The sequence below is a fragment of the Protopterus annectens genome, chromosome 8.part0 (assembly GCF_019279795.1).
Source record: "Protopterus annectens isolate FY-2018-M chromosome 8.part0, PAN1.0, whole genome shotgun sequence".
Classification (NCBI taxonomy): Eukaryota; Metazoa; Chordata; order Ceratodontiformes; family Protopteridae; genus Protopterus; species Protopterus annectens.
This window is the reverse complement of record NC_056741.1, coordinates 798624720-798768898: the sequence shown is the minus strand read 5'-3', so window position 1 is coordinate 798768898 and position 144179 is coordinate 798624720.

Here is a 144179-nt window from a genome sequence, read left to right as displayed (position 1 = left end):
AAATAGAAAAATAAAACTCCTTTGCAGGAGTATAATGCTGCCCCAAGTGCCCTGGTCTCCTCACAGGCCTTGAACTTGGATTAGAGTTAGTCTGTGGAGACTAGTCATGTTTAGTGAACCCAGTAGAAGAGAAATGGCCATAGAAACAGCTGATTTTTATTAATTTACTGTTCATTGACAGGTTAGTCCCACTAGGCTAGTAGCCTATTTACACAGGAGACCTGAAGTGGTATTTGTACTAGGGAACGTTTGGTCAGGGCATCAGGGAACTTCCCTCCAGTTTTTTTCAATTGGTGCAGTATATTCTTTTACCTCCACCTGAGCTACCACCAACTCAAGCAGATGGGATCTTGGTTTAACACCTCATCCAAAGGATGAAACACTCAGAACTACAGCACCCTCTTTATAGTGCACTGCTGTGTCAGGCATTGATCTACCTGTTGTGGGAATAGAACCCACAGCCTTCTGAACCAAATGAGAGTGTGCCACTGACACTGACACAAGTTTATAGTCAATTGTGGGGAGATAAAATGGCAAAGAAATAATCTTGATTAATATATATGAAAGTGAAAACATCAAGATGGGGTTACAACCATCAATTTTTTGAAAGCCAATAAATCATAAGCTTGATAATCAAAATCTATGAAAGAATGAAACAATTTTACAGACTTTTCTGAAACAACAAAGGATAGTTACAGTAATATGGGGCATTTTGCTGTACAAATCATGTTAAAAATTAAATGCAGTAGTAAGCTTCATTTATACCCCTCGACTAGTGAAAAAGTGATGATTGCTCAAGAAAGCATAGCATATGGCAATGTGAAAGAAGTAAAACTGAAAGAATACATTAATAGAAAAGGATGCTGTACTCAAATAATTTGAAAGTGGAACACTGTGTAATGGTAAAACAGTTAAGATCTACAAAAAATAATCCCTATTTTTCCAAAGACCTGTAATGTGTTCCTGTTTTAGAGGTTCAGTGTGTAATATTAGTAAAAAGGGCATGAAGTATACAGACTGTATTTTTTTAAGTTTGATGTTAACAGAGTCAGATTTTGAATTCTTGAGCAAGATTCAATGAGAAACATTGTTAATTCCTTAAGCAAATATCTTCTCTAGTGGAGTAAGGGGGTTAAAATATTAAACTTGAAAGTACTCGTATTTCTTCTTTAATCCATTGATGTTTGGTATACTTTTCCTAAGCAATGCACTGGTTTTAAGTCAGATTACAGTATAGTAATGCAGGAGCTGCACTGTCAGTGTGCTTACAGGCTGGCCACCATTTTGGAATTTTAAAGTTATTGATGAGTTCTTGGTAGTTTCAAATTATAATTTAAATTTAAACAAGTCACACATATTTCCCCTCAATCCTATAGGGCATAAAGAATTGTACTTTCCTATGAGTGAGATCAAAATAAACTACCAGATAAAATATCTAGGAATAATATTTACTTCAGACTTCAAAGATATTATAAACACTAACCTACTAACTACATGGACTAGTATTCAAAACGATATGGATAGATGGAAGAACATTAATATGTCTCTACTGTCAAAAGCTAGTGTTGTCAAGATGAATTTTCTACCAAGAATACTCTTTCAATTAAATGCTAGCTTTTCAAATATTCCCCAAAACTTCTTCCTTGCCATGGAAAAAGCTATATCAAGATTCTTATGGTATCCCAAATCCACTAGAATTAAATATGCAAAACTTGTACTCGCCAAAGATAAGGGGGGATTGGGGCTACCTGATTTTAAGCCTTACTATAGTATAATTACTGTATACAGACTAATACAAATAATAAACTATGACTCATATACAAATACTTGGACACCCCAGTGGACCAAAATTTGGTATGAACAGTTGAAATCCCTTGGCTGTAATATCAAATCCTTACCATTCTTGAACTTAAACCAGGCTAGCATATACACGAAGAATTTACACCCAGTAATTAAAAACATGATTCTTACAACACAGAAACTATTTAAATTGTTGCAATTAGCTGACGCTTTTACCCTTATACAACCGTTACACCTAAATCCTAATTTACTTATAAATAATAAACCAGTAAATTTAACAAATTACCCCCTGATTAAAGACTACACAATATGGGATATATACCAATGGAAAGACTCTAACACGGGGTAAATGAGACTTGAACTCAAACTTCCTATGAAATATAGTATTATCCTTAACCAACTTCATCATTTGATAAATGCTAAATTCTCACAAATACACACTAACTTACAGAACATAGATTTAGTTAAATTAATACTTGAAAATCTTGAAATTAAAGGGAAAACAATTTTTAGGACTTATAAAATTGTAATGAGTGCAAAACATCAGAATTCTTTATTATTTTCAAACTATTGGCAAACGAAAAATCAATCAGTGACTGAAGAAAATAAGAAACGAGCCATTGAAAATACAATCAAATTCATTCCTTTCAAGAAGCTGTTATATACACAAATTATGGTAAATAACAATCTGTATTATACCTTATCTAAATTAAATAAATTCAATCCTAACTTTTCGCCTATATGTCCCCATTGTCCGGATCAAACAGTTGATATTTTACATGTCATGTTGAACTGTACTATGATACACAACTTATGGTGTTCCTTGAGAGTACGATTAGAGAAGACGGGATATGAAAAATCAGCCCTTACTTGGGAGACAGCTTTATTATACATTAATATCTATCAACTCCAAAAAATATTAAAACATGTCTTATTACGATGTGTGCCCTTATTAAATTCTTTATTACAAAGAACTGGAATGTCATGTCACCAATTACATGGGAAAATTTTAGCAATCTTGCTATCAAATATATCTCATCTCACAAATTAATTTATTCAAAAACAAAAAACAAACGCTATTACCAAAAATATTGGGGTTACTTGCTAGATATAATTCTTGACAAATAAAATTTGCCTACAAATTGTCATGAAAAGCTAACCTTTAAATAAGAAATGAATGTAGTATAACCAGTTTTTCTTGCATCTTCTCCCTTTTCTTAGTATATGTGTAACTAGATATTTTCCCTAAACATACAAATAAATGGTTAAATTTCTGTTTTTACTTTATATATAGACTATCCCCATTCTAACTATCCCTTATGAGCCCAAATGAACATAAGAATTCTCATGCTTTACTTGATGATGTAGTGACTTCTTGTGTATATATTGTGTATATATACATACACACACATATATATATATATATATATATATATATATATATATATATATATATATATATATATATAATTTTCTCGGAACGAGATTGCTGTCTGTTTTCTTTAGATAGGTATTTGTATTGTTTATTTGTGTTTTTGAGTTACCGTGTTGTTGTTATTATTTGGAAAAAGAAAATTGAAATAAAGAGATTTTGGAAAAAAAATATTAAACTTGAAAGACTGGGACTGCTATTAGACACGAGTGCAAAAAATGCACCTGATCAAGCGATGTGAAATAATTTATTTCAAATTCTGCAGTCACTATTTGTGTATATTTGTACTTAATTGCCACTACTAACTTGCAGAGAAGATATTTTAAAGTGACTTAGAAACAAGATTTACAGATTTAGAATGATAGACTCTTTTACAGTAGCTCCTTGAGTTTAAACATTTTAATGAAAACAGTAAAAGGATCTGCACTAGAGGCAGAATAGTTTCCAATATAAAAGGTATAGAAATATGAATATTTCTTAAAATGAGACAGCAATAAAAAAAAAGTCCATGCCCAAACTAAAAGTTCCAGGTAGCAAGGCATTTTTGACACAAGCAGTAATAAGTAATACTGCTGAGGGTCCCTCCTGCCATTTCTCAGCTTTGGATGTACAAAGCAAGGATAGACGTTCTCCAGCGTTATGATTCTACAATGTAGACTGGCGCCCTGTTGTCAAGGCATAAGGGTACAACATACTGTGTGCTTCTGCAAGTAAGCTCCCCATTCATGAATATGTGATGAAGTTCCCAAGATCCAACTCTGACTGGTACAGCTCGGTGCTTAAAAAGCACTGAATGTTCTGTTGTGTTCCATTCAGAAAATATGTCATTCCCAGGCAGACATCTTTCAGCAGTTTGAAAGCCAAATTATAGGTGTACTCTAACAATGATATCTGACAATGACCCTGTCAGCAGGACTTCTATTTTATCTAATGTATGTGTGTATGTATGTATACATGCATATTTGTTTATTTATGTGATATGTGCAAACCGCAACTTTTGTACTGAATATTTACTATTGCTATGTGCCATGCCATCGAAGCTGCATCTCCTAAGAGCTTTTTACACATGGAAGTTTATGTGCAACAAAATGGAAAATGAAGTTATAGAGTAAATACAGTAGCACCAAACTGTGACTTTTTAACTTTAGTTATTAACTGGACTTAATGACTTTGTTTGTATTAATGTTTTTAAGGTTTCTGATATAGTACCTAGTTCCAAGACATCCCTTTAAATTTAGGCAGAGCAAAAGTTTGCACAATGGAAATACAGCAAACTAGTGCTAACCACAGTGAAAAAAGACGTTATACAAAAAAAATTACAGCTTGGATAAACCTCTTCAGCTATAATATGCACAATCTCAGCCTATTTTTGTTTAGGAAAATATGTTTTTGTTGGCATCCTCCAGAGACTAAATTAAAGTATGCCTTTATAGTTGGTATTGGAAGTATTGCAATGTTTCAGTGTCGAGGAAGGCCACTTCAAAAGGTTTGAGGTGTCTGATTACTTAGGCATTGATTTAGTCATTACTACTGGGCTAATTAAGAGCACACAGAGGATAATATTTCCACCTCTCAGAATTAATTTCTGTGTCCTTAAAAAGAGCCATCACCTTTAGCTATGAGAGTATTTAAATTACCAAGAATGTTCACACCTAAATGTATTATTTTATTTTTAATTCAGCCCCGCTTAGTTATTTCAGATAAATTTGTGACAGTAATTTAAGAAACAATATTAAGAACTGCCTTGGCCTTGTTTGTTTAACCTAATAATAGATTTCATTTGTCTTCAAAAGATTTGTAAAATATTACACAAAAATGAATACTTTGTGAGTCTGAAAGCTATGCTAATTTTTTAATATCTGCAATAAGATTTATTATCCTAATTAAGGTATCAAAAGTTAAAATGAAACAGCAAGGGGAAAGGGAGCAGTTTTTCTTGTTGGGTGTTTAAGAAATGCATATCATATTCCAATAGAAAAAAGCATAGTCACTGGACAATTTGTGGTTGGTCATGTTCCCATTATAAAAGTTTATTAAGCATATGACATTAGCTAAAGACATCAGAAATAGTTCTAATTTGCTAAATTGGGTATTTTGCTCCTGTCTTACAATAAATAAAACATGACTCTTTGTTGACCTACCATATTGTAAGAATTATATGCCTTCCTCTATACATTGCTGATTTGATTTTAATAAAATATGATTTGCTCATTCATAATATGTATTGTGACTAGATTTTACAGAAAAATACATTTATTCCCATTTTACTAGTTTATTTATTTATGTTTTGTTATCCAGCTTGCCCAGCTGAGTGAGGTCCATTTGCTGATGTACCCAAAAAGAGAGAAGCCCCAGCAAAAAGACATTAAATATAACATATGTCTGTACAGTCATGTGATTATAGCAAGTTGAAAGGGACTGAAAGGTGGAAACTATGTTCTGCTTGTTTTTAATTAGACCAGTAGGAACATATAAATTACTGCCTAAAAAAAAAATCATACAACTTTATCAAGTTTATCAAGTTTATCTAAATTGTTTTTGTAGCTAGGTCCTATGTAGCTGCCCACACTTGGCCTCAGCAGTCCCTGTTCTATGTTGCACAGGTCATTATAAGATTTTTAAATTACATATAGAACAAATAAAATATAAAATCTCTTAGTATGATAGCTGATAAAAATAAATCATTTTTTTCTCTTACTTGTTGCTCTGACCTTACTGCTCCAACTACTCCACTTTTTCAATACATACCTAAGAAAAAGCAGTTTTTGTTTATGGTACCAACTTAGCTAGCAAAAATATTAAATAGACAGTAAACTTGTCCCACGTAGTCTGTCAATTTTTCTTGTCTTTACTGTATAATCACACACACACACACACACACACACACACACACACACACACACACACACACACACACACACACAGGTCTATATTAGATAATCGAACTTTCAAAAGTTCGACTGTCATATATGATCAAACTTTTAAAAGTTCGAACATCTAATAAAAAAATAAACTATACAAATAACCTACCTGAATGTTTTAAGCAGGGGGCAAGCACCCCTGCATCCCCCACACCCCCACTCTTTAAATATACGAACTCCAAGATCGCACTACAGTGCAGAAAAGGGAAATCTTCCCATTCCATGCTGTACGGAGATTTTCTTTAAAACGTTCAAACTTTCAAAAATTCGATCATATAGTGTCGACCATAAAACATTCAAACTTTTGAAAGTTCGATTATCTAATATAGGCCCCACACATACACACTACTTAACATTAGTTTATCATACTGTCCTCTCATAAAGATTCCATTATATCTATGCCAGAAGTCTGTTACAGTTTTTGTTGCCATCATGTAAAATGAGATATTAATTTCGGCAATAGCTACTTATTAGACTGTATTAATACTCTGGCATGTTTAAAAACAGGTTTGAAACACATGGTATTATGGTAGTGGATTCATTCTTCAGTAATGTTTTAGAAGTAGTTTCTGAATATTTTTATTCTTCTAGTTAACGTTGCATTGGGGTGAGATATCAGGTCTCAGCATGCACACCTGGGGGGGTATCATAATTAACATGGAAGCTTTGAAATTTAACAGGAAATGGATTTCCTTTAAGCATTAAAGAAAATGCTTCAAGTAAACTGTACTTCAGCATAAAATACAGTGTTCTAAAATGCTCTGCAAATACTTAAAGGTGTTAGCAATGTGATAATACACTTCAGTGTGTTTAGTATACTTCAGTAGGAGCAATGCATACAAGCATTTAAAAGAAGGATCTATTCAAAGCTTTCATGCATTTATGTTCTTATAGCTCTAAAAAGGGAGAAAAGAAGATGGTATTTATTCTGCAATGTCTTTTCTCCCTTTTTCTACAAATACATCTTAATTAGGATTCCGAAAGAGTCTGGTATACCTCCCTTCTTTTTCTACTTCTCCAGGTCACTCATTATACAAGCTTACATTCTTTTGTCAAAAGATGTTACTGCAAAATGTGGTTGCAACATTCTTTCTATTTCCTTTCATGCCTCTAGAAATAGGCTATCTTGAAATACACTGGGTAGGATGCAATCACTGATTTATAGCAATAATATCACATGATACGTATAGCATGTGATTTATATTCTGCAAACAACATAAACAAGAAAACACCAACTTGCAGATGGTAAGGAATTGGGCATGCACTGACAACAAAGGATGATCTTTAATGCTTTAAAAATAAGAACTGGTTAAACACTTTCATCCTAGTTACATATGACTTTATCAGAAACATTTTCCTCTTGATTAACCAGTCTTATTTAAAAGTTGACCCAAATCATGTGACTTAAAGAAAAAGGCAGCGATCATTCAGACTCCTCTTTGAAAAAAGACTTATTGTTAGCAACTTTTCTGCTATTTGCCTTTTCCCCAATAGTTTAAGAAATATTGTTCAGTATTTGCGTAGATCTTCTTTGAATCCATCCATTTTCAAGAAGGTTCTTAAATGGAAGATGCAACAAGTTGTTGAACTGAAGCTGGAATAGAACAACTATTCGCCAGCAAATGTCACCCTAGCCAGAGGTTTCTCCATCAAAGAAACAGGAGTGTACCAGCATACAGCAATGTGTTTTTATCTTAATTGTTTGTAACTAACATAATAACCAAATTATTGTAGAAGCCAAGTATAGGAAACAGCTGCATGGTTATGGATAATCTACTGATATACTTAAGCTGCATGCTGTTTATACTGTGATGGAGGCTGTGGTTCCATATGATTCTTAGCATGCTTTTTAAACCTCACAGCTGCACTGATACATACTATAGCTCTCTTACAGAACTAAAGAGTGACCTGCTACATTGCTCTCACCCTAACAAAGTATTAAATTCACTCACTCTGGTCTCATCATTTTTTATTCCCTCTCCCTTCTTCTATCTTTTAGACTGTCTCACAACTGTATAGACTTATACACTAATCCCCAATTAACTTATTCCTAGAGATCCTTGTTGTGTTTGTTATCATGCCATAATAAAGTGCCTCTCTAACCATCTCCACAGCTGCTAACAATATTTTTCTTGCTTAATGTCTTAATTAGTCAGCAAACTCCAAGCAGCATACCTTATGTCTGAGTCAAGCGTACTGATTGTTTTTCTTGTCTGTTAGTGCTTCAGTATGTAAGCCCTGCTCTGTTCCCCTTCCTTATACTCACTCTACTTTTCATATTCCACCCCTAATCTCCTTTATCTAATCGTTCCACTTATCCAGTTTGTGCGTACTACCTAACGGGTATCTTCCTTTCTATGCTTACAGCCTCACTTTCGTACTATCACCACAGTCTCGTACTCCTCAAACATTACAGTACTTACTTCCAGTTGTACAAAGTATATGCCAGTTGTTGTTGTTGTTTGTCTTTTGGCATTTCCTGGTTAGGGGTCACCACAGCGGAACTCCTGTCTGCTAAGGATTGGCGGTAGATTTTCACGAACGCTGAGGTGCCAGCTCGACGTTCAACCTTCAATGAAGGCATGCCCATTTACGCATGTCATTCGAATGCCCACCCAACCGTGGGCAGGACATGCAGACTCCACACAGAAGGCACGCCCCGCACTCCAGTCGAGAATCGAATGGGAGAACCTCTTGCTGTGAGGCAACAATGCTACCGCTGCACCACTGCGGATGTACAAAGTATATACCATGGTCACTGGTATACAAAGTATATATCAGTGACCATGCATAATGCCTTTTACTCAGACTCTCCTACTCTGTCTCCTTGCCATACTAGCCCTCCATATCTCTCCACTACATATAAGTACCACACCAACCAATCAATGTTCACATCATCAGCACTTGAGCATATTGTCTTGTCTCTATCAATTAAGCTTCTCAGACCTCTTCAAAGTCTATCTACTAACTCTCCCTCTAGAATCACCCATCTTCTTACACAGTGGCATAACTACGTTAGAAGCGCCCTGAGGCAAACTTTTCCTAGGCACCCCAACACCCCCCCCCCGGGAACCCAAGCCATCGAGATGACCGAAGCCAAAGAAATCACATATAGTCACATTCGCTTGACCTATGACAGTGGCATAAAACACTGAAATTTGGAGACGTGCTATTTCAGCAAAAAGTAAAAAAAAAAAAACAATTATAAAACAGTACATTATATAGATACCAGAATGTGAATTGTACCTCCATTGTTCAGTCCTACTCCTAGAATGACTTCTTGCGGGCTTTGTTATCAGCAAAACTATCAATGATCTTGTCAGTGTCCACGTCTTCCAGTCGTCGACTCTCAATCGACACAATGGCTAAAGAACTAAATCGAACCTCAGACATTCTACTATGCAAGAATGTCTTTATCAACTTCAACTTCGAAAAACTTCTTTCAGCACTGGCAACTGTCACAGGAAGTGTCAGATACAGCAAACAAGAAGTGATTATATCCGGAAAGCTGGAAGATGATTCTGAATGAGTTATCAAGATGAATTCGGCCAAATCCTAGATAGATTTCAGCACTGACAATGTGACACTGAAAGTCATTTTGAGCAGGAGCAGTTGGTCAGACAGCTCATCTGAAATGTCATCCGAGTACTCCGTGATCAGACTCTTCAACATCTTCAGCAGTTCATCATCATTCGTTTCAGTAATTGTCATAGGTTTCAAGCATGTGAAGACTTGGTCAGTATCTCGCAGTGACTTGAATCGTGTTGTTATCTGGACAATGGCGTAGTTGATGATTCTGTTGAACACTTCGACCTTATAGTGCTGTTCTGCTGACTCCAGTCTGCAGTCATTTGAAAGTTCATTGTGAAACTTCTTGGCAAGAGAAACCCTCTCTGAACTGTCAAACTCGGATGGCATGCCCCAACTTTGAGCTAGCTCCTTGGCCGAGAACAAAACAGTCTCCCAGTTGTTGCAAAGTTCACTCAGGTCCTTCAGTAGTGATTCCAACAGAATGCAAACAGATGTGACATCGGATTGTTGTGACTGCATTTTCTTGGAGATAATGTCTAGTGGTCCCAGAATGCGTGACAGTAAAACAATGTTCATCATTGACGAAAAGCGTTCAAAATATTTCTTCAGCGACGATGCCTCGCCTTTCTCATTACTGTCCTTGCCAGTCAGTGACAACACAGTCAACAGTTTCATCACGTCGACAAACCAGCTGCGAAGAGCTATCAAGGCTTGATTCCGTGATGACCAACGTGTAGGACAAAGTCGCTTTAATGTAAGTGAGCAGCAGCTACTATCTTTCTGTAAGCGATTCCATCTGCTAATAGCACTGAGGAATACATACAGCTTTTCCAGCATGTCAAAAAAGTTCTGAATGTCCTTCACGTTCTTAACAGCATCATTTATGACTAAATTTAATGCATGAGAACTGCAGTGAAGATAACGGGCCTTTGGTGCTTTCTGCTTCATTAAAGACTGGACACCCTTGTAAGCACCACTCATGTTGGCTCTGTCATATCCTTGACCGCAAATCTTCTTCAGGTCAGTGACACTTTCAATTTCCTTTGTAATTACGGATGCCAAATCTTGACCCTTCTGGCTTTCAACATCGGTGAACCCCAAGAACGATTCCTGGATATGCAAGCTTACCGGCCTCCCTTCGTCATTCTTTTTGACAGTCACATACCGAAATATTTTGCTCAACTGATCCATCTTTGAGCAATCCACTGTTGTATCCATTATAAGAGATACAAACGGTGCGTCGGCCATTTTGTCTATGATCTGCTGCTTTACCTCTCTTGCCAGAATGTAAATTATTTCATTTTGAATCGACCCGCCAAGTACTTGGTGGTTCCTTTTGGCTGCTTCAGCAAGTTTTCCAAAACAGGATCGTACTTGGCAATTAAGTGAATGAATTCCAGGAAACATCCTCGTGAGCCGGGCCTGTCGTCGTCGGTGTAGCTGTCATTTTCATGGTGACCTCGAAATGCGATGTTGCATTTTGACATGGTAATGATCAGATTCACTATGCGATCCAGAACACAGCGCCAGTTCTTACGGTCTTGCATAATCTGTTTGTCGGTCAGGACATCGACAGTGACATTGTTCTTCCAATTAGTAAAAATCTGACAAGCTTTTGTGTGGGTCGCTGAATTTTCATGTATCTGTATGGAACGCGACAAATTCTTCCAGTTACAAGTACCGCCAACATGGAATGCAGTAGCACTTGTCACCAGCCGTGCTGTAGGACAACCATGTTCTTCTGAAACTCAAGCCAGACTTCGTTTTGCGTGTGTAGAAATGTTCCTGGAAGCTGCGGCCTTTATTAAGACCTTCTGCCTGTTTCAGGAACGGACCAGGCAGCTGCAATGCACCACCCATCACAACAAATCTCTTTTCAAAAGCGCTTAATGTCTTGCTTCCAAAATATGCTCGGTCAGCAGAGGGCGGTAGCAATTCTGTCGATGCACTTGATTCTGGTAGTTGAGCCTCATGTTTAGGAAAATTCTGTTCATTCAGGGCATCATTGGATTCGGAGTGAGTACTGGCATTCTTCTGATCGTCCTCTGGCTGCCGAATATCTTCGTTCATTATCCCTTGTCCTTCTTCCCGCTGTTCCAAAGTCACACTACAAGACGCTTGTGGAGCAATAAAGTATGCGCTCAGTTTTGGTACTTTTTTCAGCAGTTCACTTTCTGCAACCTCTTTCTGTCTCTCTCGCTTTCTACGCTGAGCGCCACTAAGCTTTTTCTTGCCACCATCGCGGGAATTCATACTCATCCTTCTGTCTGGATGCAAAGCAGTCAGAGCAACATACCACTATGCCAAATCAGCTGCTTTGTGAAAGAAAAATACTGTGTTACCACCATACATTTTACTACCAAGGTCCCTGTGCAAAACAGTCAGAGCAACATACCACTATATATATACCTGAATGAGGAAATCATGTGTCTCATCTGACATTTTCTGTTGTGTAGAGACAGTGATAGTGCACTGTAGAAGAGAAGCTGGATGATGCAAGATAAGCAGCCCCCCCCCAGATATATACTATGTCACCTCACCTCTGCTCTCTTGTAAATAAAATAATGCAAGGATAATGCAGTTTATGCTATCAGATGCACAAATATCATAAGAAGACTGACCCACATTCAAAGAAAATACATTTTGCCAGTGGCAGATAAATATTAACTCTGGTCTGTCTTCAAAATCATAGGCCCCTTGAACATGAAACATACACATGCTCTTTGATACACCTTCTTGACTGTATTACATTATATTCCTTGTACAATATAGTACAGTTGTTAGAGGGCATTTTAAGTGCATTGTTTTGAACATTTTTCCAGTAAAAAATGAAACAAAATGCATACACCAATGACAAAACTGCCCAATTCAGAACATTTCCATCATAAAAAGTCTACTCAACCTTCTATAGTCCACCAGTATCAGTAAATATGCACAATCTCTGAAGTAGTAAAATCCACATTAAAGAAATCTGTAACTAATAAAGAGGTTGCTGCTAGCAAAGAACTTTATATGTCATTGTTTCATCTACAAATAAAGTGCCTGTTGCCCTTAAAGAATAAATTGCCTTTGTTGCATGCATTAAAAGCATAAGCTAGTAATACAGCAATAGGGAATGGATAGCAAACTGATAACAGGTTCATAGTTACTAGGTATCTTTGCCAAAAAGGACTGCAGCATCCACCCCCTTTACAACACAGTACAGTATCAGCAATGCATCTACCTACTGTGGGAGTAGAACCCACAGCTTTCAGCATCAAATATAGCCCCCAAACATTCAGTGAATTCAGTTCTCACCACCGCTCTCAACCTCATAGCAAAAAACACCCGGACAAAGCCAGTAATGAGGGAATATAGCCCCCAAACATATTCTGTGAATTCAGTTCTTACCATAGCTCTCAACCTTAGCACAAAACCTGGATGAAGCCAATAACAGGGGGAATACAGTCCCAAAGATAGGGATAAATTTCAAATATCCATCTTATACACTTAGAAAATTGCTAGAATAAAAGCTTTTGCATTACCATGCACTTTCTGAAGAATATGAAGTCTGATATTCAAATGAGTGTCATTTTTTTTTAACATTTGTTAACCAGGAAAGTCTGACTTGGAACAAAAGCTAATTTTTAGCAGAGGCCCAAGGAGAAACACTCCAGACACACACACACACACACACACACACACACACACCTCTCACTCTGAAATCCCACACACACACCTCTCACTCTGAAATCCCACACACACACCTCTCACTCTGAAATCCCATCTTCCACACATTACTCACTCTGAAATCCCATCTTCCGTCCGTCTGTCTGTTTCAGTTCCTGCTCGCAAGTAGTCCTCGACTAAACCGAACCGCTCGCTCACAAGTAGTCCTCTAAACCGTCCGTTTCGGTTCCCGCTCGCAAACTTGAAAATAAGTGCTGCACTGCGTGTGATGATGTCAGCACGCCCGCGGCCCATGACTACACTTCTTAAAGAAGAACGCCCTAAAAAAAAAACTATTTTTTTAAATTAAATGCCCTGCTCAAAGTGCCCCCTGCCGCTTGGCGCCCTGAGGCAATTGCCTCACTTCGCCTCTCATAGTTACGCCACTGTTCTTACAATAAACCCCATATCTGTTGCACTATATATCACTATTTTTATTAATGGTAATTTAATAAATTATTTTAGGGGCTGAGACAACTGTGCATTGTGTTTGTCACTGTGTTATTTTTGTGTTAGCACTACCTACCTTTTACTGTCTATTGTTGACATTGCTTGTCACATTTCCATCTTCTTTCTCAGCTTAATCATGGAACAGTCAACTGATTCCTTGTTCTTCCTCCCTCTGGACACAAGAAAAAAAATTCAAGACAGACTTTGCCAGTTCAACAAGCTGCTTCCTTGCCACAGTCACAGATGGATGACCCTGCAGTGGCCATTTTAGATTCCTCAGACCACACATCTTTTTCCTTTGGTGCCTTTGGAGGAGTCCCTTTAGCTACAAGTAACAGGGTTAGACACTGCCTCTGCAGCTGTTGGTGTGTCCTCTGTGGGCATGGAAGAGGCACTTTTGTCAGTCTTAGAGGAAGGTGTAGGGAATGCCTGGCTGTACCCCAGGATGATGTGCTTCTATGGATATATAACTGTGTAATTTTATCTTCCCTTGTCTCTGTTACACTAGATAAGGAAGCTTTACTGGGCTTAGTTTAGAGCTTAGTTCGGGCTTTTATCCCTTCTCTTTTTGGTTATTCTGGTAAGCAAAAAAGAAATTCTTCAGTTTCTGAAGATTCACATAGTGATGAACAGGGAATAGAGTTAGAGGGAGCAAATTCAGTTATTTATCCTTAGGGTATAGATTCTGACTTTCAGAATATTTCTTCTGATTCTCTCTTGGAGCAATGTTTTTTTCTAAAAACATATCTATAATGAGTCAATATTGTCAGTGGAAACAAAATTACATTCCAGTTTCTTTGAAAAAAATATTCTGATTTATTACAACTGGAATTTCCTCATCCCATTGCTGTTCCTCCTGTCCTTCCAGATGTGGAGGATGTTCTTATTACAACTTGAAACATGCCTGACAACCAACCTGCAGCAACTAAGAAGGCAGACAGAGTCTTCTTTCCTACAAATACTTGTTTTCTAGTTAAACACTTGACGCAATGATGATTTCCATGTCAAATTCTTCTGCAACTAAGCAGTCAGAAATTCCTAATCCTGTTCGCTCTGAAGAAGATGGTAAACCTTTTGATAGATTTGGGAAAATAGTATATTCTTCTGCCACACTTATTTTTAGAATTCTTAATTGTCAAACTAATATGCTAATGTTTTTGTATGCTTCGTTTGAAAATGTGAGGAACATTATTGCTGATTTTCCTTCATCTGGAGATAAATTAAGTAGCCAAATATGCATTGAAGTGCTCTTAAGACTCAGCTGATACACCTTCTAGACCAGTAGCTGCTGGGTCTGTCATGAGAAGATGTGCATGGTTACGTTCTCACAATTTTTCATGAAAATATGAATGCTGACATGTTGACTCAGCAAACTTCAGGCACCCGGATGTTCAAGAAATAAAGGAAAGGGAGCACTAAAGAGAAGAGCGAGCATCCCAAACAGAAGGACAGTCCAACAAGTCTGAATGACTCTTTACAAATGGCAACAGCCACCCTCACTCCCACCCTGACAATTCTTTAATTCTTCCACAACATCTGGGTCTCATTTTCTCTTTGGTAACAGATAATCTCAGCCAACTGCACTTAGAGAGAAATCCCTTACGGTACATATGGCAATGGGACTCCCTTCCTCCTTTTCAAGGAATTCCTCCTCATCCTCTGGATACAAATTCTTTATTGCTCTCAATCATTCAGCAGCTGGTGAATCAAGGGGTAATAGAACCTTTTCCTATTTCCCTTGCCGGGAAAGGGTTTATTCAGTGATGTTTCCAGTACCAAAGAAAGAAGCTTTAAGGAAACCATTCCTCACTCTTTCTTTTCTCAACCAGTTTATGAAAGTTTCAAAGTTCAAACTGCTATCCCTTTATAACCTATTACCTCCTTTCCCCTTTTGAGTTTTTTGGTAACCCAGGATTTAAAGGATCACATCATCGCATTTTATTTCAATAGCCACATATTTCAAGTGTTTACTCTTTCAGTTCTTTGAATTCTTCTTTGGTTTATCCATTGCTACAAGGGTGTTCACAAAGTGTCTAGCTCCAGTGACAGCCTGTTGCAAGGTATCCACACTTTTCCTTACTGAGATGACTTTCTTATCTTTGCAGAGTCTTTCTTGAAGTGTCAGAATCTCTCACTTGGTAAGACATCTCCTTTGTAGGCAAGGCTTCTAGAAGAGCATTGAAAAATCTTGTCTAATTCTATTTCACAGAATAATATTCATGTGATGTATTTTGCATACATCTGTTCAAAGAGCTTTTCTCCCATGGGGAAAAAAACAGACCTATACCTAGATCTGTTCTTGAGTTTTTCCACTCAGTCGAGAAATTAGGCAAATACATTTCTTAGAATGCTAGGATTCATGGCATCTTATTTCCATGATTCCTCTATTATTCATATTTATTTATTTACATTTGATAACCAGGTAGTGTCCGACTGGGCAAGAAAAACAAAGTCCGTTTTCATGTGAGACCCAGGGAGAAAAGCTCCCAAAGTAAAGATCACGATATGTTTAGTCCGCTTTACATGTTACAATAAAAAAAGATTCCTAAGAAATTTACATAATTACATAGTACAGCTAACCAGACTCCGCATGAGAAAGATTCAATAGTATCCAAAATCTGTATGGTTCCAAAATCAGCATTCTCTGACCGGAGAATTACAATTCTCGATTTGTAAAAAGGAGAACTACTTTGGTTGAGAGACCTGATTAATCTCAATCTAGGTCTCCCAATTTTTCTTCCAGCTCTAGTTCAGTCTGTAATACCAGATGCCTCAGACTTTGCTTGGGGTGCTGTGTCTTTGGGGGTAAAAGTGAAGTGTCTTTAGAACAAAAAAGAGAGACCAAAATATATAAGCAACAAAGAAATGTTGGCAGTGATAAATGCACTCAATTATTTCAGTCATCTGTGGTTCCCAGGACCTCTTCAAGTGATCACAGCCAACACACCAGTGGTGCAATATATAAATAAACAGGAGGTTCTAGCTCTTAGCATCTGTGCAGATTAGCCATGGTAGCCTGGGTATAGCAATTCAGCACAATCTCATTCTGCAGGCTGATTATACTCTGTCAGAGCAAAACTTTGTGGCAGACAAACTAAGCAGGACTAGGACAGACCCTTACAAGTGGAAATTGAAATAGTAGATCTTCCAGGATTTGTTCCAGCTGTTGGGAAGATCTCAGATAGATCTGTTTTCCTCAATTAACAACAAACAACTAACAAAATTCTGCTCTAGTACTCCTTGCAAACAGGCCTGGAAAACAAATACATTCTCACTTCCTTGGATGAGAATGTTCCATGTCTTTCCACCATTTTCCCTGATATCCAGGGCCATTATGAAGATTCAGAAGGACTCTCTAAAGCTCATTGTGGTGATTTACTTCTGGCTCGGGCAATGGTGGTTTTCCCTTCTTTTGGAAATGTCCAAGGGCATTTACAACAAACATTCTCACTGACTGGACCTACTCACACAAGACAGGGGTTGTTTGATACATCATAGCTTGAAATTAATTCGACTAACTGCCTGGATGGATTATATAATTTTAATACAATTTAAGGACCTACTTTCTGAGAATGTGCAGTATGTATTAAATGCAGCAAAGAAACCTAATACTAGGAAACCATATGTTAGCACATGGAAAAGCTTTTCTAGTATATGCCACATTAAGAACCAAGATTCTTTTAAGGATAGCATTTCCCTGGTTCTACAATATTTGTGTGAGTTATTATAGTCTGCTCTTTCTCTAGCAATGTTTTTCTTTCAGCCATTTCAGCATATCTGCCCTTGGATCCCCCTCTTTTAATGCACATTCATGTCAAGCTGTTTTTGAAAGGGGTCCTACATACCCTTCCACTGAGAGAGCAGGGCATTCCTCTTTGGGATCTTAATTTTGCTTTAAAATAAAATAACTCTCACTTCATTTGAATGTGCTCATCAGGCTGATTTGAAATTCTTAACAGGAAAACAGTATTACTGATTGCCTTCACATCTGCAAGAAGAGTTTCTGAGTTGTAAGCTGTTTCAAGCTTATCTCATTTTTCATAAAGATAGTGTTTCTTTGAGAATGGATATTTCAGTTATACCTACGGTAGTATCTGAGTTTATGTTGTGTCAAGCTATCCGTCTCCATTTCTTCTTTCCAGAACCTAAATAAGAGGGGAAAAATGATTGTTCATTCACTGGATGTCTACAGTTAACTCAGATGCTATGTTAACAAAACTAAAATCTTCAGAAATTCTAATCAGTTATTCATTTCTTATGAAAATAAGAAAAAGGGGCAACCAGTGCATTAGGGTAGCAATGGTGTGGCGAGAGGAGCAACTGCTCCTGAGTGCAAAGTGTTGGGGAGTATCATAAGGCAACCCCAGTCTTTCTCTTTAAAACATTTTCAGTCAAACCTAAGTGCTGTATCACTCCGTGTGTGGCCTAAACTTTAATAACTTCTCACTAAATTGTAGTCAGCAGTTTTCTATAGTTTACAAGTAAAAACATGAGAGCCATAGCACTCCATGCAGGCAGGGTATAAACTGTACCAACTGCTTGCTACATTTGTATCCAGCAGTTTGCTACATTTTAAAAATATTTTTTTTAAACTAAAACATGAGAACTGCTGTGTTTTATGTAGGCAGGGAATAAACTGTAGCAACTGATTTTTTTTTAAATAAAATATGTGTTGAAGGAATTTTAGGGGCAGGGCAGCAGGGCACAAAACTGGGACCTGAATGGCTGGGGCAGGGAGGGGGCATGTCATGCATCTTGCCAACTGGTTGGTGTTTATTTTTTTATTTTGCTCTTCAATGGAAGATCTGGGGGCAAAGATCTAAGTGTAATAAGCTGCTTGTAGTGATCAGCTTATTACAGTGAAGTGCTTCTGAACCAGTACTTAAACAGACAGTTTCTTAGTGGCTGTCCAATCCTCTTTCCTTTTGTTACTCCCCCCAAGCAGGCTCAAGTCACATTCTATGAGGACCTTGGCTGTTATAGTGGCTTTTTTGAAAGGGGTAGACTCTAGAAGTATTCTAGAGGCAGCTTCTTGGTCATCTGTGCATACATCTAGGGCAGGCTTTGCTATAACCATTCACCAGGGGTTCCTGGATTCTCATCCTTCCTCCTCCCACTCTGTCTAAACCGTGGTATTCTACTCATATAGCTTAGGCTACTGCAGCACTGATTAAGTTATTGAACACAGTACAGTTGTGTAATTAAACTTATCATAATAGCAAATGTTTCAACAGACCACTGCTGCAGAAGCCACTCCCTCCCTCCATTCCTTTGGGATGAACGCTCTGAAGGGCCTGGCACCCAGACAGCTGATTATTTTTTCTTTGCCCGTCTCAAGGTGTTAAAGGTCAGGGCACATGGAAGGTGCCCTGAAGATTTGGAAGCTGGCCAGCTCTTATATACTGTACAGGATATAACCCATATTGCTTAGGCTACTGCAGCAGTAAAATAGTCAAACATCTACTGTTATAGCAAGTTTACTTACGCAACTGTACTTAAGCTGTAATTTGTAATGTTGACCTTCTAACATTCTACCAGCAACAGTGCATTTTCAAGGACTATTTTGTTCCAGTACTTTTTTGAAGAATGTTGAGTTCCAGTACATTTTCAAGGACTGTTGAGTTCCTGTGCATTTTTAAAGAATGTCAAGTTCCTATACATTTTCAAGGAACACTGAGTTTCTGTGCATTTTCAGGGAATTTTGAGTTACAAGAACAGAAGTTTACTGTTGCTCATGCTAAGTCTGTTTTCAGTGTGTAACAGTTTTGTTTAACAAATAGGCATCATTAGTGTTTGTGCTGTAAAGCTTGACATGAAGTGTTAGTAGCACAGTAGATAACATCCTTGCCTTTGGTACAGAAGACTCTGGGTTCTACTCCCACACTGTGTAGTTGAAGTGCTGAGATTGCAATGCCCTTTAGGGGGAGATGCAGCTACTGTACACTTGAGTGTGTCCTTCTTTGGATGTGATGCCTGGTCACTGCAACCTGTTACCAGTTTGACAGCCATTCCCTATTGCGATATTACCAGATTATCATTTTTTTTTAAATGTAACATGGGTGATTTATTCTTCAAGGACAACAGGCTATGAATTTGTACATGAATCACTGAAATGTAAAGTTGTTTGCCAGCAGCAACCTCTTCATAACTATCTCTAATCATTGTAAAGAAGAAAACAGTATTCACACTGACAGGTTTGAAATGTGTTTATGGTAACTGGAGAGAAATAGACAAGTAATGGGACACTGGAATGGATGGGGGAGGGGTGCTATGGTGGTAAGGGGCTTGATCTATTACACTGCCCAGGGACCAGTTTGATCATGATCCAGCCCTGACCAGCACATAACGCAAACACTTTGTTACTGCCATAAACCCAGTAATTAAAACATCAATGAAAACAGAACTAAGACTAGAGGATCATGCAATCCCAAATAAAACCAAGACCCAATCCTCCAAAGGCAGACGTCCTCTCTGGTGGACTCCAGCCATAAACAAACTATACAATAGAAGGAGGAAGCTACTACATGATAGAGCAAAATCCCAAAAAGGGAAGGCATCTCTGATCAGTATTAGCAAAAAACTACGGGCACTCATAAAATCGTCTAAGGCCAGCGTCGAGAGAAAAATTGCACAGGACACTAAGGATAATCACAAGGCTTTCTTTAGTTATGTTAGGGACCTGGATGGGAATTCCCAGATATGCTCAGAATTAGTCCAAAATGACAAAAAATACACTGAACCCACAGACATTGCCAACATCCTAGCTGACAGGTTCAGCGCAAACTTCTCCCCCCCTCCCCACCAAAAGGGCAAATATCTATCCCAGCAGAGTAGCCCCCCTGACATCTCAGATGCTCAGGTAAGAGCTGACCTCTTCAAAGCAAAAAACACAGCATCAATGGGACCAGACGATGTCCCGGGCTGTGTCCTGCATGAACTCCAAGAAGAGCTAAACCCAAACATAAAACTACTGTTCAATCTCAGCCTTACTACAGGATATGTACCCAAAGAGTGGCGTACAGCAACAGTGGTCCCTCTCCACAAAGGTGGTGCCTCAACGGATCCTGGAAACTATCACCCCATAAGCCTGACTAGCTTGGTCTGCAAAGCTATGGAAAGGATCATCATGGACTTCATAAATAAAGATTTTGGGGACCTACAGACACTGGATCCTACCCAGTTCGGCTTTGTTAAGGGCAGATCCTGCCTCTTAAACCTGGTTGATTTCTTTGAAACAGTCACCAAGGCCATTGACGAGGGGAAGGTGGTCCACACAGCCTACCTGGACCTCGCAAAAGCCTTTGATACAATACCCCACTCGGGCATTATAGATAAGCTCACCAGCTTAAATATAAACCCCTATGTCACTAGATGGGTTGCAAATTGGCTCAAGCACAGAACCCACATGGTTAGAATTGCTGAAGCCATGTCAGACTCCAAACCAGTTACAAGTGGCGTCCCACAAGGCTCAGTCCTGGGACCTCTCTTGTTCAGTATATATTTCTCAGAGGTACAGGCCAACACGGAAGGACTGTGGCTGACCAAGTTCCCAGATGACTGCAAACTGGGTGCCATAATTGACTCTCCAGCTGACACAAGCATCCTCCAAAAGGGCCTCATAGAAACAGACAACTGGTGCCAGAGCCATGGCCTCAAGCTAAATGCCAAAAAGTGTATAGTCATCCCCTTTGGTAAAAACAAAGTGCCCACAAATTACCACATAGGTGGTAATCCATTAAGTACAGAAGAAGTAATTAGGGACCTGGGGATCCAAGTTGATAGCAATCTCTCATTTGACAACCATGTGGCCAAAGTGGTTAGAAAAACATTATATATAGCCCACCTAATCATGAAGGGATTCACATCTAGATCAAGGGAGGTCATCATGCCTCTTTACTCATCCATCATCAGGCCCATAATTGAGTACAATGCCCCCTTTGGGATGTACCTTACCAGACACCTGCAGCAACTGGAAAGACCCCAAAAGTACCTCACCAACAGGATCAAAGGGCTCAAACAGATGCCATATGCTGCCCGGTTAAAGAAACTCCAGCTCTACTCAGTGGCATACCGCCTGCTCAGAGGCAATCTGTGCCTGACGTATAAAGCCATGTCCAACCCGGAATTAATGGACATGCTGCACCTCAGAAAATCCAAATCCCATCGAGCTACGCGCTCGAGAGACTTGAACCTCAGCACTGAAATAAATAGGACATGCTGGAGGGACAGATTCATAACCCAGAGGCTCCCTTCACTCTGGAATAAAATCCCAGTCCAGGTTAGGCAGAGTCCCTCATTGACTCTCTTCAAGAGGAATCTTGATGAGTGGATGGGAGATCGTAGGTTTACCCCAGGTATCACTTCTGTGTCACTGTTAGACAGAGGCACAGTATACTAACCTTGAAAAAGGGCATAGCAAAATTAATTTAAAATGGGTGGTGAAAGCCAAACACACTCTGGCTAGACTTATAAATGCCCTAGGGCAGATAGCCTAGTACGAACCTATGAACTTATAAGGGTTAGGTTATGATTTCTAAAAATAGAAGAACAGGCAGATTGACTACTCATCTGACTAAATTCTATTTTAGTAGCTGAAAGTTTGCGACAGTTCTGTGTTTGATCATTCAGAACATGCACAGCGGCTGTCTGGCAATACTGCATTCAAAAATATAATATTATTTTAAGAGCAATAGGACTGGAACAATATTGGAAGAGAGGATAGTTTTCTTACTAGTCTAGTCTCATAGTTCACAGCTGAACCAGACTGTCATACACAGGAGAAACTTTCATTAATATACAATTGGTGGGGGGTGGCAAGCCAAGAAAACAGACTGGTAGCAATATAGCACATGCTTATCTTCAACCTTCTCATTCTCATGTTACTGTGCATCCTTGCTATCGCTACATCTCTACAGCTTCCTTCCCATCTTATCGACCTTTCCTCACCCAACACGGAGGAAGACTACCATAGCAGTACAAGCTACCACTTCCCCATTTCAGCTCAAATATTCAGCACTACTTATATTCACCTGTACAGAAAAAACTCACCTTACCATGTACTGCACAAATCCTAACCTTCCACCATAGCATAGAAATAGAAATACAAAGACTTATCCTATTACAGTCTCTCTATCTCATCAACACTTGGCAGTATGTGGTGGCATTCATCTAAAGCCTGGTCACTTTCCTAACTACAGAGTCTGCTCAGTGCTACTATAGCCCCATCTCCACCAATCAAACATGCTTTACTACATCACCAATCTCAATCCATATAATATCAGTCTTTGTAGCATTTGCAATAAAATACTTAAATTCCATACATGGATTGATTAGCACTTACCAAATAAAGTAATAATAACAGAAACCTGGTTAAAACAGAAAATCAGAGATGAAGAAATCACCCAACCCTCTTCGGCTATAACCTACTTAAAATTTATAGAAAAAAGAAAAGGGGGTGGGGGGAGTTGCCATACTCTACCAAAGCACACTCAGCCACTCCTTCCAACCACTAGGCCTCCCCTGTACACAATGCTGAAATACTGGTTTTGTCACTCAAGCTTAATAATCACAAAAAGCTCTGTATAATTGCAGTTTACATCCCTCCTGGCAGTAACATTTCAACTGTTGTAGACTTTTTTAACTAGAACAGAAATGATTTTCAACAAAAACTTAATCCTTGGTGACTCCATCATAAATTGGCAAAGTATTTACAGTGAGACACTCAGCAATGCCATCAATTTATTTGGTCTCATGCTACTCATTTCTTCTCAAACATGACCCAAAGAAGCTTCCCACATTTACTCAACCATAGACTGGATTAATGCTCCAGATAAAATCATAGCTAGTGGCTGCCTCCCTGACTCCCTTAGTGACCATTTCCTATTTACTTCATAGGGGTTACAGCTGACATAAATAAACAAATAAATAACAACAGTATAAGCAGATGTGTATTTTCTCATCCTTTAACAATGATATTTTCATCTCTATCTTTATACTTACTTCATCAGGGTTAGAGCTGGCATAAATAAATAAGTAACTGTTTAAGCAGGTGTGTAATTTCTCATCCTTTAACAATGATATTTTCATCTCTGTCTTTAAAATTCTGAATTGAAAACCCTTATATTTCTTCCACCTGGATGAGGCTGTACTATTTTCAGTTCTACCTTCCTTAACCTCCTCAAAGTCTATACTCCATTCTGTACAAAGAGAATTAAGACAAAACCAGTCCTTTGGCTACCTAAAGAAATAAAAGAATTATAAATCAGAGTGACAAAGTATAGAAAGTCTTTCAAAACAGCTCCCAATTTCCAAAATTTTAGACACCACAAGAGCACTGCTGAATACAAAATTAAAATTGATGAAAAGATTATTCACAATCCCCAAAACGCAAATAAATATAATTCAAAGTTGTTTAGATCTGCATTCAATAATCTCCTACAAATGGCCAGTCCAGTGAACCTAGTCCTACCAGTTCATCGCAATCCTTATCTGTAGTCTCTCGGTGCAATACCCACTTTTTCCAGACTGTTGCAGATTCTACTTCTACTGAAACATGTTCCTATACTGCCTCCACCTTTACCTTCAAACCTTTTCCCACCTCTTCCATCAGAAAGTTACTTTTCCAATTAAAAGCTACCACCCTGTTCCCAGATTACCTACCAGATGAATATACAAAAACTCACTGCGTACACCCTGTCTTACCTTATATCCATTCTCACAAGCTGTACAATAAAAGAAAATTATGAACTCACCCTATGGAAAAAATGATATAGCCTTCCACTTTAGAAATGCAGAAACTCCACTAATCTTTCTAACTATAGGCCCACTGCCATTCTGTCACCTCTTCCAAAGTGCTTGAGAAGTGTACTCAAACTCAACTACTTAAATATGTCACTAAAAATGACCTAATATTACCCTAACAATATGATTTCCTCCCTCCCCATAGTACTACTACAGCTCTAATAAACCATAAACCAAAATAGAAATAAAGAAAACCTTGTTTCTGCTGCTTTCTTAGATCTTATAAAGCATTCATTACTGTCTCGCATCCTGTCCTCCTGCAGAGTCTCTAACATTGGACTTGGTTCATCTCCACTTTCCTGGTTCCAAAGCTACCCCTCTAATAGTTCTCATATCATAAAATGTCTAATCATCTACTCAACCTTTCTTCCTGGTCTCAGTAGGAGTTTCCCAGGGTTCGTTACTTGACCCCCTGTTTTTTTAACATTTTTATAAATGACTGCCATAGAGCAATAAAAGGCATGCAATCTTGATTCAATATGCAGACAACTCAACATTTATCTGTCGCAATAGTAACATTCATATGCTAGAGGAAAAACACAATAGTCACTTACATCCATTGAATTATGCTTAACCAACTCATAGCTCTTCCTAACCCCCCAAAAAATAATTATCTTCACTCCACAGCAATTTATACTTGACAAAACTATATTCACAATCATCTCCTTAAGCAACACTAAAATCAAGCTTGTCTCACATACTAATTTGTCAGGAGTCACCTTAAATGAACACCTGAAAAATCAGCATTCATATAAATGAAGCTGAATTAAAAAAAAAATTGGAAGCCTTATGTAGATATGCACCCCACTTTTGTAGCTCTACTATAGACTGTGCAACTGTGACAATAAAGAAAACCCTGGAAAATATAACAATTGTTGGAGTGTATAGACCACCAAAGTCAAGTGCAGTTGACCTAGAGGAATTCTTGCATGAAACACAGGAGGGAAGAATAATATTAGCTGGGGTCTTAAATTTAGCAGAAACAGACTGGAATAATATTGAGTCAACAACATTAGTAAGGAAATCATTCACAATGTATATTCAGGAATAACAATTGTTTCAGATTGTAAAAAGACCTACCAGGGGACAGAACATACTAGACATTCTTTGTGTTCCTAAAGAAATTGCTGTTACTTCAAGTCAAGTTTTACCACCATTGATGTGCAGTGATCATGGGGTTATAAATGTTAATTTGTTGCTAGATATTTCTGCCAAACTGAAATTTAAACCAAATGCACAGAAGATTAATTACAGATTATATGGAAGCAGAACAGTCACTATGTAAAACTAACTGGAGTGAGGTGCTCAGTGGAGAAACTGCAGGTGGAATGTGGAAAGTTTTGAAAGAGAAATTGAGTGCATAAATCAAAACAATGTTTAACATCAGGATTTAGGCATATAACATCAGGGGATATATTTCCATAAGAACAAGATATCTGATTAATGTGAGAAACAAAAAATATAAGAAATGGAAGAGAGGTCAAATTACAACTTTGAAAACTGAAATAAGCTCGACAAACAGATTAAGCATAGTGTGAGACAAGATCAAGAAAAATTTGAAGAAAATGTATATAAAGATATTGAGCATAATAGGAAACCTTTTTATAGATACATAAGATGTGGAAGGAGTAAAGACACACAAATTGATAAACTTTGTGCAGATTCTAAAATGTATTCTCAGACACAACAGATTACAGATATATTTACAAACTCTTATGCAAAACAGTTTGGCTCCACAAAAGGGGTGATAAGTTGTCCTAGTAACATCCATGTTACCCCAGATATTGGAATCAAAATAGATTATATTGAAAAAGAATTGTGCAAACTGGATCCAAACAAAGCACAGGGAGGAGGTGAAATTAGTAACAATGACCTGAGAACAAGCAAGAACTTACAGTACCATTATATTTATTATTCACTAGGTGTTATAAATATGGGGAGATTCCTCAAGATTGGAGACATGCATTTATTAAACCTGTCTTTAAGGGAAAGGGGAGTAGGGCAAATCCAAAGTCATACAGCCCTTAAGTCTACTTTCATGTTGTGAAAAAATAATGGAGAAGGCAATATTGTATAACTTATTGTCAGAACTGGATAGGTTGGGACTTGAAACCATATATCAGCATGCATATGTTGAAAATAGATCTATTACCACCTGTAACATGATGTTCTATAACAATATGATAACAGCTATGAATGAAAAATTGTGCTGTGATGTAATTTATATAGATTTTACTTCAGCATTTGACAGGGTCATACGCAAAACACTGACCAATAAATTAGTACAACTAGGTATTGATGTACTGTTGATAAGATGGATAGTTGCATGGCTTACAAATAAGACATGGCAAGTATCATAGAGCAATTAGACAGGTGAAATCCCTGGTTACAGTCAGGGTGTCTCACAGACCTCTTTCCTAGGCCCTTACTTGTTTAGATTGTATCTTTCAGACCTGACATTTTTATTTGAGGTGTTCCACAGTATATATGCAGATGACCTGAAAGTGGGTAAACTGATTACATGTGTTAGAGATAAGGCATGTCTGCAAAATAACTTGACTAAATTGACCATTTAGGCACAGGAGAATAATATCCTGATAAATACATCAAAATATAAGCATATGAGATTTGGGAGACATAAATTGAAAGGTGAATATTTAATACATCTCACAGTGATTGAAACTGTAGACTCATTTAAGGATCTCATTATATGGGTAGATCCAACTATGAGTTTTTTCTAATCATATCAACCAATTGATTAATGATAGTTATAGAACTATAGGTTGTATAAAAAGATTTATAAAGTCTAGGGAATCAAAAATAATGAAGCCATTTTTTGTTAGTTACATTAGACCCAAACTGGAGTATGGAATAACAGGGTCTATATTATAGCATCAAAGTTTCAAAACTTCAAATGCTATAATATCGATCCGTTTTTGTCGAAAACTCAAAATAGCGAAGCCACGGAACTTCAAAATCTTACCTAGGGTAAGATTTCGGTTGTCCGTTCCATGGCTAAAAAGAAAGACTAAAAGATCTGAACTTGTACAGTGTCTCTTGCAGATATCTAAGAGATCTTATTCAGGTATGTAGGGCATTTAGAGACAACTACCTCTGGGAATGTTTGGGGTTATCAAAAAGTACTAGAGAATCCTCAGGTAACCTATGTAGAAGATTCAAAGGAATGAGAAGTGTACTAATTTGTTCTCTGACAGAGGAGCTGATGCATGGAACAGACTACCAAATTACTTTAAAGCCAGTACTAGTTTAGATATTTTTAGGAACAACCTGGACACATTATGAGAATAAGTGTTTTGGTATATCGGCAAGCTAGAAGGGCATGGATGCCCATGCTTGAAATATTTGTATGCATGTATGTATGTATGTAGAAAATGTGTTGCATCAACATTCCTTCATCCAGCCCTGCCCTGTGCTGTCCCATCCTGATTAGCCTACATGTAACCCAATCCAAACTGCTATAGCAATGTCATAATAAGCTTGCTAAAGCTGCCCCTAACCAACCCTATAAACCTGATCAGTGCTTCTCTACTACTTATCCTTATACCAGCTAGTCATATCCCACAACCTCATCTACAATCAATGCTGCAGTCCTAACTCAGCCAACATCATTCAGCTATGCTGTCCCAAAAGAGCTCTCTATTCTACAGATAAGATTCTTACATTAACAGCTAAGGCAAATAACCATGCCTGTGATTGCCTCTATTCTTCTCATGTTGCTAGAATGTGGAATCCTTACCATTTGAAATCCTTTCAAGGACCAACACAGAGAATACCTTAAATATAAATGGCTATGTGTCGACTCCACCCTGACTAATGTATTACCATCTGTAGGACATTCTTGTTTACCCACAACTTTTTTTACTTCTCCTCACAAACCCTTAGTCTATGTAACCTCAGCCTGCCCACTGGGCAAATCTATCCTATCATCTCACTGCTTGCAACCTTTACCTGTGTTTGACTCGAGACCTGTGAACTACATGCACTAAACTGCATACCTGTATCTACTTGCAAACATATATTGTCATCTGTTACCAAAAAAACTTGTCATTACTAAAGCATCTCCAAAGTAGTAGCTTTTCATATATTTTCTAGGGTTAATAACTTTCCCAATTATTTATGTTGATATTAATACAAAAATATATACCCCCTCTGTCTGAGTTTGAATACTGAGCCACTATTAATACAACACTGTATCTTCTATCAATATATGTTTGCACTTTTAATCTGACAAAGTATATAACTCTGTCCTTCTGTCATTAATGTTCACATGCACTGTATGACTGTTATAATTTTCACTGTGATTTTATGTCTGCATTGCATTGTGTCTATTATTGGAGCTTTTCTCTCAGACATCAGTTGAAAATAGGTAACTTTAGATAACTAGTCAGACCAACCTGGAAAACAAACACCAATAAATAAAATAAATAAACAAAGCTGCTCAGAAGATGCAATTAAGTCCTTCAGAAACTTTTCATCAAGAAACTGATCCAAGTTCAGATTTTCTTGCTGGATACAATTTAACCTCAAACAATGAATAACTCTGAACAAGAAATATTTAGATTTCTCTTCATTTCCTGAAAATGTGTACTAGATCATAAGTAATATGGGTTCTTTGAAGCAAAGTAGCAAACTTTACAAGAGGATTGTTTGAAAAAGGATTTCCAGTGGCTGCATACCACAATCAAGGTTTTGCTTTTGAAAATTGACAAATTAGATACTGCCACGGACCTTGATCATGAGAACTGAAAAAACAGAGAGTTTATACAGAATATTATTCAACAACAAGGTACTAGGATTCATCAGCTTGAGTCTTCCCTAAATTTTACAACGGGCAGATTGGGACAAGATGACACTCACTTATGAATTTTTAAATAAAAGCAAAACTGAATTTTTATTGTCAAAAGGGATTATATAGAGAATAGTGAACACAGGAATAACCTTAGAAATTTTCATCAGGCATTTACAGGAAATTGAAGAAGAGTAAAACTTCCAACAAGAACTAATGGTGTTCCGGCGTAAACGTCCAATGAAATACTGAAGAAAATCAGGAATCACCGACATATGGCAGAATTAAAAACATAAAACAAAATTTATTGCAATTAATAAAGCAAATAGAGTTAAGGTAAGTGCTTTCCCAATAACAATTGCTTCATCCGTAAGCACACATATTTAAAAAACTAGCAATTAATCATTTGAAAAAACTGTCCTATCAGAACAATATCCTGCTTACTGATGACCTATCTTGTAATGCAAAATTTATACCAATCAAAAGTGCGAAGATACCACCTCATCCAACTGTCAGCACTGCTGAACAGGGCCTGAAGCTAGGGGACCAACCAGCGGAAAGTGCTCAATCTACCAATGGTCACTGCAGATAAGACACACACCCTCATTAAAAAAAAAATCACATCAGACCTGGACATTGATGCTGGAAAAAATAAACTATAACTAAGGAACCAACCAGCGTATACTACAAAGCATTTGAATGGCCAATGAAAAGACTAACCAGCGAGAATTGCTTAATCTACCAGACTCTAGTACAGATAAAACACACACCCTTATTAAAAACGAATCACATCAGACTTAAACGTTAACAATGAAGAAAATCTCATTTGAAAAATCATTTGAAAAAACTGTCCTATCAGAACAACAACCTCCTTACTGACAACCTGTCTTGTTGTGATATAAAATTAAAATCAGTCAAAAGGGTGATAATAACACCTCATTCAACCTTGAGCACTAATGCTGAATAGGCCATGAAACCAAGGAGCCAACCACTAAGAAGCGCTCAGTCTACCAAACGCCAGTGCAAATAAGACACACGCTCTCATTATAAATCAGTCACATCAGACATGGGTATCAGTGCTGGAAAACAGGTCCTACAACTAAGGAATCAACCAGCATATACTATAAAGTATTCGGATGTCCAATAAAAAGACCAACCCAACCAGACAGAATCGCTCAATCTACCAAAGGCTAGTACAGATAAAGCACACACCCTTTTTAAAAAAACAATAACATTAGACTTAAACATTAACACTGGAAAAAAGGAGCTATAGCTGCGGAGTCAACTAGTGTATACAGCAAAGTATTCAATGGCCAGTGAAAAACAACATCCACATCCCTTGTGGAAAACCAATCATGTCTAAAACAAAGTGTTCAGGAACCAATCAGAAGTGCTATATACGCTGGTTGAGCAGAGCAGATGAATGTTTTTGTTCTAAGTAGTTTTAGGGGTAAAGAGAATTAGTTTTGTCTTTTTGAGGTTGACAAGTAGGTCTGAGTTATCTAGCTAGGATTTGGTGAGTAAGAAGGCTTGTTGGGTGATGTTATGCAGAGATGATAGCATCTGAGCAGAACAATTGAGTACAGCATCATTTGCATATTGTTCTATGGTTGCATGTTTGGAGGTGGAGTGTAGATTAATAAAGATATTAAATACAAGAGGACCAAAAACTGACCTCTGGGGGCACCGACTGAGACTGGAAGAAACTGAACCAGTCCCGGTGCCATTTAACAGCTTGTTTCCTATAAGCTAGGTAGCTGGGAAACCAAGTTATGGTTTGAACACTGAGACCTAGAGAAATAAGTTCATGAAGATGTCTTGTTGTGATATAAAATTAAAACCAATCAAAGGGGCGATAATAATACCTCATTCAACCTTGAGCACTAATGTTGAATAGGCCCTGAAATCAGGGAACCAACCACCAAGAAGTGCTCAATCTACCAAAGGCCAGTGCAGATAAGACACACATTCTCATTATAAACCAATCACATCAGACTTGAGTATCAATGCTGGAAAACAGAACCTACAATTAAGGAACCAACCAGCTTTTACTATAAAGTATTCGGATGGCCAATAAAAAGATCAACCAGACAGAATCACTCAGTCTACCAAAGGCTGGTACAGATAAATCACACACCCTTATTAAAAAACAATCACATCAGAGTTAAACATTAATGCTGGAAAAAAGCTGCAGAGCCAACTAATGTGTACAGCAAAGTATTCAATGGCCAGTGAAAAACAACATCCACATCCCTTGCAGAAAAACAATCATGTCTAAAACAAAGTGTTCCGGAACCAATCAGACGTTCTGTATACGCTGGTTGAGCAGAACAGATTAATGTTTTTGTTCTAGGTAGTTTTATGGGTAAATAGAATTAGTTTTGTCTTTTTGAGGTTGACAAGTAGGTCTGAGTTATCTAGCTAGGATATGGTGAATAAGAAGGCTTGTTGGGTGATATTATGTAGAGAGGATAGCATCTGAGCAGGACAGATGAGTACAGCATCATTTTCATATTGTTCTATGGTTTCATGTTTGGAGGTGGAGTGTAGATTGTTAATAAAGATATTAAAGACAAGAGGACCAAAAACTGACCTCTGGGGGACACTGACTGAGACTGGAAGAAACTGAAGCAATCCCACTGCCATTTAACAGCTTGTTTCTTATTAGGTAGGTAGCTGTAAAACCAAGTTAGGGTTTGAACACTGAGACCTAGAGAAATAAGTTAATGAAGATGTTTTTGTTGTGCAGCAATATCAAATGTTTTTGATAGGTCAAGGACAGTTGATACTAGCTTGCCATTGTTTCTGAGTTCACTCACAATGTTGGTAAAGCTGAGGAGGGCAGTTGTAGTCCTATAAATTCATAAGCTGTTTTAATTGTGAGAGAGAAGGGTCTGGTCAGTTAGGTATATGATTACTTAGGAATGTATGCATTTTTCTAGGACCTTAGATAATGGTGGGAGGATAGCAATTGTTCAGTAGATGGTTAAGTCAGTAGAGTTGTCATGTTTATGTAGAGGTATGATATATTACATTTTCCAGATATCAGGGACATAGTTTACTTTTAGTGATTTGTTGATTAGAAAATGGAATGCTATAGCTTCTGCTGTTATTTTTAGATACTCTGGTGGCAATTTGTCAGAAGCTATGATGCTGGTTTCAGCTTTTTTAAGTATGTTTTATTGTTGAGGTGAGGACTTTGCTGATTGTGAACTGTGTTATTTCAGGTTTATGCGATGGTGGGAGTTGTCAAAACATTTTGCCTGGCGAGAGGTAGGATTGAGTTTATGAATTGGGGCTTGAATTGTATTGCTATATTCTCTGGACTATTTGTTGCAGGAATGGTGTTGAGGCTTGCCCTGAAGTGAGTAGTTGTTTTATAGACTTCTATACGATTTTAGGATTGTTTTGATTTGTGTTTTATAGGTCTCAAAATATACTCATCTGTTACTCAAACAGCATAACACAGTTTGTGAGAGATGTACATATATAATATCCCTGGAGGCAAAAATTTCATACACCAAAATCATCAGCAGTACACCATGCATCACACATCTCCAAAGCCATCACAATACCCTTGATCTATCATATGATGAGACTCTAATGATTAACTTGCCCAAACCTCAAAGACCTACAAAACACAACACAGGCACAAAGCACACTCAACATATTAAGCCAGCTTCCTCAGATAGCACAAGGATTCCCAAAGTCACAGATGCTGAGCCTGTAAGGCAGGCATTAACCCACCCAAGCATTCTTGTTACAGATGACTCCTTTGTAAGACATACAGATGTGTCTTTTACAAGGCTGAGCAAGGACAGAGTGATGGTCAGGTGCTTGTCTGGAGCCAGGATCCATCAGGATTCATCAGATCTTGCATGCACTCAAGTCCTTGAACAACAAGTAGCAGTATGATTCTGTCATAGTTCATGACAGTGCCAATGACTTGAGGTGTACCTCCCTGGATTATAAGAAGAAAGGCATGATGACGCTCTCAGACTGTGTGTCCAAAGCAGGTATAAGCCTTGCATTGAGCAGCATTTTACCTTCTCCAAGGATGATACAGAGATATGAGCAAAATAAAATTGACTTCAATAAGTGGCTTAGCTTTTGGTGTCATTGAAAAGGGTCCTGTAAGGATATGATCAACAGACCATGCTACTTCATCAGGGATGGCCTGCATCTGATCCAATTATAGACTGGGAAACCTACACCACCACTAGAGCATTAGCATGGAGATTCCTGGACCTTGTTAATACAAATGCCCTGGTATAATTAGTCAGAGTACCCACTAAAGAGAATAACATCTTGGATCTTACCCTTACTAATATGGGAGCATTTTTCACCATCCATTGCATATCTTCATCACTTGTTAGGTCAGACCATAAAGCAGTCTCCTTAAATATAAAACTGAAACCAGAGATCCCTTCCATCCACTGTACCTTTAAAACTTTCTTTAAGAAAAACTACCTACTCCTAAGTGATACATTGGCAAGCTTCAAATCCCCACCAAACCCAGTTAGCTCTGTTCAATACCAGAAATATACATCACCACACTATAGCAGCATGTAAACTGTTGCATGGATGCAGATGAACCCTATAGTAACAAGTGCAGGGCAAACCCCAGAAACAAACCCACATGGTGGAACCATAATATCAATAAACTTTATAGTAAAAGGAAATTAATTTTGATCAAAAGTAAGATGAGTAATTCCCAGAATACTACAGCCATTGTCACTGAAATAAACAAACAACTCAGGAGCTTAAGAAAATCCACCAAAGTCAAGTTTGAGGCTAAAATAGGTAACCAAGTCAAAGACAATCACAAGGCATTTTTTTACTTATGTTCATAATCTCAAAAGCACAATATAGCAATGCACTGAGCTGATTTGTGAAAGATGTTACCTATACTGAGACTGAAGGCATAGCTAAGGTACTGGCTGATAAATTTAGGTCTAATTTTACCCCTACCTCCCTTCCATCCATCCTTCAAGCTATACCTGAAACTGTCTCACCTCCAGCTATCACACAAGACTAAGTCCTAAAAGGACTATCAAAAGTTAAAAATACTGCATCAGTGGATCCTGACAATGTTTCTCGATGCATCTTAAATAGCATGAAGTAAAATTTAGCCACACCCCTAACAACACTGTTCGGTCTCAACTTCCATGCTGGTTTTGTTCCAAGCAATTGAGAATAACTACAGTCATTCCCTGGAATAAGGGAGGTCCTTTCACAGACCCAGGCAATTACAGACCCATAAGCTTGACCAGCTCTTATGCAAAGTCATGGAAAGACGTATCATGGAATTAATCAATCAGGACAGGTCATGTTTACTCAACCAATGGATTTTTTTGAAAGGGTCACCAAAGCAATGGATGATGGCATAACAGTACACACCTCATACCTCAACCTGGCAAAAGCTTTTGACACAATTCACCATTCAGGCATAGTAGAAACACTAAATAAACTGGAAATAACCCCTTGTTTCACCTGCTGGTTTGTTAACTAGGGATGTTAACTCCACAAAGAGACCGGTCACCAGTGGAGTCCCCCAGGGTTCTGTGCTGGGACGCCCCCAGTTTAGCATCTACTTTTCTGAAGTAAAGTCCAATACCAAAGGGCTCTTGCTGAACAAGTTTACAGATGACTGCAAGCTAAGAACAGTAAATGAATCCCCAAATGACTTAGCCATCCTATAGTAAGTTTTAACTCAAATACATAACTGGTGTCAAAATCATGGTCTGAAGCTAAATGCCACAAAATGCATTAGTGCATCCTTTGGGAAGTCATCTACTCCAGGAAAGTACCACATTGACAATACACCCCTAAGAGTTGAACAAACTGTTTGAGATTTGGGAAATTATGTGGGCAGTGACCTAACTTTTGACAAACATTTGTCTGTTGCTGTAAGAATGTCCTTCAGTACTGCACGGCTTATAAACAAAGGGATTATGTGTAGATCATGGGAAGTCATTGTCCAGCATTACGCAGCCCTCAATAGGCCAATCATTGAATATAATGCCCCTTTTGGCATGTGTCTGTCCAAAAGCATGCAACAACTGGAATACCCACAGTGATACCTTACTAAAAGGATACAAGGCCTAAACAGCATGACCTGTATGGACTGACTCAAAGCCCTGTCACTATACTTGGTATCCTACATATTGCTAAGAGGTGACCTATATCTAGCATACAAAGCATCACCTCACCCATTACTGGTGGATTTATTGCACATCAGTAAGTAAAATGGCATCAGAAGTACTCAGTTTAGGGATCTAAACCTCCTCTGCAAAATCAACAGAATGGTTTGGAGGGATGGGTATATTTTGCAAAGGGTACCACTACTATGAAATAGACTTCCCATCCACATAAAACAAAGCTCATTACTATCCATTTTCAAGTGAAACTTAGATCAATGGATTGGAAACAGAAAATGTACCCCAGGACTGCCTCCTGTACTACTAATGGACATATACAGCTCATAAATGCTTTATCCCATTCATGGGTCCCCTCAAATTAACCATGGTATAATCCCAGTTATTCTCATTAGGGGTAATATATAATTCCAGAACATGGGATGTGTAAGGCCAATCTATAACCAAATGGGATAGGTTATTTTGTGCACAAAATATGAAATTGGCTAAGCTTAAAAATGGGCAGCTAGCTGAGTATAAACCAAGGATTCGACAAACCTCAGCAACAACAACTGAAACCAAAAGAAACCTAGTACTTATCTATGAACCTATGCTTTTTTTGCCATTAAGTATATTATTAGCTAGGTTCCTTAGATATCCATAGTCTTGTAGGAATGTTTATTTCTATGTTTTACATGCACAATCCCTTTTTTAGTAAGAGTTCCTTAGTGGTCAAGGTGCAGGTATTGATCTAACTCTTTTTGTTCTCAGTGGGGAAAGATTTTAAGTATATTTAGGAAATTTTTTTGAAATAAGGGACTGCCTTATGTAGTGGTAGTGTTTTAGAGAGTTTTAGAGAGTTCTAATTATGTTCCTTTAAAGTACAGATAAAGCATTGTGGATTGAAATGTTTTGGTTACAGACTTGTGTGCAGGTTACTTGTTACTTGTTGATGAATGCTAAGCTGGTGCCTGATTACATAAGTGGATAGGTGGACACCGATAGTGTGAGGTAGGGTTCCACTAGCATTAATATTATTGGCTTTATTTGTGAGGATCCAATCAAGTGCGGTTTCCCTACTTGAGCTTTTGATACTCTGGTGGTATCATTTATTAGTTGGGAGAAACTGAATAGGTTCAGGTCTTGTAAATTTAGGCTTGTTGTTTCCAATCAATGTTTAAATCACCTAAGATTAGGGTTTCTTTATTTATGTTAGTCTGTAGCCAGTGCATAATTTCTCCTAGTGTGGCTTGATTGTTTCCATGAGGACTGTAAAGGCCTATTAGGTGGGTTTACTATTGCTGAGTTTTAGATGGATGGCTAAAACCCCTGCATTATGAAATTGTGGGGGTATATGATGATATGGGGTTATACTGATGTGTTTTATAACATAACTGCTATTTCACCTCCATATTTTGTAATCGTTCTAGTTTAATCATATTGAAACCTAGGAGCAGCACTGTGTTGTCATGTAATTCTGGCTTTATCCAGGTTTCTGTTGTGACATCTGTATCAGGGCTGTAAAATAATAGGAATCCATGGATGTCTTTGGTTTGGTTACAGATACTTTGAAAGTTTAAGTTCAGTAGTAGCAGGTTGTGTCCTGTTGTTAGATTTGGAGAGAAAGGTGTAGGGGATTGAGAGAGGGTAGTTAGATTGGTGGTGAATCCTGGATTTAGGTGTACATCACCAGTTAAGAATAGCTCAGTGGTTTTATTTTGATATGAGTAGTACTACATCTTGGATTTTGTTTGTATGTGTGGATAGAGAAGGTGGAATGATTTAATTTGTTTTCATATGTTTTACGGTATGTATGTTAAGTAGTGAGTGTGTATAGTTCAGCAGATATAGAAGAGAAATGAGAAGTAACAAAGGGTTAATGGAATGCTGGTTAGTGGGAGAGTAGTTAAGTGGCTGTATGTGTGTTTGGAAATTTGTGATGTAAGCAAGAGCAATGAGGAGAGCTATGGTGGGTACATGTGAATAAGATATTTTTGAATAAGGAAGTAGTTGCTGGATCATTCTAGTAGTACATTTATTAGCTATGTGGTAATTTGGGAGGATAGGCTGCAGTTGGTGTGAGGGTGGAGTGGAGAATGGTTTGGTATGTGCCTAGATCTGGTAGAAAATGTATCAGTGGTATGGATTTTGAAATTGTGGATGGCAGTAAAAGCTTTGGAGATTTATATGAAGATAGGAGGACAGAAGTGTAGGTTGCTTTTATTTGTAGGTGGGTGGTGTTTTTCTGGAGGGGGTGATTGGCTAAAGGATGTTGTGGGTTGGGCTAGATGAGCATAAATGTAGATCCAGTGTGGTGGGTGAGAATTTGAGGTAGGGTAAGGGAGCAGACTGAGGCCCAAGTGTAACAAGAGTGGACAGAGCAGGCAGAAATACACTATGGAAGAACTTGCAGTTGCATCAATTATCAGTCATTTGCAGATTAATGCAGGTAAAGAGATGAATACTAAGCAGCCTTTGAAGCTGTGTTTACACAGAGATATAACTTTGTTTAAAATTACTATAGGTAAATGTGGAATGTTATTTAATTCTGAAAACTAAAAATGATTGAATGATGGAATGAAAATATATATTTACAAGAAAATGTGGGATGAATTAAGCAGAGAGAAAACTTTGCTCAGGCTGTCATATTAATGTGCTAGTCATGTACAGAGTAAATTAGGGACGTATATAGTGACTGTACTGGGGATGGTTTTAATAAAACATCTTACAGATTGGGGTGAGTTATTGTAGGGTGTTGGAATCCACAAGTAGTGTGCACATTGCAAAAAAAGCTGAGGTAAGCACAGCATGAGGCACGTTTATAGGCTATTGCAAGCATTTAATATATTGATCATACTTTTATATACAATCTTTCAAGGGTTCTTGATTGATGCTACTTATGTGTTGTTATATTTTGACTTAGCTTTAAGATGAGCTAGAGTTCAAGTGATAGTTTGTAGTTAATTTTAAAAATGGAACTAATGTTATAAATTAAGGACAGGCAAATTATAGTAGACGTTCATGGGAATATTAGAATCCCTCTTAAAAACTTCTCCAAAGTGAGCAAAGGATCGAATCAAAATTAATCAAACTGAATCATGCTTTCCTAAATTATAGTAAAAGGGAAATGCAGCAAAAGGAATACATGCATTGTGTGGTCAATTAAAATCCTGTAGAAAATAGAAATGTCCCCTTCCAGGGTGCAAATCAGAAAAGCCAGAGTGTGCAATTGGAGTTTCTAACAATTACAAAATAAAAAAAGCAAACTACTTGTTTCTAGCTTGAAGGTTTCCCAGTTATCTGAATGCAAATTAGTATGTATTCTACAGCTTAGTGAGTGCAACAAACAGCCAAAATCAAGTATCACTAATACATTAGGTGGCATCATGCCACTTGAAGATCAAAGGTTCAATACTCTGTGATTCTAAATTAAGTAAAACTATGAAGTATGACAAAGATCCACCACTCATATTGGCAGTACGTCCATCAGAACCAAATTGCCAGATCTACAAATAGCCATAGATAGACCTCATTAGCAAAAAAAAAAAAAGAATTAAAATAAACAGCAGTCCCACATAAAGCAAAGTTCAAGAGCCTGGTAAAAAATATAGCTAGTTCTCATTGTAAATCTACCTGAATGTACAAGGGCAAGATGAGAGCTACAAATTTGGTGGTCAATGGTTTAGACAATAGATCTCTGAATCCTAGCCAATTTGGCCTGAATATAGTCACCTTTTTCTTATTTTAAGTAATGTGTACATCAGTAAGGCAGCAGTGAAGCAGTTAGAAAGTCTAGCTGATGAATAATTTCCACCAATAACTCTAATTGTTATTCTCAATGAATCCATATTTATGCAGCAAACTCTGCAACTCCATTTTCATTGAAGTTATCTCATGTAACCCTAGCTTCATGAAGTAGAGAGATAAATCCCTGATGACAGCAAATATGTCCTAAGTTTAATTAATGGAACATGTGTCTGAGGGGCTGGGTGGTAGAGGATGAACTTGAGTGGACAAATGTAACTCGCTAATGTTTAGAGGTAGGGCTGTTGCTAGACCTGTGAAACTGGTGACACCCAGTTGTGGCTGGGTGGATCATCTTTTTCTAGCAGCTGTTCTGGACCATGTACTGAGCAGGGATTCATAATCCTGCAATTTGAAGAACGTCTTTAAATTTGTGTTGTTTCATTGTGTTCTAGGTCTGGTCATCTGAAGGCAAAAAGCATAGCGAATAGCACTGCTCCAGTGGAACAACTAGAAATGTCAATATTCAAGAGTTTTTTAAAGGTAATTGTTTTAAAGGGATCTACATTTTAAATTCATAACTCACAGGCTAGGATTCATAGGCAAGCACTTTGCAGCTGTGCTGTACTAAATATCAGGGATCCCGTAGCATGACTCAGCTACTTAGAAATGAATCAGGGTTTGCATAACCCTGGCAAACGGTACAACAGAGTGCATAGTAAATTAGTGGAGCCCTGATATGTGAACATCTGGTGTTAGAAAGATTCAATGAGGAGTCACATTATCAAAGTGCATGTGATCAGAGTGGGTGACATCACAAGAAATGGGTGTGATCATGCTCTAGGCTATGATTGCTGACATGTGCAACAAGAAGTACCTCACTGCAGTGCTGTCATATTCAAAGAGCTGGACAGGCCAAGCAGGGCCAGCACATCACAGTGTCAACTCAGTTCATCACATGAATATGGAGGAAAGGAGAAGATAGGAAAGCAAGAATACAAGGACAGGATGACATACAAGGGTAGTCTAAGGAATAACTGCTGGGTAAAGAAAGGCCATTTTTCATACAAGAAGAGGAAGGGTAGCAAGGGAAGGTAGTGAAGAATGATTGTGGGTCAAAGATAAGGAGAAGAAGAAGGAACGTTGCAGGCATTATGTCACAGTTCTGCATCATCAAAATTCCCTGTGGGCAGATGGAGCACCATCTCATCTCATGGCCATCATTCTGGTCATAGACTAAAAAAATATTCTACAGTATTCTGTGTCTCTGTAGGAGCAGTATTGTATGTTATCACTGCCATAGGTTGGGAGTTATGGATGTGGTCAACATTCACTGTATAAGCTTATATCCAGCATCTACTGCAACACAAAATGATGGCAGCATTACATTTTTTTATCAAAGTGCATGGTAATCCTATATACTGGGCTGTGTACCCACTAACATGTGCACCTACCAAGTAGATGACTCTGCTCACTTTACTAATACTTGCTAACCCTAGCTATAAACCTGCCCACTACCCCTAACCCTAACCCTGTACCTTTCCTTTAAAAACCCTTTATGTAACAGTACTATTATTCAGACAAATAGGTTTCATGTTTTCAGTTTTTTGATATGCTGAATTTTGAAATGCTGGCATCTATTACTTCAGTTTCATTGTCTTTGTGTTTCAATAATGATGTGCATGTGCTTGAATGCATGTGCGTGTGTGTGTGTGTGTGTGTGTGTGTGTGTGTGTGTGTGTGTGTGTGTGTGTGTGTGTGTGTGTGTGTGTGCATATTGGAAGCCTTCTTAGGAGCAGTATGCTTCAGTGAAGTGAGCGCTATTGAGTTTTAATACATTTCATAACAGAATAAGAATACATCACCAGCAACCTTATGCCTTATTACACCCCAGAGAGATGAACCAAAATCCTATAATGCACATCTTGCTATGGGTCATGGCTTGCTTATTCTATTATCTTTTACACAATAAAGCAACTGTTTATTCAAAACAGAAAACCCATAAGGATAAAACTTTATAATACCTACCAAAAAGACATCTGTATTTTCTGCCTTTAAATACTTTTTTAGCCTAATGTGATTTTTACATTATTATTTTTAAGATAAATATTTTCTCATTGTAGAAGGTACAGAAGTTTCAAACCTCATAAAATATTTACTTTTAATTTAATTTTGTTCCAGTCTCATATCTCTTCAAAAATATGAGGGGCTTTTTTATTTCTGATTTAGAGTGGCATTTCCTTGCTCTCTCTCAAGTAAGAATAGCATTCCATTTCCCATTTTCTTATACCAATTATAATGTTTGAGACGTTTTTTTTCAAACAAGATCCTAGCAGCTTACCAACTTTCATTTAAACATCTTTGCTTTTTCTAAACAAAGGATATTCTGTCTTAAAGATATTCATTATCTGACAGCTGCAGTTTCAGTTGCATATCTTATACTTATTCTTTATTTTTCAGATTAGAGAAATACAAGTAATTCATCCCACAATGCGGTTTGTTCTCAAAATTGGTTACACTAAGCCTTCCTCAAATGATGCATAATACATTACATCTTCTAGATAATGAAAAAGAAAAAAACATTGGGTCTCTTTTATAATGAAACAGTATGCCTGCACACTAATTAGTCAAAATGTGAAACACAACGGGAAGACGTATTTAACCTTCTGAAAACTGTACTTCACATTTTACTATGTGTATGATTCATGCTTAAATGTCCTATAAAGGCGCTATCTAGATAGATTGACAGGCAGACAGACAAACAATTATTCACATATGACTCTCCTCTCTCAGGCCATATTATTTGATTTTCTATTTTGCCTCCAACATTTGTTATGCCCTGTCCTAATATTTCCATGAGTGAGTTACATTTCCTTCTCTTTGGAATAGTTTTACTTTCATCTACTTTCCAAATTGAAGTTGTTGTTAAGAAAATGTTGAGAGTTGATTTTGCTTTGTTTTGTCTTGCTTTCAGCCATTTTGTTTACTAGCTGACATTCTGTGACTAGCCCAGTTACCTCCCTGATAACAGTATTGTGTTGTTACTTGTTTGTCACAGTGTCCTCCTGGTATGGTTTTATTTTTGCAGTCACCTTCTGAATTCTGTTTATCTGTTGCCTTACTTATGTATGTCTCAGTTCAGCTTTGACTCAGTGTGCCTTTTCTGGGCATTACCCTGAAAACGTATAAAAGCATCCTTATTCAGTCTACCTTGTCTCCTCATTCCCCTTTTCCTTTCCTCACTTAGGCTGCCTTATCCTAGCACATGAAACATCAAAAGCTAAACAGTAAATGCAGTACTTTTTCAGATTTGCTTGAATTTCCTCCAGAATGTGTTGGGGCATCCCCAGGGAAGCTGGCCACGCCAAATGAAAGATCTTGTTCTAATAATAACTTTACATAGATTCATAAACATTGGCCATAGACACTGAGTCATTCTTGTTGGTTGAAAATGTTCTTCAGCTTCTTTTTTCTTTTTTACTCAGCAGGTCATTAGATATGTTGGCCCTGAACAAACTGGTATTCAGATGTTATCTATAGGATTTTTGTTTTCTTCTTCCTCAAACATTAATAAAGCTTGAATGGCATACAGTCTCCAATAACAATGTCTTCTGTTTTGCCAGACATGACTATATGCTTTGCTTATTTTTTCAGAAAGTAACAGACAGGTCTGTTACTTGACTTGTGAATGATGGGGGTGGCTGGGTGGGGGGAGTGAAGTTTCTCAATCAGATGAATATAATGCAAGGTTAACCAGCACCTACAGAAAACTGACAAAAGCTGGATGTCATATTTAAACTGTACCTAGTAAAATAGTTGGATATCCTTCTCTCTTTGTTTATGTAAAATAGTTAACCATGTGTAAATGTACACTGTGATATCCTTTGAAGGAATACATTTGTCATTTTAGTGTCATTCATCCTGGATTATTTATCCTTTGAATATGCTGTATATAAACTTGAAAATTAATTTAAATTATACCTTTTTGTGACAGTAGCTGTACCTTTGTTTTGCGGACACAAGCTTCATTAGTCAGCATGGACCATGGTTATACATGCCAGACTTAATTTTTGATTTTTGTCTGCAAGTTACTCCTGTTGGGTTGGCTTTCCTTCCCCCAACGTTCATCTCAGACCACTTGGATATTCTCAAAGATATACTATCTCATCTATCCTTTTGTAACTCTCCTACCACCACAGATGCCAAGTTCATACCTCTCAACCTCTTATAGCAGGAAATCTGGGAAAAGCCATGAATAAAAGTGGGACGAAGGCCCAAAAACATGGACAATTTTTAAATATTGCTCTTACAAACTTAGAAAGTTGATAGAATAACAGGTTTTGCATTAGCATGAATTTTCTGAAGGGTATGAAGTGTGAAACTCAAATGCCTGTCATTATTTATTTACTTCAATCTTTAATGATTTGCCACTAATTTGCCAGAAAACCCCAATTTTATGTAAAACGGACCAAAAATCTGAGGCAAAAATCTGGACATTCTGTGAAAATCTGTACAGTTGAGTGGTATGGAGCTGCCTTGCATTAAATCATCTCCTCGTACGAATTTTTGACACTATTGATAACATTGCAATCAGGCTGCGACATTTGGACTATGACAACAATATTTTTTATATGAGCAGGCCTCTAATATTCAGCTGCCTTGCTTACTACAGGTTTGAAATAGTCCCTCACATGGAGATTTGGGCTATGACTTGAATAGATCTTCAGCTTCTGCCAGTTTGCTGAGTGATTTCTTACAAAATTATTCCACAGAAAAAGCTTGGCTGAGGACCTTCCCGTGTCCCTTAGTAGCAGACTTATAATCATTATCATGCTCACTTTTACAAATAAGGTGACATATCATCAACCTTCTCCTTTAGCACTTGGCACAGACTATTTACCCTGTTATTTGCCCCCTCTCATCTAAGCTGACCTAGCATATGGAGTGGCACTTCACTCCTTCCTCTCTCTGACTCACTGCATCAGCTATCATTTCCCACTCTGCACCACATCGCTCACCTCCCAAATAATGATCCCTTCTCGTGACTGCCTACTGAAATGGCTATTTCATTTTTCTCTTTTCATGTTTTCAACTTGAGTTCCTACTCTCTCAGCATGACTTATTCCTCTATCAACTGCCTAATTCAGACTGGATAACCTGGAATATTCTTCCAGTCCCCATTTTGCACAGGTACGGTACTGATTTTTTATTGTCCTTTTACTTTGAACTTTGAAACATATAACTTTTCATCTTCATCCAAGTACAAAAGACAAGTGTACAGTTCAGTGTCATTCTGTTCACTGAACCTCAGTTGATGGAGACTCTTCCCAGAAGAGTCACAGTAAAAGAAATATTGCTTGAGATAAAAACATTTGGATTTTTTTGTTACTCATACTCTGAGACCATTCATTTAACTAAAGATGCAGTCATTGCTTCAATAAAAAGTATTTTTTGAGTGAAGGTAATATGATAGGATAACAAATCTTAACAGTTAGTTATCTGAGCAGAGCTACTTAAAACAAAATATTGCTTTTGGAAAATTTGTATTTCTATAGTGATGTTTTGTGTACTTAATGTCATTAAACGTTTGTGGGATTTTTCCGGATTCCTGTAGTTTCCTGCCTGCTTCTGCACTTAACCCCCTCCCATACTGATCTGTAATTCTACATAGTAGTAAACAAGAATACATATATTGTTTTTTGCTCATTGAATTTTATGGATGTGTCTGATATACTCTCATTATGTCAAGAATAAGCACAACTTTTGTAGTTACACAGTCTGTCATTCCTGTTACTCTGTCTTAAAGCAGGACACCTAGAAGAGGTCATAAAAAGAACTGGAAACAAAATACACAGTAAAATGTATAATCAGCAAGAGCAGAGGTGGATAACAAGGGGCAAGAACACTGATGAGTGCAGTGCAGGAAGTACCATTGCATTTAAACTTCCCGCGGAAGTGACATCAGAGGAAGGGAGATGTCTACAGACTGTAAAACATATACACAGAGACACATGACAGGGATGTTGATATGCAATCAAGGATTTATAAGAAGGACAGCAAAGGGAAAATTGGAGGTGGAGTAACTCTTTCTGTAAGGGAAAGTTTCGATGCAGCAAAAATAAAAAATATATGGGGTTTGAATAAAACATAGCTGATCACATTAAAGTCAGGATTGTGTAAGTCAGTTTGCATGGAGGGCTTTACAGACTCCAGCTATAGTGTAAAGATACAGATAAAAAATAAGGGAAGACATGTTTAGAACTATATTAACGTGAGTTATTGAGACTGGCACTAAATACAAATACATGCATGTTCATACACATGCAAGCACGTGTGTGTGTGTGTGTGTGTGTGTGTGTGTGTGTGTGTGTGTGTGTGTGTGTGTGTGTGTGTGTGCGTGTGTGTGCACACATGTATTAATAGATAGACAAAGATCAGGTTTCCAGCAGTCTGTCCAAGTTTAGGATTGTTTTGCATGTCTTATGGGGATAAGCCACTTTCAGAAGGCTGTACTGTCAGACCTGGTACTGGCAAACCAAGATAGAGTGTCCATCTTAGGTTTAGAAAAAGGCACCCTTCTAAGATAATATGATCAGCAAGCTTCACAACAAACAACCAGACTAACAAGCTACACCAATGCAAGGAGGGCGGAGCCTGATTAAAAGGAAGCCACCTTTGGAATGTGCAGGCAAGAATGAAGAAGTACAAGAACATTCAGGAACACTCTAGCCCATTGCACAGAAGCACTGGAGGCACAAAGCAGATAAAAAGATGATGAGGCAGTAAAGGAGTAGACCAGTAAGGTTAAGGATTAACCATTCAATAAATATTAAGAATTCATTGGAAACAGACCCGGAAAAAGTATTTATCAATACAAAATGTTAACTTGCTGTGACTATCAACTGAAGTAGTATGATAGAAGGAAGGTGGAAGACAGAAGAGTTAGGGTGGTATTTATAATAATGATCATACTTAGGCACAGTGAGTATTTGTGTAAAGCTGCACTTAAGCTCAGCTGAAGTATGATTCACAGACAGTAGCTGCTCTTAGGCACAGCTGTTTGAACCAGCTTGAGAAAGTCTTCTGCGAACAAAGTAATAATGAGATGTAATTGAGGAATGTGTGGGAAATCTGAGACCATGTTATGCAAATAAGGAGCTCTTCATGCCTCTGAGTGCTTCATATTCACTTTTTAATGCACATGTGGTATGTGCACAAGGGTTATAAAAAAGAGATGTCATACCTTTCCATTCTACCTTCCAATCCACAAAGATATTTTTTTTTGCTCCCAGCTTAGCTGTCTCACATTCTGAGAGGCTCATCTTCATCACACCAAAACATTTGCATCTGAATGGGCTCACCTGCAAGAGGACAAAGATATTTGCAAAGACTAAATCATTGGAACTTTGCTGATCGGGAAATCTTAGGTTTAGAGTGGACAGGGATATAGTATAGGCTTTTATGAGTTTCTGAGGTCCACAGACAGGGACTGTCAGAATGAATGGCCTTGTTATACTTGTGGATACCAATGTATGTTAGCCCTCACTATACTTGTCACAGGGACTTTCCAAAAACAAACTGGGGACATATTTGATATCTCAGAGACTTCTGTCTTGAGAATATTTAGTGGTTCCTCAACATTAGCATAGCTATGGCAGAGAGAAAGAAGCAACTGCCCCAGATGGAAAGTGTTAGGTGAAGTGATCAGCCATTGATGACCAATTTCTAGTGCATACCAGCTTTTAAATGCTAGTATTGCATTTGTGGTCAAAGCTGAGCACTGTAGTGGTCCCGTTGTGATCTAAACTGTATCAACTTCTTAGGTTCATAGGTTCATACTAGGCTATCTGCCCTGGGGCAATTATAAGCCTAGCCTGATTCTGTATGGCTTACGCCACCCCTTGATTTGAGTATACTGTGCTCTTTTTAAGGTTTAGTTTACTGTGCCTCTGTCTAATAGTGACACGGGAGTAATCCCTGGGACAAACCTACGATCCCCCATCCACCTATCAAGATTTTTCTTGAAGAGATTCAGTGAGGTGCTTTGCCTCACATGAACTGGAATTCTATTCCAGAGCGAAGGGAGCCTCTGGGTTATGAACCTGTCCCTCCAGCAAGTTCTATTTATTTCTGTGCTGAGGTTCAAGTCCCTCGAGGGTGTGGCTCTAAGGGATTTAGATTTACTGAGGTGGAGCATATCCATTAATTCTGGATTTGACATAGCTTTGTATGTCAGGCATAGATCGCCTCGAAGTAGGCGGTATGCAACTGAGTAGAGCTGGAGTTTTTTTAACCGAGCAGCATATGGCATCTGTTTGAGACCCTTGATCCTCTTGGTGAGATACTTTTGGGGTCTTTCTAATTGCTGCAGGTGTCGGGTAAGGTACATCCCAAAAGGGGCATTGTATTCTATGATGGGACTGATGAGGGATGAATAAAGGGGCACGATTACCTCTCTTGATCTAGATGTGAAACCCTTCATGATGAGGTGGGCTATGTAGAAGGTCTTTCTAACCACTTTGGCAATGTGGTTTTCAAAGGAGAGATTGCTATCAACTTGGGTCCCCAGGTCCCTAATAACCTTCTCTGTACTTAATGGGTTTCCACCTATGTGGTAATTTGTGGGCACATTGTTTTTGCCAAAGGGTATGACTATACATTTTTTGGCATTTAGCTTTAAACCATGGTGCTGGCACCAGTTATCTGTCTCTGTGAGACCTTTTGAAGGATGTTTGTGTCAGCTGGAGAGTTGATTATGGCGCCCATTTTGCAGTCGTCTGCGAACTTGGTGAGCCATAGTCCTCCCACGTTTGCCTGTACCTCCGAAAAGTATATACCGAACAAGAGTGGTCCCAGGACAGAACCCTGTGGGACGCCACTTGTGACCAGTTTCGAGTCTGACATGGCTCCAGCAACTCTCACTCTGTGGGTTCTGTCTTTGAGCCAGTTTGCGACCCATCTTGTGACATAGGGGTTTATATTTAAGCTGGATAGCTTATCTATGATGCCTGAGTGGGGTATTGTGTCAAATGCCTTTGCAAGGTCCAGATAGGCTGTGTGGACTACCTTCTCTTCATCTATGGCTTTGGTGACTGTTTCGAAGAAGTCAACCAGGTTCAAAAGGCAGGATCTGCCCTTGACAAAGCCGAACTGGGTAGGATCTAGTGTCTGTAGGTCCCCAATGTCTTTGTTTATGAGCTCCATGATGATCCTCTCCATAGCCTTGCAGACTAAGCTAGTCAGGCTTATGGGGCGATAGTTTCCAGGGTCCGTAGAGGCTCCACCTTTGTGGAGTGGGACCACTGTTGCTGTACACCATTCTGTGGGCACATATCCTGTAGTGAGGCTGAGATTGTATAGCTGTTTTATTTGAGGGATTAGTTCCTCTTGGAGTTCATGTAGGACGCAACCTGGGATGCCATCTGGTCCCATGGAAACAGTGTTTTTTGCTTTGGAGAGGGCAGCCTTCACCTGAGCATCAGAGTTGTTTGGGAGGCAGCCCTCTGCCGGGATAGATACTTGCTCTTTTGGGGGGAGGGGGTGGAGAAGTCTGCACTGAACCTGTCTGCCAGGATATTGGCGATGTCTGTGGGTTCAGTGTATTTTTTGTCGTTTAGAATCAACTCAGAACAAGTCTGGGAGTTGCATCCCAGGTTTCTAACATAACTGAAAAAAGCCTTGATTGTCTTTGGTGTCCTGTGCAATTTTTCTCTCGAAGCTGGCCTTGGAGGATTTTATGAGGGATCGTAATTTTTTGCTACATTTATAGCAAGCAGTTTGCTACTATTTAAAAGAAAAAAAAATGTTTCCTTTTTTTTTGTAGTAAACCTGAGTGCTGTTGAACTCCATGCATGGTATAAACTGTAGCAAGGAGTTTGATACAGTTTAACATAAAAAAAAACTTTGTTTCTTTTTATTTTTTGTTCAAGCTGAGGAGGGAGGGTTGGTAGGAGGATGGACAAACAGTACCCAATTGGCTCATGCATTTCATGAACCTTTGGTAAGGTTGGGCATACCTCTCAACTGTCCAGATTTTCACAGAATGTCCAGGTTTTTACCTCGTGTTTTTATTCTGTTCCCCATAAACTTTATGGTTTTCTGGTAAATCACTGAGGATTGAAGTCAATAAATAATGACATAACTTTAAGTTTCAGATTTCATACTAACACAAATCCAGTTATAACAGTACCTTTCTAAGCCCCAGATGGTTAAAAAGCCAGCTACTCCTCTGTTCCTGGACATATTCCTGGTACATGTGGATCAGCACATCTATTACCCAATGTGACCTCAGGACTGGGTCAGTGCCATGCATGTCTCGTACAGTATGGCATGCTTTCCTGAGGTGAATGGTGCAATATATTGCACACCTATTGTGATTAGGACCTCATCTGGACCCCGGGAGGAGTGATACTGGAACATGAAGGGCTACCATTCCACTGACTGCCAGGCAGTGTGTGTGATACTTAGGGATGCATCATCAATGTGTCGGCCAGCCTCTTGGCAGTGTCCATGATTTCATATTTGGTACATAAGCTCATTGTACTGCCTCTTTTTGAATGGTTAGATTCCTCATGGTTATCTAGTTGGTAAGCACAAACTATAAATACTGCTTCTGACTATAGACATTTCTGTAGCTACAGAGTATTTACCGTACCCCCTTTTTTAGGTTCACTCCCTGTTTTGGTTTCCTGGTGACACAGGCTACCCACTCAAATTTTGGCTGATGACAACAATCTATAACCTCCTCAGAGCTGCCAAGGAGCTCTTCAACATCAGCCTGTCTCCTATACAGATAGTCACTGAGAAAACAGATAGTCATTGAGCAAGTGTTTGACCTGCTCAAAGCTGGTTTCCATTCTTGGACAAGTCTGGGGGTGCACTTCAGTATGACCCTGCTATTGCATGCAGGATGTTTGCCACCTGCATTCTGCACAACATGATTATGCATCAGTGTGGTACGGATCTGCCTTAGCCAGTCACTGATAGTGGCAATGATGCTTCCTCTATTTTTTCTTCCACCAGTGGCAATAGCAATAGTGACCAGCTGATGACATTAGCATGGGAAGCCATCCACCAAACTTGTACATGGTGCACTATTGCAACGGCAAAGAGACTGCATGTAGTCCACAACTATGGACCATGACATTCACTTCATAGCAGTGTGATGCTATACATCTATTACTTGACGCATGCACTGTTACTTGTAGACTGCACTGAGTGATGCATGTTCAACTTATGCTGTTCCTCAGACATTTCTCCACATATCAAGATTTTTTTCATAAAATATTTGTAGTCATCATTTGTAGTGATGAGAGGTTAGTTTGTCAGGCTTTGATTAAAGGGCAGAGTAACAGGTGCTATAAACATGTTTAGGCCTAAACTGTGATCATTTCTCTGCAGTATGTGAAAAATAACAGTACATGGAAATATAATTGTTCACAGAAAAAAATAATTACTTTTTTCCCTACAATTGAGTGTTTACCTGTTTTTCAGATGCAAAGAAGAGATCAATATTTACCCTACCTGGAAAGTGCCTTCTGTGTTTATACTGTCTCTGTGTAACTGATGTTGAAAATGTGAGTTATATTTGGAAGGTGTCATGCCCATTGTCCCTTAAGGATAGCTTGGGTGATGGTCTCATAGATCATGAGCAAGTGCTAGCAATTCAACTTGATGCTGACTTGCTCCAATGGCAGTATCTACTGAATGCAGCAAAATCTCTTGGCATTGACCTAACAGTGCTGCTGGACCTAGCTGTGGGAGTCTGATGAGGTTTAACTGCTTTCTTGAGTGAACTGAAATGTGTGCCTGCAGCACTTTCTTGAGATATATGTGGTGTCCAGCCTACTCACCCATCACTCATGTACACAGTCCTTCATCCACGCCCAGCTGTGTTCCAAATGTGTGTCTTGCAAGCCTTTACTAATGCTAGCTGGAGACTGGCATGGATCCTGTGTGTGCTACCATACTACATGTGAGAGTCATCAAAGCGCTGTCCATGACCTCCACTATTTCCTTGTACTGAAAAAAATTTTTGACTATACCATACAGGACTTTAGCCATCTTTACCCGACTTTCAGTGATCTGAGCCATGTCACAGCACATTTGCTGCTGAGTTACAAAGGCCTTGCATCTCTCTGGACCTACCTGTGAAATATGTCTTCACCTGGCACCTCTGTATACAAGTGTGACAGTGGTTACTGCCACCCTGAAAATGTAGTCTCTTCATCAAGGGGTTCAGTCTCTGCACAAGAAGCAGTATTTAAGCTAAATAGTGATCACCTCTGCTGTAATGTTATTTTCTCATTCTGCATAGTGTGTGAGCCTGTGTTGCTCTCTATGAAGTCATCCACCTGCTGTGGGGTAGGAGACATTTCATCAGGCTATGTCATGAGTATGAGAGTCATGGCATCATCGCCAACAGCCATTCTACAGTCTACATCAGCCTACTGTGCTGAATGCAGTTATTTGTGGTGGTGACTCTGTAAAGAAACATGTCAAAATGGGGTTAACATGAGAGGTGGAATGATTTCTACAGAAAAGGTGTAATGCTGACACTTAACATGCCTTGTCTCTAGAGTTTGTGCCATACTGTTGGCATACCTGATGATGAAATTTATAAAGGTTATATGCACACAGGCATCATGCCAACTACATCTCAGCATAATGTAGTAAAATCAGCTACACATTAATTTTCCACACTACCTGACTGTGGTTGTTGCAGGTGTCTGAAAATACTGGTGTCCACACTACCTCTGAAGATCCCTGCATCATCCTCACCTGCATCAAAGTCATCACTCCTTAAAGAGAGAAGGTGGTCTTTATCTGGTATTAAAGGGTGGAGTATGGAAGGACCATTATTGGTGCTGCTCTGGGCAATTACATTCTGCCACGCTTTTGCCCTAGGATTTCCCACCATGCCTAGCTTTTGTCTTGGCACATCCTACCATGTCATTCACTCTTTTCATAGATTGTGCCAAGGTGCAGTTCTTCCCTCCCCTGCATTTATGTCCGCCACTACTTTATTCCATAAATTAGCTCTCTCTCTCTCTTTCTCTCTCTCTCTGCCTGTTTTGGCCCACCCGTTTTCCAAAAAGATATGTTCCATATGTCATCAGAGCATTCATAAGGATGTGATTCTACTCAAGACTGAAGATGTTTCTCCTCTGTCTTTTTCCCTGCTGCTGCAACATTCTGTAATCTGCAAGTGCGTGTTATGCAAAAATCACTCCTGCCTCATGTGTATGTAAATTTACTCAGTGATGGTTCATGCTTGCCGATGCATAATCAAAAAAAAAAGATATGTTAAGCGCAGTGAGTCATTAAATTAGTTCTGGGTTTGACTTTTCTTTGCAACAGTGTCTGTGCTATGCATTTCTGAGTTGCATTAGTCAAATGTATGCTTATAAGTATTTGCTGTGAGGGTCTGGGAAAGTGAGTATTAAATAATTACTCATGTATGCCACACCTTAGTTTAATAAAGGTGATGTGTTGGATGGTTGTGGGCATGACTCAGTGCTAGAGGCCATTGTCTGCAGTAACAAATTTGACAGATAAAGACAGCACTGAAAATGGCACTTTACACATTCCAAAGCATTATCATAAGCAATCAGATAAATATTATAAAACAGATAACATCAACGTATACTGATGACTGCTTTTTCTGAATAATGCCTGGTTATTCAAACTTTTAATAGACATTATTAGTTCATTTGTGCTTTTCATAGACTTTCACAGAAGGGCAGGGCTCAGTGATACTTTAAATGGCAGACTGAAACAAATTGACATAAGCTGAGGCTGATTTGAGAAGTTCTTTTGGAAATGAGGCTCAACCACATGAGCTCTATGAATCGCACCACAGTCCGCATGTCTATTCATTCTTATAGGCGTAGCTGCTTTCACTTTGTTCCTGACAATCCATATGCACCTCAGTTGAACTCCAGGATGCTAGACTGTGTGTATGGCATGTATGTATTCATAAGGTTGTCTATGGCCAGTCCTCACCCTCTCAAGGTGATATGTCCTTATTTACACTGCATAGTTCCTTATATACAGAAGCTGTAAAGTCACAAAACTTTAAAAATGAAGTACTCCATGAGATTTTCATCCAGACATTTTTTCTGACCTCTGTGTTACTAATACACAGAAAAATTTCACTATATGCCATATGTCAGCACTCTTAAAATATGTAAAATACAACAAGCATATTAAATTTAACAAAGGTTTCCATTTTTTGGCCAAAATGGTTACTCCTCTGCAGTGCATTGGGGTATGGCCTCCCCTGATAAATGTCCTGTTAACATTTCCACTTTTATCAGGTCGATAGTTAGCAACCCTAAATGGATGTATCAGCTGGGCAGAATGATGTCACATCCCAATAGGTGTGGTTCACACCCTAGTATTCCTTGTCTCAGACTTCTATATCTCATTCAGACTTTGGTACTTCATGGCTTTAGAATCCATTAAAGCCCAGGGATATGCCTAAAGCTGGTCAGAAAAAGGTACCAAAGCACTGCTCTACCTGCTACAATAATCATACCTGCAGAAACTTGAGGAGGCCACTGTTGGTGGCAGTTGGAAGAAAACTGATATGTGTCAGGAGCTGGGAGATCCCCTGCCTTCACTAACAGTGATCCCCTGCTCTGGTGAGCAATGACTTCGCAGGTATTATGACCTGCAGAAGAGAAAGAAGAACAAGATGGCTGAATGGGTTTCAGAGGTACAGGATCTAAGGCCAGAAATCTATAGTAAGTACTGTATTTGTTATATATTAAAGTAGTATTTACTGCTATCTGTGTAAAATTTACCTTACTATATCTGCCTTTATATAGATATATATTCATTAATTCATATCAATATCTACATACATATACATACATAAATACATATATTAAATACAAATTTATATCAATTTTGTCTTATATACTCATTCATATCAAAGGGTAAAAAGGTCACATAGACAAACCAGCTGCCATAAACTGCAAGAAAGACCTAGCCATATACATGTAAGTGTATAACAAATTTTATGTACATATTTATTTCACCTGTATGTACTGCAGTTTTTTCATGTATTAAGGAAGGCAGTACAAATGCGAATCATAGGCATAGTTAAAAAAGGGGGTATTGCTACCTTCTCAAAATCATATTTGAAATACTAATTTGCTGTTCATAGATTAGTTCTAGGCTAACTGGCCTTGTGGGCCATTTTAAGCCTAGCCAGTTACCCCATGTGAGAATCAAACCCTGCACCTTGTCTCTGTGAGGTAAACACCTTAACCATTATACTAACCTCCCAAATTGCATTTCAGTCAGTTTCATTCTAACGAAGCTAATAATTGTGCTATATTAATATAGGTTCATAATGTTTAATTCATTCATTTAATTAAATTCATTACCTTTGCATTCATGCAAAATGCAATGCTGTAAACTGTGCTTAATAACATACAGAAATAATAATGCTGTCATTCCAATACCATAGACGTAGTAGCAATATAAGATAAACATATGCAGAGGTGAGCAATAATAAAAATTCCTTCACCTTAGAGTAAATACTTGAAAATTGTTGGGAAGCTAAGCAACACCTACAGGACTGTGGCCTTTGTGAACCTGACTATCTGCTGAGGTTGCAGCAACAAGATCAAGTACACCTTGCAGTTAAAGGTCAGTCCAACACAAGAAACAGTTGCAAAAAACAAATGTCCTGACCAACACAGCAGAGTATATGTAGAAGTTTTATTTGGTAAACGGTTTCATGGATTACGCCACTTCATCAAACCATACACAATACTAAAAACAGCCAAAACCAATGTATAAATATCAGTGCATAAAAATAAAGAATGTCATATCCTCAGAAACTAATCATAAAGCTAAGAAATGAAAATCATGTTCTTTGAAAGCTAAAATATGTTGAGCATTTGACTAGTGCTTGAATAATTCCTCATATCATCTCAGTGCTCCAAAATCCATTCCTTAAAGGGATGGCTAGCTTTCCCCACATAACACAAAGATCATGATTTTCGTGTTTTCGCTTTACTATTAGTTTCTGAGAATATCAGAGGTGGAGATATTGTTAATAGAGTACAAGAAATGGAACTGAAGTGGATTATTTCCCTTTGGGTTTACAAAGCACCAGGATTAAATGGTAATGTTCCTTTAAAACCGGCTTTAGAGGCTCATAAGCTGGTTCATTGATTTATTTGTTGCTTGTTCTTATTGGATTATTGATTTTTAGGCATTGATACTTATACATTGATTTTAGCTGTTTTTAGCATTGTGTATGGTCTGATGAAGCGGTGTAGTCCATGAAAGTACCTACCAAATAAAATTTCTACGTATATTCTGCACTGTTGGTGGGGACTTCTGTTTTTTTGTATCTGCTGAGGTTGCCATGGTAACATACCCTTCAGAAATAGATATAGCAGTAGATCAATTGCCTTCTTGAATGTATCAGCTCAGGAATGTTCAATACTCCCTTTAACAATTTACTTAAAGTTTAACACCACACTATTCTTGCAACAAAGGAATGTAACACTATATTTTTTCCAGGATGGTTTCCTTATCAACTTTACAACCATAGTTTTACAAAAACTACTTCCTCAAAACTCAGTCGTACATTTATAGAATTTCATTCTGCATTTCTTCAGAACAAAACAATGGTCGCTATAGAAAATGAAGGATGGAAGGTTTGAGAGGTGTTGCCATACCATTAGCTTTATTAATAAAGAAAACAAAAGTAGGAAATATTACATTGCTTTTAGCCACAATGCATATACAAATAGAATGAATAAGCAACTCTATCATTGCATATCTCAATGGCTCCAGAGGAAATTATCCACAATCTGGAGCAGCACTAGTAGAGATTGTCCTGCTAGTGCAATATCCTCATAGGAATGATAAATACTCGAGAAAAGAAAAGTACATAACATTGCAATGCAGTAATTTTGATAAATGCAGCAGCACATTTCAAGTTGTCAGGTTATCATAGTCACAGCATCAATAAGCAGTCGGTGCATGCAATCTGCGAGGTTTATATAAGTGTATTCTACTGAACCAGTAAACTGGAAGAAAATACACCATGTCAATAACAATGTTGCTGGTTTTGAAAGTATTAGCTGTCACTGAAACAGTAGCTGTCAGTATTTACTGCTGCAATACAGCTCTGCAGATTTTTGATGAGATGTCATTTCAGAACTTAAAAGCAATATTCATTCATAGCTCACAAAAAGTAATACCAATTAACATCAAGAAGTGCTTGTCAGAAGTAAGTCATTCCATTAGTACCTGCAAGATATGTAACAATTCATAATGGCACTTTCTGATTCAATGATGAAATGTTTCATTTTTTTTTTTTAAATAAGCCCGTTTGCTTCTTAACACTTATGAGTCCATTTGATGTCTCCACCTCTCTCTCTCTCTCTCTCTCTCTCTCTCTCTATCTATCTCTATCTCTATCTCTTTGTCTCTTTGTCTGCTGTCCCTTTAGTGTTATTTTTTTTAATTTATTTAATTTTTGCAGGTCCAACAGCAACAGGGCAGATCAGCCTCAAGCTTCCCAGTTGAAGGAAAGATTGCCATCACTCCCTTCAAGCTCAGGGATATCTTCACGGGGGGGGGGGTTGGGGGGTACCACCACTATTGGCTCACCAGCACAAAGCAGCTTGGTAAGCCAACACCATGAGCCTCTTTGAGTCTGTAGTTGTGAGGGCTGTGAAGAGGAAGTTGTACCTGTTTCAGTCTCTCCCGTAGTGCAAGACTGACTGGCCCAGTCAACTCCATCCATTGAGGCACCTGAGACCTTGACACCCAGGCTATCAGGTACTCCCCCCCCCCCCAGGTCCATCAGGGAGTGGGGATAATAAGGCACTCAGAACTGGAGTGGAGGTTGCCTACCAGATTTCCTCATCCTCCTTTTGTGTCTGTCTGTCATCTGTAAGTCTTGTCCCCCCCCAATGTCAGCCCATCATAGTGCTCCCTTCAATCTTATCTGTGCTTTCTGCTTTTTTTACCTTAAAAACTCCCTTAACTCTTCCTTAACCCTCTCTCCTACACCCTCTGCCCTATTCCTACCTTAACTTTCCTTATTAAAAATAGTGCCCCTCCTCCCCATAGCACCATCTTCTTAACATGCTCCTTTTTTGTTTCCCTTGTCTTCTCTTTCTCTCTTTTCTATTTCCAGCTGTCCCATTTTTTCCCCTCTTCCCAACCTTATAAAAGCCGAACAGCATGTCCATATAATGACACCATTTACAGAAAAAGGTACCTTAAAATTGTTTGAGTAAGCTGCAGACCTCTGATGCTCAGCTCTGCTCAGTACAAGTTCTTGCGAAAGGTCTCAAGACATCCATGCAGGCTAGTGCCCACAGCCTCATTGTTGGTACTGGGGGGGGGGTATGTGCCCCCCCATGAAAGTGTTTACCTCCTCAAGTGCCCCAGTACTAAATTAACTCACAGATGACTTTACAAGCTTCTTTTTCCCCAAACATCATCCACCCACCCCCAGTTGGCCAGTTCTGTTTTTTCTCATGAGCACTTTGAACTAGCACTGGAGCATTGAGTGAGAATAGTAGTAGCAAAGTATATAGCAGTTCTAAGACATTGTGAGTGAACTACTACTGAATAAAGTGTGTGGTGTGTGTGTGTATGGGGGGGGGGGGTTCTTGACGAAGGAACTGGTTCAGTGTCACACAGTGAGAGAATCAAACCCTGTACCCTTGGACTCTAGGCTTAATCCTCCACACAAATTTCCTCTTGCATTTGACTCTGAGCTGTTAATTAATTGCTTCCTGTAGTCAAGAGTAGAGGGGTTGAATCCTCCTTCCTCCACTAGCTTATTGTGTGACTGTGAGAAAGTCAATTAGTTCTCTTGGGTCACCCCGAAAAAGGAAGCTTTCTCCAGTGCTTTACTTGGTTAACAAATTATTTTTGGCTTTGTACAGAATTCTTGAAAAAAGAAACTGAAAATTATTTGGTCTGTTCCTTGTCAAATTAATTTATGGCCTTTTGGCAAATTACTAAATCACTAAATATCAGGTGTGTGAGTTTATGAGTTTGTCCATCAGAAAATGCTTGCTAATGTAACTTTCTAAGTTTATAAGAGACAAATTTAAAATTAGTTCCTGATTCTTGGGTCTTTGTCTGTGATTCTTCAGCTAAGAGGTTGGGAGCACATGGGCGGTGTGTGACAGGATACACTGTACGTTTTTCACAGTAGTGAGCTGAAATGCACTTCTCAGTCATTATGTATTTGTTCATTAATTTTATCAGAAGCAAATGTATGAATGCAGTCAGTCATACAAAGGGCTGTAATTCAGTCATGTGTGTGTGTGTGTGTGTGTGTGTGTGTGTGTGTGTGTGTGTGTGTGTGTATCCTGAATCCCAAAGAAGTTATGGTATGAAGTAAAGAATAAATTGTAGTAAACAAGGGATTCATAATATGAGCCATGTTTTTTGGTACACTCCTTGGTTTCCTTATTTTGTTGATGGCTGACAGTGTGCTTATTTGACTGTGTATAAACTGCACAGCATAAAGTCTATAAGTTTAATGTTAAAATGTTAACTATGAATGCATTGCTAATTTAACTTGTTTTTTGCAGGCACAAGGGTGTGAAATACACTGTGTTGAGTTATAATAGTTTGGTACTTAGTGCATCTGAGTTAAGGCTATGAGCTGTTAATGAGCTGTATCCTGTAGTACAGCTTTTGATTTCTCTTTGCCTTTGTTTGTCTAATGTGAGTGAACAATAAGTTTCACCAGACAGTGTCAAATTAATTGGGTTTTATGGTAACTGGAGAGCAACGCCCAAGTAATGGGATATTGATATGGCTGCGGAGTGGGGGAGTGTCTGTTCCGTACATGGAACAACTAGTCACCATCCCCACAAGAGGAGAAAACATACTTGATCTCATCATCACGAACATGGGATCACAATGTTCAACACCGGAAGTATACCCCTCACTGGTGAGATCAGATCATAAACTAATCTCGCTGGAGGTCATCATCCCGCCCCCACCTGAAATAAAAAAGACCACAGTGAAAAACTTCTCAAAAGCCGACTTCACACTTCTAAAAACTAATGTGGTCTCCTTTAAGGCCCCTGAGCCAGTGGTAAACATTACTCAAACCGCTGAATCACTTACAAATGCCTTCTACCAGCACCTACAGGACTGTATGGATCAGGCAATCCCAAACAAAACTAAGACTCTTTGTACCAAAGGCAAGCGTCCAGTCTGGTGGACCCCAGCCATAAACAAGCTCTACAACAAAAGGAGGAAGCTACTACAAGATAGAGCAAAATCCTTGAAAGGTAAGACACCTTTGATCATTATAAGTAAAAACTAAGAGCTCTCATAAAATCATCCAAGGCAAATTTTGAGAGAAAAATCACCAAGGACTCAAAAGACAATCATAAGGCCTTCTTTAGCTATGTTAGAAACCTAGGAGGAAACTCCCAGATATGCTCAGAATTAGTTCAAAATGATGTGAAGATTACTGAACCTACACACATTGCCAACATACTGGCTGACAGGTTCAGTGCAAACTGCTCACCTTTTACACCAAAAGGAGAGATATCTATACCAGAGGATTGTAGCCCCCAAACATCACCAACGCCCAGGTGAGAACTGCTCTCTCCAAAGCAAAAACACAGCATCCATGGGACCGGATGGTGTCCCCGGCTGTGTGCTCCATGAACTCAATGAGGAATTAAACCCGCAGTTAGGACAGCTGTTTAATCTTAGCCTCACCTCAGGATACGCACTCCAAGGAGTGGCGCACGGCGACTGTGGTCCCACTTCACAAGGGCGGTGCCTCCACCGACCCTGGAAATTACCGTCCCATTAGCTTGACAAGCCTTATCTGCAAAGCCATGGAGAGGATCATAATGGAACTCCTAAATAAAGACATAGGGAACTTGCAGACTTTGGATCCAACCCAGTTTGGCTTTGTCAAAGGCAGATCATGCCTTTTAAACTTGGTTGACTTTTTCGAGACAGTCACCAAGGCCATTGATGAGGGAAAGGCAGTCCATACAGCCTACCTTGACCTGGCAAAGGCCTTCAACACAATACCCCACTCAGGTATCATCGAAAAACTCATCAGCTTGAATGTAAACCCATACATCACAAGATGGGTTGCAAACTGGCTAAGTGACAGAACCCACAGGGTCAGAGTTGCTGGAGCCATGTCAGACTCAAAGCCTGTCACAAGTGGTGTCCCACAGGGCTCAGTCCTGGGTCCACTCTTGTTCAGCATCTACTTTTCTGAAGTACAAGCAAACACAGGAGGGTTATGGCTGACAAAGTTTGCAGATGACTGCAAACTGGGCCATAGTCGAAAACACATCTGACACAGATATCCTTCAGAAGGGCCTCACAGAAACGGATAACTGGTGCCAGAGCCATGGCCTAAAGTTAAATGCCAAGAAATGCATAGTCATACCCTTCGGGAAAAACAAGGTTACCCCTAGCTACCATATAGGTGGCAATCCACTGAGCACAGAAGAAGTCATCAGGGATCTGGGGACCCAGGTTGACAGTAGCCTTTCGCTTGACACTCATGTTGCTAAAGTAGTTAGGAAAACCTTCTACATTGCCCACCTGATCATGAAGGGATTCACATCTAGATCAAGGGAGGTCATCGTCCCCTGTACTCATCACTCATTAGACCTATGATTGAGTACAATGCCCCATTCGAATGTATCTGACCCGACACCTGCAGCAGCTGGAAAGGCCCCAAAAGTTCCTCACCAAAAGGATAAAGGGTCTCAAAAATATGTCTTATGCTGCCCGACTGAAAGAACTCCAGCTCTATTCAGTCTCATACCGCTTGCTCAGAGGTGACCTGTGCCTGACATATAAGGCCATGTCAAACCCTGATTTGATGAATATGCTTCCCCTCAAAAAATCTAGATCCCTCAGAACCACAAGGGCGGGAGACTTAAACCTTGACACGGTTATTAATAGAACATGCTGGAGGGACAGATTCATCACCCAGAGACTCCCTATGTTGTGGAACAAAATCCTGGTACATGTGAGGCAGAGCACCTCGCTGGCCTTGTTCAAGAGGAATCTTGACTAATGGATGGGGGATCGCAGATATACCCCAGGGATTACTTCAGTGTCACTGCTTGACAGAGGCACAGCAAAATAATAGGCATAGTTTTATTCAAACTAAAGGGGTGGCGAAAGCCAAATAACTATGGGCTAGGCTTATAAATGCCCTTGGGCAGATAGCCTAGTATTTACCTATGAACCTATGAACCTATGTTGCTCCTGAAAAAAGACACGTGTGTCCAGTAGGATGTCCCAAGCTTCTAGCAAATTCATTACACATTTGTCTTTTCAATTCCTGCATCCTTCAGATATCCCCTAATTAATGCTTCACTGTATGCTATTTGACTATGCATCCCTGCATGCTATTTGACTATGCATCCCTGCATGTCTGTTGTAGTTTAATAGATTGCCTGATGCATTTTCAATAAATGGGAGTTTCAAAGGAACAGACATTTACTATTTCTCATGCTGTCTTTTTTTTTTCAATGGGAAGGTGTTTTGTTCATAAGATGCTGTCAAGTGTTTTTGTTGTAAAAGTTTTAAATGAAATCCCAATGTCTGTGTTCATTGTAAAAGTAAAGAACAATATGCACACTGACATGTTTCAATGGGTTTTATGGTAACTGGAGAGCAACGGCCAAGTAATGGGATATTGGTATGGCTGCGGAGTGGGGGAGTGTCTGTTCCGTACTCTGTCTAGGCTTCCATTTCAGCATGTTCTGGCTCATCTCTTACTGTTCTACTGGACACTTAGTAGCACTCTCTGATTAAGCAGCATAGTCAGTCACACAGTGTGAAAAAAGGGGCAGAAAGAATCAAACCCTGTACTTCTGACTACAGGAAATAGCTCACCAACAGTTTAAAGCCTTAATCCTCTGCATTAATTGGGAGACCTTCACTTGTGTCTTTATTTTCTGATAACTCATTGAGGGTTAAAAAACCTTAAGGTTTATAGCCAGTCAGTTAATAATGCAGATAATTAAAGTAGCATAGTTTTTGTTGTTCAAATGTTCAGAAACTCCATGTTGCTGGAAAACCTGTTCTGTTAAGTTTTTAAGTGAGTTAAAGTAGTTTGTCTCTTAGCTGTCTCTGATTTTGCAGAATATCACTGATTTTACATCATACATATACCCCCTCCTTCATTTACAGACTGTCAGTGGTGTTTCAAATACCACACTCACTTTTGGTGCACAAGGCTGTGTGTTCTATTTCCACATGAGGTAGATGGATTGATACTGCAGTGCAGCATAAGGGGGGGGGGGGGTGCTGCACTCCTGATTGTGTTGTCCTTACGATGAGATGTTAAACAGAGGTCTCATCTGCTGGAGTTGGTAGTAGCTCAGGTGGATGTAAAAGATCCCATGGCACCTATTGAAAAGAGTAGAGGAATTTCATTGGTGCCCTGGCCAAAGTTCCCCTAGTAGTATAAAATGCCATCTCAATCTCCTCTGGGAAGAGGCCATGCCACTGGCCTAGTGAGACTAACCTGATCAACAAAGGATAAATAAAATAATTATTTTCTAGTAAATTACTGAGCATTGCTGTCATTGATGCTAGACATTACAGTTTCACAGTTTTTATTGTTCAGAGAATGCACATCCATGCAGCATTTATTGTTCTAACATTTTTATCTGACTGCTGACAACCTTTTCGAGATTTCCTGACTGCTGAACCTTTTCAAGAGTTCCTGACTGCTGACAGTGTATGTTTTGTACTAACATTTTTATTTGATTTGGAGTTGTCTGGAACTTATATTAACAATCTGCTTCCTGAAGTCAGAGGTGCAGGATTTGAATCCTTTCACGTCCGTTTGCCTAATTTGTGATTGTAAGCAAGTCACTTAACCAGATAGTGTTCTCAGGTTACATTGATGTGTATGCAGGTCAAAGATAAAAGTATAAGCAATGAAATGGGTTGAATGAAGTAAAAATAACTGAGATAGGGAGAAAGGTTAAAGAAGTTTTTAATTGAAAATTTGTAACAAGAGATGTTAAGTGAGAGAATATGAGAATAATTTGTTTGTGGGGGAGTTCTAGACTTTTTCAACTTACCCTCAAGTCTCTGATGTTTGAAACACTGGGTGTGTGGTAAAACACAATATAATATAACTGCTGTATAACTTTTTGTCTTATAAATAGTGTAAAAGAAAAATTCCATGTTGTAACCAAGTTACTTTTCTGGCAATCAAAGAGAAACTAGGGGTATCAAAGAAGTTAAAATACACAGTTTAACCATGGCATGAGCATCCTTCCAAGTTGTTAATAAATGTATCACATTTTATCCAGCTGTTCCATATTGAGAAAGATACCATAATATTCCACATTTTGAAGATGGAAGGTTGATTATGGCTGTAGTTTCTCTTTCATTTGTTTGCTTGTTGGTATTTATCATGGGCGGTATGGTATTCATGATATTGCAAGCCTGCCCCTCTCTATATTGCTTGATAGCTTGATGTTGACTGACGTTATTTTTTTTCAGTGGGGGGGTGCTTGGCTTGCCCATTGGTCCTTGGACGTTTGCAACTTTGTTTCCCCTGAGAGTTTCATATGGTGAAGGACTAAGTATGTGGTAAAACAAGTATAAAGTAACCTTTTAATATTGCTGTGAGTTCCATCCCTAGTTGTTAGTAAATGTAACACATTTTGCCCATTTATTCCACCTTATGAGAGGTAGTATAGTGTTCCATATTTTGAAGATGGAAAGTTAACTATAGCTTCTATTTCTTTAATTCTTTTGCCTGCTGATTCTATGGATATTATGATAATGGCAAACCATACTAAACTGTCTGAAAATAAAAAAAGCCTCATACTAAGAATTTAAAGATATGTAGTTTTAATGATCTCAGTCATTAAAACTATAAATTCTTCTGCTGAGACTTTGTCATAGATCATTATTATGGTATTCAGAACATTATAGCTGAATCTCTTAAAATCCAGCACTTCCAAAAGTAATCGACTCATGGATGGATTATTGTGACCAGGCATTCCCTTTTGAGTACAACCACACCTCAGATTTTGCTTTAAATGTTTGTCCAGTACCTCATAACATTTTTGATTTACTGGAAAATTAATTGTGATAGTTCCTTTAGGAACTATTTCCAAGGCTAATCTGTCTCTACTAAGCAACACCTTTGCTAAATTCCAAGTACTCCCAAACCCAGTAAACACCAAAGCATATGCTAAGCTATTTACAAAATCTCCGTGCAGTCATATTGATAGCTGTATAGAGTGAGCTGTGCCCACTCGTATTAAGATAAGACAAACTGAAAAGGGAAACCTGGTAGAATCATAATATCAATCAGTTATACAGCAAAAGAAAAAAATATTGTCTAAGCATAGGAGGAACAAAGCCATACATACTAAAACCCCCTGACCAATCTAAACAGGTAGCCAAGAGGGTTAATTACTACTTCAAGGGCTAAACTTGAAGAAAAAATAGCTTCTGAGGCAAACGACAACTACAAACCTTTTTTACAGCTATGTCCACAACTTCGGAGAAATACACAACAATGCACAGAACTTATTGTAAATTGCATCACCCACACTGATCTGGAGGCCATTGCCAACCTTTTGGCTGACTGGTTCAGCTGAAAGTTATCCTCCCACTCTTCCCTAGATAGTACAAAGGAAATACTGCATACCACCCCTCCCCAAACATTGCTAGTTAACAGGTCATCAATGTACTTTCCAAGGCCAAAAATACTGCATCAATGGGCCCCAATAACATCCCGGGATGCTTAACAAATAGCATGAAACATGGACTCTCCGGTCCACTTGAATCACTTTTCAACTGGAACCTTCAGTCAGATTTTGTGCAAAAGGAATAGAAGATGGCTAGAGTCATTCCCCTGCACAAAGGAGTCCAACCACTAATCCGGGTAACTACAGGCCCATAATTCTTACAGCCTTATATGTAAGGTCATAGACAGAATGATTATAGAAATGATAAATGAAGACATAGGTAACCTGCAAACACCCGACCTATCACGTTTCCATTTTGTTAAAGAAAGGTCATGCCTATTAAATCTGATGGACTTTTTTGAGAGGGTCATCAAAGCACTGGATGAAGGTAAGACTATGCACACAGCTTACCCCGACCTGGCCAAGGCTTTTGATACAATACCTCACTCAGGGATTATAGACAAGCTCACTAATTTAGGTATGAACCCTTTTATCATACTCTAGATAGCCAGCTGGCTCACTGATAAAAGCCAGGAAGTCAAAATAAGAAGACCCAGGAGGTCAAAATAGGTGAGGCCACCTCCACCAAGATGGCAGTCACTAATGGAGTCCCCCAGGCTTTTTATGACATCGATTTCTGTGAAATGGAAGCAAATGATGAAGGTTTATGGCTGACTAAGTTTGCAGATGATTCAAGCTAGGATTTATAATCTAGTCCCTTGCAGACAATAACATTCTTCAAGAAGGTCTATGTCTGACTAACAAACAGTGCTAAAGCCATGGTCTTAACCTCATTGTTAAGAAATGCATAATGGTACCCTTTGGGAAGTCAACCATCTTGATTAATTACACTGTTGATAATATGGCCCTAAGAGTTGACCCAATGATCGGGGATCTGGGTACGCACGTAGACAGTAGCCTTTCCTTTGACCACCACATGGCCACAGTGATAAGGAAATCCTTTTATGTAAGAGCATAAAATCTAGGTCCAAAGAAGCTATATCCCACTGTACTCTGCCCTTATCCAACAAATTGTAGAGTACAATGCTCCCTTTGGTATGTACCTGACCGGGTCTATATCATAAGATCAAAGTTTCAAAACTTCAAATCTGATATGGTCAATACCATATGATCGAAGTTTTGAAACTTTGAATCTTTTAATGGAGATCTCCATACAGCACAGAAAGGAAAAAAATTCCCTTTTCTGCACTGTAGTGCAATCTCGGAGTTGGTATATTTAAGTAGTGGGGGATGTGCCCCCCTGCTTAGAGCGTTTAAATGGTTTGTTTTGTAGGTTGTTGTGTTTGTATTACATTTTTGAAGTTTCAAAACTTTGATCATATGGTGTCGATTGTATCAGATTCGATGTTTTGAAACTTCGATCATGTAATATATACCTGATATGCAGAAACTAGAGCGACCTCAGAGGTTTCTTACAAAAAGAATACAAGGCATAACAAACCTGCCTTATGCAGAGTGCCTTAAAGCCCTTTCTCTCTACTCAGTCTTCTATTGATTGCTGAGAGGTGATCCATGTCAATGTATCCGCACACCCCATACTTATGAATCTCCTACATATGCATAACTCAAGAGTACCAGAAATACAAGGTCTAAGAACCTGAATTTTGTCTGTGACTTAAACAGAACATGCTGGAGAGACAGATATGTGCCCCTCCTATGGAACAGCCTTCCCATCCATGTGAAGCCGAGTTTGTCTATTACCCGGTTTAACTGCAATGTAGACCAGTGGATGGAGAACAGAAAATTTACACTGGGCCTGGCACCCATGTCCCTTATGGATAGAGGTTGCTTATAAATGCCTGGCTCTCTATTCGGATACAGGACATCATTATTCTTTCTAGAAAACTTGGCTAGGCTTAGAAAGATCCCCCAGTTCATTAGCCTAGTAACAATCTATGAATATATGAGTACCATTTATTAGAGTTTTATTTAATATTATTGATCAAAAATGTATGTTGATGCAAAACTTGTCATTTTATTAACTTTTTAAGTGAATTAGAGTAATATTTAAAATTGTTCCTGATTTTATCCCCCATTATTTTTGGCTTTTCTTCTAGACCAAATAAGTCAAGACTTAACGTGCTACCCTAAAAATTCACATTTTAAATTATTTCTATTGATGTTATTTCAGCAAACCAGAAACAGAGTACTAGCCATCGTTAACATATTTACTTGGTACAGTTTTTGTCTTTATCAGTTCTGTTTTTCCTGGAAGGGGCTGGAAAACTAATGGGTTTATTTGCAGTCCCAGTAGCCAAACAGGTAGCATACTCACTTTTGGTGTAGAAGGCTGTGGGTTCTTTTCCCATGCCAGGTACTTGGATTAATTTTTTTCAGTACTGGCAGTGCAGTGGAGTATAAGGAGGTTACAGTACTCCTTGGTGTGCCACCCTTCAGAAAAGACTTTAAACTGAAGCCACATTTGTCTGAGTTAGTGGTAGCTCAGGTGTACATAATAGACCCATGGCACTTAGCAAAAAAATAGGAGAAGTTCCCCAGTGTCCTGACCAATTTTCCCTAGTCAGTATGAATGTCACCTTGAGTCCCCTCTGAAAAGATGCTACTACTCTGGTGGGACTGCAGTCAATAAAAATTATAAATAAATAAATTAAATAATGATTGCCAGTATATCTACTATTTCATTGTATCTTTGTACTCTGACTGTTTTAATGCAGCAGAATCATTAAGTGGCTATGGTTACTGTATCAATGGACCTGCCTCTGTAAAGTGATCTTGGAGATTTTTTTCCGGTGTGAGTCATGTTAGATTTAAGGAAATAATTTTTTTATACTTCCCTGTAAAAAGAATGGCAGTAAACAGCTTCTAGAATCTATTTTTAAATTTAACTTTTTGCTCAAATTACTCTTTGTGTTCTCAGTATAGCTCTTAACCTCTTAATAGTTGTAAATGCTCAACAAAATAAACTAGATGATCTGCATATTTTAAGGCTTCTGATTTTGGTCCAAGTGCTGACAGTCTCCTACATCCTTTTTGAGGTGTCAAAGCCACCATTGTAATCCAGGAGCTGTTACCTGACCACTCTTCCTTCAACATCAAAAAACTATTAACATACCTATAAACTACTTTCCTATTCACCAGTGTCTGCAGTGGAAAGGTGTGTTTTTATTAAATGCTGGCAGAATGTGTTGCATTAGTTTAACAAATATATTCCTTACTATGCAACATAGAACAAAATAGATATGGCCTTCTGTTCTTGAATTTGGGTTAATGATATTTTTTCTGTTTCTACTGAGGTACAAATGCCTTTGCACATGATATTTTCCTATCTCTGGTGTACTAGTTGCTACACCCTTGATTTGTTACATTGTAGCATACCAACACTTAATCCAAACCATATTCTTTGAGCGTGACAAATTATAAATTTTTCTGTGATATGAACATTGGCAGGATTTGTAAGATTATGTCATTCACGTTTTTTTTTCCGTAGGGAAACAGTCTTTAATTTTTAGCAGTAGATTAAGGGCAAGTTGTTACCAGATATCATTTATTCTATACCTCATTGCTATGATTTTTCTTCATCTTCACATGCCTTTTGTGCCCCACCAGCTAGCTACTGTGTCTCTATTGTGCCCTGGCAATAAATGGAACCTAGAGCTACCACTGCACAGAACTACACTATTTGCTTCAAAAGTACAAACTAGCTATGGGAATTCCATCACAGGGCTGAGAAGTTCTAAAGTTCTAAAACCAGTGCCAGTTCTGCACACTTTCATTTATATATTAGCATAGTGGCAATATTCACTGAATACTGCTACAAATCCGTAAAAAGGACATTTGGCAGAAATGAATGGATTTCTATTACAGTGTCACACACATGGGCTATATGAGATTAATTTACAGAAAATTGCATCAAGTACTGCTATTGTGTTCTTTGCATTTGCTTATTTCTAACAGAGGGCAGTGTGATGCCCCTGCAGTGACCCAGTAATCAAGGAGCCTCAATCCTCACCAATGGAAACAGCGAGGGACGTACACAATGGGAGAATGACAAGTACACACACAGTAAAGTGCAATCTCCCTTAAGAACACACAGAGATCACAATCAGTCTGGGGCTCGTTTCTCACTCTTTCTCCAGATCCCCACTAAGACTCCCCACTGGCACAGCTATAGGGTTAAGATCTCAGCTGAGGGGTCAAGCCAAGACCTCCAGCACCCTCCCTGTCCAACCGGTGCTTCGTGTCCCTGCCCAAGTAGCTGACACAAACACACACACTTTCAGATTTGATTTATATGCAAACACACAGCCACTCCTGGGGAAGGCTGGCACAGGTTTACTAGCTTACTGTCACCAATCCCTACTTATCATCTACTATAAGGCCCTTACAAAGGGTGTTCAATCCTACTGTGTGATGTTACTATTAATCCAAATGGTAGTTTTAACAAATAGCAAGGCTATTTAGGAGTGGCCTATACAGTGTCACCAAATACATATGCAAGCAGGCTAAGAGCTTAAATATGTCTCACAAATATCAGCCACAAAGATAGGATTAAATATATTTAATAATAAATAATAAAAGAACAAGACAATGCTCAATTTTGTGTCTTTCTGCTTTTCCCGGTTAGGGGTCGCCACAGCGGAACTCCGGTCCGCTAATGATTGGCAGTTGATTTTTACGTACCGGCTTGCCAGGCCTGACGCACAATCTTCAACGAAGGTACGCCCATTCATGCATGTCTCCACGCAGAAGACGTTCTAGCTGAGAATCGAACTGGACAGCGTCTTACTGTGAGGCGACAACGCTACCGCAGCACCACTACCGCGGGTTAACAAGACAATGCTCAATAACAAACAAACACAATTACTTCAGTATTTTTAAAATATTTCCTGTGATTTTGAACTCTGAAGTAATTGTGTTTGTTATTGAGCATTTAACAAGACAATGCTCAATAACAAACACAATTACTTCAGAGTTCAAAATCACAGGAAATATTTTAAAAATACATTGCAGGACAGTCTCAAATAAATACAGAAAACATCTAAACTATCTTTACTATATTCCTATCTATATCAAAGAGAGATATTATGCCCTAAGTCTTACTTATAGACAGCAAATAGGCAAAAGTGCTAAGTGGATGTTTCTAGGTCCAAGACAACATGCAAAATGCCTACTCTCTCTGAAAGAGATCTTAAATTAATATCAGACATTACTGCTGGGTTAGCCTGGATGACATCACTTTTTGTCACCTGACTTCAGTTCCCAGGCTAAACAGAAACTAATAGAATTTTAACATCTCTGTGTGAGAAGTACATGTCTCTCAGAAGTTTGCAGAACTTGGAAGTCGTAAAACAGTAAAACACTTTTACATTTGAAACCTAGTAACCTTGATGAAAAGTGTAACATTTTAGTAGATTCTACCTTACAGTGTGACCAGTCCATTGTAACAAATAATGTCAATGAGTCTCTTACAGATTTTTTTGATGTTCATTTGAATTCTAGTATTTTAAACAATGCATTTCCAAAATCAATACAGAATGTAAACAGACACACTTTGGATATTGTAGTTAAAGATGGTTTCACCATCTACAACCTTAGTGATTTGTTGATTAGGGACACACACTTTGAGCTTTTAAAGAGAGGTTTTAATTTCAATCTTGAATAGAGGATTGATGTGGCCAGTGTACTGATAAATTTAAAGATGTACACTAGGAAACTGAATTTGTGTTTATTCTTTTCATCGCAAAACAGTCACGTGGAAAATGCATTAGAACCTTTGAAACATAATAGTACCTTCACCCCCCCCCCCTTGTAATCCACTAGTCAATGTTTTAGAAAAACTGTTTGAGATTGAGATAAGGAAGATGTGTAATACCAATATTAATTCTGTGGACAATTTAACAAGTGATGAAAGGGTAGTCTTGAGAGAATTAGTTAAAAACAAGGACTACCGATTTATGAAACCTGACAAGGGGGTGGGATGGTAATTATGTCACGTTTAGATTATGCAGGAAAGATGTATGATATTTTGAATGACTCAACTACATACAAAAGAGTTTCAAAAAGTGAGATTAACAGGGCATACACCAAAACTGATATTTTTCTCCAGGTTGCATTTTTTGAGGGGCTTATCTCCAAAGTTTAACTTGATTATTTGACTAACAGTACTCCCATTATTCCATCTATTTTTGGTATCCCCAAGTCCCATAAGGACCCTTTAAATCCCCCTTTTAGACCTATAGTTGCCACCAGGGGTTCCAAGACTGAGCCCCTGGAGGCATATATAGACTACTATTCCAAGGGGATCCTGCAAGCTTGCCCACAGGTTCTTAAGGACTCCTGGCATTGTTTGGAAATGCTTCAGGTGGTTGACTTGAGTAGGGACTTTATGTTCCTTACAATTGATGTGATTAATTTATTTTTGGTCATACCCCATCAGGAAGGCTTAGAACTATACCATGACAGTTTGAGTAATGGGCATTTGTTGTCTGATGATAAAATCAATTTTCTGGTGAACCTTATGGAAATCATTTTGAAGAACAATTTTTGTACTTTGAAGAGGAACTGTTTCGTCAAACTACAGGAGTGGAACAACACGTACTAAATCGACTAAGTAAACAAGCAAAAAAACACCCAAAAGCAAGTGAAAACCAAGTAAGGTTACTCAGCAGGCCGTTCAATGTTAAAATTCTGGTTTAATGAGCGCTTTCGAAGGGGTCAGTGCCCCAACTTCATCAGACAAAACAAGACTTTAACATCACATCCTTATATACTCATACATTCATTATTTAATTATTCAATTATCTTCCTTAATTACCCTACTTTATCTATTTCTTCTTTGTTTAAAAGCATAAAATAAACCATTAGTCCATACTTAGATGTATTCAAGCTAATACACACAGTCTATACAAAATGCTATTAAATACTGCCATTAAAACCAAGTAAATTTAACTAAAAGCCTTGGCATCAATAATGATTGCAACACATAATTACTAAAACATTATGCCAACTTAAAACCTACTTTTTAAAACCACGTTGGAGGTAGTACATGCATGCATATTATATATGTTACAATTTATATGTAATAATCCAACAATGCCCTATTTACCATATTTCATTGCCATAAAAATATACCATAAAATATATATGTATACACTTGTGCATGTCTCCATATACATGCCCATATATAACATAATATAATATAATACACATTATATCTAACAAAAATTCCCTCTATATAAAACGTTTATAGTATACATATGTGTATATATGTGTACATTTATTTTGGCTTTGACCACCTCAGTTTGTTGCTATTATTTGTATTGATTTGTTAATTATTAATTTTCCATTTTTATAATTCACCACCATTCTACCTAAAAAGTGCCTTTAACTTCAGAATACTTTTTATTGATGTGTATTCATTAAGGCCTGGTGGAATATATGCCAATGTACGAATTTGCCACATTAACTCATTTTCTTCTAATTTGAGTTGCCAAGGTCCACCCCTTATTTCGCATTGCACCTGTTGTATTACTGTATATTGAAACCTATGATTTGGGTTATGTACTATATGTTTTGCTAATGCATTTGTGGTGTCCCTCCTATTAATACAATATTGGTGCTCGTAAATCCTTTGTTTGATTTTTCTTTCTGTCTTTCCAATATAGTATGATGGACATACTTCACAGCACGCTCATTAAACCAGAATTTTAACATTGAATGGCCTGCTGAGTAATCCTACTTGGTTTTCACTTGCTTTTGGGTGTTTTTTGCTAAACTACAGGAGTGGACATGGGAGCCAAATGTGCCCCTATTTTTGTGAATTTAGTGTTGACAAAGTGGAAAAAAACAATTTGTGTTTACCTCTCCATTTTGGTCCAAGATAATTTTATTTTTGAGATTCTTGGCAATATACTGATTCTATTCTAATCCTCCTGGGTCCATCTTGGACTGGATTCTAGTCAGCCACCCTGACAATATCTCTAACGCTGGTACCTTACCAAACTCATTAAGTGATCATCTCCCTGCCTTTATTGACCGCAAAACCCAACACCTTCCACACCAACAACATTACACTCACTCTCGTAACCTAACTAATTTCAACCCTTCAGTATTCTCTGAAACCCTTAAACTAACAAACTGGGATTCACTCAACACTCTTCCCCTAGATGAAGCACTAGAACTCTTCAATACTACCTTCCTTACAATCCTAGATTCCCAAGCCCCCCCCCGTACAAAAAGGATAAAGTTCAACTCTGCCCCTTGGCTAACCAAAGACACTAAAATTCTAATGCGACAAAGGGACAAAACTTGGAAACTATATAATAAAAATAAAACCAAGATCTTTACTGCAATTTAAGCAACTTCGCAATCTTGCTAAAAAACTTATTATAAAAGATAAGAAATCATACTACAACAAACTTCAATCGAACCTAACTAACAATCCCAAAAAATTCTGGAATTCTATCAATTCACTCTTACATCCAGGTACAAAATCCAATCCCTGTCCAGACAATAATAAGTCTGACACTGAAATCGCAACTCTCTTTAACTCCTTTTTTACTGACTCCATAGCTCAACTGGCTAAATCCTTCTCCACATCCACCCATACCCCTAATCCAAAGCCTTCTTCATCCATCCCTCACTCCAACTCTCTTAACCCTCCTCCCACTTTCATTCTACAACCAGTGCCTACCACCAGTATCAAACAACTTCTCTCCAAACTCAAACCATGCTCAAATGCCCCTGACAACATCCCATCACTCTTTCTCAAGCTCGCAGCTGACGGCATTGCCATACCTATCAGCATTCTCATAAATAGATCCATCCAAGAATCATATGTTCCCAAGCTGTGGTGGGCAGCCCACATTTTGCCCCTCCATAAAGGAGGTAAAAATAATACCATCTCTAACTTCAGACCAATAGCTATTCTTTCCCCAATTTCAAAAATACTTGAAAAATGTATCCACCAGCAACTCATGCCCCACCTCCTCAATAACCATCTCCTCACTCCCACTCAACATGGGTTTCGACCTGGTCACAGTACCATAACTGCTCTTCATTCCTTCCTAGAAATTGTCAACCAAGCTCGTGACTCTGGAAATATTGTCTCTACTGTTCTTCTTGACCTATCTAAGGCCTTCGACACAATATCTCACTCTCCTTCTCAACCAACTCTCTAACCTCAATCTCTCCCATAACTCTCTTTCTTGGTTCAGAAGCTATCTCTGATAGATCCCAAGCTGTGAAATGGAATACTGGTACCTCAAAATTCCTACCTACCCCACTGGTGTCCCTCAGGGCTCTATACTGGCCTCTGCTCTTCAACATTTTTATCAATGATCTCCACACTTCAATTCCTCATTCTAAAATAGTACAATATGCAGATGACTCCACTGTGATCTGCTCTGCCCCTAACCTTCCCGAACTCCAAGCGAAAACCCAATTGGCCTTCACAACCACAGAAAATTGGATGCTTCAAAATCATCTTTCCTTAATGCCAACAAATCCCACATCATTCTTTTCTCTCCCTCAAAAGCAATGACTCTGGACAAGTCTTCCTTCATAATCTCCAGCCTCTCACAGTCCTCAATAGAAGTTGTTAGTTGTGCTAAACTACTCGGAGTCACCATTGATGAACATCTGAAATTTAATAATCATATTCAACTAAACATAAAAAAAACACATCAGAAACTCGGTATGCTCTATAGAAATGCAAACTTTCTGACTCCATCTTCAAGACAAACTCGCCACTACCTACCTTCTCCCTTCTCTACTGTATGGTGCCCCTATTCTATCAAATCTCACCACCTCTATCTCCTCTAAACTTGAAAGTTGCTACTATAAAATTGCCAAATTCGCTACTAACTCCCCCCATTCTACACACCACTGCATCTGCCTCCGTAGTCTCCAGTGGCTAGAACTCCATAATCATCTTGATTTCCTCCAACTTACTATTGCACACAAACTAATTTTTAACCCCACTGCTTGCCCTGCATTATCCAATAGCTTAACCATATATAATCCTCCAAGGCCCCTAAGATCTAGCCACCAAAATCTTATTTCAGTGTACAAGCCCAAACGACCCTCTGGCCAACTCCTACTTTCTTACACTACAGCAAAAATGGAACTCACTTCCTTCCTCCTAAGAGTCACTACAAGCTATGAACAGTTCAAATCTCTTCTCCATTCTCACCTTTCCCAAAATTGGAAATGTAATTGTCTACTTCCTACCTAGATCTTAGTTCCTCCTAGTTCCTCCCTCCTAAGAGTCACTACAAGCTATGAACCCCGGTTCCCTTCTTCAACCTTGGTCAGTCCTTAGCTCCCTCCCTCTTCCTCTTATCTTCTCCCTCCCTGACTAAACCCTTTACTTCCTTAAGTGGTCTCATCCCTCTACCCTCTTGTCTGCCTAGTCTCACAATTGAATCTTTTTGCCATTTTCCTTAAAGATGTTCTTCTGGACTCATTCATAACATGAACATTACTCTACCTCTTCTTCTGCTATCTGCCTCCTGTCCTCTCTTCTCCTTCAAACTATTTTCTTCTACTTTGCTTACCTGCTCTTGCATTCAAACTCATTCTATATTTTCCTTTTATTTCCTGCTTCACGTTACATTTCAGTAGCATAAAAACAAATTTCTCATATTGCCTACTGTACTTCATTGTTTAAAAACTGTTAAAATATTTGCTATTAGAACTCTGAGTGTTTTTGTATATAATGTATTAATTTTCAGTCTCTTTGCTGTGTTTTTGTGTGCAATGTATTATCTTCAATGTATGCTTGTGTTTTTGTGTTCAATGTATTACTACAATGTATTCTCACGGAGCTTTTCTCCCCGGGCCTCCACTGAAAACGGGCTTCCGAGCCCAGTGGACTTCCCCGGTTATCAAACTGGAAATAAATAAATAAATAAATAAATAAATATGGGGAGGCACGGCTGATGAGGCAAGACATTTGTGGATTATTTGAACCTGACTACATCTTATTTAAAATTTACACATTGGCTGCATCCCTCCAAGATTCATTACCTTGACATAGAACTAGACAAGAGTCAGAGAACCCTAAGATCAACCATCTACAGGAAAAACACCTATTCCAATACTCTTTTTCAATTTCATAGTTGTCACCCGGCCCACCAAAAAAGAAGTGTGGTTAAGGGCCAGATGGTTCAGATCTGAAGGTTAATTAGTGATGATATGATGTACCAACAAGAGATGAATGCCATAATTGACATGTTTATAACTAGGGGATACCCTACTTAATTGTTGTTTAGGACAAGGAATGAGGTGAATAAAGGCAAGACTTCAAAATCTGCACCCATATTAAGAACTAGCGGGACCCCGCAAACAGTTATCAGAGAACCATCATGAAAGATGAAGTGTTTGTAATACCCTACAATCAATCAATATCCCAGTTGATCCCCAAGTTCAACATTATTTGGAAGAATGTATTAGACACTGATCTTAAGGGTAAACTAGGGCAAAGACCTATAGTGATATATAGTAAAGGTAGAAATATTAAGGAATGGTTGGAATTGGATGATAGAAGTCCGAAGGGAAATTTCACTTCAAGAATGAGTAAATGTGGGGCCTACAATTGGTGTAAGTACATCGATGATGGGTCATATGTTGAGATTGCATGCTTCCACAGGAATTTACAGTGCCCTGGAAGGTATAATTGTAACACCAATATGGTGGTCTATGTGGCCATCTGTATATCCTGTCAGGCATTTTATGTGGGTAAAACCACTAGGCGGTTGAGAGACAGGATTGCTGAACACACCAGGGACATTAAAAATAAGAAATCATCTAGCTCCCTTTTCTTACACTCAACTGTATGCCCAAATTACAAAAGATTTTTGTTTTTTTGTAATTAATAGGTCCTATAGGGATGACAGAGGGGGTGACCCTAAGATATAGAAATTAAGGAAACTAAATGGCAACTTAGACTAAACTCTAAGGTTCAACACTGAATCAATGAACACATTTTTATAACTAGTGTGTTAAAGTACAAGACGAAATGGTGCTAGGCAATGCAAGGGTGTTTGTGTGTCATGAAACAACTATTTTTGGAAACATTGTTTACTACAAGTTTATTATTGATACATGATTGAACCCAAATAACACAACAGTTTGATATTTTTTAAAAAAAAATTAAGCTCAGTCTTTGAAAGTAACACTTTTTCTGACACTATTCATAGTATATATTTTAATTTTAAAATGTTATAATATGCTTGGTTTTGATGCTATTGGTTCGTGTGAAACTATTTTATACAAGACTGGATGTTGACAAGCACTGCAAGACTTAATTTTGTGAGTCCATTGGGGAAGAGGAAATGGTGTGCAGTATTTAGGGAGTGCTTTAATGTGGGTGTATGTCCTTGATGATGCCTTTTGAGGTGAAAGTGCTTAGTCCTAGTTGTATGTGCAGTACTTGTGTCTTAACACTTAAATAAATCAGCATTTTAATACGGAGCTCGTGTACGCCTGTGAAATTCTTTTTTCATTTTGTTTGTACAAGTAATTATTTCTGTTTCAAGACAATACAAAAACTTCTAGCTCTAGACATTGTGTCTGCTATTGAACTGAAACTGAGAGATAACACAATTGCAAAACACTTTAATTTCAACTTATTTTCTTGAAGCTTTGCAAATTAACTCTGTATGTTCCAGCTTCTACTATTAAAATATGCATTTGCACAGGTATATAGTTTATATACAACTCTGTTCTTTTCCAGTAGGGTACACTGTGGGCATGTGGGCACATCCTTGAAACTCAGTACTGTACAAACCCTGTTCAACACACACTTCTGCATCAGTAGTTTAATATACACATAACGTAAAGTTCTGTATAAATCATATCAATATTCACAAAAGACATAGAATTATTGACAAAATTCCAGATAGCTGGACCGGCAGTGTCACATTTCTACCCTCCCCGAAAAATCAAGCTAGTTTTTCAAGTGACCCTTGAGAGATGTTGCTTGAGAGGGTTGAGCCTATCTGGGAATACCTTACCCCATTCCCTGTCTTGAGAGCCTATCTGCATTGCCATTGCTAACCCCACTGCAGTGCTGCACTGTCATATATACTTGCAACCCTAGGCTCCACCTTAAGTAACTTGGCATTTTGCTGGCTGGCTCAATGTAGCCATGTTAAGGGATTGCGGTCTGTAACTGCAGTGAATTTCCTTCCATACAGATAAGGCTGACTTTTCTGCAGTGCCCACACTATGGCTAGGCATTCCTTTTCTGCAGTTACATAGCATTCTGCCCTGGGTTGGAGCCTACAACTGAGATATACCACTGGGTGCTCTTCTCCCTCTGAGAAAACCTGGCTAAGTACAGCCCCCACCCCATGGTTTGAAGCATCCACCTGCACAACAAATTCTTTGCTCTGATCTGGATTGGCTAACACAGGGGTCCTCCCAAAGCTCCTTTAAGCTTCTGGAATGCCTGCTCACATGCTGGGGTCCACACTACCTTATCTGGCCTGTTTTTCCTTGACAGGTCTGTGAGGGGAGCAGCTATGGTACTATAACTGGGGATGAACTTTTTATAGTACCCAGTGGTCCTAAAGAATGCCCTCACCTGTTTTTTGGTAATAGGGGCAGGCCATGCTTGAATGGCTTCCACTTTGGCAGGTTCTGGCCTGATCTTCCTACTTCCCACTCTATGTCTCAGGTAGGAGGCCTCTGCCATACCCACCTGACTTTTACTTGGCTTAATGGTCAACCCTGGCCTCTGTAGTCTCCCCAACACCTCCCCGACATGCTGAAAGTACTCTTGCCAGGAATGGGTGTAGATGGCAATATCATCTAGATAAGCAAGAGTAAAATCTCCTGCTTCTGCTAGGATATGATCTGCCAGCTTCTGGAAAGTCGCTGGGGCATTTTTCATCCCAAAGGGCATCTTTGTGACCTCATGCAAGCCAAAAGGAGTCACAAAGGCTGACATCTCTCTAGCACTGGGAGTCAAGGGCACATGCCAGTAACCCTTGGTAAGATCAGTAGTGGTAAGATACTTATCCCCATCCAGCTGCTCTAGGGCTTCATCTCTCCTAGGCATGGGGTAAGCATCTGACTCTGTGTGACTATTTCATTTCCTGTAGTCTACACAAAACCTGGTGCTGCCATCCTTCTTTTGTACCAGCACCACTGGGGAGACCCAGGGAGTGCTGGACTCCTGAATTACCCCTAGTTCCAACATTTCCTGTATCTCCTCCCTCAGAGTACCTCTGGCTCACTCAGACACCCTGTAAGGGGCCTGCTTAATAGGCCTTTTGGGTCCTATATCCACATGGTGCTGCACCAAGTGGATGCACCCTGGTTTCCCAGTGAACATGTCCCCAAACTCCTATAACACTGCTTGGATTTCTCGAACCTGGGTAGGGGATAGCTGCTGGGACATTGCTACCCATTCCACTGAGGTGTCAGTTCAAGCCTCACTGAGGAGATCAATCACCAGATCCCCCTCAACTCCTCTTGCCATCCACTTCAAATCTTCAGCACAAGGGCCTCCCTATCATGATATGGTTTCATCATGTTAACATGGTACAGTTTGAGCCCCTGCCTCCTGCCTAGCAGTTCTACCATGTAGTTAACATCACTGACCTTCCTTACTACTTTGTAGGGTCCATCTCATGCTTCCTGCAGCTTGTTGTGTCGGACAGGAATGAGAACCATTACCTGCTGCCCTACAGCATACTGTCTAGCTCAAGCAATCCTGTCATACCAGACATTTTTCTGCTGTTGGGCTTCTGCCAGGTTCTCCTGGGCCAAGCCCATGAGTTCCCTGAGCCATGTCCTGAGGTGTAGGGCATATGCCACAACAGACCCCTTGTGGGATTCACACTTATCATCCCACTCATCTGAAATCAAATCTAAAGGTCCTCTCACCCTATGCCCACAAAACAACTCAAAGGGTGAACAATTTGTGGATTCCTGGGGCACCTCTCTGTAAGCAAACAACAGATGGGGCAAATATTTGTCCCACTCCCTCTTAAACTGATCTGCAAATGTCTGTAGCATCATCTTGAGTGTAGAGTTTAACCTCTCAACAAGACCATTAGTCTGGGGATAGTAGGGGATGGTCTTTAGGTGCTTCACAACACAGACTTCCACAGACAAGCCAGCAGGTCTGACATGAAATTGGCACCTCTGCAAGTCAGTATTTCTTTTGGGAAACCTACCTTGCTGAAAATCTCTAACAAAGCATTTTCCACCTTTTCTGCTTCAAAGGAGGACAGAGCCACTGCTTCAGGGTATCTGGTAGCATAATCTACTACTTCTAGGATATACTTTTTCCCCTGTGTTACTTGGGGTACTCAGAGGCCCCACAATATCCATAGCTACCCTCTGAAATGGCTCCTCAATCACAGCCAAAGGCATCAAAGGAGCTTTCACCTTGTCTCCTGCCTTGCCTACCTTTTGTCACTCCTCACAGGTCCTGCAGTACCCCGTTACATCTCTAGAAATTCCAGGCCAATAAAACTTCTGCATAATATGTCTCTTTGTACATTTTATGCCCATATGACCTGCAAAGGGAATATCATGGGTTATGGCTAGACGTGCCAGACGGTAAGCTCTGGGCACTACTAACTGCTGTATTCTCTTACCCTCTAGCCCTTTCTCAGGGTTCCACTCTCTCTACAGTAACCCTTTGTCCCCATATACAGATTTTCCTTTCCCTTGAAAATCAGGTGCCTCACTAGCTACCTCCCTCAGGCCTTGTAATGTAGAATCTGACAGCTGAGCCTGTCTCAACTCTCTCTTAGAAATGTTTCCCAGGTCCCTTCCACAGGAGGTCTGGCATCCTCTGATAGCAGTGCCTCACTGTCAGCCTGGATACTACTGCTACTCACCTCTGCCCTTGCAGTTACTTTGCCCAAGGGAACATTAGTACTCACAAGCAGCTGTGGCTCACCTTCAGTCTCACTGCTACAGGGTAGCTCCCTCCCTGAAGTAACCATCTCACCAGTCCTGGCTGCAAGTGTGTGGTCTATCTGGGTCTGCCCCAGGCTACCAAACCTACATGCTTGTCTCCAGGCCTGACTGCATCTAACTGCACACACACACACACACACACACACACACACACACACACACACACACACACACACACACACACACACACACACACACACACAGTACTACATTATCAAAATCATTCCCTATCAAGACATCTGCAGGGATATCCTCAAATGCACCTACTTGCTGGCTTCCTTTTCCACCCTCCTAGTCAAGGTCAACCCCTGCTAAAGGTATTTGGAATGGGGTCCCTCCTAAAGCTCTGACTGGAGTAGACTGTCCAGACAAGTAGTGCTCCTCTGTAACCATTGCAGGCTTCACAATGGTTAGGTTAGAGGCTGTGTCTCTCTTAGCAATGGTCTCTTTCCCATTTACTAAGATAGGATATAACCTCTTGTGTTAGTGTTGCACCTTTGTTGTCTCAAGACAACTTACTGCTGGCATTTTGTCATTATACTTACTGGCTCTCCCACCTTTTGTTCTCCACCTTGCCTCTGTGGACATCTATATGCTACATGGCCCCACTGGTTGCATTCAAAACATTTAACCCTTGGTCCTGGACATGTACCTGGACTTGTGGCTTCCCCTGCTACTGGCAGACTCTGTCAGGGCAGTCTGGGCTTCCCACCATGGGTTCCCTTAGACCCATGAGCAGCACTGTATGTCCCTTTCCTGTGTAGTGATGCCCTGCTTGCTAGGTATAGGTCTCCCTTCTTCTCCAACGCATCTGCAGTAGTGCATTGTCAATCAGATAACCAGATTCTCATGTCCTCAGGCAAAGGGCTAAGGGCTTGTTCCCTCACCAAAAGGTCTACCAGCCCTTCAAAAGTGGTGACCTGACATTCACTCACCCACCTATGAAAATAAGTGCTTAGTTCAGCAACATATTCACACACACTTTCATCTGCCTTGCATCTATGCTCACAAATTTTTTTCCTATAAGCTTTAGGTGTTAACTTAAAACATTCTAAAAGACAGTTCTTTGCAACATTATAATGTAAACAATCAGTATCAGACAGTTTAGAAATAACAGTTACAGCTTTACCATGGAGTAAGGTGGTCAGGAACTGTACCCAGAGCCCTTGGTCAACATTATACTGTTTACATACCCTCTCAAACATATGAATGAAACTATCAAAATTATCCCCCTCTATAATTTTTGGAAGAAATTTACAGACCTTTTTTGCTTCTGGGGTTCAGTTACTCCCTTCCCCATTACCTCCATGACTCTGGTGAAGAGTCAGCATCTCCTTTTCATGTTGCCTCTGTCTCTCCTTCTCCTCAGTCTCCAACCATCGCAGTTTCTCATTTTCCTCAGCCTCAAGACATCTCAGTTTCTCTGCTGCTTCTATTTCCAAATGCTTGGCCTCCAGCTCAAGTCTCTTTAACTCCGCAGACACTCCTGGAGAAGGCTGGCACAGGTTTACTAGCTACGCCCCCTTCTGCCCAGACTATAAGGTAGTTATCACTGCCACCAACCCCTACTTATCATCTACTATAAGGCCCTTAGAAAGGGTGACCGATCCTACTGTGTGATGTTACTATTAATCCAAATGGTAGTTTTGACCAAGAGCAAGGCTATTTAGGCGTGGCCTATATAGTGTCACCAAATATATATGCAAGTACGCTAAGAGCTAAAATATGTCTCACAAATATCAGCCACAAAGATAGCTTTAGATATATTTAATAATGAATAATAAAAGAACAAGATAATACTCAATAACAAGCACAGTTACTTCAGAGTTCAAAATCACAGGAAATATTTTAAAACAACATTGCAGGGCAGTCTCAAATAAATACAGAAAACATCTAGACTAATCTTTACTATAGTCCTATCTAAGAGAGATACTATGCCCTAAGTCATACTTACAGACAACACGCAGGCAGAAGTGCTGAGTGGATGTTTCTAGGTCCAAGGCAAGATGCAAAATGCCTAGGCTCTCTCTGAGAGAGTTCTTAAATTAATATCAGACATTACTGTTGGGTTAGCCTGGATGACATCACTTTTTGTCACCTGACTTCAGTTCCCAGGCTAAAAGAGAAACTAATAGAATTTTAACATCTCTGTGTGAGAAGTACATATCTCTCAGAAGTTTGCAGCACTTGGAAGTCATAAAACAATAGAACGCTTTTACATTTAAACCTAGTAATTATTTCTGTTTCAAGACAATACAAAAACTTCTTGCTGTAGACATTGTGTCTGCTATTGAACTAAAACTGAGAGATAACACAATCATAAAACGCTTTTATTTCAACTTATTTTCTTGAAGGTTTGCAAGTTAACTCTCTATGTTCCAGCTTCTACTATTAAAACATACATTTGCACACATATATAATTTATATAAATTTCTGTTCTTTTCTAGTAGGGTACACTGTGGACACATCCTTGAAGCTCAGTACTGCACAAACCCTGTTCAACAAACATTTCTGCACCAGTAGTTTAATATATACATAACATATAGTTCTTTATAAATCTTATCAATATTCACAAATGACATTGAATTATTTACAAAATTCCAGATAGCTGGGCTGGCAGTGTTACAGGCAGAAAAAATGTATTAATCCATTTCAAAGATATAACACCTCTCTTAGAATAGTACAAATAAATATCAAGGTGTCTCACCAGGCTGCCTGTAAATTTAATCAAATTGCGAAACTGCTACTGTTTAACATTAAAGACAGGTTATTGCAGGATGTGGCAGTGCGGCATCCAAATAACATATTATAAATCCATTGCTTATGTATTTTATATGTAGGGCTACAGTATATGGATGCCATTTTGTAAATCTCAAAAAGAAAACATTGTGGACTTATACTAGAGTTTTGTCAAAGTCAATGACCAGCAGACAGTGATATATAGCACATTATAATATATTTATTGTTGGTGCTTAAAATATATTATAATGTGTTATATACCACTGTCTGCTGGTCATTGACTTTGACAAATATGAATTTTGGGACCTGGCAGTTGCCTTACTTGAAGGGTTCGTTTGTTCCTTATATTAGAGTTGCCATGTTTCTGAGTGAATTATTTTAGTGCTGTTACTTACCCATTTTTTTTTCTCCAAAGTAGAACACTGTACTGAATTCATTGAATAAAATGTTTGGGATTTCAAACACATCTGCCAGTTAACAAATAAGTAGGTTTATAAACAGCATTTATTAGCACAACAAACATATTTTGATGTCCTTTTGAGTCTGTCCAATAAAATCATTGCCAGTAGAACGGTAAAATGTATTGTATGTAATCTGTGGTTTTTAACTGCCTCAGCTTTTGCACCAAGGCTTAAACTGGGAAGTGGACTGATCTTGGAGATTACTTTTAACTACAACCAAGACATCATCAGGAAAAATTAAAGAAAATGCTATAATCATGATAATCTAATGAGTCTTAGAAGAAACAGTATCCTTATGGCCATACAGAATGCTACAAGTATAGAATATGAGAATACGGAAAATGAATGACTCACAGAAATATTAAAAAAAATGTGTTTTCTTTCCCACATATCTGATGACCATCTAGCTCTTGCCATGACCCTTCCTCCCTTCCCATACCACTGGAGTGAAAGACAGTCAAAGCATGACAGTCATCCATGCAGCCATGATGGATTTTCAATTCCCTAACAGCAGACATGTCAGCTCACAAATCTGATGGTATGGTATGGTATGCTTACCCCTGCCCACATTCCTGCAAACATCCCATAATGGCTACCACGTGTAAAGTTGAAAGCATACAAATAGAGTTAATAAAATGCAGCATCAAAGCACATTTGTCAGTACAGGGTTATTTATTGCAGTGCAGTAAAGCAAATACACAGATGTTCAGGGGAGAACAGAATTTATTGCACAGATTGGTACAAATATAAGTTAGAAAAATATATGCATGCATTAATAAAATGGAGTTTGAATGGCACTGTCAATATTGATTTCTATATACATTAAATACAATATAAACACACAAGAAATATACTAAAGAAATAATTGTCAGTAGGGACTGAAAGATTGTTTATGCACAAACAAGTCGTACACAGACAGCAAATATAGTAACCATTGTACGTAAAGCATTTACATACTACTTCTTTGTAAACATGTTCTGAGAGAGCCTTCTTAAAACTTATAAAACAGGTTTTAAATTTCACCTCAGAAGTTTGTTTTTTTTTTTTTACCATATTACAGAGCCCATCCTGGAGAAGGCATGTTCTCTAGTAGCAGTTTTAAAAGAGGACTTGATAAAGGAACTGTTTTCTTGGCTGTTTCTTATGGAATAGACTCAGTCTCTGAAAAGTAATTTTCTTTTTAAAGATGGGCAATAGCCTTCTCTTAAAAATATGAAAAGAAGGGTCTCTAGAAGAAAGGTTGACATTTCTGTTATTGGTAAACATTTCAGGCTCTTAAGGACATTACAGTGGCCAGAAAGGAAGTCTGAAATTAGGGTGAATCTTCAGATTTTATTTTCAGCTGTGTATTGTATGCTGAGTTAAATGAGAGGAATTGGAGGCCATATTCCAATTTGGGGAGTAGCATGTTTTTGACTAAGACTGTGCAAGCTGTCAGAGAAAGAAGGTGTGATATTTTGTAGCCAAGTTTCTGCTGTGCAAAGACTTTGCTTGTGATGTTGTCTATATTCAAGGTGAAGGTAGGGGATGGGTTGAAGGTGACACCTAAGGATCTATATTTAGTTACTTGAGGAATAAGATTATCATGATCATCTATAATGTTAATGTCTAGTATGATATGCTATGTGCAGGTAGAGGAGAATAGCATGGCATTATTTTTTTATGACCAGTCAGGAGTCCTTTATATTCAGGCCAATGACAGACCTCAGAAACGGCATGCTGCTATTAAGTTTGTAAATTAGAGGGACATTTATTGGCTTGGATAAGAAGCACATCATCTGCCTACAGTATGAGATCTCATGGGGAGGTCTGAAGAAATGTCATTAATGAAAAGTGAAAACACAAAGTGATTGTCTAAATGCCACCAACGTTTTAACCATGCATTGCCACACAGCTTCAAGGTCTGATGTTCAGTTCTATTTTGATTGCTCTAACAGAGTCCACATATTTTCATTGGATAGTCCAGTTTCTTCCAACCTCAGAAAACATGTTGTATAAATTGACTACTCCAAACTATATGTTATTTGGTAATTTACAGTTATACAATTTGAATGTTAATAGTAAAGCACAGATGACAAAATATCTATTTATTTTAAGTCTGCTTGGCAAATAGCATAAGTCTGTTAAAGAATCAGTCATGTGACTTTTTGTTATTGCTAGAATGCTTTAATGTGACTGGCTATTTCAGTAACATTTTGAAATTATACTGAGCAACTCTAATCACTAGTTTTAACTGTGCTATTGCGAAAGAATATTGATATCCAAAAGCATTTCACTATTTTTTTCATTCTTGGAAGTCAACTTGAATCAGAGTAACAGATGCTTATCTAAATTGCTGGGTGGATCAGTAATTAGGATTCCACGTTTTTAATATATCTTCATATCTTAACATATCTTTGCCTTTGTGATGCAAGTCATGGCTGAAAGGGACTTCAAAGAGCTGTTTCACATATCAAGCTAACAAATAAACAAATTACTAAATTAAAATGAAAAATAAAATAAAAAAGACCCAGTGATGTCTTGTGATCTAAGCCAGCCAGTCTCGAATCCCTAGTCAGACTCTTTGCTCTGGGATGAAGCAATACATTCAACTTTAGGCTTAGGTTCATAGGTTGGTACTAGGCTATTGGCCCTAAGGCCTATACAAGTCTAGCCATAACAATTCCCTGGCTATTTCTTCCCACAGTATTTACTTCCCTGGACCCCTGTCTAGCAGGGTGACTGAAAATAATCAGCTCTGCCAAGTCTTGAACCCAGGGCTCTGTACACCATAGTCAGACCAACGTACCACTACACCGTTTGAGCTTCCTTAAAATAACCCTGGAGGGGGATGTTCCTTGGCTTTCAATGTGTTCTAACCTACACTCGATGTCTGGAAGAGATGATCAGAGATTAGAAAATGGGTTTGCAGAATCTGTGATTCTGTGTCATGACACAAATCCAAGATAACATGAAAAATGCTAATATTCTAAGGAAATATACTCATTGTCATCAAGAATTAATTGTGCCCTATAATAAGAAGTTCATATTAAGAAGAACCAAGTTAGTAATAGCTTAATCATTAAAGTGAAGACTGCAGAAACTACCCATGAGACATCATAGGATAGTTAGAATAAATGCTTACTAAGAAAGAATATCTGGATTTCTAATGCTGACAAGTGCATAAAGATTCCAGTTTATGGATGTTTAACCTGTAGGAGCTTGTGCAAAGCAAAACTGCAACACAATTTCAGGTGTCAGAATTACCTAAAAACATGGGCAAAACTTGCTATTGATTGTTTACTCCAGAAGTGAGGACTTCAGCCACAGTTCAGGGGAGGGTGCTAACTGAATATTTGGATATTTGTGAGTTGAAATGGCAACTTAACTTGGATGCAACAAGATATCCAGGTATCAATGAAACTGTTAGTGTTAACTGTGTGTTGAAATTATATAATTTGTTGGGGTAAACTTCATTTTCATTACATATTGCCATATGCATATTTACTGCATTTTTATTGACATGTTTCACTGTCAGAACATCACTGTAGTTTTGAAAGATATGTTGACTGGTTAATTAGTATGGGTATTTAAGTACTGGGTAGGTTGATTAAAATTGTTCTGAAGAAGTCACCATATGAGGGATGAAAGCACTTAACTGTATTTTAATGTGGTTTCAATAAACTATTTCATGTTTCAGTGTGAACTGTGGCTGGCATCCTCACTTCTGGAGTATTCAGTTTGTGGTCTGGCTTCCTTTGTACTTGCTATTGATTGTTATTGGCCTATGCCTATTGTGAATATCCACCCATCAATTTTCTAAACCCAATGAGACAAAACAAGTATACAGTGTAAATCCTGAAATGTCAACAATAACAGGGCAATTTAAAAAATCCAATTCAAGAACCATGAAGGAGAGGTGATCATTTAATATTAAAATCCAATATCTCAAATAAGAGTGGTTTCAATGAAGCTTCATCAGGTAAAATATATGCAACAGTTCAGGACTCCCATATTTAAATAGCATAAATTAAGTGACATAATCAAGCTCAAAAACTGTTTACAAGTACAGTGCTAGAAGCATCTTTAAAACAATATTTAAAATACAAAGAAAAGCACATTGCATCAATAAAACATGCAAAAATATAGATACATATTGATCACTGATATATTCTAGTTATTCTTATTTCTTCAATGAAAGCATTTGTATTTGATATATTGGATTTTAGTATTAAATGATTCCCACTCCCTCCGTGTGGATCTTGTTTTGGATTTCTTGAATTTTCTAAACTCCTTGACCTTATAAGGTTCACAGTCTGGTGAGTATCTATTAGATCTGATGTTGTCAGTTTTCATTCTATCTTCAACTGATGGGTTCAGATACAATCCTCGGACCCGACTCAGCCATCACTTTAGCTCTTGGTCACCAAAAACTCTTGAGCTCCTCCCTTACCATAATGCATCAACCCCTTACAGATCTCATATCTTGTTTGCAGCTTTCATGTTTAAATGTGGTCACTTTCAGCTCTCAAACATCTAAGAGTGGAAGATAAGTTTAAATCATTTAATATTTTTTTCTGTTGCTTCAGAAACTGATATTACTTATTCCTGTAAATTATAGCCTATATCTCATACTTCCCCATATTTTAAACACTTTTTTTGTGTATTTCTGCTTAACATTGTTGGGAGGCCTCCATCACTTTCCTTCCTTCTATTGCTTTACATGATTAGTGTAATCTTTTGCTACTATTGTTGGTATAATACCCTTTTTTTCTGTTATTAATTCTTTTTAGAAAAAAAAGAAAAAAAAGAATAATTTTGTTGTTTGTTTACATATCTGTAATATTTTTCCTTTTTTGTTAGAGTGATGTCGTAAAAAGGAGAAGAAGGTCCATCCAGCTTTAAAAAATTCCAGAAATGTGGGCACAAGTTACCCTTGTCTGATGCACATGCTTTATGTGTGTGTACTGTTTAGCTCAGGATCATCTTAAAGTTGACTGCTGTATCTGTAAAGCTTTTAATCCCATAGCAATCACAGATAGAAAGAACAAACTAATTCTGAAGGGACTACTGCCATCATCTTTCTCAGAAGCTATTTCTGGGGCTCAACCCCCACAAAACAAAACATAAATCTTTAAAAAGGTCTTCTGTACCTTCTGGTTCCTCAACACCAACATCAGGTCCTACTTCTGAGCCACCTTGAAACAGTGTAGTAAGTTGTAGCCGAAAACTGCTCCAATCCAGCAGTCTTCAGACTCAAAAGAGACTTCCTTGAATCCTACCCTGTCAGATCCAAAGCCCTTACCATGAACTAGGTATTCTCCTTCATTGCATCCAGTATCTTTGAAGGATCAATCCACATTCCAAGCCTCCATCGGTCACTTCCACTTGCTCTTCCAGAAGTCTGACTCAGGCTGATGCAGATTGGATGATGAGGAAATTTCTCTCGGTGCAGATACAGATAGGTGCTCTCCCAACTGCTATCCCTTGGGTCAGCAAGTCTGTATTTCTAACACTCAGCCATCGTCAGCTCTTTCTCTGATCTGACTGGTCATGTCAGAGCCCCTGGATCCAAGCCTTCTGGGTCCATCTGCATCGGATCTGAGAATGTCCTTATTTTCAACTCTGAAGCTACCTCTGAGTGCACAGCTCTGACTTCTTTGGAGCTAGATGACTCACAGAGCTGAAGCATCCCTGTCAGATCCAAGGCATTAAGAGTCAACTCCGAGGCTTTCAGAGCTTTCTCTTCCCCTTGGAGCTTTGGCACTGGACAGCTTGGCTCCAACTTCTGGCTTGGGTGGATTACCTTTGGGGCAGGGGGAGCCAATGGAGCAGAAGTGTGTCTTATTTGCTCCATTGGCTTCCTTCTCCATGGAGCATTGTGCCTTTGAGGTATTGAAGAGAGTGTTCTCTGCCCTGGCAGGGAGAATAGATCCTACCCCCTTGGATCTTCCCTCTGCATCCTGTGTGTCTTTGCACCTTGAGCCACATCATTCTATGCCACAGGGACAGTCAACTCAAAGGCTCCAGGCTACTCAGCAGGGTTTTATAATATCTTTTGATACTTTTATTTTTATTTATTTGTAGTTTGTTAACCGGGAAAGTCCACTGGGCCATTGTGAGCCCTTTTTCAATGGAGGCCTGGGGAGAAAAGCTCCAAGTACACACAAAATATATTGGCAGTTAATACAATTATGTGGAAAAAAGCACCAAATACATACAAAAATAAGTTGATAGTTAATACAATTATGTGGAGAAAAGCTCCAAGTACATACTAAATATATAGACAGTTAATACAAATTATTAAAAGAAGAAGTTGTTGAGAAGACAATCACTGAGATATTACACATTTTTTTCACAAAGTTGTTACAAGATGGAGAGGGTTTTAAGATGAGAGGGAGGGGACAAGGAGGGAGAAGAGGGTTTTAAGGTCAGAGGGAGGAGACAGGACTAGAGAAGAACAGTGTGGGAAAGCATAAAGCTTAAGAGATGGAAAGTTTTGAATGCAATATGGAATACTTCACAGGAACATCCCACTGAGGAAGTCCCTAGGAAGAGAAAGTGCAAGAGGAAGCACTTGGACACCCCTCAGGATTCAATCACTGAAGATACTGATTTCAATGAAGGAGAACAGTCCCCAAGATCATCACCTGAAGACATCTCATTTGGAGACATTCTTGAGATCATTAAGCAGAGGAATGGGTGGTCCTCCAATAACCCTCCTCCAGAGAAATCAGTATTCATGGAAGTCTATGGAGCTGGCCCATCTCTTTCCTGGGTTACTCCACCCACCAATGAGTTCATTGACTTGATCTCTAGGTGGGCGTGGAAGGAGCCTTATTCAGTTGAGCCATTCCTCAAAAGACCAGATTGGATTCTGGCTCCATTGGTAGCTATGGAATCCTGGAGCAAGGGAGTGCCCATAGAAGATATGGTCATGGCAGCGGCCATAAAGAAAGAACTTGCTGAGCAAAGTTCCTCTGTCCATCTTCCTAACAGGGAGCCCAGGGCATTGGGACAGATTTGGGAAGCATGTGTATGCTTCAGCGACTTTTGCCCTTAGGTCACTGAAATATCTGGCACACTTTATGAGACTACAAAGGATTTTATAAAGGAGCTGTCAGAATCCCTTTTTGGGAGCAATACTCCAGAGGATCAGAATTCTGTGACCTCTCAGTTGACTACCCTACAGCCTATTTCTAATTCATGCATGAGGCTTATCTCGCATGCAGCTGAGGGTGCCTCAAGGGCAGTGAGTTTAGGCATTTCCATTAAGAGGCATCCTGGCTGTACTTGTTTAACTTTGCAGAGCTCTTCAAGTCCTTGTTCATCAGTCCACCCTTTGATGGCAGTTTGTTGTTTAGCCCTAAAGTTAAAGACACACTCTCCAGGTGTGAAAAAGATGGAAAGACCCTCTCTGCAGTGAGCATATGTTTTTTGACTCCTCAAAGATCCTTCTCTAGGAATCAATGAGGAGGTCAAAAAATGTGGTTCAAGAAGTCCCAGAGTCCTTTCCTTTATCCTCGTGGAGATTGTTTCCCCAGGGGCAGAGAGGGAACTCAAATGATTGTTTCCCCAGGGGCAGAGGGGGAACTCAAATGAACAATGATGGTCATGTGTCAGATGAGACCTGCAGAACTAGGGGTCCAGAGACTCCTTCTCCAACAGACCCTACCAGTGCTCCTGATAGGAGGCCCAATTGTCCACCTCTGGAGGCAGTCTGGGGTCATTTATCTGAGAGAGCCTATCTAGATATGACAAAAGATACATGGGTGCAGAGGATTATTTCCAGATATTATACAATTGCCTTTTCCCTACCATCTCCACCTGCATGCAAAATTCCTGACAGAGATGCCGGAAGCTGTTGAAGGCTGGGGGTTCGGAGGGTGAGATGGGCACTTAGTGATCTAAAAAGGACAATTTTTTAAACCTCTTTACTACCACAGCATAGGTTCATTTGGAGGACATTTTAAGCTTAGCCAATTTCCCTTTTGGTGCTTGAATTAACATTTCCTGATTGGTCTTACATATCCCATGGCTGATAATTGTATATTAGCCTTAGTGAGAATAACTGTGATCATACTATAGATAATTGGAGGGACTGCCTCTATCCATTAGTGACATGAAGGGCAATCCTGGAGTACATTTTCTATTACACATCTTTAGATCCAAGTTGCATTTGAATATGGACAGGGATGAGCTTTGTTTTACTTGAATGGATAGTCTGCTCTGAAACAGTGGTAGCCTCTGTGATATATATCCATCTCTTCACAGCATTCAGTTTAGATACCTGGACTGAGTATTTCTGATGCCATTTGACTTGCTGATGTTCAGTAGGTCCATCTGTGTTAGGTTGGAGGATGCCTTGTATGCCAGACATGTTGCCTCTAAGCACTCTGTAGTATACTGAGTCTAGTGATACATTTTTTAGGTGGTCCATGCAAGATCTATTGTTTAGGACTTGTATCCTTTTAGTAAGGTATCTCCGTGGATATTCCAATTGTTGTACTAGTCTGGACAGATACATGCCAAAGTGGGCATTATACAAAATGATTGACCTAATGAGGGCTTTGTAAAGGGGAACAATAACATCTCTAGATCTAGCCACAATCAATTTGTTTATAAGCTGTGCAATATAGAAAGACTTTCTTATGACTCTGGGCACATGTTGGTCGAAAGTTAGGTCACTGTACTCAGAAGTTCTCAAATGCCAAACAACTGGGTCAGTTCTCAGGGGGCATTGTCAATTTGGCAGTTCCTTGGAGTAGATGACTTCCCAAAGGATATTATAATACATTTTTTGGAGTTTAGTTTCAATTCATGATTCTGGCACCAGTTATTATTTGGGACAAACCTTCCTGCATGATGGTTAAGTCATTTGGGGATTCAATAACTGCTCGTAGCTTGCAGTCATCTCAAACTTAGTCGGCCAAAGTACTTTGGTATTTCCTTTTACTTTTGAGATGTATATGCCAAACAGAAAAAATCTCAGCACCGAACCCTGGGGGACTCCACTGGTGGCTGGTCTCTTCCCCTATTTTGATCTCCTGCATCCTGTGAGCAAGTTGGCAATCCAGCTAGTGATATAAGTGTTTGCCCCTACATTATTCATGTTTTGTACTACACCTGAGTAGGGGACTGTGTCAAAAGGCTTGCCAGGTCAAGTAATGTGGTGTGAACTGTTTTACCTTTGTCCATTGCTTTGGTGACAAGAGTAAAGCTTAAAATTTGCTCATGATTTTGAGCCTTTCACACTTTCTCCCGATTCTTGCCCTAAGAGGTTGAGAGATCAGGGCATATGTTTGACTTTCCCTGATTTTGTGTCATAATTTTTGTCTGTTCCTCATATGTGTGATTTTCTTGCAAATTTATGAGGACTGCAATACTTAAATAACGATAGACACTTAAGTTTCAATCACTGAGCCATTTGCTAAACAAACAATACTGTCTTGCAATGAAAACAGACTTAGCATGAGTAGTAAACTTCTCTGCCTTTGAAACTCACATTCATTGAAATGGCATGAAAACCCACATTCATTTTTTATCTGGCTAGTGGAGGACTAAGCTTACCTCTGGGCTGGTTTAAACCATAGGCTTCTTACACATTTTTACGGCCATGCATACATGTATGCATTCTTTAATTCACCTTCCTGATTGTATTAAATTATATTCCTTGTATAATACAGCAACACTTGTTAGAATGTGTTTTAAATTAGTAGTTTTGAACAGTCTTCTAGTAAGAGATGAAAAAATGTATGAGCTAATAATGACAAAACTACCCAATTCAGAAAATTTCAACCATAAAAGGCCACTCAGATTTTTGTCATTACAATCCACCAATATCAGTAAATATGCAAAATCTCTGCAGAAGTAATCTAAATAATTCCACATTAAAGGAATCTGTAACTAATGAAGAGGTTGCTGCTAGCAAACAGCTTTATATTTCATTGTTTCATCTACAAATAAAGTGCCTGTTACCCTTGAAGAGTAAATTGACTATGTTACATTAAAAAATGACAAGCTAGTAATATTGCAATGGGGAATGGATGGCAAACTGATAACTGGTTCATAGTTGCTAGGTAACTCCTTGAAATGAGGACATTTATAGGACTGGAGCATTCACTCCCTTTAAACTGCAGCACATTAAAGTATCAGTGATGCATCTGCCTACTGTGGGAGTAGAACTCACAGTCTTCTGCATCAAAAGCAAATATACTACCTGTTGTGCTACTAACAATGCAAACAACTTAGTATAAGCAGCCCTAAACCTCTCTTCCCTTGAAGCTCTCAGCTCCTTGTAAAATCCACTTGACACTCAACTAAATCTCTCAACTTTGTAGCACAAGAAATCTGGAAAAAGACAAAATTTCTTTCTGGGGGGATGGGGGGGGGGCAAAACCAGGGACACATTTTAAATATTGATTGTATAATTTTAGAAAGTTGTTAAAATAAAGTGTTTTGTGCTACCGTGTGTTTCCTGAAAGATAGGAAGACTAAAACTTAAAAGGCCATCATTTAGTGAATTCAGATCTCACTGATTTGCCAGAAAACCACAAATGTTAAGAGGAACAGACCAAAAGTATGAGCCAAATATTCTGTATAAATATGGACAATTGAGTGCTATGGACTCAACTCCCTGAATCCCAAGTGGTGGTATGGGAGATAATTCAGGTTCTTGTTTCTTGTACCTAAGGTACAGGGTTTGAGCTTGAGTAACACTAACCACCAGGTATACCTAACTGGGGCATTCACACACACACACACACACACACACACACACACACACACACACACACACACACACACACACCATCAATGTGATCAGCACTCGGGGGGCAGCACAAACACCTGCCCCCCCCCAATGTGATCAGCACTTGGGGGAGGCAGCATAACTCCTGTAACACAAAATAGGAAGCATGACTCTGGCGGCAGCTAGTTAGTTTAACTTCCATGTGTGGAATCCATGTTAGCATGCAATGTATGCATGGGTCCTTCAAACACCACTTCATTAATGTTTTCCCCAAGTGACAGTCTTACAGCTGTAAAAATGTGGGGGGGGGGGGTGCTCCCTTCCCCTCGCTCTATGGTCCTGGCACCCTTGATTCTTGATGTCACACCCAGTCACAGGAAAGCAGCAGCACTAGGGAAAAAAAGTGTCCTCCAATAGGTCCCACCAGACCACATAGAATCCGGAACTTACTCAGGATTCTTTTTAGTGTCAAAGAAAATGGGACTGGAGATCAATTCTGGATTTTAGCGAATTGAACAATGTAGTTCAACACACAAAGCTTCAGATGGTCATGGTTCAGTCCATTCCACCTTTTATAGACAAGGATGACTGGATGTGCTCACTAGACCATCAGGGTGTGTACTATCACAGACAATCCAGAAGGTATTTCTGCTTCTGGCTGGGATGTCACTACCAGTTCAGAGCACTGGACTTTGGCCTCACCACAATCCCCAGGGTGTTCACCAAATGCATGGCAGTGGTAGCAGCTCACTTGAGACTGCAGGGATTCTGAGTGTTTCCACACTTAGACAACTAGCACATTATTGCCCTGATCAGGTATCTACAAATAAGAGAGAGAGATCGGGTACTCTAGACTTGAGTCATTCTGGGATAATAATAAATTACAACAAGACTCAGTTACAATCGTCTCAAAACTTTAATTCATAGGAGCAGTTTTCAGTGCTGTTTCATTGACAGCTTCTCTTCCTTTCTCAAGAGTGCAGACTATCAGATTTCAGGTCAGAAAAATAATTCACAGTAATACAGTTTCATCCTGTTTGATTCTTCAAGCTTTGGGGTCAATGTCAGCAGCCATAATTTTAGTCCCTGTAGCAAGATTTCATATGAGAATTCTTCAATGGATGTTGGCAACACAATGGTCAATTTTTTATCAACACGTCAGCCCAAAGAAAAATCACTCAGGCATGCAATAGATACATATGGTGGTGGATTCAATCATATCAATTTCTACAAGGCCACCCTTTTGTTTTCCCTCAGCCCAAGGCTGTAGTGACCATGGATGATTCCCAGACTGGGTGGGGGGGACTTCCCAGGGAAAACAGTCCAAGCCACTTGGTCCCCCAAAGAGGCCAATACACATATCAATGTCCTGGAAATGAAAACGGTGCTCTTAGCATTGCAAGCAAATCAAGACTTTCTCCCTTTTGGGACGATTGCAATACAGACAGACAACATGTCAGTAGTCCAGTACATAAACAAACAAGGGGGAACTAGGTCTTATCACTGGTGGCGAGAAACACTCAGAGTATGGCAATGTGTGATCTCTTCCAACCACTTTCTGATAGCAAAGCACATTTCGAGGAAGTCTAACTTGATAGACAAATTTAGCAAATGATCTCTCAACTTCAAAGTGACAGAAATGATTTTCCATCAGTGGGACCAGCTTTGCTACAGTCTTTTTGCTGCTCCCCTAAACAACAAGTGCAGCAGCTTCTTTGCCCTGATCACCCCCACTGAGAGAATCGCAGAGGGATGCTGTACTCCAGGAGTGGCCCTCGGTCTCCTCTATGCTTTCCCACCAACTCTCCTAATTCCAAAATTTCTACAGAAAGCTGCCTGGTTGAAGAGCAAAGTCATGTTCACTGTACCTTACTGGCCTCAACAGATTTGGTTTCCCTTCTTCTAGCCTCATCTCCTTTACCCACCTTGGATTCTGGATCTGATTCCAGACCTCCTGTCTCACAGAACACCATGATTTATCCAGATATCTCAAACCTCAAGCTAACAGTGTGGTTTCTCCAACTCTGTTAATAACCAGACAACCGATACTCTCTTCCCCTGTCCATCATATACTTTTATCATCACATAAGGCTTCTACAAGAAAACTTTGCAGGAGTAAATGGAAAATGTTTGTTTTTGAGCATATCAGAAATGCATTGACCCCTTCATCAGCTCCCATACAAAATGTTCTTGAGTTTTTGGCAACAATTTTTAATGACGGAGCTAGCTACTAAACAATTAGAGTTCAATTAGCAGAAATTTCCAACTTTCATATTGGGTTTGAAAATACTTCCTTGGCTTCATCTAAGCTCTGTAAGGCTTTTTTGAGAGGTGCCATCCTGCTGAAGCCTCCCTATACAGACTCTACCCCACCATGAAATTTAAATCTGGTACTGCAGGTCTTAATTTATTCCCCTTTTGAACAAGGAACAAAATGTGATTTTAAATTTCTGACCTGGAAAACTATTTTTTAGTGGCCATTACCTCCACTAGAAGAATTTCATAACTTCAAGCATCATCCTCTAAACCTCCCTTCTTGATTTTTCATAGATAGTCACCTTATGTGCCAACCCTTCTTTCCTTCCTAAGGTGATGTCAGCATCAAGTATTAACTAGTCCAATAACCTGCCAGTCTTCTTTTCTAAATTTGCAAACAAAAGTGAATATATCTTGCATTTATTATATGTTCACAGACAACTACATTTTACTCATATAGAACAAAAGAAATTAGGAAGACAGGTTAATTAATTGTTTCCTTTGCAGATTCTAAATTGTGCAAATCAGTTGCTAGGGTAAGTTTAGCCAGATGGCTGATGGATTGCATATCATTTATCTACAACAAATTGGGTCTATCCTTACCAAGACCTTTAACAGCCCATTCAGCTAGGTCCGTGGCAACTTCTTCAGTGTTTCTCTCTAGAACTTCCATGGATGACATACGTGCGGCTGCAACTTGGGCCAATCCTTACACCTTTATTACTCATTACAAACTGGATCTGGTCTCGAGGGGTAGAGCAGCCTTTGGCTCAACTGTGCTCAGGAATATCCTTCCTTAGAGTCCACCCTGGAATTTACGTAGCTGGGTACACTGTCCCATCAGTTGAGGATAGAATGAAAATCGACAATGTCAGATAAAGACGTTATGTACTCATCATAACATTCCATTTGAGTTGTCCATTTTCATTCTTTCTCAACTACCCACCAACCAATCCCCTACCCCTTTCTCAATTCATTTTTGGAAGAACGAGAGTTTTTAAGGACACCACTGTCCTTCATGTTGAGGTCCAGATATGGCTTCTTCTGTTAGTAATTTTATAGAAGTACTTCCTACTTTGTCAAACAGCAAACACAATCTGAGGTATGTTAGGGGTTGGTACATTATGGGCAAGGAAGGAGCTCGGGAATTCTTTGGTGGCCATGAGATAATAGCTGAGTCAGATCCAAGGATCGAATCTGCACCCATCAGTTGAGAAAGAATGAAAATGGACAACACAGATGGAATGTTATGGTGAGTACATAACTTTTGTTTTTTATTGATGATTAAAGTAGATATTCTGCCATTCATCTAGTAACTTTTACATCTGCAGATCATGTAATTCCATTCATTGACAACGTATTCTTTTTATAGGGCATACTTAAACGTCTGACAACTAACAATGGTACCCCATTCAATGGACATCAATTCAATAATTTTGCTAAATATAATAGCTTCGTGTAGTGAAAATAAATAATACATATTTTACTGCAAGTATGTAGACTATTTGAAATGTTTATGTTTGCTCTCAGAAATGCACTAAGGGCAGCTTTCAATAAAGAAATATCTCAGAAACTGTACATACATATGTTCTTGAAATTCTACATAGCCATCGTTCACAGTAAACCAAGACATTCTCTTGCAGATTCTTTTACAAACTGAGTTTAAAGCATCTTCCTTCACCTAGAGTAACACATATGATGACCATTAGAACATGTTATCAGAAAGAAAAATCAAAAAGATCACTATGCAGACAAGATCAAGGATTATATACAGCATCATTTTAAAATGCACTGGTTAAACAAGTAAAGTCCATCAAACACATTCATTATTTCTCCACTGAGCCTTTCTGCATTAGTGACATCAATTTTCAATGCCAACTGCTTCCAGAAATGGGCACAGACTTACAAGACATCAAACGTTATTGAAAAAGTTTAGCAGCAATAATTTTTGTCAGTTACAGTTTAAATGATGGCAAAATGCTACTAGACATCTGAGTGATTATACCATATTTAGAAGAATTTCAAGTTCTTTTCAAAGAAATCCTGGATATTTAGGTTATGTTTCATTTTTCTCAATTCACTTTCAGAAAGCATGTATGCTAGTATCATGTGCATATTTTCTAATGCTGTATTTGTGTAGATTCTTTTTGAAGATTGTAATAGATGAATATACTTGGAATGTCATGAGAAACATTTTGTAAATGTTGTGTTACATACCAACTGCATTTTTCTTTATAGTATTAATGTTTATTTTTATGAATATTATGACCAGGTTTATCATGCTTGTATTAACTCTCTTAGTGTGGTGCAGTGGTTAGCATTGTTGCCTCACAACAAGAGGTTTTCTGGTTCAATCCTTGGCTGGGGTGCCTTCTGTGTGGAGTCTGCATGTCCTCCCTGTGGTCATGTGGGTTTCCTCCGGGTACTCCGGTTTCCTCCCAAAGACATGCTGCAGGTGGACTGGACACTCTAAATTGGCCCTAGGTGTGAGTGCATGTGTGTGTGTGTGTGTGTGTTTGTGTGTGTGTGCCTTCTGTGGAAGGTTGGGCGCTGGTCTGGCAACGCAACACTGTAAAACTCCACTGCCAATCATGAGCGGACAGGTGATCCACCATGGCGACCCCTAACCGGGAAAAGCCGAAAGAAGAAGATTAACTCTCTTAGCCATCAGTGCATTCTAGGTACAGACTTTTAAATAGAGGTGGGTCTGAGATTGTTCTGAAACCTAATCTGCCTCAGCTGACACATGTTAACTACTTTGAAACATCTCATGCTAGTATGTCCCCTGTAAATATATTGCATATAACTAATCCTAGATTCTGAGCTGTAAATATTTTACTTTGTATTCAGTATGTTCTACAGTTGTTGTCATAAAAAATAACTAAAAGATTTCTACTGAACACTGATATCTGAAATGTTAACACAGGAAGGGATACAGTTGCGACATAGCAGTGTTTATGCTAGGAAGAGCGAATAAGCAGTCTTTACTGTTTTAACAAAATTAAATGATAAATGCAGTGTTCTAATTTTAGCTAGACAGCCAGTGATTGACCCCTGTTCAAACTCTCTGCCAGGGATGAAGCCCTGTAATCAGATGTAACCTCTGTAAACAGCTGCAGGGATGCACAGATGTTTCTCTGATGTGTTTTCTTGCTTTGGTTTTGCTAAGTCTGCACTGTATTAGAAGTACTGATCACAGAACCTTGATCTGCATCCAACAATCATAGGTCCAGAATGCTGACTGGCTTCAGATTCAGAGTTCCATTTGTGGAAAAATGCATGTTTTTATAAAGCATGCTGAAATGATACATGTAAACTGAAGTCGGTGAGTTAGCAGCTTAAATAAATGTATGACAGCTTATGTCTGGGTTAGGTTTTATTAATTCAGCAGGGCTCTTTGACATATAACCACTGCTATGCAGTATTGCTTCTTCATTTATTGCTTTACTATGTGTAAATTGCAACCTCCGAGTGCAAGTTTTGTGTGTAATTTGTGAGATTCTTCCACTTCTTCTTGTTTTCAATGTGCTGCTCATGCATTCTCATTGCCCTGGATTACTGTAACCGTATCACTCTGTTAAGGAGGGGGAACTCCCAGACTCAACCCAAAGTTTGTGTAGCGGCACCTGTATTTGTAAGCTGGCCTGAGCTTACTGCACAGGAGGCCTTCATCCACTGAAGTGGTTATATTTTTTTCTGTGGACTACTGGATTCCATTTTGCCAACTCAGTGTGCTCCCCCTCACACAATATCCATGCTCCTATATACGTACCAAATGCTGAGTACAATCCATCACTGCACTACAAAGTGGTTGGCAACACAACTGTCCCTTTGTTCTACCAGTGCCAGGGCAGCAAGCTTCTCCAGCAGACTAAGCTGTCATCCCCACCCCCAACGATGGGTGCACAAGCATCTGCTACAAACTTCCACCCTGTATCACTGGGTCAGCCACTAACTGATTCCAGGTTATCCAGGATGTAGTCAAATTATTATCCATCTGTGATATTGCTGGTATGGGACTCTGTTTCACTCAAGGTTATGTCTATGCCATCTCATTCAACCTAGTGTCCCAGAATATTATCTGCATGGTGTTCATAACATCAGAGAAATGCTGAATGAGATGGGAACTAGAGTGGTATATAAGGGGCCCATTGGGCAGAGGCAGGGGTAGGTATAAGATAACAGAAGTACCAACGGGCACTGACACAACTAAAAACAGGCTGTAATGTATATATCTTTTATTTAGAAATTAATAGAATATTTTTGTTGGTTTAGACAAGGCAGGTGATTGATGGGGTTTGTGGTGTATATATCTTTTATTTAGAGATTGATAGAATATTTTTATTGGTTTAGACAAGGCAGGTGATTAATGGAGTTTGTTGTGTATATATCTTTTATTTGGAGATTAATAGAATATTTTTATTGGTTTAGACAAGGCAGGTGATTCATGGAGTTTGTGGTATATATATCTTTTATTTAGAGATTAATAGAATAGTTTTATTGGTTTAGACAAGGCAGGTGATTAATGCAGTTTGTGGTGTATATATCTTTTATTTAGCGATTAATGGAATATTTTTATTTGTTTAGACAAGGCAGGTGATTAGTGATATCATGATGTAAATGTTTTAAATGAGTATGTTTGAACGTTGTTTCAAGTTCTGATGAAGTCTTCTAATGTGTTAAGATGAAAGTGCTAAACTTGTTTTTTACACACATACACACACGCATATGCATGCACAAACAAAAAATCAATCAACTAATCAAAATTTCTGGTCAAGAGATACTTAAATTCCATTCTCAATGACACTTTTTTATTACTATTCAGGATTTGCTCCTCCCCCCACACACTCACATAGTCCTGCAGCACATTCCTTTCTATCATAACCCTATCATGGAAACAGCTTTCCTTTCTTTGACCTCTCTATACAGATAGTGAAAGTCCTTAAATTTTATTCTTGGTTTCCTAGTAGTCCCAAGCACTCTGACAAAACCTTATCTGTAAAGACAACCACCCATGTCCCCTCTCAAAGACCCAGATGTTATAGAAAACAGTCTTAATGATTGTAATTACTTTTAAGAAGTCTCTCAGAAATCATTATTCTTGTAAATATCTTTTAGATTACTGCTGCATATAGTTTTATATGCCTTTACTGGTCTTGTAACATAGCAGTGTTACATAAGTGTCACACCATTGTCTGGGTCTAGTCAATGAACCATAAAATTATGCTAGGATCACACTCTGATTTTATGCACTTCATTACACAGACCAGTAAATTACTGATTTTGATTCAGTGTATTTTAATACACCCTTCTATAGTCAATCTACTAGCATCTCTTAGAACTACATCCTTATTAGAATCTTCTACCATCTTTGATTCCTTACTCCTCAAGCCTCTGACCTTTAACCTTATAATTTCCAGATGTCAAGATGTAATACATCAGTATTTAAAACTAATTTAGGTGTGGAAAAAAACAATAAGGCTGTATCATGGCCTTGTCATTTCCTTCAATTGCTCCAAACATCTTCTGTACAAAACCCCCTGCACCCCCCATGTAAGGCCCCCCCACACCCCATGCTAATTAAATATATAAACTCCAAGACTGCACTCCACAGAGAAAATGGCAAATATACCATTACATGTGTTGTAACCTTAGTAACATTCCCTTTTAACTTGCTATACTACAACATAACTCATGATAGTATAGTGAAGTGCAATCTTGGAGTTGATATATTTAAGTAGCAGGGGATGTGGGGGGTGCAGGGGTGCTTGCCCCCTGCTTATATTTAGTGGAATGTAACCTGGTTTCTGTTGTCTATAGTCAGTATATGTATCCTGTGTGTTTTCAGTCTTATAGGATTTTGAGTTTTCAGGATTTTGAATTTTTAGGATTTTGGGCTTCCATATTATGAAGCTTTGTGAAATTCAGGATTGTGATATTTCATGATTCTTAAGTGAAACCATATATATATATATATATATATATATATATATATATATATATATATGTATATATCTTCTTCTTCTTCTTCTTTCGGCTGCTCCCGTTAGGGGTCACCACAGCAGATCAACTGTTTCCATTTCCTCCTGTCCTCTGCATCTTGCTCTGTCACACCAACCACCTGCAAGTCCTCTCACACCACATCCATAAACCTTATCTTAGGCCTTCCTCTTTTCCTGTTACCTGGCAGCTTCATCCTTAGCATCTTATATATATCTATATCTATATATATATATATATATATATATATATATATATATATGTATATATGTATATATGTATGTATAGGTTTACCACCGTATAACCGACGGACGGATGGTCAAGCCCTGATGACCGAAAGGAGTGCGGCAAATATACACATTGCAGAATACAACTGTATTAAATCGCAAACCTGCACCCCCTTTGTGACCCATGTTAGCACTCGTTTTGGATGTAGAGTGGTTGAAAATGTCGCATTTGGTGGTTTTGCGACATTCCGACCATTTGACATGTAAAAATCTGGTTACTGGAATCGATCATTGTTGAGTTCGACTGCCTTGTGTTCGGTTATGAGGTGGTAAACCATATGTGTATATACATCTGTATATATATATATATATATATATATATATATATATATATATATATATATATATATATATATATCTACACATACATATATACATACATATATATATATATATATATATATATATATATATATATATATATACATACACACACACACATATATATATATATAGACACACACACACACACACACACACACACACACACACACACACACACACACACACACACACACACACACACACACACACACACACACACACACAGTGATTTATGGTTTACTATTGAATGCTAAATGCTGACAAGGTCAAGTCGAGCTTTCACAGACACCATTCCCCGAATATCAGAATTCCAAAAACCAGCATGCCCGAAAACCATGTCAAATGCAAAAAATCCCTACCACTTCTGACTCAGCACCAAACTCTACCATGAGTCCGGCAGCGGGGGCAAGTTTGAAAAGTCAGAACGTCAGTATTCGACATTCTGACATTCACAATATATACAAGGTGTTGCTTTAGAGTAGAACTTACAAGACAAGGTGGGGTACTGCATGCTGAAAATGGAAAATACGTGTTAGAATGGACATTTTCATTTTTGCATTTCTTCAGAAATAACCCAATGCATAAGAAAAAACAGTAGCTATCACACGTATATATAAAAAATGCATACTAGATTTGTCTTTGTTTATTTATTTATTTAATTTATTAATTTTCTAACCAGACAAATGGACTTGTCCAAAAACCACTTTCAGCTGTGAGCTGGACACAAGGTGGTTACATCTGATTATGAGTTTTGTATGTTCGGTTCATAGCCTTGGTTTGACATGCAGTGTTTGATATAAAATTTAATGGGATGAGATTACTACATGGGGTTTGACATAAAAATAGGATACAATATTGCAGAATAAAAAACTTAATCTAATTTTACAGTATAGTATTAATTCTGACATGTTTGCATCTGTATTTGTAATGTATCTGACTACGTGTGAGGATCATATGGCTAATTTTAGCACTACTAACCACTGTATAAAGTACAAAGCGCTAAATATTTTGGAGTGGAGAAACGACACTGTGGGCAAAAGTCTTTCATCCCCTCCCATAGCTATAGCTTCACATTGTCTCCACAAAGTAGTATTTCTCCCTGTTCTCATAGATGGCACACTACAGCACTGATTCTGCAAAGCCTAACTACCCAGTTTGTTCACCAGTCAGATTTACATTCGTTATAGAATGAGTTAAGTAAAAACATCATCTTAACACTGGAAAAGCCTGCTTTTTCTCTGATGCTAAAATTTCCATTGATAAGACATGAACTGCAATTGTGGTGTTGAAGTATACAATACTAGTAAATAAATAACAACAACCCAAACACATATTGAGGGAATAAATGAAACTGTAAACGCAATAAAATAAAACCAAAAGAAACAAAATACATTTTCACTGAAAATTTTTGCAATCAGACTAAATGCAAACTGGCATCATTTCTTCTTTGTGGCAGATATCCCTATCTCCACATAAGGGTCTGGCCCCTTCAAGCCTCTTGTTGTTCGTCTTTCAGCTTTTCCCGGTAAGGGGTCGCCACAGCAGAACTCTGGTCCACTAATGATTGGCAGTAGATTTTTACGAAACACCGAGGTGCCAGCTCGACACTCAACCTTCAACGAAGGCACGCCCATTTACGCACACATGTCTTTCAAACGCTACCCAACTGCGGGGAGGACATGCAGACTCCACACAGAAGGCACTCCCAAGCCCAGCTGAGAATCAAACGGGAGAACCTCTTGCTGTGAGTTAACAACGCTACCGCCGTACCACCGTCCCTTTAAGCCTCTAAATAGTAAAATCATCTATGAGGTCACAGCAGGTATAAAAAAGAAACATTTATTCCACTGCAACCAAGAGTACAGAAGGGTTACAGTAACTTTGCCATCCCATTCTCTACATAGTCCTAATAAAATTTTAAAATGTAGTACCTCTGACAACAGTTACAGACATTAACCACATCCCACATCTAGAAAATACCGATAACTTGCTGATAGATTCCAAGATTTGTCAAAAAATACAGATTTATGCAAGTTGTATGGCTTACCATCTGAATCTGATTGATTAGTAAATTCAACCACAAGGGCATTCACTGGCTGATAATTTAGTAACATGACATTAAAAAGAGTGATGTGACTGCAAATATACAAGCAGTGCAATATAAAGAATGTTGTGACTACAAATACAGAAAGTGCATTACAAAGAGTAACATGATTGCAAATATGCAAACAGTGTATTGCAAAGTAATGCGACTGCAAATGAACAATAATGCATTACAACGTGTGCTGTAACTTCAAACACACACACACACACACACACAATGTTTCACAGAGTGCTGTGACTGCAAATGCATATATATTCCATTACATAGAGTGATATGACTTAACAAAGAGTGCTACAGCTGCAAATAACATAAACGGTACATTACTAGAAGTGGTGCCGAATGTACAGCACACACAACTGACTATCAGAAGCATAATGTTAAGGATTCAGAGCCAGACTCTTTCTTTGAATTTCTTATCATGTGTTGGTTCCAAAATACTCTGCCACTATCACTGCTACTTACATCATTTTAACATTTCTTGTCAGATCTTACTCTTTAATTTCACTTATTTCTTTTTAAAGTAAAACATTCTCAGAATAGCATATACTGGATGTTTCATTAGCTCCCTGACACCCCATCTTTGAAAGGTTTAATTGGTTTTGGTTTAAACAAAGCAACATAACAAACTAATCTCTATACAGTTATAAAAAATAGCTGAACATATGTAAAAGTTCTACAACACTGCCTACTCATTTTGGCTTCTAACTAAACACCCAACAGCATATTAGCTGGTGGGAATGTGGGTCAATTTTGTAGTCTGAAAACTTTGCTTAAAAAGAGAGCAGCCCGGTCAAATTATGGTCATATATGGTTCAGCTCACCTGTCAATTTTCAGTCACATCAAAATCATGGCACAGATCAAATCCAATTCTTAGCAACTCCTTCTGAACATAATGCCTTATATGGGACAGAATAAATGTCTAACACTTCAGACTCATTCAACATTTTACACATAGTTTGCAAATGACATACAAGGAAACTCACCAAATATGAGGCAATCTGAAACACAGCTGGCCATACTGACTTGGAGACATGGCTAATAGATAATTATTTCATTTTGCATTCCATATCTTATTCACTAACTGGGAAAAGCTGAAAGACAACAACAACATCTTATTCACTGCTGATTCACTCTACACTATTTTAGTATGCATTTAGTCTGGACTGTATGGCAGTAGATATGAGCCCACATCTCTCTCTTTTGTACTGCATTGTGGACACAGATGTCACATTGCAGACCACTTATGTCACATATTATATTTTGGAATGTCATACCCATACATTCACTGGTTTCACCATCAAGATTATGACATAGTGGCCACAAGAAGCTTTATTTCCATAACTCCATACTTTGATGAGTTTTTTTTTATTTGCCCTATACTGAATTTAGTTTTTGAGGGAAGGGATTATAAGGGGAAAGCTTTTATATAACCTTAGAATGCACTGTTTACAGTGGCAGATCCAGGAATTTACAAAAGGAGGGATACAGACTGGTTAGTTGACTATCGGGGTGGGAGTGGGAAAGTGAATTTGTATGGAGAAGTATTGTGGGAGATGAGTGGTCTTCCTATACCTGTGGACACCGGAATATAGCCGTCACTATACTTGCCACAGTAATCTTCTAGAGACAATTTGGGGGTGCACTTGGTGTTTTTCAGGCTTCTGCTCTGGATATACTTCAGCAGTTCCTTGACATACACTTGGAAAGTGAGGAACAATATATTTGTCTGCCTATTTTGCTTCAGGAGAGAGCCTAAACCATGAGTGCTGAGTACAAGATGGCACATTTTCTTGAGGAACTTTGTGTGATAGACTGCACACATGTTGCTATTAAGGCCCCATTTGGACCATTGTTGGGAGGACCACCAAATTAGCAAGGGCTACCATTCCATCAGCTGCTAGGTAGTGTGTGATGCATAGAGGGCTTTATGACCCTTGAGAGTACTGACATCTGTAACATTGTTGAAACATGGTCTCAGGGTAATGCTTACTCATTCTTCCTACCAGGATTTAATGCATAACACTTGTTCTTAACCCCTTACCAGTGTGAGTGTGTGTGTGTGTGTGTGTGTGTGTGTGTGTGTGTGTGTGTGTGTGTGTGTGTGTGTGTGTGTGTGTGTGCGTGTGTGAGAGATATGCAGGCATACGATTTTTTTAACACCTTTATTAAACATCACTTCATTCATAGGCACACAAACATTAATAATAACGAAAACAAACCATATTAATATTTTTCATTTATGTTTTAAAGATTCAAAGATTCCAAGAAACTTTCTTGTCATTTAGGGCCACACAAGTGCAGCCTAAACTAAATTATAAATGTCAGCTCACGGGAGAAATGCAGTATCAGAGAACAACATATGAAAGAAAATAACAACACGTATGACATGCAAGAAGTAGTTCACATTACAAAAACACACTCAATACTCATTATCCAATGAAAAATAATAAATAAATACCCAACACCAAATCCCTTCACTGTTAAAATAGAGAATAGAAACTAATGAATAGCAGCTGTTTAGTTACCGTATTGCACTTGTTAAGCTTAGACGTGACTCAGAATAGCCATCATATTGCATAATAGTAATAATACTGGCGGTAACTGCTCAGAGCAGCAGGAATAAATGAAAAAAAACAGGCTTCAGTGTATCAAGTATTATGGTTGCTGTCAGACAGCCTATCTAGACCTTGCCAAGGCCTTTGACACCATCCCCCACTCTGGAATCATAGATAAACTTACTAAGATGGAATTAATCCCTATGTCACCCAATGGGTTGCTAACTGGCTTACTGATAGAACCCACACTGTAAAAGTAGCCGACTCCAAATCCAGCTCCAGACAAGTGACAAGTGGAGTACCTCAGGGTTCAGTCCTGGGACCGCTCTTGTTTGGCTTCTACTTCTCTGAAGTACAGGCCAACACTAAGGGACTCTGTCTAACAAAGTTCGCAGATGACTGCAAACTGGGAGCCATTACTGAATCCCCAAATGATGTGGATACTCTACAAAAGGGCCTTACAGAAACAGATGCTCAGTGCCAGAGCCATGGGCTCAAGCTCAATGCCAAGAAATGTATAGTTATCCCCTTTGGGAAAAAACATGTACCTGTGAATTACCAGATAGGTGGCAGTACACTAGACACCAAAAGTGTGATAAGAGACTTAGGGACACAGGTGGACAGTAGTCTTACCTTCGATAACCACATCGCCACAACAGTCAGGAAATCCTTCTATGTGGCACACCTCATCACTAAGGGCTTTTCATCCTCAAGAAAGGAGGTCATTGTCCCACTGTACTCATCCCTCATTAGACCCATTATAGAATACAACGACCTGTTTGGTATGTACCTCTCAAGACATCTGCAACAACTGGAAAGGCCGTAGAAATACCTCACTAAAAGAATCACAGGCCTAAAGCAGATGCCCTATGCTGACCACCTTAAAAAACTCAGAGGCAATCTCTGCTTAACATACAAGGCCATGTCAAACCCAGAGCTGTTGGACATGCTACACTTAAAGAAATCCAAATCCCTCAGAGCCACATGCTCCAGGGATCTAAACCTTGTCATCACAATAAACAAAACATGCTGGAGGGATAGGTTCCTGACCCAGAGACTCCCCAGACTCTGGAATAGATTGCCCATACATGTCAAGCAGAGTGCCTCTTTGGCCCTCTTCAAAAGGAACCTTGACGATTGGATGGGAGAAAGGAAATTCACCCCGGGGATCATGTAAGTCACCCTGCTAGACAGGGGTTCAGGGAAGTAAATAGTATGGGAAGAAATAGCCAGGGAATTGTTATGGCTAGGCTTGTATAGGCCCTAGGGCTGATAGCCTAGTACCAACCTATGAACCTATGAGTTAAAAAGTCTCACAGATGTAGGATATAAACTGTTCCTGAATCTGGTAGTCCTACAGCATAAGCTGCGATACCTCCTTCCAGACGCAAGTTGTGAGAACCAGTTGTGGGCTAGATGGGTCGAATCATCTAGTATTTTGTATGTTCTCTTTCTTGCTCTTGTTAAAAAAAGCTCATGAATAGATGGGAGGTTTGTGTCCAAGATTTTCTCAGCCATCCTCACCACCCTCTGTAGTTTCTTCTTCTCAGCAGCTGTGCAGTTGCCGAACCATGCTATGAAGTTGCTAGTGAGGATGCTCTTGATAGTCCCCTGTAAAAAGTGGTAAGAGCAGACAGTGGGAGCCTGGTCTTTTTGAGCCTCTAGACCTAGCAAAGGCATTCATATAATGTACATTATATATTAAATCTATGTTTTGTTCCTTTGCAACAACTCTCATTTAGTTCAGCATTACATAAATTGGTCAATTCCTGCCCTCCTTAAAATCTCACTCCTCCTCCTGAACATTATTTTGCATTCATTGTTCTCATAAATTCCAGGTATTTATATGTACTTTGCTCTCTCTGTCTCCTACAGATCCCACTTCTAGTTATTTTTATTACATTCAATACCTGAAATACACTTAGTTTAGATTTTGATTTCCATTTTCTAGTTATTGCTTTTTTTGCAAGTCAACAGAATTAAACTTAATAAGGCAACAATCATTCCCTTGCAAAAAGGTGGGTCTTCAACAGACCAGGGTAATAAGACCCACAAGCCTGGCCAGTCTCATCTATATGGTAAGGAATTAACCTACAAACACTAGACCCAACCCAGTTTGGATTTGTCAAGGACAGATCTTGCCTACTTAACCTGGCTGACTTTGTTGAAGAGTTACTGAAGCTAAGGAGAACAAAACTGTGCACATTGGAAATCTAGATCTAGCAAAGGCATTCAATACCATACCACACATAGGCATATATAAAACACTCCCAGTAAAATGTCAAATGCTATATAATACACTGGACAGCAAACTGGCTCACATATACAGCCCAGGAAATTAGTGTGGGATGCTTTACCTCCCAAAAGATTTGTCACTAGCAGTGTACCACAGGGTTAAGTCCCTGAGTCACTCCTCTTTGGCATTTACTTCTAGGAGGTCAACATTACTGTTGAGAGTTTGTGGCTGACCAAATCTCGTGCAATCATAAACTTCCCAGATGACACCAAAATCCCCCAAGAGGGCCTATCCTGAGAAAAATAGATGGTGTCTAAACAATTGACCAAACCAAATACCAAAACAAGCACGTAAGTATCCCTCAGCAAGTATGACTTCGCTTACAACCATCATATTGACAACACATACCTGAAAACTGATCCCATTAGGGAATCAGGGAACCTCTGTCAACAATGACCTGTCCTTTGGACATCACATATCTTGTGCTGTAAGGAAAGTCTTTTAAAATGCAGCATGTACCTACAGATATTACATTGAGAACCACAGGTGTAATCATCCCATTATACTCGGAACTCAAGGGTGCTAAAGTAAAATATCCCCTTGTTTATATACTTATCCAAACACTTATCACAATCAAATGACCCCAGTGCTCTCTCACACACAGTTTAAAGGCCCTAAGTTATAAAGAACTATGCAGACATCATCAAAGCCGTGCTTGTTTTTTTTAGTATCATACAGGCTACTAAGGCAACCTCTGCCTTGTGTAAACAGATTCCACAGACCCTAATCTGTAAGGCCTATTACACATTCAAGTCCAATGATATCAAAACACCCACTCAAGGGATCTCACCTCTTTTACAAAATAAGCAGAAAATTTCAGGGATAGACATGTTTCACAGAGAGCTTCTATGGAACAGTCTTCCACTCCATATAAAAGCAAAATACTTGGTTACTGCAGTCAACCATAATTTAGATAAATAGACATGTAACTGCAAATTCACCCCCTTTCTTAGCACTATAGTACCTCAAGGTTTGGGACTTTAATATTTTTTCCCTATGTGTTCTTGCTCAGCCCATCTCTTGGTTATTGGACTAAACTACAATGGGAATGTTTGTTAACATTCTCACAGATTAACAGCCTAGTATGCACCTATTTGAAAACTTCATGGAAATATTTATTTTTCTTGAACATAGTTTTTGATTCACTTAAAAGCAGGTATTAATTTATTGTTCATATACATATCAGTTATGGGAATTTCTTTATTTCATCATGGACATTATCAGTTATAGAAACTTTATTTTAATTATTTTATCCATTTGTTAACCAGATAAGTCCTACTGGGGCAGCTGGGAGCAGTCTTGTTAAATGTCTTGTTCAGAGTTGCACAATGGCAAAAGATGCATGGAATCAAACTCTGCATCCTTAATTACAGGAAGCAGTTCATTGCCAGTTCAGACCTTCAATTTTTGCAGTTAATTCAACGAAGTAAGCTATAACAAAATGCTGTTCCACAATAAAACAAAATTACATTCTATTTATTTATTGCCTTTTTTTTCCAGAGTAGTCTTTCTGGGCTGTGAAAGATCCTTTTTCAGTGGAGGCCCTGGGGAAAAGAGCTCCAGCAACAAAATAGGACATTTTATATAAGAGAGAAAAATGTAAAGCTTAAAGATGCAATATGGACATACAATAACTGAAAAGCAGCTGTACTACAAAAAAACAAATCCACAATCAATAAAATAGAGCCATTGCATATTAATGCAAAACAATTTGGCACACAACGTGAGGGTTTCAATGTCACATTACAATTTTAAATTTATGGACAAGACAGTGGTATAAGTAGAAAACAGAGAGCAGGTGAGGAAAGGTGAATTGGGGTGGCACAGTGGATAGCATTGTCACCTTACAGCAAGAGGTTCCCTGGTTCAGTTCTCAGCAGGGGTGCCTTCTGTGCGAAGTTTGCATGTCCTCCCAGTGTTCATGTGGATTTCTTCTGAGTGTTCTAGTTTCTTCCCACATTCCAAAGACATGCAATAGGTGGACTGGACAGTCTGAACTGGCCATAGGTGTGTGTGGGAGAACTACTGTGACAGGGGTAGCCACATGGCAGTGTAAACCTTGGTTCTAGATGATTGTCACTGTTGAAGTGGCACCCTGACACCATGTGGGAAAAAGGGGTTGTGAATGGATAGATAAAGAAAACGAAGGATGCAGTGATGTTGAGGGAGATGTAGAAGGTAGTATGAATGGGAAAAAAACTTGCCAGGTGGTAAGTATAGAGTAGAACTCACAGTAAAGAGGCATAGAATAGAAGATGGTAGCATGCATACATTGAGAATTTGCTTTTTGAGGTATATAGGGGTAGCAAAGGTGTGTAAAAGCCAGGGTAGTCTAGGCTGGGGAGGTGGAAGAACAGAGACAACTGTTTTTAAAGTGTTTTGGCATGTTTTTCTATCTGGTTAGGTTAATTTTTTGTCTGATGGTAGTAGGGATAGACTTCCTTATTTTGGAAACATAAATTGAGTACAAGTACAGATTTAAGTTATGGTCAAGGGACACTAGTGGACAGTAGTGGTTGTATTAGCACAAGTCATACATACAAGGCACACCAATACAAATACCTGATTTGAATATACCAATGTGTCTGCAGCTTCAAGTTAAGTAGTATAACAACAACACCACAGCACAAACATTCTCAGCGCTTTTAACATCAATTAAAATAACTCTCATACAGGACATTTCAGTAATACCATGCAAAATCAGACAAAGCTATTGTTTCTGCACTCATATATGCCAAATTACAAACATGCACACAGGGGCACACTGTCATCAACAAAGCATATTAAAAACATACTACTCATTCAAAGTCAGGCTGTACCTACCAAAGCACAGCATTATTTTCACTTAAAATAAACACATGCACTTGGAAATGGTGTCAGAAAGGCCTGCAAGCTTTCACTGCAACAAGGCCATGTGACTAAGAATGAACTCTTTAATGACAACAAGGTTTCTGTGTTAAAATGACACACTACTTACCAGTTTTAGTTTTGAGTTCCATTACAAAACCTCAGTTATTATAACAATATCTACCATGTTACTGTTCTCACCCTACAAAAAAAATGATATAAAAATGAACTCCATACGATTAAAACTAATTCCTGGTCCACAGTAAAGAGTCATTCTCTCAGCTTTCCCCAGTCCCACATGCTCACTTGTTCCTTTATACTAATGCCGCTCTGGATTTAAGACCTTGTCTACGCTTCCAAACAAGACAATAATAAACGTGAAATGCAAAGTTAATGCTGCTACACTAAAGTAACAGTACGTCAAATACTGTATCATACTCATGCAAAAGAAAAAAAAAATCCCCTCCGCTTTGACATGTCCTAAAACAAGCAACACTTTTACACACATAGTCTCCTGTCGATCAGACAAGTGTCACACATTCTGACCTGAGACAATGTGTTCCCAAGCAGAATCTTAGAAATGTTCCTCATGTGTAACTCAATAGATCTAACACAGCCACCAAAAAGGATAGTCTTTCTATGTTTGTTCCTTGAAAACCTCTTTGGTATGTTCAATTACGTATAATTCCTCTCTCTCTGCCAGTAGCTTCGCCAAAAGAAATACCTTCTGATCCAATAATGGGGCCATCTTTTTGCAAGAATATTAACAATTTCCAAAGGAAGATTGATAAAGCCATGGCTCATTCCACTTTCTTTTATACTTTTCATAGTTTCATAATTTCATAGTTTAGTACTAGGCTATCTGCTCTGGGGCATTTGCAAGCCTAGCCCTAGAGATGTGGCTTTCGCCACTCCATGTAGTGGTACTAAGGTGTATAGAATAAATTTAGAATACTGTGCCTTTGTCTAGTATTGACACATTGAAGACCCCCTTACTTATTAAAATTAGTTTACTGTGCCTCTGTCAAGTAGCGACACAGGGGTGACCCCCGGGGTAAACCTACGATCTCCCATCCACTCGTCAAGATTTCTCTTGAAGAGAGTCAGTGAGGGGCTCTGCCTAACATGGACTGGGATTTTGTTCCAGTGTATGGGAAGCCTCTGAGTTATGAATCTGTCCCTCCAGCATGTTCTATTCATGTTGGTACTGAGGTTTAAATCTTTGGCTCTCGTGGTTCTTATGGATTTGGATTTTTTGAGGTGGAGCATGTCTATCAATTTCTGGTTGGACATGGCCTTGTACGTCAGGCACAGATCACCTCTGAGCAGGCGGTATGCTACTGAATAGAGCTGGAGTTTCTTTAGCCTGGCAGCATATGACATATGTTGGAGACCCTTGATCCTTTTGGCGAGGTACGTCTGGGGTCTCTCCAGCTGTTGTAAGTGCCGGGTGAGGTACATACCAAATGGAGCATTGTACTCAATCATGGGCCTGATAAGGGAGGAGTACAGGGGCACGATGACTTCCTTTGATCTGGATGTGAACCCCTTCATGATAAGGTGGGCAAGGTGAAAGTCTTTCTAACCAATTTGGCAACGTGGGTGTCAAATGAGAGGTCACTATCAACTTGGGTCCCCAGGTCTCTGATTAATTTTTTGGTACTCAGTGGGTTACTGTCTATGTGATAATTTGTGGGTACTTTGTTTTTCCCAAAGGGGATGACTATACATTTCTTGGCATTCAGTTTAAGGCCATGATTCCAGCACCAGTTGTCCGTTTTGGTGAGGCTTTTCTGTAGGATGTATGTGTCAGCTGGTGTATCGACTATGGCGCCTAGTTTGCAGTCATCTGCAAACTTTGTCAGCCACAACCCTCCAATGTTTGCTTTCACATCTGAGAAGTAAATGCCGAACAAGAGGGATCCCAGGACAGAGCCCTGTGGGACACCACTTGTGACTGGCTTTGAGTCTGACAAGGCTCCCGCAATCTTGACTTTATGGGTTCTGTTCTTTAGCCAGTTTGCACCCCATCTTGTGACATATGGATTTACATTTAAGCTGTTTAGCTTATCAATGATCCCCGAGTGGGGAATTGTGTTGAAGGCTTTAACCAAGTCCAGGTAGGCTGTATGGACTGCCTTGCCCTCATCAATGGCTCTAGTTACTGTTTTGAAAAAGTCAACCAGGCTCAAAAGGCAGGATCTGCCCTTTACAAAGCCGAACTGGGTGGGATCAAGTGTCTGTAGGTCCCCAATGTCGTTGTTTATGAGTTCCATAATAATTCTTTCCATAGCTTTGCAAACCAGGCTGGTCAAGCTTATGGGGCGGTAGTTCCCAGGGTCTGTAGTGGTGCCTCTCTTGTGGAGTGGGACCACTGTTGCTGTACGCCAGTGTTCAGGTACATATCCTGTAGTAAGGCTAAGGTTAAATAACATTTTTATATGCGGGATTAGCTCCTCTTGGAGTTCACGTATCATGCAGCCGGGGATACCATCAGGTCCCATAGATGCTGTGTTTTTTGCTTTGCTGAGGGCAGTTCTCACCTGGACATCAGAGATGACAGGGAGGTTACATTCAGCTGGGATGAGTATTTCTTCTTTTGGAGGTGAGGGAGGGGAGAACTTTGCACTGAACCTGTCTGCCAGAATGTTGGCAATATCTGTGGGTTCGGTAAATTTTTTGTCGTGTACTAACTCTGAGCATATCTGAGGGTTTCCACCCAGGTTTCTAACATAACTGAAGAATGCCTTGTGGTTATCTTTAGTGTCCTTGGCGATTTTTCTCTCAAAGTTGGCCTTGGATGTTTTTATGAAAGAACATAGCTTTCTGCTAGTGCTGATCAGAGATGCCTTCCCTTTATGGGATTTTGCTCTGTCTTGCAGTAGCTTCCTTCTTTTGTTATACAATTTGTTTATGGCTGGTGTCCACCAGACAGGATGCTTTCCTTTGGTGGAGAGGGTCTTGGTTTTATTTGGGATTGCACAATCCATGCATTCTTGGAGATGAAACAGATGTCCATAGAAAGCATTTGTGTAGGATTCAGCATTGTGGGATGTGGTTTCCATTGGCCCTGTGGGCTTAAATGATACCATCTCAGTCTTGAGAAGTGTAAAGTCGGCTTTTGAGAAGTTTCTCACTGTAGTCTTTTGTGCTGGGGGTGGAGGTGGTAAATGTATATCCAGGGTGATTAGTTTGTGGTCAGATCTCACCAGTGAGGGGAATACTTCTGGTGTGGAGCATTTTGTCCCCATGTTTGTGATGATCAGGTCTAGTATATTATCCCCCCTTGTGGGAGAGGTGACTAGCTGTTCCATTGCATTTGAGTTTATGAATTCCAGGAACCTTTGGGCTAGGGTGTTAGGGCTAGAATAGTGTACCCAGTCTATGTTAGGGTAGTTAAAGTCTCCCAATATGATGGTATTTGGTGAGACATTCATATCTTCCAATGTCTTCAGGAAGGCTGAGTGGGGTTCTTGAGATTAGTAGGGTGGTCTGTAACATGCAACCAGTTGTATAGCAGTTTTGCCTACGGTTAGCTGCACCTGGATGGTCTCCGATGCTTCATGAGTTGCCACTAACCTGGAGGTGTGGGTATCCTTGATGAATATGGACACTCCCCCTCCCTTTGTGGTTCGGCCTGGGTTTTGAGGCTGAAAAGCATGATACGAGGTAAAGCCTGGTAGCGCTGGGGTGCTCTCAGGAGCCTTGAACCAGGTCTCGGTTACAGCACAGACATCAATGTTCTCCATACTGAGGAGTGCTTCGAGAGCCTGCATCTTGAGATTTAGACTTCTGGCGTTGAGCAGCATTACCCTTAATTTTTTTCCATTTTTGTTTTCTAAGGAGGTGGGTTCATCTTTAGAGCCTTGCCTAAAAAAGGCACTATGGGGGTGGCAAGAGCCTTAGCCAATATCCGGAAGCCCAGTGGTGACAGGTGCAAGCCGTCCCTTGTGAAGCAGTGCGGCTTGTCCAGCATGTCATCCCAAGCAGAGAGACATTGGATCCCCCTAGAATGACACCAGTAATTGAGCCAATTATTAAAGCTGATCATATTGTCTTTGTATTGTGGCATCATTCGTGGTGAGGGCAGGATGCTGCTCAGGGTCAGGGTCATACCAGCCTGGGCTACATAATCAGAGAGCTCCTCTATGTCTCTTTTCAAGTAGTCCAAGGAGGTATGTCTCAGGCCATTCACGCCGGCATGGACAATGACGGAGTCATATTTGTACGTGTTTTTGAGTGACCTGAGTGCGTGTGTTATATGGCGGATTCTAGCCCCTGATAGGCAGCTTACCGTTACCCTCTCCTTGCTCAGCCTGGTAAGTGGGATGTCAGTGTGTCTGATTATAGAGCCACCTATCACTAATGTATCAGGCATAGTGTTTGGCCTTAAGGGCTGTGATTTATTGACACACCGATTTTTGGATGTCTGCTTTGGGAGCCTCTGTTGTATTGGTAAGTTTTTTAATAGAACCTCCAAGTATGTTTTTGTGTTATTATGTGCTTGATTTGCAGTTGGGGTAGGTCTATGTGTGACTGGGTTTGTTGTGTGTGTGGTTACCTTTTCCTCCTGTCTGGTCTTGCCAGTCCTGAGTTGAGAGAGTTCAGCCTCCAGTTTGGCTATATAGTTGCATCTCTCACATGTATTTGTGTTTGTTGGGAGGAGGAGAGGGTTGTCTGTGTACATGAGACAATTGTAGCATTGTCTCAATATTCCCAGATTAACCAGCTGAACAGGAGAAGATGATAGCAATCTACCACTCGTCATGCTAGAATATTATAAGAGAGTGCTGTGCCTTTAAGGGAAGTGTTTGGGGTGGTAGGTGGATGTAGTGCTACTTGAGTTTGAGAGTGCTTGCTTAGAAGAGAAGCTTTGAGAACAAGTGCTATGCTTATAATATAACGAGTAGACTGGTTATTCTAAGAGTAGAGCTTTCTAAGGGAAAATTTGAAGAGCAGACTTGTCGGAGCCAGAAAAAGTTTAACCCTGTTTAACCGGTGCTGCGCTATGCGCACAATCGCGCAAAGCCGCGCAAATGCAGATTTTAAACAGGGAACTTCAAAAGAGGTAGAAATGGTCCAAAACAACCAATTACAAGATAGGCTGCTCAAGGCACCCCACTCCCACTGGTGAGCAAAGAAGCTTCCTTCTTATCCAAGTAAGGTAATGGACAACACAGGAACTACACCACAGCCCAGAATACAGCAAAGCCTGTAAACTGGTCTAAACAATAAATCAGTTACACAGGATAGCACACTTTAGTGAGCAGCCTCAATAGTTAAATTAAACAAACAAACAACAGATTTTCGATTAATTTTCAACCAGGTAAAATTTTAAGTGCAGATAATATATAATGCAGCAAACAGTTAAAAAAACAGTATAAGCTTGTTTAAAATAAGCAAGAGAAGGTATTCCAAGTAAAAAACAGAAAAAAATACTTAAATCTGGAAAGTAGTCGCTCGTCTCAGTTCTCTGTAGATAGGACCACTCTGCAGGACCACGTGGATCTGTCTCTGAGTAATATAGCCAGAAAAAGATGCTCTGAGGCAGATTTTAAACAGGGAACTTCAAAAGAGCTAGAAATGGTCCAACACAACCAATTACTACAGCTCTTGTGCTGAGGTCACTCCTTCAGGGAAAGATAGGCTGCTCAAGGCTCCCCACTCCCACTGGTGAGCAAAGAAACTTCCTTCTTATCCAAGTAAGGTATTGAACAACACAGGAACTACACCACAGCCCAGAATACAGCAAAGCCTGTAAAATGGTCTAAACTAGTCGAGGAGAGGTGGGAAAACAAGGATTTTTTTTGTTTGTTTTTTTTTGTTTTTAGATAGAAAACACCCAGAAATACAGAAGGCAGCAATAAATCAGTAACACAGGCTAGCACACTTTAGTGGGCAGCCTCAATAGTTAAATTAAACTAACAAACAACAGATTTTCTATTAATTTTCGACCAGGTAAAATTTTAAGTGCAGATACTATATAATGCAGCAAACAGTTAAAAAAACAGTATAAGCTTGTTTAAAATAAGCAAGAGAAGGTATTCCAAGTAAAAAACATTAAAAATACTTAAATCTGGAAAGTAGTCGCTTTTCTCAGTTATCTTTAGCTAGGACCACTCTGCAGGACCACATGGAGCTGTCTTTGAGTAGTATAGCCATAAAAAAATGCTCTCAGGTGGATTTTAAACAGGGAACTTCAAAAGAGCTAGAAGTGGTCCAAAACAACCAATTACTACAGCTCTTGTGCTGAGGTCACTCCTTCAGGGACAGATAGGCTGCTCAAGGCTCCCCACTCCCACTGGAGAGCAAAGAAACTTCCTTATTATCCAAGTAAGGTAATGGATAACACAGGAACTACACCACAGCCCAGAATACAGCAAAGCCTGTAAACTGGTCTAAACTAGTCGAGGAGAGGCGGGAAAACAAGGATTATTTTTTGGGGGTTTTTTTGTTTTTAGATAGAAAACAGCCAGAAATACAGAAGGCAGCAATAAATCAGTTGCACAGGCTAGCACACTTTAATGGGCAGCCTCAATAGTTAAATTAAACAAACAAACAACAGATTTTCGATTAATTTTCGACCAGGTAAAATTTTAAGTGCAGATACTATTTAATGCAGCAAACAGTTAAAAAAAAGTATAAGCTTGTTTAAAATAAGCAAGAGAAGGTATTCCAAGTGAAAAAACAGAAAAAAAATACTTAAATCTGGAAAGTAGTCACTTTTCTCAGTTCTCTATAGCTAGGACCCCTCTGAAGGACCACGTGGAGCTGTCTCTGAGTAGTATAGCCAGAAAAAAAAATGCTCTGAGGCGGATTTTAAACAGGGAACTTCAAAAGAGCTAGAAATGGTCCAAAACAACCAATTACTACAGCTCTTGTGCTGAGGTCACTCCTTCAGGGACAGATAGGCTGCTCAAGGCTCCCCACTCCCACTGGTGAGCAAAGAAACTTCCTTCTTATCCAAGTAAGGTAATGGACAACACAGGAACTACACCACAGCCCAGAATACAGCAAAGCCTGTAAACTGGTTTAACTAGTCGAGGAGAGGCGGGAAAACAAGGATTATTTTTTTTTTGTTTTGTTTTTAGATAGAAAACACCCAGAAATACAGAAGGCAACAATAAATCAGTTACACAGGCTAGCACACTTTAGTAGGCAGCCTCAATAGTTAAATTAAACAAACAAACAACAGATTTTCGATTAATTTTCGACCAGGTAAAATTTTAAGTGCAGATACTATATAATGCAGCAAACAGTTAAAAAACAGTATAAGCTTGTTTAAAATAAGCAAGAGAAGATATTCCAAGTAAAAAACAGAAAAAAAATACTTAAATCTGGAAGAAAGTAGTTGCTTTTCTCAGTTCTCTGTAGCTAGGACCACTCTGCAGGACCACGTGGAGCTGTCTCTGAGTAGTATAGCCAGAAAAAAATGCTCTGAGGTGGATTTTAAACAGGGAACTTCAAAAGAGCTAGAAATTGTCCAAAACAACCAATTACTATAGCTCGTGTGCTGAGGTCACTCCTTCACGGTCAGATAGGCTGCTCAAGGCTCCCCACTCCCACTGGTGAGCAAAGAAACTTCCTTCTTATCCAAGTAAGGTAATGAACAACACAGGAACTACACCACAGCCCAGAATACAGCAAAGCCTGTAAACTGGTCTAAACTAGCCGAGGAGAGGCGGGAAAACAAGGATTATTTTTTTTGTTTATTTTTAGATAGAAAACAGCCAGAAATACATAAGGCAGCAATAAATCAGTTACACAGGCTAGCACACTTTAGTGGGCAGCCTCAATAGTTAAATTAAACAAACATACAACAGATTTTCGATTAATTTTCGACCAGGTAAAATTTTAAGTGCAGATACTATATAATGCAGCAAACAGTTAAAAAAAACAGTATAAGCTTGTTTAAAATAAGCAAGAGAAGGTATTCCAAGTAAAAAACAGAAAAAAAAACTTAAATCTGGAACGTAGTCGCTTTTCTCAGTTCTCTGTAGCTAGGACCACTCTGCAGGACCATGTGGAGCTGTCTCTGAGTAGTATAGCCAGAAAAAATGCTCTGAGGCGGATTTTAAACAGGGAACTTCAAAAGAGCTAGAAATGGTCCAAAACAACCAATTACTACAGCTCTTGTGCTGAGGTCATTCCTTCAGGGACAGATAGGCTGCTCAAGGCTCCCCACTCCCACTAGTGGGCAAAGAAACTTCCTTCTTATCCAAGTAAGGTAATGGACAACACAGGAACTACACCACAGCCCAGAATACAGCAAAGCCTGTAAACTGGTCTAAACAAGTTGAGGAGAGGCGGGAAAACAAGGATTATTTATTGGGTTTTTTTTTGTTTTTAGATAGAAAACACCCAGAAATACAGAAGGCAGCAATAAATCAGTTACACAGGCTAGCACACTTTAGTGGGCAGCCTCAATAGTTAAATTAAACAAACAAACAACAGATTTTCGATTTATTTTTGACCAGGTAAAATTTTAAGTGCAGATACTATATAATGCAGCAAACAGTTAAAAAACAGTATAAGCTTGTTTAAAATAAGCAAGAAAAGGTATTCCAAGTAAAAAACAGAAAAACATATTTAAATCTGGAAAGTAGTCGCTTTTCTCAGTTCTCTGTAGCTAGGACCACTCTGCAGGACCACGTGGAGCTGTCTCTGAGTAGTATAGCAATCTAAATCCATGATTTGTCAGATGAAAACTCTACACACTTGTGCTCTCTCTCTACAGACACAGGGATGTTGGTTACCTTAGTGACACGGTGTGTGAAGATTGTTATTCCTTTCCTGCTTGCCATAAACCTATAGGGACAATTGAAACAGTGATGGCAGTGCCATGAATTTCTTACTACAAAATGCCTATCTGCAGCTGTAGCTTCACACACAGCCTAAAGGTGTCTAATAAAACATCAACCAACATAAATGAGGCTGCCAATAACTTGCCGGCTACTGAACAATAAAGATTTCCATGCATATGCCCGAATGATTCAACATTACCTAGAATAATATTACAAATCCAGTCTGCTGTCTAATAAACAAATTAACAGACCCAAGTAAAATTATATGAATGTAAAAAAAAAAGTCAGGCTCTTAAAACAATTTAATTTAGTTCTACCATTTTAAAAGAATTAAACATTTTAAATTACATTTAACATAACTCTAGGGTGCCAAAGAAGTCCCTCAACTGTAATGCTTTGGCACCTAAACTCTGCAGAAGAAAGAATTACCTCAGGGTATCTGAAAAGTGATATTCCTCAATGACTGATGAATTACAGTAGTAACAGGATGTGACTGAACTTTCTGTTCTGCTAGATTAAACGGAGTGTACGAAAAAATTATATTTTGTTTTCACTTAATCTAACACCTATCGCACAACTCGTCTTCTCTTAACTACAACAGAGATGCAGTTGGAGGAGCAGTTCAGGGTTGTTATATAGATCACCTGACTGCAACCTCCAATCACATCTCCACCGTGGCTTTCACAAGAAAAAAGTTTGTAAGTTGAAATGGAAAAATGTACCATTTTGGCAGTACATTTTCCAAGTTCAACAAAATAACAGTGCAATGCATTTCTGTTTTTTTTTTTTAGAAGGAGTTCCGAACAGTTTCAAAAAGGGGGCAGCTCGTGCCCCTGTGCCCATGCCTAAATCTGCCACTGGTATAATACATCTGTCACTTTTCCTATTATTAACATTTATTTTTAGTGTTAGACTTACTAGTAACATGTTAACTCCTCCAGTGGTGGATTCAGGTCATAGACTTTCAGAGGTATCCAGATCAACCATTTTATTACAGACCAAGAAGTGGTCACCTCTTATTAACCTATAAGAAACAGAATATAATGGCAGTTCCTGAAGCCTATCTAAATTATTCAGGTTTTCTGTCCCTATGACCTTTTCTGCTTAGTACCATTGTATCTTTTCAAGTTCTTTCAGATAGCTTTTTCAAAGGTGAGAAAATTCAGTATTATATTCAACAATGGGTCAGATCAGTAAAGTAGTAAAGTCATTTCACTGGATTAACTAGCTACGACATTTAGAATTAGATGGGGTATAAACTATTCGTTTCAGACTTGGCAGATGCACTCATATCAAAATCATTTCTACTATTACCTTAAGATTTTTAATGATGGTATCTTTTTTACGATTTGTCTGTTTATACTGTAATCAGAATTTATGTCCTTTTTTGCCAAGTCTCATAATGCTACGTTTACTAACATTAAAGGTGAGGTCATCACAGCTGCACCAGTTGTATGTTTTCATAGAATATTTTTTAGTGAAGAATTTGTTACCCAACTCTAATCATGAGCATGTCTGGCTATCCGCAGTCCCTTTCACAATTATATACCTGAGAAGAATAATGCAGAAATAAGTGGCCCCAGCACAGAGCCCTGTGGACATTGCTAATAAGTCCTGACAGGACATATAGGCAAGTTCCTACCCTGACATGTTTCACTCTGCTGCTTAAGCATTATTTCAGCTATTAATTTCCATATGGGTTATCACTCGATGCTTTCAATGTGTCATAGTTCCCTCAAGTGTAAGAGAGGCAAAAGTCTCAGCAAGGTCAAGGAGAATGCCATTCACATGTTGCTGTTACTCCTTCAAAGAATGCCACAAGATTCAAAAGGTAAGCTCTCTTCTTAGAAGACTCATTCCTGCTGTACGAGAGTCACTTTACCTTCTGCTGTACATCTGTCCTACAGGTGACTATGTCCAAGTTCTTTACCTCCTACTCTACACCTGTCCTACAGGTGACTATGCCCAAGTACTTTACCTTCCACTGTACATCTGTCCTACAGGTGACTATGCCCAAGTACTTTACCTCCTACTCTACACCTGTCATACAGGTGACTATGCCCAAGTACTTTACCTCCTACTCTACACCTGTCCTACAGGTGACTATGCCCAAGTACTTTACCTTCTACTGTACATCTGTCCTACAGGTGACTATGCCCAAGTACTTTACCTCCTACTCTACACTTGTCCTACAGGTGACTATGCCCAAGTACTTTACCTTCTACTGTACATCTGTCCTACAGGTGACTATGCCCAAGTACTTTACCTCCTACTCTACACCTGTCCTACAGGTGACTATGCCCAAGTACTTTACTTTCTACTGTCCATCTGTCCTACAGGTGACTATGCTCAAGTACTTTACCTTCTACTGTACATCTGTCCTACAGGTGACTATGCCCAAATACTTTACCTTCTACTCTACATCTGCCCTACAGGTGACTATGCCCAAGTACTTTACACCCTACTGTACATTTGTCCTACAGGTGACTATGCCCAAGTACTTTACACCCTACTGTACATTTGTCCTACAGGTGACTATGCCCAAGTACTTTACCTCCTACTGTACACCTGTCCTACAGGTGACTATGCCCAAGTAATTTACATCCTACTGTACATTTGTCCTACAGGTAGCTATTCCCAAGTTAATTACTTTGCACCTTTTGCAACTAATTTCAACTGCTAAACTCCTGTTTGTTTTATCAGTTTAAGCTAGATTATTTCTCATTTTCTGAATAATTTCAGGTGAGCCCTCTTTGTTATATCAGCTACAAAGAGGCATATATTTCTCCAGTATGCCATTTGCATTAATTTAACATGACTGGTTTAATTCTATGCACTCACCTTGGTAGCATGCTACTGGTCACAGTGGTGACTTTTGAACTACTTCAGTTTACCACCATCTCCTGTCACTGTTATAAATCATCTACCAGTTTATCATTATATATTCTACCACTAGACTTTAAGCATATTTTGTGGGCTGCAAAAATTGGAAACCCCATATTAAAGTAACCTGCTGTTTGTATGCTTACCAAATTGTAATATTTGGTCCTGGGATGAAAGAGATTCCCGGAATAAGCTGAGATGCATGAATGATGTAATAGCTCTTCGTGCAGATGGGGAGATGTAGTGGTTTGGGGGAGTTATAACCCAGTGGCATACTTTGTGCAGATAACCACTATGCTGTGAAGTATTTAAGTACTCAGGCTTTGCCCATGCTCGGTTTTAGCTTGGATACTCTGCAAGGTTGCATCTAGGTAGACGTTCTTAGCTATGAAACAGAACATTGGTTTTAACAGTACTATGCTGTTATGGTTTTGCATTCTTATTGCATGTCTTAAAACATTTAAAGATCGTTGGGACCTTAGGTCAATATGAATACACCTTCAGTTTTTAGGTGACAACATTTTAAAGCATCTTTCATTTTTATTCATCTTAAGGAAATAAATAAATGGAAGGTTTATGTATTGTGACTGCATTAGGTATAAAAGAGTCCAGTCCTGTGAGGTTTACTATAAAAGCACAAACATTTGTTTAATGTTGATAGATACAAAGTGACTTTCCTATGTTCCTATACAAATGAAGCTTCCAAATGTGTACTAAGCTGAGTAGCAAACTATACATGGAACTGATAAACTTATTTTAATGTTTTTCCTCAATACATTTTAAGACAACTTCATTCCAATCAGATAAGTACAAGCAACAGCTAATTAAAACATGTCAACAAACCATAAGCACTTGACTACATACCAAACTTTAAATTCATAACTGTTCAAGCTCTATAAAATAAAGGTTAAATTTTCTATTTTTTTGAATGTCTTCATTTGATCCATTGTTATCCATACAGTGAGAATTTTTTTTCTAGTAATGTAACTATCCTAGACCAGTATTTACATTTCATTTTTTTCAAAATTATTCTTTATTAAGAAAATGTAAATTTCTGGATTATAATTTGGATTAACCAAAATTAGCCATGTGTTCTTAATTTGAACATCTGTAGTTTTTCCTGTCCTGGTAGTACATTTCTTTCCCATTGCCAGCAAGACCCAAAGCGGGGACACCAACCACCATTAACATATCTGTATACAATCATGTTATCTGATAACAAGCTCTGAAAACAATTTTCTTTTTGATCTGTAACCAGAAACTGTTCATTTAGTATCCCTCAAAACAGATATGACTTCAAGGTCCTTTTACTCTATTAGGACATCTCTAGATAGACTTTCTGTGCCAAAAATGCTTTACTTAAGAACTTCTATTTATAAAAAAAATACCAGAAAAGTGGATGAATTTGAAAAAGTGACAATGTCATGTTTATCCCAATCCATAATTTGTCTTCCATATATATTTTTTAATTTATTTGTTAATGAAGTAAGTGAACTGTTTTCTCTTAGACATTTTTCTAACATGTTCTTGGTCAGACAAATAGAAGTAAATGTAATCTATATATAGAAAATTGAGTGTAATCAGTCAACCAGCATGCTCTTTGGAGGTGGAAGGAAAGTGATAAAAGTAATCTGATTACGACACCATGGAGAACATGCAAAACTCCACATATACAATGTCAGGAGGTAAAGACTGAACTACGGATCCCAGCGATGAGGTAGAGATCTTACCAATAAGATCCCATGCTGCTCAGCAGTTACCTCATATGAATCTTTAACATTTTCCAATGATGTCCCTTGTGAGATTTCTTAAGTGCTTATACATATTGGAGTTATCTATCAGAAATGTAAGCACATTTTGAATTTTAATCAACAATTAAATCATTTCAAATATTTTAGCCCCAGTATTGTTTTGCAATGGTATGTACTTTTTTCTTTAGTATAGCTGATTAACTGAAGGATACCAAGCCACTAGTTAGCATTTGAGTGAAATTTTTTTGAAGCTGATCTCCCAAGAGGGGTTGATAATCTTCAAATCAGTTAGTACAGAATTTAAGACCTTTATTCCACTATTCTAAAAAAATGTATCTGGTTGTAAGCGTAATACTGTCAGACATGTCTTAGGAGCAGGTAATAAGAATTATGATTTTTTTTAATTGAAAAGTTGAAAATAATGGCTGAGTGAAGACTTTTCAGCTAAGTAAATCTATCAAGAAAGGTGTTTGAATTGTCTTCCCAATTACCCATAAAGTACAGTTATTATACTGGGCGATGTCCACCCTTAATATTTCAAAACACTTTCTAATGCTAGTGATGATTACATAGACACTATCTATCCAATAAAGCACATTTTTGATGTGGAGCCATAAAACTAGAGCTGAATATTCAGAAAAACAAAGACTCCTCATTCTAAAATGACTTTAATCCTAAACCTAGTAAGTTATTTCACAGGTGTACATATTAGCAATATAATAAAAAAGCTTAGTAAAGATTTTCTGGCTGCATTGATGAATTGAGAACCTTATTTTAAGACTAGAATTATGGATTAATATTGCAGGAAATGCTGTGAGATGCCCACTCTAATAAAACTCTACCAAAGTTACATATGATCATGGTTCAATTAGCAGCTTTGGTACTAGCAAAGCTAAAAGGAAGTGGGTGAAAAATGAAGGGGCTAGACCTACTAACATTCTCTCAGGGGAAGGGAAGGATGACAGTTGGGCTAGGGAGGCATGCATTGTGTAACTGCTATGCTTATGGTGTATACTGGAGAAGATGTAGACCATATACCAAGTCTTATAGTGTCCCATTGCTTTGTCCACATGGGTGAGACTCCAAGATAAGTACATCACCATGGAGGGGGTAGATAAGTCTCCAGTCCATATGCCCAAGTAGTGAACCTGGAATTAGTGCAGAAGGCTAGAGCTTAGCGCTGTTTCCCAGCAGTGTAATGGCATCTCCCACGGAAGTCTGACCCTCTGCTTTGGAGGTCAAAGGGGAAAAATGGTCTAATTGGGTGACCAGTGAGGAGAGTTAATAGTCTGCAGACGGCAGCAGAAAGTAAGAAAAATGCTGAGAAATAGAACTGTATGTGGCATGCAAGATTAATGCATGCAAAAAATATGGACTGAAGTGATAGATAGAGAGATAGACAGATAGATAGATGGATAGATAGACAGCTAGATAGATAAATAGACAGCTAGATAGATGGATGGATAGATAGATAGATAGATAGATAGATAGATAGATAGATAGATAGATAGATAGATAGATAGATAGATAGATAGATAGATAGATTTATAGATAGATAGATAGATGGATATAAGTAGTGGTTGATAAATCTATACCTGCCCCTGTTATGGTGACAGAACACAATGACAAGCTCTTAGAGTTGTCTTTTGCTAGCTTATTAAAGTACTCTAGATATGAAAGGTGCTCAGTTACTCATGTATAATATCAGGGCTAGAGAGTAATGAAGCCTTTTTCAAGGGAACAAGCAAAAATAAGCTTTGGTTTTACCAAAGGCCTGGTTATCTGCTCCTATCGTCTTACTTACAAACACACAAAGACACTTTGACACTGTAAACTAATATCTATTTTAGTGCTGCTGCTTTTTCTACTGCATTTTAGATTTGTATTCACATTTGTTAAATCTTTTAAAGGTGTTTGGTATTTTATGTCAGCATGTAACATAACTCGTCTCTTTTTCCTTCAAAGGTAATGTGTAACCTAGTGAACAATGCTAATAAGGTTACCTAGTAATTCTAACAAATACAATTCTGTACCCGCTAGTGAACAATGCCAATAAAGCTACCTAGTAATTGTAACAAATCCAATTCTGTACCCAATAGTGAACAATGCCAATAAGGCTACCTAGTAATTATAACAAATACAGTTATGTATCTTCTAGTGAACAATGCCAATAAGGCTACCTAGTAATTGCAACAAATACAATTCTGTACCCGCTAGTCAACAATGCCAATAAGGTTGCCTAGTAATTGTAACAAATAGAATTCGGTATCCACTAGTGAACAATGCCAACAAGTCTACCTAGTAATTCTAACAAATACAATTCTGTACACGCTAGTGAATGATGCCAATAAAGTTGCCTAGTAATTGTAACAAATACAATTCGGTACCCGCTAGTGAACAATGCCAATAAGGCTACCTAGTAATTATAACAAATACAATTATGTACCTGCTAATGAACAATGCCAATAAGGCTACCTAGTAATTGTAACAAATACAATTCTGTATCCTGTAGTGAACAATGCCAATAAGGGTACCTAGTAACTGTAACAAATACAATTCTGTACCTGTTAGTGAACAATGCTAATAAGGTTACCTAGTAATTCTAACTAATACAATTCTGTACCCGCTAGTGAACAATGCCAATAAAGCTACCTACTAATTGTAACAAATACAGTTCTGTACCTGTTAGTGAACAATTCCAAACAGGCTACCTAGTAACTGTAACAAATACAATTCTGTACCCGCTAGTCAACAATGCCAATAAGGTTGCCTAGTAATTGTAACAAATAGAATTCGGTACCCGCTAGTGAACAATGCCAATAAGGTTACGTAGTAATTATAACAAATACAATTCTGTACCCGCTAGTGAACGGTACCAATAAAGTTGCCTAGTAATTGTAACAAATACAATTCGGTACCCACTAGTAAACAATGCCAATAAGGCTACCTAGTAATTATAACAAAGACAATTATGTACCTGCTAATGAACAATGCCAATAAGGCTACCTAGTAATTGTAACAAATACAATTCTGTATCATGTAGTGAACAATGCCAATAAGGCTACCTAGTAACTGTAACAAATACAATTCTGTACCTGTTAGTGAACAATGCTAATAAGGTTACCTAGTAATTGTAACAAATACAATTCTGTACCCGCTAGTGAACGATGCCAATAAAGCTACCTAGTAATTGTAACAAATCCAATTCTGTACCAGATAGTGAGGAGTGTCAATAAGGCTACCAAGTAATTGTAACAAACACAATTCTGTACCTGCTAGTGAACAATGCCAATAAGGCTACCTAGTAATTCTAACAAATACAATTCTGTACCCCCTAGTGAACAATGCCAATAAAGCTGCCTAGTAACTGTAACAAAGACAATTCTGTACCTGCTTGTGAACAATGCCAAAAGGGCTACCTAGTAACTGTAAAAAATACAATTCTGTACCCACTGGTAAACAATGCCAATAAGGCTACCTAGTAATTATAAGAAATACAGTTCTGTACCTGTTAGTGAATAATTCCAAATAGGCTACCTTGTAACTGTAACAAATACAATTCTGTACCCGCTAGTGAACAATGCCAATAAGGTTGCCCAGTAATTGTAACAAATACAATTCGGTACCCGCTAGTGAACAATGCCAATAAGGCTACCTAGTAATTATAACAAATACAATTATGTACCTGCTAATGAACAATGCCAATAAGGCTACCTAGTAATTGTAATAAATACAATTCTATATCCTGTAGTGAACAATACCAATAAGTCTACCTAGTAACTGTAACAAATACAATTCTGTACCTGTTAGTGAACAATGCCAATAAGGTTATCTAGTAATTGTAACAAATACAGTTTGGTATCCTCTAGTGAGCAATGCCAATAAGGCTAACTAGTAATTGTAACATATACATTCTATACCTGATTGTGAACAATGCCAATAAGGCTACCAAGTAACTATAACAAATACGGTTCTGGACCTGCTAGTGAAAAATGCCAATAAGGCTACCTAGTAATTGTAACAAATATAATTCTGTACTCGCTAGTGAACAATGCCAATAAGGCTACCTAGAAACTGTAACAAATACAATTCTGTACCTGCTAGTGAACAATGCTAAAAGGGCTACCTAGTAACTGGAACAAATACAATTCTGTACTCGCTAGTGAGCAATGCCAATAAAGCTACCTAGTAATTGTAACAAATACAATTCTGTACTGGCTAGTGAGGAATGTCAATAAGGCTACCTAGTATTTGTAACAAATACAATTCTGTACCTGCTAGTGAACGATGCCAATAAGGCTACCTAGTAATTCTAACAAATACAATTCTGTACTCCTAGTGAACAATGCCAATAAGGCTGACTAGTAACTGTAACAAACATAATTCTTTACCTGTTTGTGAACAATGCCAAACGGGCTACCTAGTAACTGTAAAAAATTAAAATTCTGTACCCAGTGGTGAACACTGCCAATAAGGCTACTCAGTAATTGTAACAAATACAGTTCTGTACCTGTTAGTAAACAATTCCAAAGAGGCTACCTAGTAACTGTAACAAATACAATTCTGTACCCGCTAGTGAACAATGCCAATAAGGTTGCCTAGTAATTGTAACAAATACAATTCGGTACCCACTAGTGAACAATGACAATAAGGCTACCTAGTAATTATAACAAATACAATTATGTACCTGCTAATGAACAATGCCAATAAGGCTACCTAGTAATTGTAACAAATACAATTCTGTACCCACTAGTGAACAATGCCAATAGGGCTACCTAGAAACTGTAACAAATATAATTCTGTACCTACTAGTGAACAATGCCAAAAGGGCTACCTAGTAACTGTAACAAATACAATTCTGTACCCACTACTGAACAATGCCAATAAGGCTACCTAGAAACTGTAACAAATATAATTCTGTACCTACTATTGAACAATGCCAAAAGGGCCACCTAGTAAATGTAGCAAATACAATTCTGTACCTACTAGTGAACAATGCCAATATGACTACCAAGTAATTGTAACATATACATTCTATACCTGCTGGTGAACAATGCCAATAAGGCTAGCTAGTAATTGTAACAAATACAGTTCTGTATCCTCTAGTGAACATTGCCAATAAGGCTACCTAGTAATTGTAACAAATACAATTATTTACCCACTAGTGAACAATGCCAATAAGGCTGCCTAGTAATGTAACAAATACAGTTCTGTACCTACTAGTGAACAATGCCAAAAGGACTACCTAGTAACGGTAACAAATACAACTCTGTACCCACTAGTGAACAATGCCAATAAGGCTCCCTAGTAATTGTAACAAATACAGTACTGTATCCTCCAGTGAACAATGCCAATAAAGCCACCTAGTAATTGTAACAAACACAGTTCTGTATCATCTAGTGAGCAATGCCAATAAGGCTACCTAGTAACTGTAACAAATACAATTCTGTACCTGCTAGTGAACAATGCCAATAAGGCTACCTAGTAATTATACCAAATACAATTCTGTACCTGCTAATGAACAATGCCAATAAGGCTACCTAGTAATTGTAACAAATACAATTCTGTACCTGCTAGTGAACAATGCCAACAAGGCAACCTAGTAATTGTAACATATACATTCTATACCTGCTAGCGAGCAATGCCAATAAGGCTACCTAGTAATTGTAACAAATACAATTCTGTACCCGCTAGTGAACAATGCCAATAAGGCTACCTAGTAACTGTAAAAAATATAGTTCTGTACCCATTAGTGAACAATGCCAATAAGGCTGCCTAATAACTGTAACAAATACAATTCTGTACCTGCTAGTGAGCAATACCAATAAGGCTACCTAGTAATTGTAACATATACATTCTATTCCTGATAGTGAACAATGCCAATAAGGCTACCAAGTAACTGTAACAAAAACAGTTCTGGACCTGCTAGTGAAGAATGCCAATAAGGCTACCTAATAATTGTAACAAAAAGAGTTCTGTATCCTCTAGTGAATAATGCCAATAAGGCTACCTAGTAACTGTAACACACACAATTCTGCACCTGCCAGTGAACAATGCCAATAAGGCTACCTAGTAATTGTAACAAATACAATTCTGTATCCTGTAGTGAACAATGCCAATAAGGCTACATAGTAAATGTAACAAATACAATTCTGTACCTGCTAGTGAAGAATGCCAATAAGGTTGCCTAGTAATTGTAACAAATACACTTCTGTACCCGCTAGTGAACAATGCCAACAAGGCTACCTAGTAATTATAACAATTGCAGTTCTGTACCTGCTAATGAACAATGCTAATAAGGCTACCTAGTAATTGTAGCAAATACAATTCTGTACCTGCTAGTGAACAATGCCAATAAGGCTACCTAGCAACTGTGACAAATACATTTCTATGCCTGCTAGTGAAGATTGCCAAAAGGGTTACCTAGTAAATGTAACAAATAAAATTCTGTACCCACTAGTGAGCAATGACAATAAGGCTACCTAGTAATTGTAACAAATACAATTCTGTATCCTGTAGTGAACAATGCAAATAAGGCTACCTAGTAAATGTAACAAATACAATGCTCTACCTGCTAGTGAACAATGCCAATAAGGCTAGCTAGCAACTGTGACAAATACAATTATGTACCTGCTAGTAAACAATGCCAAAAGGGTTACCTAGTAAATGTAACAAATAAAATTCTGTACCCACTAGTGAGCAATGACAATAAGGCTACCTAGTAACTGTAACAAATACAATTGTGTACCTGCTAGTTAACAGTGCCAATAAGGTTACCAAGTAATTGTAACAAATACAGCTCTGTATCCTCTAGTGAGCAGTGCCAATAAGGCTACCTAGTAACTGTAACAAATAAAATTCTGTACCTGCTAGTGAACAATGCCAATAAGGTTACCTAGTAATCGTAACAAATACAGTTCTGTAACAGATAGTGAGCAATGCTAATAAGGCTACCTAGTAATTGTAACAAATACAATTCTGTACCTGCTAGTGAACAATGCCAATAAGGCAACCCAGAAACTGTAACAAATACAATTCTGTACCTGCTAGTGAACAATGCCAAAAGGGCTACTTAGTAACTGTAACAAATACAATTCTGTACCAACTAGTGAACAATGCCAATTAGGCTACCTAGTAACTATAACAAATACAATTCTGTATATGCTAGTGAACAATGCCAATAAGGCTATCTAGTAATTGTAACATATACGTTCTATACCTGCTGTTGAACAATGCCAATAAGGCTACCTAGTAATTGTAACAAATACAATTGTGTACCCGCTAGTGAACAATGCCAAGAAGGTAACATAGTACTTATAACAAATACAGTTCTGTATCCTCTAGTGAACAATGCCAATAAGGCTACCTAGTAATTGTTGTTTGTTTGCTTGTTATTTTCCTGGAATGCTAATTCCACCTAATACGCGGCTTCTCAGCGCTTCTGTGTATCACTAGTGATATCTGCATTGCTTACTGTACCTATTTCCTTGTTTCACTTGAAAGAAAGTTACTGTTTGTCGTTTTTGCATTTAAGTTACCTGTAACACATTGCACTTAAGTTACCTGGCACTTGCTCACTAAAGCAATTATATAAGTCAGCACTAAAAATTAAAAGCACTACACCCTCACTCCCCACTGGCCCTTATTTTCAATTATTAAGGAATTCCCAATATTATTCTAGCATGTCCAAAGGTCAGTTGTCAATCTCGTCTCGGGTCCAGCTGGTGAATCTGGGAATCTTGAGGCAATGTTACAACTGCCTCATGTACACAGACAACCCTCTCCTCCTCCCAACAAATTCCAACACATGTGAGAGATGCAACCATATAGCCAAACTGGAGGCTAAGCTCTCTCAACTCAGTACTGGCATAACCAGTCAGGAGGAGAAGGAAACCACACTCACTACAATTCCAGTCTCACATAGACCTACCACGACAGCAAACCAAACACATAATCACACAAAAACATTCTCGGAGGCTCTAAATAAAGATCTGCCTAAGCAGCAGAGACCTCCAAAGCAGACACCCAAGCAACCGCTACCCCAAAACAAAACACGTGCAACACATATCTCACAAAGCCAGTGTGCCGAACAGTCACAGCCCTTAAGACTAAACAACACACCTGATACACTTGTAATAGGTGACTCTATCATCAGGCACACTGACGTCCCGCTCACCAGGCTGAACAAGGAGAGGGTCACGGTGAGCAGCCTGTCGGGTGCTAGGATCCGCCACATAACACAAGCACTCAGGTCACTCCAAGGCAAGTACAAATATGACTCAGTCATTGTCCATGCTGGTGTGAATGACCTGAGACGTACCCCCCTGGACTACATGAAAAGAGACATAAACAAGCTCTCTGAGCATGTAGCCCAGGCCGGTATGACCCTGACCTTGAGTAGCATCTTACCTTCACCAAGAATGATGCCACAATATGAAGACAAGATGATCAATTTCAACAATTGGCTTAAGTACTGGTGTCATTCAAAGGGGATCCAATGCCTGTCAGCTTGGGATGATATGCACGACAAGCCACGATGCTTCGCTAGGGACGGCTTGCACCTGTCACCCCTGGGCTTTCGGATATTGGCAAAGGCTCTTGCTACCCCCATAGTGCCTTTTTAGGCAAGGCTCAAAAGACAAACCCACCTCCATAGGTATCACAAGGGATAAGAAACTAAGAGTAATGCTACTCAATGCCAGAAGTCTAAACCTCAAGATGCACGACTAAACTCTCCTTAGCATGGAGAACATCGATATCTGTGCAGTAACAGAAACCTGGTTCAGGGCTCCTGAGAGCACCCCAGCACTACCAGGTTATACCTCATACCATGCTTTTCGGCCCCAAAACTTGGACCGAACCACAAAAGGAGGGGGAGTATCGATATTCATCAAAGATACCCACACCTCCAGGTTGGTGGCAAAGCATGAAGCATCAGAGACTATCCATGTGCAACTAACAGTGGGTAAAACTACCTTCCAGTTTATAGCCTGCTACAGACCACCCTCTCAAACCCAGGAACCCCACTCGGCCTTCCTGAGAACACTGGAAAATATGAAGGTCTCTCCAAACACCATTATATTGGGCAACTTTAACTACCCAAACATAGACTGGGAGCATTACTCTAGCTCCAACACCCTAGCCCAAAGGTTCCTAGAATTTATAAACTCAAATGCTATGGAACAACTTGTTAACACTCCCACAAGAGGGGAAAACATACTGGACCTGATCATCACCAACATGGGGACTCTATGCTCCAGACCAGAAGTGTATCCCTCACTGGTAAGATCAGACCATAAACTAATCTCACTGGATATTCACATCCCAACCCCACCCACTGCCCAGAAAACCACAGTGAAAAACTTCTCTAAAGCAAATTTCACACTCCTCAAAACCGAGGTGGAATCCTTCAAAGCCCCTGGGCCTGTGGAAAATACGGCCCAGACCGCAGAATCCTTTATAAACGCATTCTATGAACACCTTCAGGAATGCATGGATCATGCGATCCCAAATAAAACCAAGACCCAATCCTCCAAAGGCAGACGTCCTGTCTGGTGGACCCCAGCCATAAACAAACTATACAATAGAAGGAGGAAGCTACTAAATGATAGAGCAAAATCCCAAAAAGGGAAGGCATCACTGATCAGTATTAGCAAAAAACTACGGGCACTCATAAAACTGTCTAAGGCCAGCTTCGAGAGAAAAATTGCACAGGACCCTAAGGATAATCACAAGGCTTTCTTTAGTTATGTTAGGAACCTAGGTGGTAATTCCCAGATATGCTCAAAATTAGTCCAAAATGACAAAAAATACACTGAACCCACAGACATTGCCAACATCCTAGCTGACAGGTTCAGCGCAAACTCCCCCCCCACCAAAAGGGCAAATATCTATCCCAGCAGAGTGCTGCCCCCCTGACATCTCAGATGCTCAGGTAAGAGTCACCCTCTCCAAAGCAAAAAACACAGCATCAATGGGACCAGACGGTGTCCCGGGCTGTGTCCTACATGAACTCCAAGAAGAGCTAAACCCAAACATAAAACTACTGTTCAATCTCAGCCTTACTACAGGATATGTGCCCAAAGAGTGGCGTACAGCAACAGTGGTCCCTCTCCATAAAGGTGGTGCCTCAACGGATCCTGGAAACTATCACCCCATAAGCCTGACTAGCTTGGTCTGCAAAGCTATGTAAAGGATCATCATGGACCTCATAAATAAAGATATTGGGGACCTACAGACACTGGATCCTACCCAGTTTGGCTTTGTTAAGGGCAGATCCTGCCTCTTAAACCTGGTTGATTTCTTTGAAACGGTCACCAAGGCCATTGACGAGGGGAAGGTGGTCCACACAGCCTACCTGGACCTCGCAAAAGCCTTCGATACAATACCCCACTCGGGCATTATAGATAAGCTCACCAGCTTAAATATAAACCCCTATGTCACTAGATGGATTGCAAACTGGCTCAAGGACAGAACCCACATGGTTAGAATTGCTGGAGCCATGTCAGACTCCAAACCAGTTACAAGTGGTGTCCACAAGGCTCAGTCCTGGGACCTCTCTTGTTTGGTATATATTTCTCAGAGGTACAGGCTAACACGGAAGGACTGTGGCTGACCAAGTTCGTAGATGACTGCAAACTGGGTGCCATAATCGACTCTCCAGCCGACACAAGCATCCTCCAAAAGGGCCTCATAGAAACAGACAACTGGTGCCAGAGCCATGGCCTCAAGCTAAATGCCAAAAAGTGTATAGTCATCCCCTTTGGCAAAAACAAAGTGCCCACAAATTACCACATAGGTGGTAATCCAGTAAGTACAGAAGAAGTAATTAGGGACCTGGGGACCCAAGTTGATAACAATCTCTCATTTGACAACCACGTGGCCAAAGTGGTTAGAAAAACATTTTATATAGCCCACCTAATCATGAAGGGATTCACATCTAGATCAGGGGAGGTCATCGTGCCTCTTTACTCATCCGTCATCAGGCCCATAATTGAGTACAATGCCCCTTTTGGGATGTACCTTACTAGACACCTGCAGCAACTGGAAAGACCCCAAAAGTACCTCACCAAGAGGATCAAAGGGCTCAAACAGATGCCATATGCTGCCCGGTTAAAGAAACTCCAGCTCTACTCAGTGGCATACCGCCTGTTCAGAGGCGATCTGTGCCTGACATATAAAGCCATGTCCAACCCGGAATTAATGGACATGTTGCACCTCAGAAAATCCAAATCCCATCGAGCTACGCACTCGAGAGACTTGAACCTCAACACTGAAATAAATAGGACATGCTGGAGGGACAGATTCATAACCCAGAAGCTCCCTTCACTCTGGAATAAAATCACAGTCCAGGTTAGGCAGAGTCCCTCATTGACTCTCTTCAAGAGGAATCTTGATGAGTGGATGGGAGATCATAGGTTTACCCCGGGTATCACTTCTGTGTCACTGTTAGACAGAGGCACAGTATACTAACCTCGAAAAAGGGCATAGCAATATAAATTTAAAATGGGTGGTGAAAGCAAAACACATTCTGGCTAGGCTTATAAATGCCCTAGGGCAGATAGCCTAGTATGAAACTATGAACCTATAATTGTAACAAATACTGCTTTGTACCTGCCAGTAAACAATGCCAATAAGTCTACCTAGTAATTGTAACAAATATTATTCTACACCCACTAGTGAACAATGCCAATAAGGCTGCCTAGTAACTGTAACAAATACAATTCTGTACATGCTAGTGAACAATGACAAAAGGGCTACCTAGTAACTGTAACAAATACAATTCTATACCCACTAGTGAACAATGCCAATAAGGCTACCTAGTAATTGTAACAAATACAGTACTGTATCCTCCCGTGAATAATGCCAATAAGTCTACCTAGTAATTGTAACAAATACAATTCTGCACCCACTAGTGAACAATGCCAATAAGGCTGCCTAGTAACTGTAACAAATACAATTCTGTACCTGCTAGTGAACAATGACAAAAGGGCTACCTAGTAACTGTAACAAATACAATTCTGTATCCTGTAGTGAACAATGCCAATAAGGCTACCTAGTAAATGTAACAAATACAATTCTGTACCTGCTAGTGAACAATGCCAATAAGGCTATCTAGCAACTGTGACAAATACAATTCTGTACCTGCTAGTGAACAAAGCCAAAAGGGTTACCTAGTAAATGTAACAAATACAATTCTGTACCCACTAATGAGCAATGACAATAAGGCTACCTAGCAACTGTAACAAATACAATTGTGTACCTGCTAGTTAACAGTGCCAATAAGGTTACATAGTTATTGTAACAAATACAGTTCTGTATCCTATAGTGAGCAATGCCAATAAGGCTACCTAGTAACTGTAACAAATAAAATTCTGTACCTGCTAGTGAACAATGCCAATAAGGTTACCTAGTAATCGTAACAAATACAATTCTGTAACTGCTAGTGAGCAATGCTAATAAGGCTACCTAGTAATTGTAAGATATACATTCTACACCTGCTAGTGAACAGTGCCAATAAGGCAACCTAGTAACTGTAACAAATACAATTCTGTACCTGCTAGTGAACAATGCCAAAAGGGCTACGTAGTAACTGTAACAAATACAATTCTGTACCCACTAGTGAACAATGCCAATTAGGCTATCTAGTAACTGTAACAAATACAATTCTGTACCTGCTAGTGAACAATGCCAAGAAGGCTACATAGTAGTTATAACAAATACAGTTCTGTAGCATATAGTGAACAATGCCAATAAGGCTACCTAGTAATTGTAACAAATACTGCTCTGTACCTGCCAGTAAACAATGCCAATAAATCTACCTAGTAATTGTAACAAATACAATTCTACACCCACTAGTGAACAATGCCAATCAGGCTGCCTAGTAACTGTAACAAATACAATTCTGTACCTGCTAGTGAACAATGACAAAAGGGCTACCTAGTAACTGTAACAAATACAATTCTATACCCACTAGTGAACAATGCCAATAAGGCTACCTAGTAATTGTAAAAAAATACAGTTCTGTATCCTCTAGTGAGCAATGCCAATAAGGCTACGTAGTAACTGTAACAAATAAAATTCTATACCTGCTAGTGAACAATGCCAATAAGGTTACCTAGTAATCGTAACAAATACAATTCTGTAATGGCTAGTGAGCAATGGTAATAAGGCTACCTAGTAATTGTAAGATATACATTCTACACCTGCTAGTGAACAATGCCAATAAGGCTACCTAGTAATTGTAACAAATACAATTCTGTACCTGCTAGTGAAAAATGCCAATAAGGCAACCTAGTAACTGTAACAAATATAATTCTGTATCTGCTAGTGAACAATGCCAAAAGGGCTACTTAGTAACTGTAACAAATACAATTCTGTACCCACTAATGAACAATGCCAATTAGGCTACCTAGTAAGTGTAACAAATACAATTCTGTATATGCTAGTGAACAATGCCAATAAGGCTACCTAGTAATTGTAACATATACATTCTATACCTACTGTTGAGCAATGCCAATAAGGCTACCTAGTAATTGTAACAAATACAATTCTGTACCCACTAGTGAACAATGCCAAGAAGGCTACATAGTAGTTATAACAAATACAGTTCTGTATCCTCTCGTGAACAATGCCAATAAGGCTACCTAGTAATTGTAAAAAATACTGCTCTGTACCTGCCAGTAAACAATGCCAATAAGTCTACCTAGTAATTGTAACAAATACAGTTCTGTACCCACTAGTGAACAGTGCCAATAAGGCTGCCTAGTAACTGTAACAAATACAATTCTGTACCTGCTAGTGAACAATGACAAAAGGGCTACCTAATAACTGTAACAAATACAATTCTATACCCACTAGTGAACAATGCCAATAAGGCTACCTAGTAATTGTAACAAATGCAGTTCTGTGGTACAGTGGTAGCATTGTTACCTCACAGCAAGAGGTTCACCCATTCGATTCTCAGCTTGCCTTGAGAGTGCCTTCTGTGTGAAGTCAGCATGTCCTCCCCACGGTTGGATAGCATTCGAAAGGCATGCATTTGTAAATGGGTGTGCCTTTGTTGAAGTTTGGGCGTCGAGCTGGGACCTCGCCGTTTCTTAAAAAAGTCTACTGCCAATCATTAGCGGACCGGAGTTCCACTGTGGTGACCCCTTACTGGGAAATAGCCGAAAGACAAACAACAACAGTTTTGTATCCTCTAGGGAACAATGCCAATAAGGCTACCTAGTAATTGTAACAAATACTATTCTGTACCTGCTAGTGAACAATGCCAATAAGGCTGCCAAGTAATTATAACAAATACAATTCTGTACCTGCCAGTGAGCAATGCCAACAATGCTACCTAGTAATTGTAACATATACATTCTATATCTGCTAGTGAACAATGCCAATAAAGCTACCTAGTAATTGTAACAAATACAATTCTGTACCCGCTAGTGAACAATGCCAATAACGCTACCTAGTAACTGTAAAAAATACAGTTCTGTCCCCATTAGTGAACAATGCCAATAAGGCTACCAAGTAATTGTAACAAATACAATTCTGTACCCACTAGTGAACAATGCCAATAAGGCTACCCATTAATTGCAACATATACATTCTATACCTGCTAGTGAACAATGCCACTAAGAATACCAAGTAATTCTATCAAATACAGTTCTGTACCCGCTAGTGAACAATGCCAATAAGGCTACCTAATAATTGTAACAAATATAGTTCTGTATCTTCTAGTGAACAATGCCAGTAAGGCTACCTAGTAATTGTAACAAATACAGTTCGGCATGTTCTAGTGAGCAATGCCAATAAGGCTACCTAGTAACTGTAACAAATACAATTTTGTACCTGCCAGTGAACAATGCCAATAAGGCTACCAATAATTGTAACAAATACAATTCTGTACCCACTAGTGAACAATGCCAATAAGGCTGCCTAGTAACTGTAACAAATACAATTCTGTAACCACTACTGAACAATGCTAATAAGGCTACCTAGTAATTGTAACACATACAGTTCTGTATCCTGTAGTGAACAATGCCAATAAGGCTTCCTAGTAACTGTAACAAATACAGTTCTGTACCTGATAGTGAACAATGCCAATAAGGTTGCCTAGTAATTGTAACAAATACACTTCTGCACCAGCTAGTGAACAATGCCAAGAAGTCTACCTAGTAATTATAACAAATACAGTTCTGTACCTGCTAATGAACAATGGCAATAAGGCCACCTAGTAACTGTAACAAATACAATTGTGTACCTGCTAGTGAACAATGACAATAAGGTTACCTAGTAATTGTAACAAATACAGTTCTGTATCCTGTAGTGAGCAATGCCAATAAGGCTACCTAGTAACTGTAACAAATACAATTCTGTACCTCCTAGTGAACAGTGCCAAAAGGGATACCTAGTAACTGTAAGAAATACAATTCTGTACCCACTAGTGAACAATGCCAATAAGGCTACCTAGTAACTGTAACAAATACAATTCTGTAATTGCTACTGAACAATGTCAATAAGGCTACCTATTAATTGTAAAATATACATTCTATACCTGCTGCTCAACAATGCCAATAAGGCTTCCTAGTAATTGTAACAAATACAATTCTGTACCAACTAGTGAACAATGCCAATAAGGCTACCTGGTAATTGTAACAAATACAATTCTGTACCTGCTAGTGAACAATGCTAATAAGATTACCTGGTAATTGTAACAAATACCATTCTGTAACCTCTAGTAAGCAATGCCAATAAGCCTACCTAGTAATTGTAACAAACACAATTCTGTACCTGCTAGTGAACAATGCCAATAAGACTACCTAGTAATTGTAACAAATACAATTCTGTACCCACTAGTGAACAATGCCAATAAGATTACCTAGTAATTGTAACAAATATAATTCTGTACCTGCTAGAGAACAATGCCAATAAGGCCACCTAGTAATTGTAACAAATACAGTTCTGTGTCCTCTAAGGAACAATGCCAATAAGGCAGCCTAGTAATTATAACAAATACAATTCTGTACCCGCTAGTGAACAATGCCAATAATTCTACCTAGTAACTGTATCAAATACAATTCTGTACCTGCTTGTTTGCCAATAAGGCCACCTAGTAATTGTAACATATACAGTTCTGTATCCTCTAGGGAACAATGCCAATAAGGCTACCTAGTAATTATAACAAATACAATTCTGTACCTGCTAGTGAACAATGCCAATGAGGCTACCTAGTAACTGTATCAAATACAGTTCTGTACCAGCTTGTGAACAATGTCAAAAGGGCTACCTATTAACTGTAACATATACAATTCTGTACCCACTAGTGAACAATTCTAATAAGGCTACCTAGTAATTGTAACAAAAACTGTTCTGTACCTGCTAGTGAACAATTGCAATAAGACTACCTAGTAACTGTAGCAAATACAATTCTATAGCGGGTCTATATTACCATATCACATGCTCAGAAGAGCAGACGACAGATAATCGACCCCATGTAAGTGAAAACATACAACGTTGAAATGTCAGAACAACGATTATTTTCCAATGGAAAACAATTGCTGTTCCGAAAAAAAAAAAAAAAAAAAAAAAAAAACAGTAAAACATTAATCCCCCCCCCCACTTAAATATACAGGCTATGAGATCGCACTACAGTGCCGAAAAGGCAAAGTAGCAAAAGCGGCCAAATGAATTCTTTCCCAGGAAAAGAATTTGCTTTAAAGCCACTTCGCTATTTTGCCTTTTTACGCTTTACTGTTCGACAAAGACACATTCGACATTCTACGTCTGCGACGGCATAATAGGGAACCTTCTGTACCTGCTATTGAACAATGTGAAAAAGGCTACCTAGAAATTGTAACATATACAATTCTGTACCTGCTAGTGAACAGTGCCAATAAGGCTACCTAGTAATTGTAGCAAATGCAATTCTGTACTTGCTAGTGAACAATGCCAATAAGGCTTCCTAGTAACTGTAACAAATACAATTCTGTACCTGATAGTGAACAATGCCAATAAGGTTGCCTAGTAATTGTAACAAATACACTTCTGCACCAGCTAGTGAACAATGCCAATAAGTCTACCTAGTAATTATAACAAATACAGTTCTGTACCTGCTAATGAACAATGGCAATAAGGCCACCTAGTAACTGTAACAAATACAATT